The 141,245-nt window shown below is 50.7% G+C and overlaps 2 protein-coding genes across 6 annotated transcripts; both read left to right on the plus strand.

The window, feature by feature from the left end:
• Positions 1–15,996: 15,996 nt before the first annotated feature.
• Positions 15,997–93,456, plus strand: SPIN1 (spindlin 1). 5 transcript variants are annotated; one of them, XM_032308653.1, is made up of 7 exons: positions 15,997–16,192; positions 54,662–54,843; positions 55,310–55,519; positions 70,540–70,588; positions 81,479–81,732; positions 85,770–86,003; positions 89,984–93,456. In XM_032308653.1, the coding sequence occupies exons 3-7, from the start codon at positions 55,468–55,470 to the stop codon at positions 90,181–90,183; spliced, it is 789 nt and encodes a 262-aa protein (XP_032164544.1). In that variant the 5' UTR covers positions 15,997–16,192; positions 54,662–54,843; positions 55,310–55,467; the 3' UTR covers positions 90,184–93,456. The 5 variants fall into 5 exon arrangements, with proteins under 5 accessions (XP_032164544.1, XP_032164543.1, XP_032164547.1 ...); XM_032308652.1 differs by lacking the exon at positions 15,997–16,192 and adding an exon at positions 16,757–16,837; XM_032308656.1 differs by lacking the exon at positions 15,997–16,192 and adding an exon at positions 16,757–16,837 and having other exon boundaries at positions 81,479–81,614.
• Positions 93,457–116,788: 23,332 nt separating this feature from the next.
• Positions 116,789–126,099, plus strand: NXNL2 (nucleoredoxin like 2). Its single transcript, XM_032308544.1, has 2 exons — positions 116,789–118,538; positions 125,238–126,099. Exons 1-2 carry the CDS (start codon positions 117,769–117,771, stop codon positions 125,404–125,406), a joined length of 939 nt encoding a protein of 312 aa, XP_032164435.1. The 5' UTR covers positions 116,789–117,768; the 3' UTR covers positions 125,407–126,099.
• The last annotated feature ends 15,146 nt before the right edge of the window (positions 126,100–141,245 follow it).

Below are 141,245 nucleotides of genomic sequence, written 5' to 3' on the forward strand. Positions count from 1 at the left end.
TCATGCTTGGGTAAATGTGGTTTCCTACCTCTGAGGCTCATCATGTCTCTCAACTCGGGAGACATTCAGGTGCCCAAGGATACCGACTGTCAACGTTTCATGCGTGCAAGCCAGCTTTGTGCCTTTTTTTTTTTTTAAGCTTTTTATTTATTTATTTGACAGACAGTGATCACAGGTAGGCAGAGAGGCAGGCAGAGAGAGAGAGGGGGGGAAGCAGGCTCCTCGCTGAGCAGAAAGCCCGATGCAGGGCTCTATCCCAGGACCCTGGGATCATGACTTGAGCCGAAGGCAGAGGCTTAACCTACTGAGCCACCCAGGCACCCCACATAGCTGCATTTCGTTGTTTTTAGGCATTATTCACGTCTTTTTAAGCGCGATATCCTTGGCGCCTAACGGTGCCTACACAGTCAGTAGGGTAGCCGGGAAGTATCTGTTGACTGAACAAGGGCAGAGGGCAGTGAGGAAGTCTGATAGCAGTAAACTGCAGACTCTGGTATTTCTATTCCTTTGGCATAAAAGATTAGCAAAAAAAAAAAAAAAAGGCAGCCTCTTATCAGGATCTCCGTGCCCGGGGGTGACACTGTTTGCAGCTTCTTTAGGACCACGACCACCGCACGTAGGACATGAATGGATCAATGATTAAAATGGATCCACAGCGGCTTCCCCAACTTCATGCACTCACCTTGTTTTGATATTATGTTGAACTTACCGATAAGATGCTTGGAAAGATCTTATCTGCATAAAAAACGCGCCTGCCGCTGGGACGAGTTCTGGTGACTCTTCTACCCTACCTTATCTCTTTGTTTGCTTGACAACGGGGATGAGAAGCCAGATGATTTTCCATTCTTTTTTCTTCTTTTTCTTTTTTTTTTAAGTTTTATTTATTTGAGAGAGAGAGAGAGAGAACAAGGAGCGAAGCAGCAGTGGAGGGAAGGGAGAAGCGGGCTTCTGGTGGAGCAGAGAACCCAATGAGGCGCCTGATCCTGGGACCCTGAGATTGTGACCTGAGCTGAAGGCAGATGCTCCACCAACTGAACTACCCAGGCACCCCAGTTTTCAGTTTCTTACCACAAATGGGCTGCCCTCTCATTCAATTAAAATGCTATCTGAGTGACTAACACATTTTCTGCTCCCAAGTGGGAAGCCGGCTATGTGGTGGCCGTCGCTGTCCGCTGTGATGAAATGAAGACATGCCTGCAGCCCAGGGCGGGGCTCACTCTAGGATTCAACTGTGGAGGTCAAGAAGAACAAGGCTGTACCCACCTCGAGTCTAGCCCTGACAGAAGTACAGCCCTCCTGGCAAAGCAGAAGCTGGCGCCTGGCACCCCCTCTCCACCCGCCCCCTCCCCTCATTCCTCAGCCAGCCCTGGCTGCCCTAAAAGAAAAACAAATGGTTAACTTGCAGAGCTCACAGTCCGGCAAGACAGGAGTCGCCCTTGGTTTACAAATGTCCTAGTGATTTACAACAAAGAAGCTATCTTTTCAATCAGAGACAAATGACTCAGTTCCCTATGCCCTACTGTCGCCCACCCCACCATAAAACTGAAGGAGGCTGAGGCAGAAGGAAATGTAAATAAAGTTAAATTTCTTCTAAACCTAAATCTCACTAACAAGGACACTTGATAGGAGAACTGTGAAACTTTATCTCTAAACCTCCAAGAGAGTGTCAGCGATCATTCCCAAGCATATGACCCACTGATATACATCCAAAGGGTCTCACAAGAAGATTTTTATTATTGGTAAGGAATAACCTTTTCCCCAGACAACAGCTAGCCCCTCAAGGTCCTGGAGACCTTGCTTCCAAAATTCCTTAGAGACTTACATCCTCCATAACCCCCTTTGTCCTCAACCACTGCTGAGTTCACCCCTAATCTGCCTTTAAAAACTCTGACTGTAATCTGGCTCGGGGTCCAAGTCCCTACTCCGCTGCGTAGGTATACTTGGGCCCAAGCTTAAGCTTGTCAAATAAACCTCGCTGTGTGACTTGCATTATTGAGAGTGTTCTCTGTCTAATTGAGGGGTGGTCAACTCCGTACCCTAACAAAACAAGCTTTACTGGGGTGCCCGCCTGGCTCAGTCAGTGGAGCAGGTGACTCTTGATCTCAGGGTTGTGAGTTTGAGCCCCACACTGGGTACAGAGATGACTTAAAATTTAAAAAACCTTAAAAAAAAAGCAAGCTTTACTAGCAAGAATCATTTTACATGAAACCAAAATAAGACCAACAAAGAGCAGGAACTTTTGCCAAAGGGGATAAAATAATACGGGATCAACAATAATGAGAATTTTGCAGAGATTGTTCTAGACCAAAAGCAAGCTAAACAGCACAGCATTTGTTCAGGCCATGGACAGGGCTGTTATTTAACTCAAATCCCACTGGCTTTTATTTAAACTCTATGGATTTTATTGCTCTTAAGTTTGTTTCCTGGAGCAGCACACAGCTGGTGTATGAAGTACCAGGAGAGAGGTTTAAAGAAACAGATCACAGACAGCTCCAGGACTCTGTCTGCATAGACCTGACCAGGTTCTGCAAAGTGTGAGCACCTGCGGGGGTGAGGGCCAGAGAGAGATCGGCCGTGTGGCCCAATCTCCAGGGCTGACTCACTTTCCACCAGCTGGCCTGGAGAGACCCCCAGAAACCACATCTTGAGAAAGGTACTCAAAAGGGTTTTTTGTCTTGGTGGGAGTGAGTGGCTCCAGAGTAAACAAGTCTCAAAAGGGTTAAACCTTCCCCACCACCTTCAGGGTGTACCCCAGAAAAGGCTAAGAATATCCAAAGGGATTTAAAAAAAATCCTGCACCCAAGGACATATTTACCACAACTGTCGAGCAATAAAATATTACATGTGCAGAGAGGCCGGAAACTGTAACTCACAAATAGTAGGAAAGTCCATCCGTAGAGACGGGTGCAGAAGGACCCCAATGCTGGAACCAGGGAACGCAACGTTACAGCAGCCTTGACCACCACACTCCAGAGGTGCAGGAAGGCCCGCCAGAGATCTAGAAAAAGGGACCCAAACAGAAGGGCCTTCAAGAAATGAAAACACAACATCTAGCATGAAAACGGCACTGGATAGGATTCACGGCAATGTAGACGGCGCGGAGAATGTCGAGGTCAGAGCGAAACTGTCCAAACTGCGACCACAGCGCCGAGCTGCGGGTCACGAAAGCTGCCCAGTAATGTGGTGACGTGAGCCTGGCATGACAGGGCGGGGTGGGGGTACGGGGCGAATCCTATAAACCCAGAGCTCAAACAAGAACAAAAACCAAAACTCAACAACCCCCAGCAGAAGGAACACGGAGAAAATGACTCCACGCCGAACGGTAGTCACAGTGCTTCAAGCGGGGGGTGAGGGGACACTCCCAGCCTTGGGAAAGCACCGATGCATCGGAGGCAGGCAGGTCAACATGGTGGGGGGCCGGGGTAGGTGGGGAGGGGACCCTGGTCCTGGAGGGCCTGCCCGTTTTCCCCTGGGCCACCGAGGTGCATCTGAACCCCTGTGGCACCTTCTGGGCTCCCTGCACGTGCCTCTCTCCAGACTGGGAAGGTGCACTCGCGCGGAAGGTGGCAGGGAAGGGGGCGGGGGCGGGGGAGGCAAGACCTTCCCCTGCGCCAGGCTCCAGGCCCCGGTCTGTGAAACAGTCTGACGGCGGCTGGGACACAGAACAGAAGACATACTGATTTGTTAGATTTTAATATTGCGTGAACGGGTGTCGCGGGGCAAAAGTGAGTGTCCCAAAGGCAGTGGGATGCAAGAGCTTCTGTTCATCCTGATAGGGGCAGCGAGGGGGCTTCTTGGGGGAAGGAAGGATGACAGGACTCTCGGAAGAAAGGCTTAGAAACAAAACCAAACCACCACCGCCAGGACAGAGTCCCTAAACCGTGGCTTAACACCCGACCAGCTGCAGGTTCCAGCTCGCCTTGGAAACGCGGTCTTGACTAGCCAGGCAGGAACACTCTTCTGGGCAGCAGTGAGGAGACCCTCTCCCGGGGCACATGCCACCCCCGGCGGGGAAGGTGGGGGGTTCTGCCCTGTAAGACCCCTGCCCTTCCCCTGCCGGGAAGGTACCTCCTCCAAACAGCCCTTTCTCCCTTTTGCTAATAGCTCTGCCCCCTTCCAGCTATAGAAAGCTTGCATTCCCAGAGCTCCTGGGAGACCCCCACCGGCTGTGTGGGCTTCCTCCCCGGTCAGCCAGGAGCTGGAGAGAAAGCCAAGCAGATCTGCAAACTTACCAGGCTGCATTTTTGTTCTTCATAAACAGTTTGGGACAAAGTCTGGGTGTGGTTGATGGTGGCTTCTAGTCTCCTCTGCTCTGATAAGAGCAGGTCTTCCCCTGTGCACGGAGCCCTGGGGGCAGACTCCTGCTGAACTGCTCTGAGGCCTCATCACGATTCGTAGAGGCGACTTCAGAGAAAGCTTCTCCCTGCGTTTGCTCTTTTCAAGAGCCTTGACTCAAAACAATATACGAAAGAGGCATATTTCTGGGTGGCGTGTCCGGAACTCCTTCAAGAGACCGTAGAGGGGCGCCTGGGTGGCTCAGTGGTTTGGGCTGCTGCCTTCGGCTCGGGTCATGATCTCAGGGTCGAGGGATCGAGCCCCGCATCGGGCTCTCTGCTCCGCAGGGAGCCTGCTTCCCTCTCTCTCTCTCTCTCTCTCTCCCTGCCTCTCTGCCTACTTGTGATCTCTGTCTGTCAAATAAATAAATAAAATCTTTAAAATAAATAAATAAATAAATAAATAAATAAATAAATAAAATAAAACCTTGGGACGCCCGGGTGGCTCAGTGGCTTAAGCTGTTGCCTTGAGCTTGGGTCATGATCTCAGGGTCCTGGGATGGAGTCTAGCATCGGGCTCTCTGCTCAGCGGGGAGCCTGCTTCCCTCTATCTCTCTCTCTCTCTCTGCCTGCCTCTCCATCTACTTGTGATCTCTCTATGTCAAGTAAATAAATAAAATCTTTAAAATAAAAATAAAAATAAAAATAAATAAATAAAAGCTTAAAAAATAAAATTGACCGTAGAACTTGTGGGTGCAGAGTGAGGGCCTCGGGAAGTACAAAACCCAAGAAATGTCATTTAAATATCTTACAGGCACAAAAGGCAAAAATGCCAAATGCAGAAAAGTTCAGCCATTGTCTTTAGGGCAGGCCGGAGAGCAGTATGGATATCGCCTAACCTGACTCCTGCAAACGTGGGCTGGGTGGCCCTTTGGCCAGAAACGTTTCCCCCATTTTGAGGAGGGCACGACGGGATTCTGGAGCTGAGGATCAGCACCGCTCGGGAAGGGTGTTCTGGCCTCGCTCCGTGGTCTGCTGGGCAAGCGCGCTTTACTCCAGGGAGATTTCAACGTGGGTGCACGCCCGAGGGCCCAAAGTGAACCCAGTGTTAGTATTCTTGTGCATACCTGCTATTTTAAGTATTTTTAAAAAGCTTAAGGACTTGGGGCACAACAGTCTCATGATTCCAATTTAAAACATGTAAATAACTGAATGGACTTTTTTTTTTTTTTTAATTTTAAAAGGAAATCTTTCTCTTCATAGACATTATCAGTCCACTTGGAAGCGCCTGCAATGTATGAATCTGTGACAGTTGCTAACAATGTATGAATCTGTGACAGTTGCTAACAATGTATGAATCTGTGACAGTTGCTAACAATGTATGAATCTGTGACAGTTGCTAACGACTCGGGGACGTTTTTGTTTCATTACACAACGGAAGCTCTTACAGAGGAAATCTAGTATTTTGCAAAATGCTTGAGGGAACTTGTCTCAAAGTCCCTCCTTAAAACGGATGCAGATGTTTGTTAGACACAGGGAGTAGTAAGAATTATAAGTTTAAGTTGGAGAACTAGGTTTTGAATTTCTTTTTTTAAAGATTTTATTTATTTATTTGACAGAGATCACAAGTAGGCAGAGAGGCAGGCAGAGAGGGAGGGGGAAGCAGGCTCCATGCTGAGCAGAGAGTCCAATGCAGGGCTCCATCCCAGGACCCTGAGATCATGACCTGAGCCAAAGGCAGACGCTTAACCGACTGAGCCTGCCAGGCGCCCCGTCTTTCACGTACTGATGTGCAGCAGTGTGTACAGACACTCCCGTGAAGCACATTTGCACGTGGGGATGCGTGGGGCTTTTAGCGGCCCGATCACACGTTTGAAATTCACCTGTTCCGAGCATGCGAACACCCTCTGCCCCAATGGAGGAGTGTCAGAAGAGCTGAAGAGAACAAAATTCTTGCCTTTTGGTGGGCAAAGTAGGCTTCGGAGGTCTCAGGATAGAGGGTGTAGTTTGAGACAGAAACAGGAAGCCTAGGAGCCAGGTTTGAGGCTCAAACTCGAGTTCCTAAGGACACTCAGATTTACGAATGTTGGGGCAGAAAATGAGGCCAGCCCTGCCCTCCCCAGATCAAGAAGCTCTCCTCCTCCTAGGCCCAGAGTCTGCCGATGCAGGAAAGGGCCCAAGAGGACTTGGCACAGATCATGGCACAGGAGCCCTGTGGCCCCAGGCTGTCTAGGTCCGTCCTTGTTCTGGCCACGGGCTGCACGACTGGGGCGACCCTGGACCTGTGTCGTCCGCCGGAATGCAGGTCCTCACCTCCGCGTGTGCCAGACTTCGCTCAGCCTGAGTCACCCTCACAGCAGGAAGAGGCGTGGCAAGGACCAGGATCACCCTTGGTGGGCACTAACCTCACACACCCAAACCTAAGTCGGTAGCTGGGCTGGCAGGCCATTGTGAAAGTCACCTGTCACTCAGGGCCATTGTTTGCAAGCACTGGGGCTTCACATAGTTTCTCTCTCCCATTGTATGTTAATTATTCCCATTTTTCAAATCAAAGGAAGCTTTGGAGGAGAAGAGGGCCAGGGGAAGAGGGTGCTGGGCTCTGTTTCTAAACACTCAAACACACACACACAAGCTGGTGACCCTCAGGAAGGCGTGTTTTGGATTTCTAGGGTAGTCATCTCAGAATGACACAGACTAATATTTAAACACGATAGAAGATGAATGTAAATGGTTTTGGGTATTTGATGATGAAAGCCACATTGAAAACATGGGGAATGTTTATAGACAAAGTCAAAATTAATCTTTTCTAGTGCTTAAAGTTATATCGTATCATTCTAACATCCTAAAGAACCCAAAAAAGAACAGTTTCTGACTATGAGAGGAAAAAAAGCATCATTTCATTATAGGGAAGATCTTTCTAAACATGGTAAAAAATATGAAGAGGCAACGTAACAGCACCAAATCCGCTTGTATAAAGTTTTTAAACCTTTGCAGGAAAAACAAAAAACAAAAAACGATAAACAAAACCACCAGAAATGAAATAAGAAACCCAACGAAAAATCAGGTAAAACTTTTGCCAGCATGTGATTAAGGACTAATATTCTTCCCTGTGCAAAGAGTTCCTATAGACAAAGGAGAAAAACAAAACAAAAACCCAAGTAGAAGGGTAGACCGAGGCCACAGACAATTCACGAGACCACGGCCGTCAGTGACATTTTTCTGTCTTACTCCTTTATGTAGCAGCTTGTGTTGAGAGAGAATTCACATGGCAGGCAGCTCACCTATTTAAAGCTCGACGGCATTGGGTACGTTCACAAAGCTGTGTACCCGTCACCACAACCGTCCTGGAGCGCTTTCCCTGACCCCTGCCTCCAGTCCTGGGTAGCCGCTCACCCTCTGTCTCCATGGATTTGCCTATTCTGGGCATTTGTTTAAATAGAAATATACCCTCTGTGGCCCTTTGGACAGTTGATGACATTCCATGTCTTTTCCGGGGCTTATTGGCCACCTGCTTCTCATTTTGGGAGAACTAGCTATTCTGACCCATGGCCCCTTCTTAATTGTTTGTTGTTTTATTATCGTTCTTTTTTTTTTTTAAAGATTTTATTTATTTGTCAGAGAAAGAGAGGGAGAGAGAGCGAGCACAGGCAGACAGAATGGCAGGCAGAGGCAGAGGGAGAAGCTGGCTCTCTGCCGAGCAAGGAGCCCGATGTGGGACTCGATTCCAGGACCCTGGGATCGTGACCTGAGCCGAAGGCAGCCGCTTAACCAACTGAGCCACCCAGGCGCCCCTTATTATTGTTCTTTATGTTGTTCGGTACACAAGTCCTTTTTCAAAAGGTGATTTTCAGATATTTTCTCCCATTGTGTGGGTTTTCTTTCTTTTTTTTTTTAAGATTTTTATTTATTTGACAGACAGAGATCACAAATAGGCAGAAAGGCAGGCAGGGAGAGAGAGGGAAGCAGACTCCCTGCTTGAGCAGAGAGCCCGATGTGGGGCTCAATCCCAGGACCCTGAGATCATGACCTGAGCTGAAGGCAGAGGCTGAACCCACTGAGCCACCCAGGCGCCCAGCACTCTATAGTTCTTACATTTAGGTCTTTGACACGTTGAGTCAATAGTTAACACACCGCGTGCAGTTGGGGAGGTGGTTCCCTCCTCATTTTTTAGCATGTGAATATACACTCTCCCAGCACCATTTGCTGAGAAGACGGGCATCCCATCACACTGTCTTGGAAAATCAATTGATTTCCCCGTGGAAAATTGATTGATTGTAAATGTGAGTGTTTATTTCTGGGCTGTTTTCGTGCCTCCGCCTGTAGCTCTGATCCCACGGCGGTCCCACCTCTTTGTTACCTCGGGAGGTTCAGCAGTCGAGAAGTGGGATTCCTCATGCTCTACTCTTCTTTTTCAATATTGCTTTGGCTATCCTGGATCCCTTACATTTGTACACAAATTTGAGGATCAGCCTGTCAATTTTTGAAAAAAAAAAACATCAGCTGGGATTTCGAGAGGGATTGCCCTGAACCTGAAGAGCCATCTGGAAGGTACTGTCACCTGTAAGCACGAAGTGTTTTAATCTGTGACTCAGTTCTTTCTTTTCAACACTGTTTGGAGATTTTCAGGGTATGAACTTTGCACTTCTTTTATTAATTAATTTTGTTCCTGTTTTATTCTTTTGAAAACTTTTTTTTTTAAAGATTTATTTATTTATTTGACAGATCACAAGTGGGCAGAGAGGCAGGCAGAGAGAGAGAGAGGAGGAAGCAGGCTACCCGCTGAGCAGAGAGCCCGATGCGGGACTCGAACCCTGGACCCTGAGACCATGACCTGAAAAGGCAGAGGTCACCCACTGAGCCACCCAGGCGCCAGTTTTGTTTTTTAGATCCCACATATAAATGAAATCATACGGCATTTTTCTTTGACTTATTCTAATACCCTCTAGGGCCATCCATATTGTAGGAATGGTTTCCTCAATCTCACTTTTAGTTTGTTTATTGCTACTATACTTTAAAACTGTTGTACCCAAGTTTTTGCGTCCCTGAGACCACCAAGGAGCCAACACCGATGCAACCACACGAGGGTTTATTTAACAAGCTTAAGCTTGGGCCTAAGTATACCCGACACAGTGGAGCAGGGACTTGGACCCCGAGGTGACATGCTTAGGCTTGGGCCCAAGTACACCCAACTCAATGGAGTAGGGACTTGGACCCCGAGCTTAGTTAAGGCAGGGGTATTTATGAGTTCCTGTTATTAAAGCAGGGTGGGGCTTCCTGTTTACTAAAGCAGGGTGGAGGTCTCTGGGACTAAAGCAGGGTGGGGTTTCTTAGAACTAAAGTAAAGTAGGGGAAAGTTCTGTCCTTGGGCACAGGGTTCTGAGACGGCTGCCAGAGCAAAGATGGCTGTACTTATGCTAAGGCTAAACCTGAGACGGGATGGCCTTAGGTTTTCTTGGCCTCCACAAAAAACCACAATTGATTTTTGTATATTGATCTTATATTCTGCAACCTTGCTAGATTCGTTTATGACTTCTTTTTTTTTTTTTTTTAAAGATTTTATTTAATTATCAGAGAGACAGAGGGGGAGAGAGCGAGCACAGGCAGACAGAATGGCAGGCAGAGGCAGAGGGAGAAGCAGGCTCCCTGCTGAGCAAGGAGCCCGATGCAGGACTCGATCCCAGGACGCTGGGATCATGACCTGAGCTGAAGGCAGCTGCTTAACCAACTGAGCCACCCAGGCGTCCCTCGTTTATGACTTCTAATAGTTTATAGTGGATTCCCTAGGACCAAGTGACATTTAAACGTATGTAAAGAAACCAGTTTATCTTATGATGAGAGAAATGCAAGTGTAAACTATCATGGGTATGGTTTTGTCACCTAATAAATTGGCAGACATCTGAAATTCTATCACTGCATAGGTGTTTTATCTGGTAACACATATACTTCGTTCATAGATCCCACTTCTAGGGGTGTAACCTATAGTAGCTGTCTTCCGGTTTGTGCACAGGGTCCCTGGGAGTATTGAAGGAGTATGTGATAGGCAGGCGTGTCATTGTTTCATTTCATTTATGTAAAGGTCAAACACAGGAAAAACTAATCTGTTGAGAGAAATAAACATAATTTTATTATCCTCGTAACATTTAATCAAAATTCTTCAGGTTTTTTTTTTTGTTGTTGTTGTTTTTTATGATGAGAATTTCCTCCCTCTCAACCTGACCATTGTGCCATCCAACAAAGCAGTAAACCCCCTACCATCAAGGGTCCGGTGTGCTTGGTGTTTAGAAGTTATATCATCCTTTCCATGAGCATTCCACTCAGCCCAAAGCTGTCCCCCAACATCATTACCATAGACTTCTTCATAGTCTCCTGTAGTTTATGATTCTCGAAATTCTCCTCCAGATAGCACCAGATTGATTCAACAGCAGCCCCACAAACCCCACTGAACATCTTTAGCTGTGTCTTCCTGGATGGTGAAACTCCCTTCTGCGTGTACAGGGCTGTCCAGAATTTATTTTGATTCTTGATATAATCTTGTAAGAGTAGGTAATGAGAATTTAAATTGCCCAGTGTCCTGGCATCTGAATCCCCACAAGCAGCACGTCCTGATAAATCCACATGATCCAGTATTCCCAAAACAAGTCATATGTTCATCTATATCCAACATCTATATTCTTACTTTCCTTCAGGAGATATACTGGTAAGGACGGATCTTGTCTCTGCCATCTGGATTTTGTAACGGGGTGGCAGACGAGCAACACACACATAAACAAATCAATATTTTATGGGACTGCAAAGGAGAATCAGTGCTCTGAAGAGACACACAAGCACGTACGTTGCAGAGACCAGAGAACAATCGACACGTGCAGGTGGTCATGGCAGGCTTCTCGGGAGACATTTGAGCACGTTTATTTGCCCGCTGTGCAGAGAATGACCGGGAGGGGCCCAGGAGTGAACCAGGGGAGGAAGCTGCCTGTTGACCAGAGAGCTGAACTCTGCTCCTGCCATTTCTCTTGGAGTCATTCTTTCTGCAAACACTTCCTTCCCACCACGTGACATTCCCTTCATGAAGTCGAAACGTTCTTGTGGCCGTGGATGTAGGCTAATATGGTGCCTGGGCTGTTGGACATTTGTTAAGCCAGGGGGTAGAAAGGCTCTCCGGGCTCTCTTTTTTATTTGGCAGGGCGCTGACAGTTTCGATGGCCCAAGAGAAGCCTGGTAGGGGCAGGCGCTCAAATTTGTGATTTTGCTGAAGTTCCAGGAGCAAGTTTTTAAGCCAACAATGCCTGTGGAGAGACAGGATTCCTAAGGGGAATGGTCCTCTGGCCCTTCTTGTCCCACTGCGAGACTTCCAGGGTGAGGGGATTATGACAGGCTGGCTCCCTCCCCCTTTAGAAGAAGCTTCTGTGTGGGATCTCCCTGACGGTAGATGGTGGCCAGGCCCCTCCAATCAGAGTGGGAAGAGGGGATTTACACCCTCCCAGTTGAGGTGGACCCTGGAGGACCCTGGGTGTGGGGAAAGGGGTCAGCGGCCAGGGTCTAGGCCTGGGACTGTGTGGCCCTCCAGAGCCTGCATTAGCATCTCTGGAGAACCTGTTTTTTTTTTTTTTTTTTTTTCCCTGAAGGATTACTTCCCCTAGAAGAGTAGCATCTGGACTGAAATTGTGCAGCAAACCTGGGAAGCCATCTGTAGTCCACAAATGGTGTGCAGGATCCTCAGTGAACCCCTTGCTCACTCGGCTCTAGTCCAGGCAGTGGACATACGACAGAGAATGGACAGATCTCTTGCCAGAGATCAAGTAAGTGACAGGAGGGTGAGAAGAGGCTTGGAGAATCCAGCCTCCAGGGGCCCTGAGCAGGGTATATACCTGGAGAAGTTCCAGGCAGAGGAGACCCTGCCCCTTCCTGAGCTTTCCTTACCCCTCCCCTCAATTTCTGGCCCCACTGCCGACCATGCAAGCAAGCTCTGGACAACCTTGCACCAGATGACAGTGTTAGACCTCACGCATCCTTCTGCATAGTGTGTATCAAGAATGGCTTTCAGTGGGAGATCTAACCCCAGTGCCCAACAGGACCAGCACAGAATTGATGCCCCTGTCCTGGTAAGGCTGCCGTTCGATCAGGATTCATGTGCTGGGGATGCCTCATTAGCACAGCCAGAAATCTGGAGCCACAGGTGGGAGTGGATGGGCCAGCCTGAGCTCCAATCATAAGGATCAACGTATTAGACAGGAAAGAAGCCCAAGTGTTCTCAGTTCAACGGCTTTTGCTCCCACTGCCCGGGGGGTCCAGGGGTACTGGGCCAACGGGAGGATGATGCAACTAGCCAATAGGGAGAGAGCCTCCCTTTCTACAAAAAGATGGAAAGCTCATCAAACTCATCCACCTAGAGGCTAAACTAATACAAATTATCCTTGTGCACAGTGTATATGATGCATATTGAATACTTTTTGCTGTGTTGAACAACTGGATTATTTTATAATAAATGTAATTTGAGGGCCACCTTGGTGGCTCAGTGGGTTAACCCTCTACCTTCGGCTCAGGTCATGATCCCAGTCCTGGGATCAAGCCCCGCACTGGGCTCTCTGCTCAGGTGGAAGCTGGGAGCCTGCACCCCACTCTGCACCCCCCCACCGTGTGCCTCTCTGCCTACTTGTGATCTCTGCCAAAGAATAATAAAAAAAAAAATCTTAAAAAACAACCAAACTTGAAAAGGCTTCTTAAGTTTGGTTTTTAACTAACACAAGGTCAGTGGGTAAGTATACCAATACACCAAGGTTTGCTCTTGGTCTAAGCTCACCTCACTCCTGTATCACAGATTTATTAATCTGGGGCAGAAATTTGCTCTCCCCAAATAGGAGCCCAGGGACCCAACATTAAGAGACATAGCCTTAGAGGGACCTGGGTGGCTCAGTTGATCGAGCGTCTGAGTCTTGGTTTTGGCTCAGGTCATTATCTCAGTGTTGTGGGATGGTGCCCTGTGTTGGGCTCTGTTATGTGATGGGTGTGGACCCTGCTTAAAATTCTCTCATTCCCTCTCCCTTTGCCGACACCCGCCCCCCCATGCTCTCTAGATCTTTCTTTCCCAAGTACATAAATAAAATCTTAAAAAGTGAGAGAGAGAGAAAGAGAGAGACAGACAGACATAGGCCTAGCAGAGCCTGGACTATTAACAATTTATATTTACCAGCAACAAAGTTGCTGCAGGAGAAAAGATATATGTAGGGGCGCCTGTGGGTCAGTGGGTGAAAGCCTCTGCCTTCGGCTCAGGTCATGATCCCAGGGTTCTGGGATCAAGCCCCACATCTGGCTCTGCTTCATGGGGAGCCTGCCTCCTCCTCTCTATGCAACTCTCTGCCTACTACTTGTGATCTCTGTCAAATAAATAAATAAAATCTTAAAAAAAAAAAGAAAAAGAAAGGATACATGTAGGCTCATCTGACCTAATCTCCAGAAGTCAAGTGTGGTTGAGAAACTATAAAAAACAAAACAAACAAAACTGCAACCTTTAAATTTCTGGAAATGCTTGGTTAGCAAGTTGGCAGGTGGCAGGGACTGCTCCCTGAGCCTCCCATCCTAGAGATTCTTGACCTAACTGTGGCTCCACTTTTCCAACTCATTGCTTTGAAAAATTTCAGTTTTCCAGAGAAGTTGAACTGGACAGTGAACACACATACACCCATTATTTAAATGCACCAATTGTTAATGTTTTGTTACATTTGCTTTATCTCTAGATAAAATACATCTGTTTCCGAACCATTTGAAAGTAAGTTGTAGCCACCAGGAATCTCCACTTGAAATAATTCAGAACATATCTCCTAAGAACAGGGCAATGCGACAGACGTCATCACACTAAAACATTTAATAATTCAGCAGCAGTCTGAAAGACATTTCATACAAAAAAGTCCTCCAGCTGTCCCCCAAATCTCTTTACAGCTTCTTTCCTGCAAAGTGGTGTAGGATTGAGGGTCATGTGAAGGACTTGGTTGTGGTCTCTTACGTCTGGCCCCAATCCCCTAGCTTTTCTGATTTGGTTTGATACTGACTTTTTGAAAAGTCCAGTGGAGCTGTTTTGCACAATGTCTCCCAATAGATTTGTCTGATTTTTTCCCCTGTAAATAGATTCATTTAAAAAATCTACAGATTTACATGGCTGATGTACAAGCCTATTTTTGACCTTCAGCATGCTAAAGAGCAAGGCTTCTCTGGGGAGGGTGGGTCAGATACTTCTGGCTGAAGGACTTGGTGGTTGCCGGCTTGGGAGGGAGGCCTTTTCCGACATGGGGTTGGCTCACCTCCCTGCCCGTGCATTGTTGACAGCTCCCAGTGGTCATCAGCAGAGGCAAAATTTAAACCCGGGCCTCTCCAGGAGGGACGGGGATGGGAAAACGCAATTGGCTTTCTCTGGAGACCATTTTGACCGTCATAATGTCGGAGAAGGTGCGTGCTACCGGCATCAAGTGGGTAGAGGCCAAGGATGCTGCCAAACACCCCCCTCAACAAAGAATGACTCAGCCTCAAATATCCACAGTGGCAAGGTGTTGGCACGGAAGGGACAGCACTGACCCGCTGCCTCCCTGACACCAGCCTGCTCCCCCCGCTCCCGATCTGCTCCAGTACCGTCCACGCCAAACCGAAGCAACGACTTCGCAGCGCTCAGTGCTTCTTCACTGCTGACCACAGGGCCACACTCCTCTGCGTGTCTAAACGGGCTCTCCAGTTGGCCTGTTGGGTCCCCGCGCACGCCACGTGTGCCACCCGAGACGAGCTTCGACTGCCACAGCAGGCACGCACAGCCCTATCTGGGAGAAACGGAAAAGGTGCCAGGCAGATCCCGCGGAGCTTGCTAACCCCCGGCTGTGCGCCAGGCCAGCGCCCAGAGCGCTCTCCAAGCCCCGTCATCCGACCTGACAACGCCGGGTGAGGCGCCTTCCCACGACACGGCCGCGCGACTGCACTCGAGGAACCACAGCGGTCCCGCGCCCTGCGGGAGGACACCGGGCTGCTGGGGCCGGGAGGAAAGCTCCCGGCCCCGGGGTGCGGGCGGCGCGCGCCGCGCTCCCGGCTGGGGCGCGGGGCTTAGAGTCAACCTTACGGTCCTGCACTGAACTCAGCGGGAGTCCAGTGTCCTCGCTGCGTCCTCGCCCCTTCCTCCCGCGCACAACCCACGCGCACTCAAGGGGCATCTTGGGCGCAGCGAGTCCACGGGTTCACGAGTGGCCGTGGGAAGGCCTGGCTCCCCATCCCGAAGGAGAGCTGCTCCACCTTCCCCGCGGGCGGTGGGGGCCGCGCTCTCAAGGTCACACGTGGGTGGGCGAGGCCCGGGTCCGCGCGGACGGGGCGAGGGGCGGCGGCGGCGCAGGGCGGCGGCGGGAAGCGGGCCAGCGCGGGAGACCGGCGTGTGCGCTGCGGCAAGGCCCCCACGGCCGTCCCCGGCCTCCCCCGCCCCGGCGGCGCGCGCGGCAGGACGAGTCGCGGCGTCAGTGCCAGCAGGACGAGGGCCGCGCCGCCCGCGGAAGCCCTCCCGCCACGCGAAAACGAAACTTCCCAGGATGCGTGACTTCCGGCGCAGGCCGCGGCGCCCGACCCCGCGCCCCGAACATCGCCCCCTCCCGGAGCGCACCTGGGGCCCGGCCCCGCCCCGCCGCCGCCCCGGGCCCCGCCCCGCCCCGCGGCCCCCGGCGCCCGCAGGTGAGACGCGCGCCAGGCCTCGCCCCTCGGCCCCGCCCCGGCCGCCCACGCCGCCACCTGGCCAGAGCGGCGCCAGGTCGGCCCAGCTCGGTCCCGCTCGCCCAGGCGCCAGGTGAGCGGCGCCAGGCCCCAGCGCCCAGCGGGCCCAGCCCTGCTCCCTTCCTCCCCGCCGCCAGGTGAGAGCGGTACGAAGCCCGCCCTGCTCTGTTCACCGCCAGCCCCGCCGCCAGGTGAGCAGCGCCAAGCCCGGCCCCGCCGCCAGGCCCCGTCCCGCGCCGTCCCCTCCCATCCCCTCGGCCGCCAGGTGAGCGGCGCCACGGCCCGCTCTGCCGCCCACCGAGTCCCGCCCCGCCGCAGACCCCGGTCCGGCTCCATCTCGCCCCGCCCTCCCTGCCGCCAGGTGCGCGGCTCCAGGCCCCGCCCGCCGCCCTCCAGGCCCCACCCAGACGCCGGAGCCCGGCCGAGCCCCGCCCCGCCCCACCTGCCTCGTCGCCGGGTGAGTAGCGCCCAGCCCGGCTCCCGGGACTCCTCCCACTGCCACGCCAGGCCCCGCCCCGCTGCCAGGTGAGCGTCGCGGGATCCAGTCCGGGCTCCCGGCCGAGCCCCGCTGCCCCCCAGATCCCGCCCGGCCTCCAGGCCCCACCCGCTGCTATGGCGCCTGCGCAATGCTGCCCGTCAGGCCGGGGCCGGGCGGCGCGGCCGGCGCAGTCGGCAGGCGCAGTGCGCGTGCGCCGTGCGGCCGGGGGCGGGCGGCGGCGGCCGCGGAGCGGAGCGGGGGCGGGGCGGCGCCGTCTGGCTCGGTCGGGCCGGGGCGGGAGTGTGGCGCGGGACGGCGGGGCCCGCAGGCTGCGGACGGCGGCCTGGGCGGCCGGCAGGTAAGACCCGCGCGTCGCCGGGGAGCGGGCGCCGCTCGGGAGGGAGGGGGCGCGGGCGGGGCGCGCTGCGGGCGGCGGCGCCCGGGGAGTGGCGGTCGGGCCGCGGCGCATTGTCCGGGCGCGGGCGGCGCCTGCACAGCGCCCCCTGCCGGCCGGGCCGCGGGGCGGGGGGCCTCGGGCTCGGGCCGCGCGCCTTTGTTCGCCGCCCCCGCCAACATGGCGGCCGCCCGGCCCGCCCGGCCGCGGGCCCCGCGCGCTTTGTTCCGCAGGCCCGGGCGCCGGCGGGCGGGGGGCGGCGGGGGCGGGGCGCGGCAGCGTTGCATAACCCGCCGGGCGGGGCGGGCGACGGGACCCCCGGGCGGGGGCGGGGCGGGGCGGGGGGCGGGGCGGGGCCGCGGGGCCGTCCTCCCTCCTTCCCTGCGGGCTCGGCAGTCTCCGGCCCCGGCCGGGGTCTTCCCCTCGCGCCCCCTCAGCCCGGGTGACCTTGAGCGCGCTGCGCCCGGGGCGCGGGGATGAGCCGCGGGGCGCGGAAGCTTGCGCAGTGCCCGGGCTGGGCTGGCGCGCCTCCCCGGACCTGGTTTTGGGGGCGCGCGGTGGAAAGGGCCTGGAGGTGGGCGCCCCGCGCGTCTTGGTGCGGCGGCTGGTCCCGGTGCGTGTGCCGGCTGGCTCGTGTCTGGACGCGGAGTTTCCGCGCCCGTCGGGGCGGCACACGCGGGTGGCGGGGCTGTGTTGGCGAGTCCGTCAAGAGGCCGGCAGGACACCCTCAGCCGAGTGACGTGCGTGGAGCCGGGGACCACAGGCCTGCCCAGATGCCGGCACCTGTAACTTTGTTCTGTTGGAATTTTCTGGAAGGAGCTCTGCAGTCTGGAAGGGCGATGGAGAGGGCAGCCCCGGCCTTCTGCCCCGCTTTTGTTAGGAGAGCCTGCCCTTGGGTGTTCCCAGGGCGGGCCGAGTTCGTGAAGGCCCTTCGGAGGTGGTGGCATTTCAGACGGGGTCAGGGGAGGGGGCTTCCCTCAGCCTGGGTGGGTGGGCAGCACCCCCAAGTCACGGTCGCCGGGGTTTCGCAGAACATTCATTCTCAGCCTTGATGACAGCAAGTGAAGGTCGCACGGTTTGTGTCAGAATTCCAGATAGTGGGTATTAGCTTCAGCCGAGAAGTAAAAGAGGATTTTATTTTCATCTTGAGTAGCGAAGTGATGTTAAGATGCTGCGAAATGGGAAAGGCAAGAAAAGGCCTTTCTTCTCCTTATGCTTCATGTTTAGCATAGAAATTGTTTAAATAAAAAGACTTCGGCGGGTCCCAGAATTTTGCTAGCACTGCCCTGTCAGTACCTTCCGTTCCCAGTTCGGGGTACAGTAACGGTGTTGACTTAGTTGTAAGGCGGTGTGTTGTGTGTGTAGCATTGATGTGACGGGGAGGGGGAGAGAGCACGAGCCGGGGGAGCAGCAGGCAGGGGCAGAGGGAAACGGGTTCTCAGCTGAGCCAGGAGCCTGTGTTCGGGCTCCATGTCAGGACCCTGAGACCGGGACGTGAGCTGAGGGCAGACGCCTAGCCATCTGAGCCGCCCAGTGCCCTCTAAGGTAGTGTTTGTGATGCTCGTTCTGGGAGATGCTGCAGGAAGAACAAAGGGTTCCTTGGTCACCTCAGTTTGGGAAACCGTGCTGCTTTCTGTCCTCCCTTAGGGTCAAATACTGTAGTGCTGTTTCCATAGTTGGCTGCAGATCTCGTTTTGTTTTGTCTTCTTCAGCACCCGTGGAATCCAGGTCACAATGAAACATTGGTGGTTGCTCTCCTCAGAGTGCATCTTAGGTAGTTTACATACCTGTACCTTCACTGGGGACTGGCAGGTTGGTGTGGTTTGTGAGTGCGTGTGCATCTCATGGACATATCTCGGATCTGGCTCTTCGTCTTAAGATGGGAGAATCATTAATTTGACGTTGTAAGTGCGGAAATTTAATTACAGTGTTTTCATTTCCCGGTGACTTCACCTGATTGCGCACACACTCATAGCTTGACTTGCTGCACTTCTTAATGTTTAGCATTTTTTCCTGGTACATTAAAAATATGTGGCAAAGATACTATATCTGAAGGATTAATCATATGGGTTATTTATAGATTAAAAACAATGCTGTTGAGTATATCTTTTAGTTTAGTTAGCAGAGTCTTTATTGCTGAGAAAGAGCAGTCAATACATATCTACATAAATACTTATATTTACTGATGCCTTAATTAAATGCTTTCTTTGCTGTTCCTTGAATGAGAAGAACTTGGAGGAGGGAATCAATTATTTTGCCCAAGTACTTTGTTCGATTTGGCAGACATGGTGTTGTGAAAAGGCTGTAGACTCTGGAGTTGGCCTTGGAGATAGCATGGCCTTCAGCTCTGGAGAGTCTGGGTGGAAATCCAGCCCCACAGGTGACTGGTCTGAAGCCACACAGATGATCCCGCCTGCCTCGTGGACTTGCCGTTTCTCAGCTGTGAACTGGGAGGAGACGCGCCCCACAAGGCTGTTGCAAGAATTAAGTGGATTTGTAGGGTTCTCAGGGCAGTCCTGAAATGCAGCCACCACTGCCAGTCATTGTGGATTTCCTTCCCTTCCTGCTTTTGAACTTTGCTGTAGTTACTAGCATGGTGTCGTTAATGTTGAGGTGAACGGTTTACTTAGTTACGTGCCAGTATTCAGTGTCATTTCAGTTCTTTGTTGGGTGCTTATGGGCTTAAAATTGCCATAAGTTCTTACTAAAATGCATCATGTGTGGGCATAATACATAAAGATGTGCCCTTGTAGACCTGCCGTCTGGTAGAGAAGATCGGCATGTACACCATGAGGGAGTTTGATGCTGAGGGCGTCTGGAAGAGAAGGCAGTGCCCCAGCAGGGTCAGGAGTGTAGAGCAGGAGAGCAGAGAAGTCCAGGTGGAGGGCAGCAGCAGAGGCACCTGGAGGTATCTGAGACCGTCCTGGATTTGAATCCCAACCAAAGATTGACTTGTGTTAGCATTTACTTGTATGAGTGTGTTTGTCTGTTGAACAGGTCGAGAGTGTCAGCCTCTAGGGCTCTGTAGTGGGTGCACCTTGGGCACCGATGACGGTGATGGTGACGTTATCACTGCTGACATCACCTGTAGTTCACGTGGCCGGTGTTTGTGGCCTGAAGTCCGGAGCAGCTTTTACATAATTCTGCATGCCCCGTCAAGGCTGCTGGTGTGGGCAAAGCCTTTGGAAGGCATTACCAGCATGAAAGGTGGCCCTGGAGGAATGTACTGGCGCAGGATCTCTAGTCCAGCCTGTGGGAGGTGGTGGATGCAGTCATTTGGAATGAGGGAAATTGGTCTGGAGTCACTAGAATGTTACATGTGTCGAGTTTTGGGGGCAGAAGGGGCGGAGGGAGAAGGGTCTGTTCAGCGCGGATGATGTCGCAGCCGGTAGTGACGGTGAAGGGTCCGTTCAGCACGGATGATGTCGCAGCCGGTAGTGACGGTGTCATTGAAGAGACTAGTGAAGCATTTTTATACCATTGTAGATATTTTTAGACTGTAGTACCCTCTTTTTTTAAAAAAAAGGCAGGGACTCTGGCTGGCTCAGTTGGAAGAGCATGTGACTCTTTATTTATTTATTAATTTATTATTTTTAAACATTTAACTTCATTTAAATTTTGTGTGTCTGTGTGTGTGTGTTCCAAAATTCATTTATGCACCACAGCCAGTGCTGCATGCAATACGTGCCCTCCACAGTACCCACCACCGGCTCACCTAGCCCCCTACCCCCTCCCTTCCAAAACCCTCAGTTTGTTTCTCAGAGTCCACAGTGTCTCATGGTTCGTCTCCCCCTCTGATTTCCCCCATCTCCCTTCTCCTTTCCATCTCCCGATGTCCCCTGTGCTACTCCTTAGAACATGTGACTCTTGATCCTTAGGGTCATGAGTTCAAGCCCCATATTGGATTTAGAAATGACTTAAATAAAAATAAACAAGGTGGAACAACTTATTTTTTTTTAACTTAGATTATATTTGTTTATAATAAGTTCAGTTTGTTTATAGTTACATCCTTATAGTGTAGGTGTAATTTTTGGACCTGTTTGTGTTTAAATGAGCTCTGTAGTCCTAGATACATGAATCTATGTTTATAGATTTATATGTGAATGTATGTTTATATATTAGCTAGTTATATATCTTAATCTTAATTAGCTAGTTATATATCAATATTAATTAAAATATTAATTGCTTAATATAGTAATATTAATTAATCTTACTTAATATTAATAGGTCCTGACAAGTGATCAGAATGTCCTTTTTCTTGTGTACAGGGTTGGGTTGTTGTTAGTATCTTTTTGCTTTTTTCTCTTTAGAAACCACTGTGGACCCATGGATTTTTGTGTATTCAGTGTGTTTTAATCAAGTAGTCCTCATTTTCCTCACTTGGGCGTGGTGCAGTTCCTTTAAGCCGAATCTCTGTCCTTGGATGCTACCCCATTCATCTTTGAACCGTTTGTTGCTTTCTGATACTAGATGTCTAAGTCTTTGTGCTTTCCTGATCAGCTAGTTCTTTCTGCTCCTTCTATTGGGGTTGGAACTTAGATACCAAAATCTGGTGCAGTGGGTCTGTATTGCTACTGGGATGTCTCTACTCTCATTGGACAGGTTGGGAAATACATAAAATTTGATTTTATATTGATATTTTCCGTTTAAATGTAACATTTAACATTGCAGGGTTTTTACTTTATCATTTTTCCTGTAACGTCGAAAATTTGCATTCTTTGCAACTTTGCTTTCATTGTTCTGCTGCATATAAATGATGTTTGAAAACACCAATAACAAAGTGTTGTTTGTATTTCATTACAGTTCTTCTGTTCTTAAAAGTTCTTAAACTGCGTCCACGTATGGATGCACAGTTGATGTTCTGAATTATAAAATGACTTAAAAATACTTTTTTCTGATTATGTTACCAGTTTAATTGCTAGTTTGGCTTATTTGTATGAAATCTTTATTTATTTTAAAAAAGATTTTATTTGTTTATTTGGCAGACAGAGATCACAGATAGGCAGAGAGGCAGGCAGAGAGAGAGAGGAGGAGGCAGGCTCACTGCTGAGCAGAGAGCCCGATGCGGGGCTCAGTCCCAGGACCCTTGGATCATGACCTGAGCCAAAGGCAGACTCTTTAACCCACTGAGCCATCCAGGCGTCCCAAAATCTTTAGGTTTTAAGTGTTTCATTAATTTTTGTTTAATGTACTTTTAAAAATGTTAGTATGTACAATGTGTGTGTAGTTCAAAGGCAAAGCTGTGGTAGAAGGGTGTGCTCCTAGTTCTCCCACTGCTGTCCCTGCACCGTTCCCGTCGTGCCCCCTTTCTATTTCTGGTTTATTCGCCCAGTGTTTCATTTTTGCAAATAGAATCCCGGACTCCTACTTTTATTTCCTTTTCGTTTTTAAACAGACGGTAGAGCTCAACACTGTTCTTTATTTTTAATTAATATGTTATGGAGATTGCTTTGTATAAGCTCTTTTCCATTTTTTTGTGCTTGTAGTTTCCTGAATGATGAACGTGGATTGTTGATATTCTGTTGCTTTTATAAATGTTGCTGCAGGGAATAACCTTATGGATATGTTTTTGTATTTGTGCACATTTAGCTTTAAGATAGTGAGATTGTTGGATAGATGTGTTTGAAATTTGTTTAGTGTGAAGAAATTAGAGTTTAAAAAGTTGGATCTGATTATGTCACCCTTTTACTTAAAGCTCTCAATGGCTTTAAGTACTGAACTTGGTGCCGTGATCTCAGGGGTGCACCTGATGTTTATTCTTCGGCACCTCAGCCGTGTCTGACAGCACATCTCCCCTGGCTTTCCGTGCTCCAGCTGTGCGCGTCCGTCTTCTGTGCACGGCATCTTCTCCACAGAAGGCACTGGTTCTTTTTCCTTTGCCTGGAATTTTTTTTTTTTTTTTTTTTTTTTTTTTTGTCCTGTTGTAGTTCTTCCTTGTCGTTTTTTAGAGTTTGTATCAAGCACCACCTTTTTCATGAGATTCTTCTTGTGTGAGTTTGCAGATTTTCATGAGAAAGGCAAAAAAGTCTAAAGAACTCTGTGTGTCCATCACACGTTACAATGGCCATCAGTTTTCTGAAGTTCTGGAGTTGTGTTCTTGACTTTCCTGTAGTCAGGCTCGCTTGTTAGAGACCGTGCTGTCCTTATTGCTACTTACAAAATTACAGTGTAAATTAATGTAACTCAGTGAGTTTTTATTTTCTCTAGGAAGTTGAGCTTTATGAAAGCAGAGACTGTTCCTGGTTTTGCCTCTAATTACTTTTCTAGTTCTCAGCTCAGTGCCTTGGTTGTTGAGTGCTCAAACCTCCTGGGCAGTTGTCTAAGGAAAGATGTTGTGTAGTTATGTCTGGTCTGCTATATGAGACAAGATGGCAGTTTTGTCTGTTGTGATGCCTCTGACTTCGGTCTTGGAGCTGACTGCACACATGGCCCAGGAGGTGGGACTCTCAGGGAACCTGGGTAAAAGATGAGCCACCATAGCAGCCTTGCCAGGCCAGCCCTATCTGGTCTCAGTGAGGGGAACCAGCAGGTGGGTGGAAGAAGGCTCCAGACGTGCTGTGGTATGTGCTGCACCCTCCGCCCACTGTATCAGCAGCTCTCTTGGGGCCCAAACCAGAAACAGGAAAGGAAGTTCTGAGGAATGTGGTTCAGTCTAGCCAAGTTAAAACATAACAGAGCAAAATGATGATCTCAGGCTTTTAAATTCCATCTCGGGTTCCATGTAAGAGACCTTAAAGTTTCTGTGAAGGCCCTAAAAAATGCAAATTGAATTCCAAATTCCTAAACCAGAGCATTGATAAGAAGTGGAATCCTAAAAATTGGATCAAGAAATGTGGGGTCAGAGTCTGATTAAGCTGGAGACCTACTGAATTCTACTGTGCTACTTTTGGCAGTAGAAGCAGCTTTTCCAACCCTTGTGTGGGGAACTTAATCTCCCTTTGCCTGGCAAACCTGTAATTGCCTGCCCTCCCCCAAGGATCGACCCAGCAGGCCCCAAAGAGGGAGGTATAGAGTGTGACTCAGGAGGAGATCCAAAAGATTGTCTGGTTTGCCCTTATATAGGTAGGGCCTGGGGAGTATTTGTGGGAATGGATCTTAAGGGTGGAAGGGACAAGAAGGTGGGTTAGGCAGAATTTGTTGCTAAGGGCTTATCAGCAGGCATTCTGGGATCAGTTTTGTAGCTCGAGGGATTAGAGTGCTGGTTGATTGCCTGAAACAAATCAAAAGGCGGTCTGTCGGAGCCAAGCTGGAATGCCAAGCTGGAATGCCAGGACGGTGTTGGTATACCAGGAGGAAGAAGGCATCTAAAGGCTCAGGGAGATTGGCGTGTTGGAGCAGCCTTGTTGTGAAAGATCTACTGCACACCCACCCTGGGAGGATTTAGATGCCTTATACTGTGGTTTGCAAGGGGAGCCCCAGTACCCTACAGAGCTCCGGTCACTTTTCTCAGTGGGAACTGTAAGATTCATAAATGTGGTGGTGATAGTTGGATCCTGGAGTGGCATGTCTGTGGAATGGCCTTGTTTTATTGTATTTTATGTATTTTTATTTTACTTTATTTTATTTGAGAGAGAGTGTGAGTAGGGTGAGGGTCAGAGGGAGAAGCAGACTTCCCTGCTGAGCAGGATCATGACCTGAGCTAAAGGCAGATGTTTAACCACCCAGATGTCCCGTATTTATTATTTTTTTAAAGATCTGTTTATTTTTATAGACCAAGTGAGCAAGCTGGAGGAGAGGGAGAGAGAATTTCCAGCAGACACCCCCCCCCCCCCCCCCCGGTTATGGGGCTCCATCCTGTGACTCTGAGACCATGACCTGAGTTGAAATCAAGAGTTGGAAGCTCAATCGACTGAGCCACCCCTGTGCCCTGGAATGGTTTTGGTTTAATTTAGAATTAATGTTTGGGTTGCACCTACCACTAATTTCTTTGGCTTATTCTGGTATTTAATCTTAAGAAGTTTTCTTTAAATTGACTTAGTAAAAGACAGAAGTGATACTATGTGCTTCCACTTATAATTACTTTCATAATTTTTAAAAGATTTTTTGCTTATTTGTCACAGAGAGCACAAGCAGGGGGAGCAGCAGGCAGACCAGGCCGAGGGGGAAGCAGGCTCCCTGGTGAGCAAGGAGCCCCATGTGGGACTCGATGCCAGAACCCTGAGATCATGACCTGAGCTGAAGGCAGATGTTTAACCGACTGAGCCACCGTAGTGTCCCACTTTTCATAATTTCTAAGGTATTAGTCTAATACGATAGGATTAACCTAAGGCATACACAGTTTTTCAATAAATTATGTCATTGGTGGGACTGTAATTTGATAGAACCTTGTTGGAAAGTAGTTTCACTATATTTTGACACTTTTCAAAAAAAAAAGATTTTATTTTAGAGAGAGTGGGGGAGGGGCAGAGGGAGAAAATTTCAAGCAGACTCCCTGCTGAGCTTGATACAGGGGTTGATCCCCGGATCCTGAGATTATGATCTGAGCAGAAACCCAAGAGATCAATGCTTAATTGACTGAGCTACTCAAGCACCCCTATATTTAGATGTTTCTAAATGTCTATACTGTTGTGCTTTGCTGTTCCACTGATAGGAATTAGTTGTACAGGTGCATTTGCCATGAGGACGCAAATCTGTATGTGTAAGATATTTCATGATTGTAATTGTGATATGACTAATTTGAAACACCTGTCCAATGTTGGGGTTAGGGCAAAATAAGTGAATTTTATATCCATACACTAGACTGTCCTGTAACTATTACAAATAAGAGGAAAATTTTACTGTACTCTGTGGGAAACAAAATACCTAGTAAGAAGGAAGTTACAGAACTGTGTTTGCATTGCTTGTATATGTGTGTTTTAAGATGTGTGTATGTCTTTGTGTCTGTGCTTTTAAGTATTTGCATAATAGTATGTTTGATTCACAGCAATCTTATAATTGGTTAATTCTGGGGGTGGGCCGGTGGGGGAAGGCAAGAGGAGGGTTCTGGCTAACACAGTAACAATTTGGCTCTAAATGGCATACTCTGAGTTATAGTAGCAGATTTACCTTCCCTTTGAGAACTGTTGACTTCACAGTCTTGCTTTTTCTTTCCAGTGTGTGTGTGTGTGTGTGTGTGTGTGTGTGAGATGCATAGAAGTAGTGGTACATTCACCGCCTGTGACACGCTAACTGGGACTAGTCAAGAATTTCATGTATGTGGTCACTAGAGTTGCAGTTTCATGCATGTGTTGTACTATTCGTGGGACTTCATTCTCAATAAACACTGGAATGTTTCCAGCTTGAGATTGTTAGTTCAGGTTGTTTGTTTGCTTATTTATTTATTTGTTTATTTAAAAGATCTTATTTGAGGGAGGGAGAGCTAGAGCACAAGCAGAGGGGGAAGGGGCAGAGGGAGAGGGAGAAGCAGACTCCCCACTGAGCACCCTGGTCACGGCTTGACTCCAGAACCCAGGGATCGTGTCCTGAACTGATGGCAAATGCTGAACTGATTGAGCCACGCAGGTGTCCCAAGTTGGGATCAGATTTGGATGTAGCGGCGGGAATCCATGTGTGGGCGTCGCCGTCACCTTGGGGGTCGCTGCGTGTGGAGGAGGGATGAAGAGTATTCGGGAGGCGGTCTGAGGACCGCAGCGCAGGTCTAAGAAGGTTAAGCAAGGCCAGTGAGGGGTCTCCAGCCAGAGTTGGGAGTCATAAGGGTCCCTTGTCCTTCAAGAGTCAGCCCGCTTTAGTATTCTGCTTGTGGCTGGTCATTGGCTAGAAGCAGCCTGTGGGAAGTGGGGTGCTGGTGTGGAGCGTGTTGCTGGGTTCAGAGTGGAGCAGCTCCCCATGGTAGGAGATCAAGAGGCTCATTTTCATGGCTGTCACAGGGCTCACCGGAGTGGACTTGCTGTGAACTTTTGGGTATGCTTTTATTGCATACTTTTGTGTTCGGTACACTTAGGAGTAGAATTGCTGAGTCACGGAGTAGGTCTGTGTTCAGTATTAGTAGATACATCCACTTTCCCAAAGTGGATGTATCAGTTTCTTTTTCTTTTTTATTAAAAAAATTTTTTTTAATGATTTTATTTATTTATTTGAGAGAGAGAATGCGAGCAAGCATGAGAGGAGCGAGGTCAGCGGGGGAACAGACTTCCCGCGGAGCAGGGAGTCCGATGTGGGACTCGATCCCTGGACTCCAGGATCATGACCTGAGCCGAAGGCAGTCGCCCAACCAACTGAGCCACCCAGGCGCCCCAGATAGACCAGTTTCTATTCTTACACAGTGAATGAATGTATCCTGGTGGCTCTACATCCTCGCCAATATTTGGTATTGTTGGTCTTCGTAATTGTAGTCGTTAGTGGTTGTGTGGTTGTATCTGGTTCCTGCTTCCTCAGTTAGATGGGCCGTGTATTTATCTTGGTCCGTGAAATGTGAGCAGAAGAGACTCTTGGAATCAACTTGAAGAGCAGTGGTGAGACGTGCCACATCCCCTTCCTCCTGCCAGGGATGTTTCCACGTGCAGCTTCCTGCAGTGCTGGTCGTTGTGTGTCCACAGTGAGCAGAAACCAGAGGCCGGTACAGGAGGGGTGCGGCGGAGAGAAGAGGAGGGTGGGGGGTGGGGGGTCGGAATTCTTTTGGGTTAAGTTTTCTTAATTAAGATTTGTGGGGTTTGTAACCAAAGGACACTTAACGTAACCTGACAGATAAATCTTTTTTTTTTTAAGACTTTTTTTTTTTTTAAAGACTTTATTTATTTATTTGACAGACAGAGATCACAAATAGGCGGGGGTGGGGGTGGGGAGCAGGCTCCCCGCTGAGCAGAGAGCCCGATGCGGGGCTCCATCCCTGGACCCTGGGATCATGACCTGAGCCGAAGGCAGAGGCTTAACCCACTGAGCCAGCCACCCAGGCGCCCCAAAAAGACTATTTTTAAGAGCGCTTTTTTTTTTTTAAAGATTTTATTTATTTGTTTGACAGGGATCACAAGTGGGCAGAGAGGCAGGTGGGGGGTGGGGGAAGCAGGCCTCCTGCTGAGCAGAGAGCCCAATTCGGGGCTCAATCCCAGGACCCCAAGGATCATGACCTGAGCTGAAGGCAGAGGCTTTAACCCACTGAGCCACCCAGGTGCCCATTTTAAGAGCAGTTTTCACAGCAAAATTGAGCAGAAGATAGAGTTCGCCCGTATCTCCCTATTCCCTGACCACGTCAGCCTGCCCAGCTTCCCCCACTGTCAGCATCCTGCACCAGATTGTACGTGTGTTACAATCACCCAACCTTTGTTGACACATCATCACCATTCTAAGTCCGTAGTTTTATGTTAGTATTTACTGTTGATGGTGTATATTCTCTGAGTTTTGATAAATATGTGGTATGTACCACGGTTATAGTTGTCATACACAGTGGTCTCACTGTTCTTAGAATCCTCTCTGTTCTGCATATATATAAAGATTTAATTTATTTATGGAGGGTAGAGCATGTGAGCGTGGTGAAGGGGAGAGGGAGAAACAGATGCTGCTGAGCAGGGAGCCTGATGTGAGGCTCGATCCTGGGACTCTGGGATCCTGACATGAGCTGAAGGCAGACACTTAACCCACTGAGCCACGCAGGCGCTTCTCTTTGTATCTTAATTCTGTTGTGGTCAGAACACTATTTAAAAGCTTATGAAATTTTTGAAGCTTGCTTTATAGCCCAGCATGTGATCAATTTTTGTAAATACCCAGTGTGTGCTAGGAAAGAATGTGCTTCTCAGTTTGTTGGATGCAGTGCCTATATGTTAGTTCAGCTTGGTTAGTCATGTTGACTTTAACATCCTCACTAGCTTTTCCTTTTAGTCTACTGGTTGTATGGTTTAGCAACAGAAATGTATTAATATTGTGAGCTTGCATTTATCTGTTCCTCCTTAGTGTGGTAGTTTTTGCTTTATGTATTTTGAGGATATATTGTTAGGTGCATACATATTTAGAATTGTATGTCTTCCTCATCAGTTGAGGTTTTTTTTTTTTTTTAAAGATTTTATTTATTTATTTGAGAGACAGAGAGAGAGAGAGAGAGAGAGAGAGAATGAGAGAGGTCAGCGGGAGAAGCAGACTCCCTGCGGAGCAGGAAGCCTGATGAAGGACTCAATCCCAGGACTCCAGGTCATGACCCGAGCGGAAGGCAGTTGCTTAACCAACTGAGCCACCCAGGCACCCATCACTTGAGTTTTTAAAACACTATTAAGTGTCCCCCTTTAAAGCAAAAATATTGTTAGGATAGAGTTTATTTAGCTGAATATTAGTGTAGTTGCACTATCTTTTTTCGGGTTAATATGTGTAATGTATGCCTTATTTTGCCCTTTATTTTCATACTTTCTGTGTACTTGTATTTTGAATGAGTCTGTTGTCAATAATGTATAGTTGGAATTTAAACAATCTAGCCTGACAATATTTCTTACATTTGGAACCTTTGGTCTGTTGACACTTAACCAAATCAATGACATAGTTGGGTTTAAATTTTATCTTAAGTATTTTCTCTTTATTATACTTGCTTGATGTACTTTTTTCTCTCCTTTTTTGTTTTTCTTTGGGTCCTTTTTTTTTTTTTTTTTTTTTTTTTTTTTTTGGTTCACCTGGAAGTTTTTTATTTTTTTAAAAGATTTTATTTATTTATTTGACCGAGAGAGATCACAAGTAGGCAGAGAGGCAGCAGAGAGAGAGGAGGAAGCAGGCTCCCCGCTGAGCAGAGAGCCCGACGCGGGACTCGACCCCAGGACCCTGAGATCATGACCTGAGCCAAAGGCAGCGGCTTAACCCATTGAGCCACCCAGGCGCCCTAACCTGGAAGTTTTTTAAAACATCTGCTGTCTTTGATTTCTCAAAATGTAGTATTTTGTTATTTCCCTCTTTTCCTTAAACTCCATTTATCTCATTTTTACTTATATGCCACTGTTGGGTGCCTTTAATTCTGTATCTGTTTTATCTTAAGACATTATTAATTTGTATAATCCATAACCATTTAGATTTATCCTTTTCATTGTTTTTCATTCATTGCTATAATTCTAGTCCTCCATCTTTGAACATTGTCCTCCCTGGAGAACACTGTTTTATTTTTCTCACCCATTCTTTGATTATGTTAGCTAAAAATTTCACAAATTGATTTTTTTCCCAAGGCATAATTTTGATGTGTATTGAATTGTCTAACTTGTTGGTTTTCTTCTAAGGTGTGCAAAGAAGTTCCTGAATTACATGTTGGGTTTCTTTTCTCTTTATGAGAAGGAAGCTGTCACTCCTGTCTATTTTTTTTTTTTTTAAAAGATGTTATTTTTGTATTTGATGGAGAGCAAGAGCACATGCAGGGGAGCAGGCAGAGAGAGAGGGAGAGAAGCAGGCTCCCAGCTAAGCAAGGAGCCTGATGTGGGGCTCAAACTCCAGATCCTGGGATCATGACCTGAACTGAAGGCAGATATTTAACTGACTGAGCCACTCAGGCGCCTGGGTTTTCTTTTTTTTTAAATTTAATTTTTATTTTTTATTATTCAGTTAGCCACTTAGTATATGATTAGTTTTGATGTAGTGTTTAGTGACTTGTTAGTTGTGTATAACACCCAGTGCCCCTCACAACATGTGCCCTCCTTAACACCCATCACCCTGTTAGCCCATCCCCCACCCCGCCCCTCTGAAGTCTTCGGTTTGTTTCCCGGGGTCCGTAGTCTCTCATGGTTCATCTCCCCCTCTGATTTCTCCGCCTTTTATGGTCTTTCTTTTTTTGTGTGTGTGTGTCTTTGGTTTTCAGCAGTTTTACTATGATGTGTCTAGGTATATATTTTTATGTATATTTTGTTTTTGCAGGTGTAATAAAGTCTGTACTGAAGTTCTTTTCAGTCTTTTGAAAAGTTTGTAGGCACCATCTTTTGTAGTGTAGGCACTACAAAAAAAGTTTGTAGGCACTTGCCTAATACCTCCTTTTCAGAGTCCATTTAAAGCATATTAGACTTCCCAGTTTCTTACCCTCTTCATGCTTTGTTCTGAGTATTTTCTTCTAAATTTCTCTTTGTTCACTAATTTTTAACAAGGTTAGCCTACTGTTAATGTCATCCATTAAATTTATTGTGCCTTTTTTTTAACTTCTGGAAAACCGTGTTCTTTGATATTGTGAAAGATTCAAAATAGCCAGAGTAAAATCAATGAATAATGGAAGTAATAATTAGTATAAGTTTGTTGTGCACCCTCCAGACATGTGTTTGCAAACCAGGAGCACTGAAATCAGAACATGGAATGAGGGTTAAGGGTATATTCTTATAAAGAAGCTTATATTACGGGCATCTGGGTGGCTTAGTGGGTTAAGGCCTCTGCCTTTGGCTCAGGTCATGATCTCAGGGTCCTGGGATCGAGTCCTGCATCGGGCTCTCTGCTCAGCAGGGAGCCTGCTTCCCCCTCTCTGCCTGCCTCTCTGCCTACTTACTTGTGATCTTTCTCTTGCTCTGTCAAATAAATAAAATCTTAAAAAAAAAAAAAGTCTCTTTAGGCTAAAAAGCCTAGCCAAGGACTTGTCTAATTGTTTTCTGTTATAGGGAGATTTTATTTGAGAGAGAAGAGAGTGCATGAGCTGGGGGAAGAGGAGAGGGAGAAGCAGGCTCCCTGGTCCAGCATGGAGCCTGATACAGCACTGGATCCCAGGACCCTGAGATCCTGACCTGAGCTGAAGGCAGATGCTTAACTGACTGAGCCACCTGTGCAACCCGGAAGAACACATTCTTATTGAACTTATGCAAAAGTATACACATTGACAACTTTGTTATAAAAATGTTACTAAAATGCTGTTAGTCATAGATAGCTTAAAGGAGAGGAGAAAAAGGGGTCCTTTAAATCAGGAAAACAAAGCATTAAACAGCCAGCAATGTTTTAAATGAAGTCATAAAAATCATGATAATCTTTATCAGCTTATTCAGTCTTCTGTAATTAATTCTTTGTCTTTTGTTAGCAGTTTTATGAATTCACCAGTTTCTGCATCAGAGTTTTGGAAATTCTTACCCCAGTTCAGTTTTACAATTTTAAGAGTTTCAGAAATCTTTATTCTAGAGTACTTGTCTCAGGGACTTCTCCGGGAATCTCCTTGAAGATGAAGCATTTTTGCAGGCATAGTTTTGTAAAGGCATCAGAGTAAAACGATAATTGTGACAAAAGACTTAAAATTTGGTGATGTTTTTGGCGCCTGGGTGACTCAGTGGGATAAGCCACTGCCTTCGGCTCAGGTGGTGATCTCAGGGTCCTGGGATCAAGTCCTGCACTGGGCTCTCTGCTCAGCAGGGAGCCTGCTTGCCTCTCTCTCTCTGCCTGCCTCTTTGTCTACTTGTGATCTCTCTCTGTCAAATAAATAAATCTTTAAAAAAAATTTGGTGATGGTTAAAGGTCAGATGAGACATTAGTATAATGTATTTGGCAGGAGGGTTTGGTTATTTTTGTATTATGCAGTATTGTAAGACAGTAGCTGGAATTACGACTTAAAGCATATGCCAGAACATTTCAGATTCTTTTTTTTTTTTTTTTAAAGATTTTATTTATTTATTTGACAGAGAGAAATCACAAGTAGGCGGAGAGTCAGGCAGAGAGAGAGAGAGAAGCAGCCTCCCGCTGAGCAAAGAGCCCGATGTGGGGCTCGATCCCAGGACACTGAGATCATGACCTGAGCCGAAGGCAGCGGCTTAACCCACTGAGCCACCCAGGCGCCCCAACATTTCAGATTCTTAAGATTTTCATATAATTTCTGTCACACTTAACAGTATTTTATGGAAGTGCAGTGTAAAGAAGGGCTAGTATTACTTCTTATTTGGTAAGGCTTACCACATCTGTTTTATTGCATTTCACTTTATTGTACTTTATGGATTCGATATTGTTTTTGTTCTTTTTTTTTACAGATTGAAGGTTTGTGACAATCCTTTGTTGAGTCTGTTGGCGCCATTTTCTTTTTATTTGTTTAAAAGATTTTATTTTATTTATTTATTTATTTTTAGATTTTTATTTATTTATTTTACAGACAGAGATCATAAGTAGGCAGAGAGGCAGGCAGAGAGAGAGGAGGAAGCAGGCTCCCTGCTGAGCAGAGAGCCCGATGTGGGGCTCGATCCCAGAACCCTGGGATCATGACCTGAGCCGAAAGCAGAGGCTTTAACCCACTGAGCCACCCAGGCGCCCTAAAAGATTTTATTTTTAAAAATATTTTCTGGAGTCCCTGGGTGGTTCAGGGGGTTAAGCCTCTGCCTTTGGCTCAGGTCGTGATCTCAGGGTCCTGGGATCCAGCCTCACATCAGGCTCTCTGTTCAGCAGGGAGCCTACTTCCTCCTTTCTTTCTCTCTGCCTCTGTCTTTGCCTACTTGTGATCTCTGTCTGTCAAATAAATAAATAAAATCTTTAAAGGAAAAAAAAAAAAGGGGCGCCTGGGTGGCTCAGTTGGTTAAGCAGCTGCCTTCGGCTCAGGTCATGATCCCAGCGTCCTGGGATCGAGTCCCACATCGGGCTCCTTGCTCCGCAGGGAGCCTGCTTCTCCCTCTGACTCTGCCTTCCACTCTGTCTGCCTGTGCTCGCTCTCGCCCTCTTTCTGACAAGTAAATAAATAAAATCTTTAAAAAAAAAAAAAAAAGGAAAAAAAAAAAAGTATTTTCTGTACCCATTGTGAGGCCCGAGCCCACAACCCCAGGTCTGGCGTTCTTATTGAGACAGCTCGGTGCCCTGGTGCCATTTTTTAAGCAGTATTTCCTTACTTTGTGTCTCTGTGTCACATTTTGATAATCCTCACAATAGTTCATACGTCTTCACTAATGTGGTACTTGCTGTGGTGATCTTTGACCATTGATCTTTGATTTTGCTCTTGTAATTGTTTTGGGGCACTACAGACCATGACCAAATAAGGCAGTCAACTTCATCGATAAAATGTTTTGTATGTTCTGACTGTTCCACTGTCTGGCTATTCCCCCATCTCTTGCCATCCCCTGAGACACAACAATATTGAAAATAGGCTAACTAATCACCCTGTAATAATCTGCATGTTCAGCTGGAAGGAAGAGCCACATGGCTCTCAGCTTTCAATCTGAAGCTAGAAATGATTGAGCTTAGTGAGGAAGGCGTGTTGAAAGCCGAGATGGGCTGAGATTGAGGCCTCTTGCACCAGTTAACGAAGCTGTGATTGCAGAGAAAGTTTCTCAAGGAAATTCCGATGCTGCTCCAGGGAGCACACGGGCGATGGGGAAGTGAAGCAGCTTGACCGCTGATGTGGAGCAAGTTGGGTTTGGATAGATGGTCAGAGCCGCCGCAGCACTCCGTGCAGCCAGAGTTTCACTCAGAGACAGGCCCTGACTCTTCAGTTCTGAGAAGGCTGGACGGGGAAAGGAAGCTGCAGAAGAGAAGTTTGACGCTGGCAGAGGTGGGTTCATGCGGCTCAGGAAAGAAGCTGTTGCTCGGACATGGGAGGGCAAGACAAAGCAGGAGGAGGTAGCGACGTAGCTGCTGCAGCAGGTGACCCTGAAGGTCTGGCTGCGAGAACCAGTGCCAGCGCCTCCATTCAACAGCATTTTTAGTGTAACGAACCAGCCTGGAAGTAGGTGTTATCTAGGACTTCTCGCTCGCAGGAGAGAAGTCTGGTGCGTGGCTTCGAAGCTTCAGAGGACACTGACTGTCTTGCTAGGGGCTAGTGCGGCTGCTGAAGCCGGTGGTCATTCATTCTGAAGATCTTAGGGGTCTTACGTAGTATGCTAAATCTACTCTTTTTGTGCTCTAGAAATGGAACAACAAAGCTTGGAGATAGCACGTCTGTGTACAGCATGGTCTGGAGTATATTAAGTCTGCTGTTAAGACCTACTGTCAGGGGAAAAAGTCTCCTTTCAAAAAACAAATGACTGCTAGTTGACTGCGCACCAGGTCACCCACAAGTTCTGATGGAGATGTGCAGTGAGATCACTGTCTTCATGCTGGTAACACAGCATCCGTCCTGCAGCCCATGGATTAAGGAGTCATTTTGACTTTGAAGTATTACTGAAGAAATACCTTTTGTAAGGTTATAGCTGCCATAGGTAGTGATGCCCCTGATGGGTCTGGGCAAAGTCAGTTGAAAACTTCTGGAAAGGATTCATTCTTCTTGATGCCGTAAAGTACATTTGTGATTCATGGCCACAATGTCGGCGTCAACAGGAATTTGGAAGAAGTTGATTCCAACACTCATGGGTGGCTTTGAGGGGTTCAGGACTCCATGGAGGAAGTCACTGCAGATGTGGGGGAACAGCAGGAGAAGCGGGATCAGAAGTGCGGCCTGAAGACAGGACTGAACTGCTAGAATCCCGTGATCAACCGTGAACAGACGAGGACCTGCTTCTTACGGATGAGCAAAGAAAGTGGTTTCTTGAGACGGAATCTACACCCGGTGAAGCTGCCGTGAAGACTGTGGAAATGACAGCGGAGGATTTAGAATATCACACGCACGTAGCTGTAACGCAGCAGCAGGGTTGGAGAGGATGGACCCCAGTTTTGAAGTTCTGTGAGTAAAATGCTACTATACAGCATCACATGCTACAGAGAAATTTTTCCCGAAGGATGAATCAATCCATGTGACAAACTCGATGGTCATCTTATTTTCAGAAATGACCACAGTCACCCAGCCTTCAGCCACCAACACTCTGATGGATTAATGGCCATCAACACTGAGGCAAGACCCTCCACCAGCAAAAGATTACATTGTTAATGTCTTTTTTTTTTTTTTTTTTTAAAGAAAGGAAAAAAAAAACGTCTGGGTGGCTCAGTCGGGTAAGCATCTGTGTTTGGCTCAGTCATGGTCCCAGGGTTCTCCCTCTACCTCTGCCTGCCATTGCCCCCTTTAAAAAAAGAAGTCAAAAGCTTTAGAACATTTGATCAGATAGGACTGTAGTTTTTTTGTGAAGCGATACTTTGTTATCTGTTCAACCAAAGTGAAAAGATTTGTTGTAAGAACATGTGAAAAAAACCTGCACAAAATTTAGCTCTTTCAGTAGAGAAGACTGACTTTACTAAGAAGTCAAAAACCTGTTAAAGACAATGTGGGACACAGGAAATTATTCTTGTAAGTTACTATATTAAAGGTGTAGACAAATCTTTGTTTATAATTTCTTATTAAGAGCAGACAGGTAATTTGAAAAGAAGCTTGTCCATTTAACAGAAAGCCAAATTCTAATCTTGTACCAGGGTACTTTTGAAATTAAAATTATTTTTTTTTCTTTTAACTTAAATAAGTTCATCCTGATCTTAGCTTGACCACACACAAAACATCTTTTTTTTTTTTTTTTAAAGATTTTATTTATTTATTTGACAGAGAGAGATCACAAGTAGGCAGAGAGGCAGGCAGAGAGAGAGGAAGGGAAGCAGGCTCCCTGCTGAGCAGAGAGCCCGATGCGGGACTCGATCCCAGGACCCTGAGATCATGACCTGGCAGCGGCTTAACCCACTGAGCCATCCAGGCGCCCACAAAATATCTTTTTTAAGATTCCTTTTTCCAGGGGCGCCCGGGTGGCTCAGTGGGTTAAAGCCTCTGCCTTTGGCTCGGGTCATGATCCCAGAGTCCTGGAATCGGGCCCCGCATCGGGCTCTCTGCTCAACGGGAGCCTGCTTCCTCCTCTCTCTCTGCCTGCCTCTCTGCCTACTTGTGATCTTTGTCTGTCAAATAAATAAATAAAAGATTCCTTTTTCCACAAACCTTCTACAACTTTTTCTATACCTATTTAGTTCTTTTTTTCCTTATTTATTCTAGGATAATTATTTTACTTAAGGATGAAATTATTTCTTTCCTTCAACAGAAATGCATCTCCATTCCTCACATCTCTTTTTTAACAGAAACTGTACCTCCTGCTTCTTGTATATGTTTTCTTTCATCATTATTTCTAGTAGTACATATTTGTGTAAAACAAAATACTTTTTTGTTGGTTTGCTGGCAAGATGGCAGAGTTGGAGGGCCTTAAGCTCCCTTGTCCCATGGATACAACTAGATAACACTACAGCCTGAGTAACTGAGAAAATGGCCTGAAGACTGGCAGAACAAACTCCACAACTAAAGGTTGTGCAAATGCCCCCATCCGAGAGGCGGGAAGGGTGAAGATGTGGTCTGTGGCCGTTGGAGGTGGGGGGAGCGTGGTAGGAGAAGGCAGTAAACAGACTTTCATACCAAGGACACTAGAAATACAGGGAGGATGAATCCTTGTAATGTTTGCCTTTGAAAGCAGGAGGGCCTGAATTTGTGAGTTTTTGTAATCAGCAGGACTTAAGGCCTGGAATCTTAAAAATCCGCAGGCTTAGCTCAGAACCGGGGAAAGGACATGAGTAACTTGCACCCCCGCCCTTAAAGAGCTGGCATGACCAGCGGCAGCTGATTGGATGCAGCATAGAACCAGGAGTTTGAAGAACACTGGTGGCAGCTGGGAGAGTGAGTTGCTCATCTTGAAGTATGGCTCACTGGGACTGATCTTAGGGAGGGGAACCTACCCCCACCCCAGAACAAAGGAGCTGGCATCATTCCTCTGCTTCCGCCAGCATGAGAAAAAGGCAACCTTTGGGAACCAGTGTGGCGCTGACACTCCTAGCTAACTTGCTTACACCTGCACTCCATAGCCTCCTCTGGAACCTGCCCTCCCACCCCATTTTGGTGGATCTGCCCTTCCCAGTCGTGCTCTCTTCAGTCCCAGCGCTGTGGGCCTTTCACCCAGAAAACCAAGACAGACCCTGCCGACACCGTATCTCGTGACCCGCACATTGTGCAGGTTGTCGGTTTGGGTGCAGATGTCACCACCACACTCATTGTTAAAATGCACCCCACTCTGCTGGGGACCAAACACTGCAAAAAACAGGCAGAGAGTGCCACTGCAGACGACTGGACTGAGGGAATAAAGCTCCCGAGACTCAATAGCAGAGCACACACAACACACACATAGGAGACACTCCTTGAAGTTCCAGGACCTGAGGAATGGGACACTGGACTGCCGGCCTCTATGGACTTCTTCACGAGGCTTTTATCAAAAAGAGAAGTAAGTGACTTTCCTAAGACACAGAAATAGACATAGAAGATCAGGCAAAATGAGATGGAGAAACTCTGTCAGATGAAGGAACAGGATCCAACCACAGCAAGAGACCCAAGTGAAGTGGGTAGAAATAATACACTTGGTAGGGGGTTTGCAGGAATGACCATATAGTCGCCGGATTTGAGAAAAGAGTGGAGGACATCAGTGATACTTTTGACATGTAGAAAAAGAACTAGTCAGATCAAGAACCAAATAAATGAAATTAAAAGTACACTTGGTGGAATAAATAGGCTAGGTGAAGCGGAGGAAGAAATTAATGGCCTGGAAGACAGAGTAAAGGAAACTAGCCGAGCTGAGCAAAGGCAAGCAGAGGACGTTACGCAGATTGAGGATAGTCTTTGGCAACTTGTGACTGCGGCAGGGCAATGACATTTGCATTTTGGGGTCACAGAAGAAATAGGTAAGGGGGCAGAAAATATATCTGAAGAAATAATAGCCAATAACTTAGTGAATCTGGGGAAGGAGACCATCTAGATGCAGGAGGTACAGAGATCCCCTGGAGAACTGAGAGCGAGGAAGTGCACCCCAAGGCGCATAGTGGCAAAAAGTAGCAATGAAGAAAAACATTTAAAAGCGGTAGAAGGTGAATGCTATGTACAAGGAAACTGCATAAGGCATAAAGTAGATTTTTCAGCAGAAAATTTTTGCAAGTGGGACTCCCGGGTGGCTCAGTTGTTTAGCATCTGCCTTTGGCTCAGGTCATGATCCCGGGTTCCTGGGATCGAGTCCCGCATTGGGCTCTCTGCTTGGCAGGAAGCCTGCTTTTCCCTCTCCCATTCCCTCTGCTTGTGTTTTCTTTCGTGCTGTGTCTTTGTCAAATAAATAAATAAGATCTTAAAATAGTTTGCAAGCTAGAAGGGAACTGGCGTGTTATAGTCAAGTGCTGAAAGAGAAACATTTGCAGCCAAGATTGTTTTATCCAGCAAGACTGTCATCCAGAGTAGGAGAGGGAGTTTCTCAGACAAAAACTGAAGGAGTTCATGACCACTGAGCCAGCCCTGCAAGACATAACCAGAGGGGGGCGCCTGGGTGGCTCAGTGGGTTAAGCCGCTGCCTTCGGCTCAGGTCATGATCTCAGGGTCCTGGGATCGAGCCCCGCATCGGGCTCTCTGCTCAGCAGGGATCCTGCTTCCTCCTCTCTCTCTGCCTGCCTCTCTGTCTACTGTGATCTCTCTCTGTCAAATGAATAAATAAAATCTTAAAAAAAAAAAAAAAAGACATAACCAGAGGGAACTGAGTGGAAAGGAGAGATGAGGGAGACTATGAAAAGAAGAAAAAACCAAAAGCAGTAAAAATGAGTATTTTTATAAAAATAAAAAGATCTGTAAAATAAAAGGATGTAAAATATGACACTGTATATTTAAAATGGTGGGACAGGAGTCAAGAATGGTTTTAAACTTACGTGACCATCAAATTAATACAGACTGCTATATGTAGATGTGACTTAGAAATGTAGTGGTAACCACAGATCTAAAACCTATCTAAAACCTATCTAAAACATAGATAAGTGAAGATTAAAGAGATAAGAATCCAAGTGTATAACTAAAGAAAGCCAGCAGTCCATGAGAGCAAGAGAAGAAAAGATGAGAGAAAATCTACAGAAGGAACCACAAAGTAAGTTAAAGAAGTCGATAAATACATATCATTAGTGAATGTAAATGTAAGTGGACTAAATGTTTAATCAAAAGACACAGGGTGACAGAGTAGAATAAAAAAAGAATAAACCCATCTACGCATGCTGCCTACAAGAGACTTGTTTCAGACTGAAGGACACCTGCAGATTGAAAGTGAGAGGATGGAGGAACATTTCTCATGCAGGTAGATGTAAAAAAAAAAAAAAAAGCCAGGTAGCATTACTGGTATCTGACCAAATAAACTTTAAAATAAAGACTGTAATAAGAGATAAAGAGGGACCCTACACAGTAATAAAGAGACAACTCAGCAAGAGGCTATAACAACTGTAAATATTTATGCACCCAACATGAAAGCACCAAAATAAATAAAAGTTAATAACATGTAAAGTAACTAATTGATAGTAATACAATAATAGTAGGGGACTTTAGCACTCTGCTTACATTAATGGACAGATCATTCCAAATAAAACAGTAGCTTTGAATGACACACTGGACCAGATGAATTTTGTACACATATTTAGAACATTCCATCCAAAGAAAGCAGAATACACATTGTCTTCACGTGCAACATGGAATGTTCTTTAGAATAGATGGCACACTCTGCCACAAAACAAGTCTCAAATTCAAATTGAAGTCATACCATACATCTTTTCTGACCACAATGCTATGAAACTAGAACTAATTACCCACAAGAAAAAATATGGAAAGAACACAATTACATCGAGGTCAGACAACCTGCTACTAAACAATGGGTCAACCAAGAAATCAAAAAGAACAAATTACATGGAAAGAAATGAATGTGTAAAGACAGTGTTCCAAAATCTTTGGGATGTAGCAAAAGTGGTTCTAAGAGGGAAGTTCATGGCAGTACAGGCCTACCTCAAGAAGCAAGAAGAATCTCAAAACAATCTAACCTTATACATAAAGGGACTAGAAAAAGAACAAAACCCAAATCTAGCAAGTGGAAGGAAATAATGATTCGAGCAGAAATAAATGATAAATAGAAACTAAAAAAAACCAGTAGAACAGGTCTGTGAAACCAGCGGCTGGTTCTTTGGAATAGTCAGCAAAATTGATAAACCTAGCAAGGTTCATTAAAAAAAGAAGAGTCGGGTGCGTGGGTGGCTCAGTTGGTTGAGCGACTGCGTTCGTCTCAGGTCATGATCTTGGAGTCCCAGGATTGAGTCCCGAATCAGGCTCCCAGCTCCATGGGGAGTCATCTTCTCCCCTCTCATGCTCTCTCTCACTCTCTCTCTTTCTCAAATGAATAAAGAAAATCTTAAAAAAAAAAAAAAAAAAAGGCAGACCCAAGTAAAAATCACTAGTGGAGAGGAGATGTAGCAGTCAACACCACAAAAATACAAATAGTTGTAACAATATTATGAAAAATCAAATACCAACAAATTGGACAGCTTAGAAGAGATGAGTAGAAATTCCTAGAAACCTGTAACTTAAGAAATTTGAAATAGGAAGAAACTGAAAATTTGAACAGACTGATATCCAGCAAGGAGATTGAGTCGGTAATAAAAAATCTCCCAACAAACAAAAGTCTAGGACAAGAGAGTTTCACAGGTCAGTTCTACCAAACTTGTAAAGAAGAATTAATACCTATTCTCAAACTATTAAAAAAAAAAAAAGAAAACCTCCAAATTTTATGTAGCCACTATCACCCTGATAGTAGAACTGGTTAAAGACAAGGGGGGGGGGGGACCTACATGAATGTAGTCTCTCCTGAATAAAGATGCAGAAATTCTCAAATAAACAGTAGCAAACTGGGCGCCTGGATGGCTCAGTTGATTAAGTGTCTGCTCAGGTCATGAGGCTGGGATCCTGGGATTGAGTCCCACCTTGGGCTCCCTGGTCCGTGAAGAATCTGCTTCTCCCTCTGCCCTGCCCCCCCTGCTCATGCTCACCCTTTCTCTCCTCCCTCTCTGGCAAAAATAAATCTAAAAAAAAAAAAAAAAAAAAACCCACAAACCCGAAAAACAAACAACAAAACTTGTATCCCAGCAATATGTTAAAGAATTTTTCCCCATAATTAAGTGAGATTTATTCCTGGGTTGCAAGGGTGGTTCATTATGCACAAAGCAGTCATTGTGATATATCACATTGGTAAGAGAGAATAAAAATATTTTCAATAGATGCAGAAAAAGCATTTGACAAAGTACAACATCCATTCATGATAAAATCCCTCAACAAAGCAGAGCAGGGAACATACCTCAACAAAATAAAGGCCTGTATGAGAAAAGCCCTTATTGAACATCATACTTAATGGGGAAAACTGAGAGCCTTTCCCCTAAGGTCAGGAAAAAGACAAGGATGTCTCCTCTCAACACTGTATTCACCATAGTACTGGATGTACTGACCATAACAGTTTTATACAGAGAAAGGAAAGAAAAGGTTGGTGAGGAAGAAGTAAAACTCTCACTATTTGTAGGTGACTGTAAATATCTATCTATGTGATTGTCTATGTATGACACTATAAAGGAAACTGTGAGACTCCACTGAAAATACTGGAACTGATAAATGAGTTCAGTAAAGTCACAGGATATAAAATCAATGTACAGAAAGCTGTTGTATTTCTTTTTTTTTTTTTAAAGATTTTTTATTTATTTATTTGACAGAGAGAAATCACAAGTAGGCAGAGAGGCAGGCGGTGGGGGGAAGCAGGCTCCCTGCTGAGCAGAGACCCCCCCGATGCAGGGCTCGATTCCAGGACTCTGAGATATGACCTGAGCCGAAGGCAGCGGCTTAACCCACTGAGCCACCCAGGCGCCCAAAGCTGTTGTATTTCTGTACAACAATAGTGAAGCAGAGGAAAGTGAAATTAAGAAAACAATCCCATTCATATTTGCATCAAAACCAATAAAATGGGAATAGACTTGATCTAAGAAGTGAAAGATCTTTACTCAAAAAAGTATAAAACTTTGGTGAAAGAAATGAAAGTTGACACCAAAAAGAAACGGAAAGTGTTCATCCTTACTCATGAATTGGAAGAACAAGTATTTTGAAAATGTCTATAGTACCCAAAGGATTCTTTCAGTTCAATGTATTCTCTATCAAAATACCAACAACGTTTTTCACAGAACTAGAGCTTACAATCCTAAAATTTGTGTGGAACCACAGAAGACCTCAGATAGCCAAAGCAATCTTGAAAAAGAGAAATCTGGAACTCTATAATTCCAGATTTCAAGTTATGTGGACAAAGTGATAGTAATTAAAGTCGTAGGATACCGATAGAAAAGTAGATGCATAGATCAATGGAATAGAACAGAAAACCCAGAAATCTACGATTATATGGTCAAGTAATTTTTTTAAAAGATTTTATTTATTTGACAGAGGGAGAGATCACAAGTAGGCAGAGAGGCAGGGGGTGGGAGGGTGGGATGCAGGCTCCCTGCTGAGCAGAGAGCCTGATGTGGGGCTCCATCCCAGGACTCCAGGATCATGACCTGGGCTGAAGGCAGAGGCTTAACCCAGGTCAATTAAATTTTGACATAAGAGGAATGAATATACAGTGGGAAGAAGTCTTCTCAACAAATGATGTTTGGTCAAGTGGACAGCAACATAGAAAAGAATAAAACGAGATCACTTTCTTTCACCATATAGATAAAGTCAGAATGGATGAGAGACCCGAAGGTGAGATCTGAAACCACAAAAACCTTTGAAGAGAATGTAGGCAGTGATCTTTCTGACATCAGCCTTAGCCTTTTTCTGGATAAGTCTCTGGAGGCAATGGAAACAAAAGCAAAAGTAAACTCCATCAACATAAAAAGCTTCTGCACGGTAAAGGAGACCGTCAAGAAAGCCGCAGCCTATGGAGTGGGAGAAGATGTTTGCAAATGACACATCTAGTAAAGGGTTAGTATCCAAAATACGTAAAGAAGTGATAGAAAGTAACCAAAGTAACAAATAATCCAATTAAAAATTGGTCAGAAGACAAGAACCACATTTCCCCTAAGAAGACATCCGTGTGTTCTACAGACATGAAAAGATGCCCAGTATCACTCATCATCAAGGACATGCAGTCAGAACTACAATGAAGTATCTCCTCACACCAGTCAGAATGATTAAAGTAAGAAACACAGGCAACAGGAAGTGTTGGTGAGGATGTGAAGAAAGGGGCATCGTCTCTCACTGTTGGTGGGAGTGCAAGCTGGTTCAGCTACTCTAGAGAACAGCATGGAGGTTCCTCAGAAACAGAACTGTCTTACGATCCAGCAGTTGCACTATGGGGTATTTACCTGAAGAATACAGAAGTACTAATCCAAAGGGGGCCGTGCACCCCAGTGTTTACGGCAGCATTATCAGCGGTAGCCAGCTGATGGCAGCAGCCCAAGCGTTTATCAGTAGGTGCATGAAAAAGGAGGGGTGGTGTATACAGACTGTGGAACGTTAGTCATTCATAGAAGAATGAAATCTTCCCATTGCAGTGATGCGGATAGAGCTAGAGGGTATTATGCTAAGTGAAATAAGTTAGAGAAAGATAAACACCATACGAATTCACTAATATGTAGAAGTTAAACGAGCAAAGGGGAAAAAGACACGTAAACGCACACGCAAACCAAGAAACAGACTCTTAGCACAGAGAACACAGTGCTGGTCACCAGAGGGGCGGGGGGCAGGCAGATGGGGGGAGCAGGTAAAGAGGGTTAAGGAATGAAAATCACAAAGATAAGTAAACAGATAAATACTTTCTGCTGACAGTTGCACCCTTATCAGTTGAGATGCTCACAATTTATGAAACTTAAGACTCTACCTAGAAAATAAATCGGCACGGCAGTTGTTAGAGAGTAATCACGGGTTCCCTGTTACAGGATAGCAGTAGTGTTTGTGTATTACACGGAATGAGTGTACATTCCTGGTACATAGTTTACATGAGCCAAGTGCCTTTTGGCGAGGACAGTATGAGAAGGTCTGGAGGCTTCTCCTGACTTGGCTCTGCTGGAGTGGGCGTGATAGGACAGGTGGGAACAGGACAGGTGAGGACTGTCTCCCTCAGCAGAGGAAGAACCAAGATGAGGAAGGTGGGTCAGCAGCCTCTAAACTGACAGCCGAGCCGTGACTACCAGTGAGCTGCCCTGGCACTCGCAGCCGTGCAAAGTTCCGGGCCCCTAAACAAGGACTGTGGACTGCACGGGCCCCCTCATGGGCAGGCGTTTTTCAGTAAATAATACAGGACAATACTATAAAAATATATTTTCTTAAGGGCTTTTCCCCCTGGCCTACTTGATTGTGAGAGTATAGCATATGATACCTGTAACATACAGAATGTATTAACCAACTCTTTTCATGATAGCCTAGGCTTCCAGTCAACAGTAGCAATTACTGGTTAAGGTGTTGGGGAGTCACAAGTTCTGTGTGGATTTCTTGACAGTGCTGGCAGTCCCAGCCCCAGTGTTGTTCAAGACTGAATTGTAGTTACAAGAAATAGGAGTTCTTTTAAGTACAGATTGTTGCCTGCCTGCAAAACGGAAAACAACGCGAGAACCTGTGAGCCTGTTGGAGAGTGCGCACGGCGTGGCGTGGGGGCTGTCGCTGTGTGTGTGCAGGACGGACAGAGAGCTGGTTTTGTATTGGTCTTTCCAGCTGGCTCGTAGACCTTTTGTTGCTCAGTATACTCTGGTATCAAAGCAGTGGCTTTCAAACATGTGGGATCATTCCACAGCAAAAAATACAATGTATATTTTGGCCCAGCACATACTACAAATATTTATATAACCGTGTAAGTAACTAAAATAAAAGCCTAATCAACTGACATGTATTTCCTGTTTTCAGTGTATGCCATGCGCGCTCTCTTGGCATTTTTGAAATTATGCGCGCTCTCTTGGCATTTTTGAAATTCTTTTATTTCTCCATAGATAAATGTATAATAAATTCTTTGTAAGTTATGGACACATTGAATATAGGTATTATCCATTTACGTATATAGGTAGCTACAGGTAATGTGAGTATTTCCTATTAGAGCGTGTGTGAGTGTGGGGAGGGCAGAGGGAGGAGAGACGGAGGAGAGAGTCTCAGGCAGACTCGGCGGTGAGTGTGGAACCCGGCCCGGGGCTCGATCCCAGGACCTTGAGTTCATGACCTGAGCTGAAACCAAGAGTTGGGTGGTCAACTGACTGAGCCACCCAGGTGCACCTGTATTTCCTATTTAAATAAATGTTTATCACAACTCACTAAGGGTCTGTAAACACAGCTTGAGAAGAGTGAAGTAGTTTGCAGTGGTAGGGAGCTCTAGGGAGCTCTAGGGAGCCCGGCGGCCTCGGGCCTTGTCTGCGCACGGTTGTGTGGAGTTAATTTGTGCCGCTGCTCTAGTGTTCTCATGCTTTCTCTGGTGCACTTTTCACTCCCCTTTTCCAGCTTTTAACAGATCTTAACTTTGCTTTCCAGGGAAAACCAGGAGGCGGGCGTTGTGAGCACTCTGTCGTATGTTAGCATCCTCTAGTAGATTAGCAGACTGATACGTCTGTTCTAAAATTCCTAGTGTAGGGGCGCCTGGGTGGCTCAGTGGGTTAAAGCCTCTGCCTTCGGCTCAGGTCATGATCTCAGGGTCCTGGGTTCGAGCCCCGCATCAGGCCCTCTGCTCAGCAGGGAGCCTGCTTCCTCCTCTCTCTCTGCCTGCCTCTCTGTCTACTTGTGATCTCTGTCTGTCCAATAAATAAATAAAATCTTTAAAAAAATAAAATAAAATTCCTAGTGTATTCTGCTTCATATAAAATTTTTTTCGGGGTGTTTGGATGGCACAGTTGGTTAAACATCTCCCTTCAGCTCAGGTCGTGATCTCAGGGTCTTGGGATCAAGCCCCACATGAGGCTCCCTGCTTAGCAAGGAACCTGCTTCTCCCTCTGCTCCTCCCCGTTTGTGCTTTCTCTCTCTCTTTCAATATCAAACAAATAAATTAAAAAAATTTCAGTCTGACATAAAGCACATTTATTAACAGTCAAATATTTTTTCCCTGTAAAAATTAAAAAGTCAGGAATTAGATAAGCAGGCTTAGCCTTTAATGTTTATCTAATGTGGAAATGATTTAAATACTCAGTGAACATCGGTTAGTTTAACAGTAGAAACTTTGTTCTTATTTATATTTATTTAAATGGCCTATTTCTAACAAGGAGGCTTGGATTAGACATTAAATAATTAACCATCATCTTAACTGTTTTCTTGTTGATACATTCTGTAACCTAGAGACACTATGAGCTTACTCGATCTGTAAACCTGGGTAGGAGAGTTTCCTGTTTACATCATGTTCATTATTGGGAACTCTGAAGACATGCCTGTTTTTGTTAAACCAAGAAACTTAAACTAGCTTTTATTAGAGATTTTCCCAGATTAAATGAACTTGAAGAATGTTTGGATTAGTACAGTGTTTCAGAGAGTGTACTTAATTTATATAAATGTCTGATTTTCTTTAAGCCAGTTGAATAGAGCCTTTAAAATTAATTCTGGCAATAGCGGTCAGAGGAGGTAATCACATCTGCAGCACGGACGTAGGCATCACAGACCTGAAGATAGACATGGAGATCTTACAGCTTCTGTTTCAAAAAATTTTAGTCATGTCTCAGATACAAAACTCAAGAGTAGTTGGCTCCTAATAGGGTTCTTGGCACATGGAGTACGTTAAGGTTTCTTTCTCAGGTGGCCAAAGATTTTACTGAAAATTTTTTAATTTGCATTCTGTAAGGATCCTTTTAGAGCTGTTTTTGAAGTCATTTTTGTGTTTTGGAAGCTTCTGCACTCCATTGTGGTCTCTGAGAGGTTGGGGATCCTCTTCTCCAGGTGCCCCTTATCGTGGGCTGAGCTAAAGAAAGCTCCCCCCACAATGGCCATTACAGTTTCTGGTTGTCCAGAAGTTGACCTCTTCTTGGAGAAAGGCACAAGAGCCCGGTTCCAGGACCTCTTCGCCTTTGGATTCCCTGAAACACCTTAACTCTGAGGGCCTTAGTTTCTTTTTTTTTTTTTTTTTAAAGATTTTATTTATTTATTTGACAGAGAGAAATCACAAGTAGATGGAGAGGCAGGCAGAGAGAGAGAGAGGGAAGCAGGCTCCCTGCTGAGCAAAGAGCCCGATGCGGGACTCGATCCCAGGACCCTGAGATCATGACCTGAGCCGAAGGCAGCGGCTTAACCCACTGAGCCACCCAGGCGCCCAGGGCCTTAGTTTCTAACAGCTGTTCCAAATCACTGGGAACCCTGTGTCTCCCCCTTTGAACAGGATGGGTGACCAGAAGTTTCAACAAAGGGAAACCAGAGAGCAAAGCAGGGACAGAAAGCCAGTGTGCACAAGAAGGTTGGAGGGCTCAGAACCCAGAGAGACTTACCTTAAAATTGCAGGTTTGGGGAGAAAGCGGAGAGCTCAGTGGGCTCTGAGGGCACCAGCACCTGTTTTCTCTGGCCCCAGAGTCACTGGGAGTCTTGTTTGCATTCCACTGTTGCTTGACACTGTGAACTGTCAAAGGCTCAAAATAGCCAAAGTAAGACCAGTGGGTCAGTGAAGTAACAGTCTGCAAAAGTTTATCGCGCGCACACTCGGAAACCAGTTTGCAAACTGGGAGCCCTCGACTCAGCATGGAGAGAGGCTCAGCGGTGCGGGGTCATAAAGCAGCTCCTCTGGGAGACGTCGGTGACTGTGTCATCTTCCCAGGTTTGGTCATGGTGCTAGTGTTCTTACGTGGGATAGGGAGCTGGTCAGTGGTTGCCTCACACCAGCCTTGGGAAGCAGCCCAGCTTTTGCTTGCATTTCCAGAGGCACAAGGGAGGGACGACCCAGGTTAAGGCGGTCTCAGACAATGAGCTGAATGAGTTTTGCCTGCATGACTGAACTGGTTCTGTCTGCTCAGGGAAGCATCAAGGCTTTTTGTCGACCTTGATTTTAACGAAAGTTTCTACCAGTTTCTCCATTAGGTCTTATCCTTTGGAGTATGACGCTGACAGCGGTTTTATTTTTCGTTTACTAATTTATATTTCTATTTATTTCTCCCCCAGCATACATTAGAGTATGGTTTTGCAGCTGCAAATACCTAGCAACTCTGGCCTGCTTCTTCCATTCTTATTTGTTGTTTCTGTGAATTTTTGTCTCTGTAGGCCAGTTTGTGTGTGTGCACGTGTGTGCTTATGCAGTAGATTACGTTTTTAAAATTGTTTGAAATAATGCAGAGTCTGGGATGGTATTCCTGGGGAGCATTTATGCTTGCTTGTGCCAGGCGTCTGAGGGAGTGGGCAGCTCCGAGTTAGGGATAGAGCAGCCTGGGTTCACAGCCCTCTCCTTGCTCTGATGCTCCCCGAGAGCCCTGGGGCTCTGGTCCTCAGCTCCTAGCAGAGCCGTCAGCCTTTCAGCCACCCCTTGCTCTCCGTGACGTGGGGTTTACCTCCCTGAATCCTGCCCCTGTGAGTGCTCCCATTACGTCCTTCGACGCCTTCTAAGTGTGCGTGTTCAAGATCTTGTCATGGAAGTTTTCAGTCATGTACGGAACTTAAGAAAATGGTTAAGAGAACCCCCTATCTTTCTGACATCCTTCTGGGGATGTCTTCCTGGCTCCTCCTGTGTGTGCTGTACCTGACCTGGAGGTAGCCATTTCTGTAAGAAATCTTTTTTTTTTTTTCTTAAATTTTATTTTATTTTTAAAGATTTTATTTATTTGTTAGAGAGAGAGAGTGCACAAGCAGGCAGAGGAAGAAGCAGGCCCCCCGCCAAGCAAGGAGCCTGATGTGGGACTCGATCCCAGGATCCTGGGGTTGTGACCTGAGCCAAAGGCAGGCATTTAACAGACTGAGCCACCCAGGCGTCCCATTTCTGTAAGAAATCTTGGTTTCTGATAGTTCTTGTTGGTTTTTTTTTTTTTTAAAGATTTTATTTATTTATTTGACAGAGATCACAAGTAGGCAGAGAGAGAGGGATGCAGGCTCCCCGCTGAGCAGAGAGCCCGATGTGCGGCTCAGTTCCAGGACCCTGGGATCATGACCTGAGCCAAAGGCAGAGGCTTTAACCCACTGAGCCACCCAGGCGTCCCTGGGGTATTCTTTTAGATTTCATTTTGATTTTCTGGCTTTCAGGAGGCTGTTCTCAGTGATGAGTCCCTCCCTCCCAGGAGGTGTGTGTTCTTTACATGGTGACTGCAGGTGGCCTGGAAACGTTTCAGAGTTGCTTGTGGCCAGTGGTTATGGTCCTCTCGGCAGTCTGCTGAACCCTGTGGACGCACGCCTTCTTGTAGTGTTTCTGAATACAGTACATAAAGTAGAAGGGATCAGGGTAGAAATCAGTTATATTTAATGGTTGTAAAACAAACTAAATTTAATGGTACATTGGCTTCTTTATTAGTATGTTAAATGCAACTTGATATTAATATAAGCATCATTTAAATTTTATATTTTAAGATACTTAAATGATGGCTTTTTAAATTTTTAAAGATTTTATTTATTTATTTGACAGAGATCACAAGTAGGCAGAGAGGCAGGCAGAGAGAGAGGGAGAAGCAGGCTCCCCGCTGAGCAGAGAGCCCGATTTGGGGCTCGATCCCAGGACCCTGAGATCATGACCTGAGCTGAAGGCAGAGGCTTTAGCCCTCTGAGCCACCCAGGCGCCCCTTGCTTTTTAATTTAAAAATTTTTTTTATTTTTTAATTTTTAAAAATATTAAATTTTTAAATTTTTTTATTTGACAGAGCACAAGCAGGGGGAGAGGCAGAGGGAGAAGCAGGCTCCCCACTGAGCAGGGAGCCTGATGCGGGGCTTGATCCCAGGACTCTGGCATCATGACTTGAGCCAAAGGCAGACGTTTAACCGACTGAACCACCCAGGTGCCCCATTTACTGTTTTTTTTTTTTTTAATCCATTTAAAAAAGTCACATCTTAGAAAATAAGTCACAGACCTTTGAGCACCTACAGTAAACCTGTGTTGTCAACCGGTCCAGTCCTGCCTTTTCTCCTCCCTCTGCTCTTTTTTACCCCAGACTTTTTTTTAAAATGAGATTTTATTTATTTATTTTAGAGAGAGTGTGTGTGTGCACACGCACAGGTGAGTGGGGGCATTGGGTGGGGGAATATAAGAGAATCCCAGGCAGGCTCCAAACCCAGCTCAGAGCCAGACACGACCCAGAGATGGTGACCTAAGCTGAACCCGAGTCAGACAGCTCAACCCACTGAACTGCCCAGGCGCCCCTTCCTGAGACATTTTACTTTTTGTTTTTTGTTTCGTTTCATTTAATTTCATATTATTATTATTATTTTTAAGATTTTATTTGTTTATTTAACAGACAGAGATCACAAGTAGGCAGAGAGGCAGACAGAGAGAAGAGGGAAGCAGGTTTCCTGCAGAGCAGGGAGCCCGATGCGGGACTCGATCCCAGGACCCCGAGACCATGACCCGAGCCAAAGGTAGAGGCTTAACCCACTGAGCCACCCAGGCGCCCCTCCCCCTGAGACTTTATTCATTATCTATTTATTTATTTATTTTCCCCCTGAGACTTTTTTTTTAAAGTTTTTTTTTTTTTTTTTTTTAATTTATTTGACAGACAGATCACAGGTGGGCAGAGAGGCAGGCAGAGAGAAGGAGGAAGCAGGCTCCCCGCTGAGCAGAGAGCCCGATGCGGGACTCGATCCCAGGACCCTGAGATCATGACCTGAGCCGAAGGCAGAGGCTTAACCCACTGAGCCACCCAGGCGCCCCCCCGAGACTTTTTAAATGAAATTTTCTATGCACAGAAAATGTGGAGCTAGCTTTCTATCGTCTGCCCTCCCCTGAGAGCCATTCACTAATACTTCGCGGCACTGACAGTTTTTTGTTGAGCCATTTGAAAGCTTGCCGTAAAATGCAGGGAGTATGACGCTTTTTACGGTAGGGATATTTTTCCTTATAACTATAATATTTCCTTATATAATATAATATTTCCTTAAAACTCTACTATCTAGTATTTAGGTCCTGTTCAGAGTTTCGCTGGGTAGTGGTTTCCTGTGTTCGTGGCCATACGCGTTCCTCCCACCCGTGCCGGGTCCTCTGTGACAACAGCCTTTAGACAGCTCGGGGCAGCCCGGGCTTCAGCTCATGCTGCATGTGTTTCGGCCGTTAGTGCTCTCTGCTTTCTGGTGATCGTCCGGAGGCCCAGACCTCTTGGGACGTGCCATCTTTGCTTGAACAGTTTTGGAGCTTTATTTCCTTTTTATAAATAGCACTGTTTGATGATAACAGCTGGCTGCAGATACTTTGATATGTAGTTCTACTTTGTGTTTTTTACTTCTTCTATATTTGAAATGGGGAAGCACTCATTTTTTATGCTTTCTTGACATAGGATAGAGCGGCATTGAGTTCTGTGGCGCGCTCTTCCTTTACGGACACAATCTCCGAGTTTGCGGTTAGTGAGGACATTGTCTCGGCAGTGCTCCTTGCCGTCTGCCTGTGCTGTGCGGGCTGCTGTAGCTTTCGTGCTGCGGTGTGGTCCCTGTATGTGCCTCCTGGTGGCCGTGAGGCCTGGAGCAGCCCCATGGGGTGCAGCGTGTGACGCACAGTGTGTGCTTTTGGACAGTGCTTTTCTGTGACACTGTTTGTGAGAATCTTGTCCCCTTTAAGATTACTATGGAGGAGAATATCAAGTTGGAATACTAAATTAATGACATATTTTAAAGATCGTTTAGCGGAATTGCAAGCCTGGATAGTTGGCGGTGTTCAGTGAAGATGGATTTAGCAAAGGAGAATCCAGGATCTTTTCTTCCCCAACTTTTTATTGTGAAAAACTTCAAATTGAAACAAGAGTTCCAAGGGTAACATGAGCACGCCCTCACTTAGATTTAAGAAGTAGTAGTTCGCAGTTTTCGTGTGTGTATTTCATTTTCTTTCCTGAACCATTTGAAATTTACTTGCAGGCCTTCTGGCAGTCTGCCTCTAGAAGTGTCCGTGTTTCCTGAGAAGGACCATATTTGGGTGTACCACCCCAGCTTCACAAGTGTGTGTGAGGGGCCAGTGGTAAGGCCACAGTGTTTGAGTTTCTCCACTCGTCTTGAGTGTCGGGTAGCTTCCCCCCAGGACAGCGCACCCGGGGCTCCTGTAGTCTCCGGCCAGAGCTGTACATGGATGTCCGCAGAGTGGGGCCTGTTAGCCTTGTGGACACTTTCATGTGGCTCCCCTGTCACCTGTGCTCACTGTAAACTGGGGATGAGGTCCAGAGGCCTGATGGCAGCGTTTCTGGCAATGCTGTGTGAGCGATGGCGCCCCGGGGGGCTGGCACGTGTGGCCCTTTTCACCTTGTGGCCACATCCGTTGGCCTCTCCAAACCTAGGACTGCCTTTTTATGGTCCATGACAGCATTTTCCATACTACTTGAAAAAAGCTTTTGTAATTCCCTATTCTCCTAGGAATAAGATTTTACAATTTCAGCGTTTAAAATTAAAAAAAAAAAATTATCTTTGCTTTGTCTTGTTGACAGAAAGCCACTTAATAGAGTAACTTAAAGGTATGTTTAAAAAGGTTTTTTTTTTTTTTTTTTTTTCCTTTTTCGGAACAAATTAAGTTTTCCTCTTTCCTGTGGAAAGAGTGAGATTTGTTCTGGGAAGTTTCCAGAGCATTCCATGGCAGCTGCGGGAAGAGCACCGCCAGGCGCCCGTCAGCACCGAGGCGTCCCCTCTCTGGACTCTCAGGGTCAGGGTGCGATTAGGCAGTTGGAGTATCAGCTGCATCTGGAACAGCGAGTTTCTGGATTATTCCGAAGATGGGGCCGCCTTCCCGCACCGCAGCTCTTCCTTCTGCGCGGGCCTGGCGCTGGGTCCAAGTAGAGCAGGTGTGACCCGTTCGTCCGAGCAACCCGCCCTGTGCAGCGGGAAGCAGCGCCTGGAGGCCGCGTTCTTGGTGTTTAGTTCGGGAGGCCGAGGACGTTGGTTCTCGTGCAGAGTAACCTGTCCGTCAGTCTGCAGGGTCGCTCTGTGCAGAGCAGCAGGATCGCGGGGTGTTCTCCCGTCGAGCGCTGCTGGGGACGCTCGGGCCGGGGCGCGCGGGGAGCGTGGAGGGCGCTGTCCGCCCGGCGACCGAGGGTGGGCCGGCCTCTCGTGTGCGGGGCTGTCCCCTGTGCCTGCCCGAGGGGGGACCGCTGGGCGTGCTCGCGCGAGGCGGGCTCTGAACAGCTTGACCCTGCCTCATGGCGAAAGCTGTGCGCCGAGGCAGGGAGCTGGGTCAGGGTTTTGCCATGAAGGTGACAGGACAGGAAGGGTAAGAAAATGGAGAACACCAAGGGAGTAGCTGTTGTGGTTGATGTCCGAGGAGTCGGAGCAGTTAGGAGGGCAGTTAGTCCTCGAGGGAGGCCACGGGCCGTGGCACAGTGGTGCGGCCACAGAGGGAGGTAGCGGTCGCAGCAGGAAAGTGTGGGTGGGAGTGGCCGCGTGAGGGACGCGGGGCTTGGAACGAGGAGTCCGGGGGTGCTAGTCCGCGCCGCTGAGATGGTGCCGACTGTGACCCTGGAGTCCGTGGTGGGGTGGGGAGCACGTGGCTGGAAAGGAGGGTGCTGGAGACCTGAGGGCAACTTGCAGAGGCTCGTAGCCAAGAACGGGGAGAATGGTGGTGCCGAGGAGGAGCGCGGCCACGGGGTCCTCAGGCGGCTGGAGGCCCGATGTCAGGCCGTGCTGTGGCTGCGTGGCTGTGTGGGCGGCAGGGTGTGGAGCTGTATGTGCGTGGGGGGCCCTGTGGCGTTCTGCGTTCTGGAAGGCAGGACCCTGCAAGGAAGGGAGTCCCATGGGTGGGTTGCGGGGGGTGCTGGCTCTGAGCAGGAGCGAGGAGCGCCGCTCACGTGGCTGTCGTGGACGTGGGAGGTGGGTGGCAGCCACATGTCAGCCTTGTCGTGGGCTCCTCAGGCCTCGGGCGGTAAGGCCGCAGAGCGCTGGGACCTCGCGGGGGAAGAGCTGTGTCCAGAAGACGCGCTGCTCCTGGCTGAGGTGTGTACTGCCCCCTCCTTTCTGAGCCTCAGATGGGGGATATACTCACTGAACACATGAATTCTAAGATTTGGTCATTTTTAAGTCTATCTTCCTTGAATAATAAAAAGTTTTGTATACTTAAGAATTTTTATTGGTTAAATGGATTCTTCTCTCCCCAACAGCTTTTTAATCATTCTGTTTTGTTACATTTTTGTCTCAAGAAAATTAATTCAGCACTGCCTTCACTTCTTAACACCTGTGGTTGCATGAAACCCGAGTATACCCAGCCCAGAGCAGTCCTCGGCTTCAGTGAGATTTGCAGCATTTTCATGTTTTGTGAGACCCTGTCTCCACCTGTGTATTACTGCATGGGCTGAAACTGGAGTCCAGTTTGGCTGAAAGGGTAAACGGCTTCGCTGATCTTTTGCTCAGTTTCTGGAAGCTTGGGAGTGCACAGGGCCCCTCACTCTTACCTGGCGCTGTTCCTTTCTCTTGCTCTGGCTGCTGGCTGCTGACCGATGCCCAGCCGAGGTTCTGACCTGAACTTGGTTCCCATGCTGGTACCCCTCCTCCCCTGTGGGCTGGGCCCCCGTGTCCTGTCCAGGAGATGGGCCATGGCAGGGACCGTCCTCACAGACACCCCGTTGTCCGCCCTTGACTGCTGGTGGCAGCCCCCCCGGGTTGGGTGAAGGAGGCGGATGCAGCGTGGTGTTCTGCGCGGCCTCTGGGAGGCGCTGCTGCCCTCGGCGCCCAGGTCTGAGAAACTAAGGCTAATGGCTTCTGGGCAAAGCACTGTTTAAAATCCTACGTGACGGTACTTTTGGTCTTGCGATGTTTTAGTAACAAACTGTTACTTCCCTGTCTTACAGAGTCCTTATGAGTCCACATGTTTCTGCTGAACTTGTAAAAGAGGCACTTGGATGATGGATTAATAGGAACATTGAGATTCTGTGAAAAGTTTGAAATCGGAGAGTATTCAATTTTCACCCTAGTCCAGCAGCTGTGCTGCTCACTTAAATACAGATGAATGAAGACCCCATTCGGGAAGACCCCTGGCCAGCGGTCCAGAGCGGATGCAGGTAGGCCGTGCGGTCCTGGCGCTCTGTAGTGAGTGTGAAACGTTGCCGAAAGCCAGGAGTACCTTCGTGTAGGTTTGCTGTTCTTAAAGCCCTGTGCATTCCCCTACTCCGGACACATACATGGGGAGAACAGCTTCCTTCTTTGAAAGGCAGAGACCATGTTCGTATTTTTTCTGGGGCCTTTCACCTTCTAACAGGTTGCAGCTGTCCCCTAAATTAGCAAGTGAATTGTAGACACCTGTCTGATGGGATGATAAGAAAGGAAAGATGGGCCGTTTCTTTTTGACAGAAGTGAAAGTGATTGGACTAGAGCTTGTGAGATTTGGGGTATTTATAGTGATTTTTAAGGAGAAAAGCTTTTCGTATGTGTATTTGAGGGAACCTTATTGGAATGAAATGGATAGAAATGAAACATATTTAAGAGAAATTAATTCTTTCTTTTGTGGGATGCGGGCAGTGCAGCTAGAAGAGGTTAGTCTTACAGGCGACACTGTGAAATAAGTTAGTGGTATTTACTTTAGGACTTCAGTTCCTCTCCATTCAGGAATACATTTAAATGTTGAAAAAGTCTGTCGTAACATTTTAAGATTCTTCGATAGATGAACCTGAGAGTTATGCTGGTAAAACTAGGAATTCTACAGAAATGGTTGCTGTTTGATTTAGAACTATTTCTTATATTGGTTAAGGTAGTGTTTGGAATTGTAGAAGAGCCACAGGGATTAAGATGTTTAAGTACCTCTTATCTCTTTTTTATTTTAGCTCCTCTTTTGTAAAGAAAATACTGATTTCACTGTTCAGCATTTGTCCTTAAGATTACTTTGGGCCAGAGAGGACACTGATGCGTAATCCGTCTGCGAGTGTTCTGTCAGGTCCTGGCTGTCTCAGCCACGTAGACCACATAGATACGAGCACACCACACATCTTCTCGAGCCTTGGTTTTTATCACCTAAACGGGTGTGCTGAGACTATTAGGAATAAATGAGCTTGCAGGTTGGGGTTCAGCTAGGTGCCTGGCACATTATACCTGTTCTACACAAAAGCATTGTTATCATTGATTATACTATTTACAGTAAAAAATTTAATTTTTAAATTTTTATTTATTTATAAAAGATTTTATTTATTTATTTGACAGACAGAGATCACAAGTAGGCAGAGAGGCAGGCAGAGAGAGAGGGGGAAGCAAGCTCTTGCTGAGCAGAGAGCCCAATATGGAGTCGGATCCCAGGACCCTGGGATCATGACCAGAGCCGAAGGCAGAGACTTTAGCCCACTGAGCCACCCAGGCGCCCCTACAGTAAAATATTTGAAATTTTACTTTGTTAATTGCAAAAATTGCTGTTTTCTTTCTTTTCTTTTCTTTTTTTTTTTTTTTTAAGAACTTACTGAGAGAGGGAATGAGCGGTGGGGAGGGGCAGAGGAAGAGAGAGAGAAGCAGACTCTCCGCTGAGTGCAGGGCAGGGAGCCTGACATGGGGTTGGAGCCCAGGATCCTGGGATCCAAGGCAGATGCTTCACTGACTGAGCTACCCAGGCACCCCTGCTGTCAGAATTTTTGGTGATCAGTGAAACCTCCCACGTTTGTCATTTGAAATAGTAATTCATTTTCCAGAGTTCTTTCTGTGCACACCATTCCAAATTCAGCATTTTTTTTTTTTAAAGATTTTATTTATTTATTTGACAGACAGAGATCACAAGTAGGCAGAGGCAGGCAGAGAGAGAGGAGGAAGCAGGCTCTGCTGAGCAGAGAGCCCGACGTGGGGCTCGATCCCAGGACCCTGGGACTATGACCCGAGCTGAAGGCAGCGGCTTAACCTACTGAGCCAGCCAGGCACCCCAGTACTCCTGTTTTCTTCATTGGTCTTGAGTCCTTGTCACCAGGAAGAATGAGCAGATTACACTGATGCGTCCCGAGGTGTGAGTGCCTGAAGGATCTAAACCAAGAGATGCTGTTGCTCTTAAGGCAGAGACTGTTAATCCCAGCCAGTCCTCTGATCTTCCATTTTCTTCTCCTTGACATTTCTTTTTTTTTTCTCCCTAAGGTTTTATTTATTTATTTCACACACACACACACACACACACACACACACACACAGATCACAAGCAGGCAGAGAGGCAGGCGGGGAGGCGGGGAGGCAGGCGGAGGGGGAGGGGAAGCAGGTCCCCTGCCAAGCAGAGAGCTTGATATAGGGCTCGATCCCAGGACCCCGGGATCATGACCTGAGCCGAAGGCAAGAGGCTAAACCCTCTAAGCCACCCAGGCGCCCCTTCCTTGACATTTTGTAGAGCTAAAGACAGAGTGGGTGCTGTGCAAGTTCTCCTCGGCCCTTGTTTGATGCTTGAACATGAGACTGTGGCGTGGCTTGCTTCCCTCTGTTGTGTGATAATAGATCCTGTTTTGGAAGGGTTGCTGATCCCCAGATCAGTACTGTTTATAAAATTGTCTTAAGTCATTCTTCCTGTTAACATAGATAAAGGCTCTGTTGCTTTTAAACTCCTCTGCATGTGCCCACTTAACAAATAAAGAAAATTCACCCGAAAGGGTTTCTTTTTCTCCTGCAGTGCGAAGCCTGGGTGGGTTGGTGCAGCAGGGCTCAGCTGTGCTCGGAGAGAAAGCCCAGGGACTTTTCTCCTCCTCTCTGGGCCTCTGGGGAGCTGGGCTGACCTGACAGCATCCCCGGAGCAGGTGGCCCAGAGCAACAGGCACAACTGTGAGGCTCCCATGGCAGAGCTCCAAGCCTTGGGAGTCACACGGGCCCGGCTCTTGCTGTGTTGCCAGCCCAGGTTCGAGGGAGGGAGCGTGTACTGTGCTCATTGCGAGGAGGGTGAGGAAGTGGAGCCCTGCCTTAAAAGTGCCGCGGTGGTAAACAGATCACTGGGTACTCCCTTGTCCTGGGCTCTGTGTTCGACATAGAGCATGGGTCATCAGTGAGGACTCGGAGATTGAGTGCTTGCATGCTCTTTATATATGGTCCCACATGTTAGGAATTTCTATTTTAAAATAACTTAAGTTTTTCATCTAATTATGTTGGAATTAAATTGGTCACTAAAATAGTAATTTATATACACCTAATGACGGGTGGCAAGTCCTGTTTTGTGGCACAGCATTTTTCTTGTGTTTTTCCTTAGAGTTAGCCTCCGTTTTTACTGGTCTATTCAAGATGGCAGTTTTTCCCCTTTTATGACATACTTGAATGGTACAGATAGGTACAGGGAATAGTAATGATACACACCCATGTGCCTAACACTCAAATTTAGCAACTATTTTTGCTGTGTTTAATTCAGATATTTTTAAAACCTTGATTTTATTTTTATCAAATTAATAAAAAAAATTGTTGTTGAAAATGTCAAGTAGTACCAAAGACTTAGAACAGAAAGCAGGTACCCTGTCCCTTCACCATCATAAATAATATGAGTAGGCGCATTGCTCCTGGATCTGAGCGTGCTGAACCAGGGAAGGCGGCGTGATAACTTTCTTCTTCTTCTTCTTCTTCTTTTTTTTTTTTTTTTTGGCATATTTGTTTTTCCTGGAGTTTAGTGATCTCTTAATTTTTTTTTTTAAAGATTTTATTTATTTATTTGACAGAGATCACAGGTAGGCAGAGAGGCAGGCGGAGAGAGAGGAGGAAGCAGGCTCCCCGCCGAGCAGAGAGCCCGATGTGGGACTCGATCCCAGGACCCTGAGATCATGACCTGAGCCAAAGGCAGAGGCTTTAACCCACCCAGGCACCCCTCTTAATTTTTTTTTTCTGTTTGCTTAAATTTCTTTGCAGCTTGAAGTCTCTTCAACAATCCCCACAGCGTTACAGAACTGTCATTGTAATATACCACATAGCCAACGCCACAGAGCCCATCTGTCCATGGTTCCTTTGGACACTCGTAGTGCTTTCAGCCCTGTTCTCTGAGCTGCAGCCTATAGCCCCACGGCCGTGCTGTCCTTCTTGGAACTCCTGCTTCCTCTCTAGCTGGATTCTTCTTGTTTCTGGTCACCATGCCCTCCCTGTTTTCCATGTGTACTCTCACCTTGGAAAAACCTGTACAGCATCAGGAAGCTTCCAGAGCAGTGAGTGAGTTCATGGTTAAAGTGAAAAGTGGAGGGGTGCTTGGGTGGCTCAGTCACTTAAGCGTCTGCCTTCAGCTCAGGTCATGATCCCGGGGTCCTGGAATTGAGTTTTGCATCAGGTTCCTTGCTTAGTGGGGAGTCTGCTTCTCCCTCTGCCGCTGACCCTCTCCCCCCCGAGCCTCCGTCCCTGCCACTCATGCTTTCTCTAAAGTAAATAAATACAAATCTTTAAAGTGACAAGTGGAATGTATAGTCAGTCATATTCTCTACTTCTCTGCCCGTTTGAAATTGAGGTCTCTAATACAGTTTTCCTAAAGTGCACCTAAGTGCACCAGTGGTGCCTGGTGGACCAGTATTGGGGCCTCCAAGTGTCTGGGTTAATGGGTATTTTCTCTAGAGATGGGTTTTCAGATTTTCTGAAAATCTGAAGGAGGAGAGTATTAACTCACAAAATTCCTGTTTTCTCCCTTAAAGTTATAGTCCTGTACCTTTATGTCTGTTGAAGCCTCACCACCAGAGGCCGCTTCTGATCACTGGGAAGTGGGCTTAGCAGATTTGCTCAGCCGTAGGGACAGGGAGCTCCTGAAGAGGCAGAGCTGTTCACAGTGGGAGTTGGTAGGGGTGGGGGCACCGAGTGTGGTGTGGATGACATTGATGAGGATTCCAGGCCTGAGTGAGCCGCTGGAACAGACAGGGTCTTTATCTTTGGAAAATCTGAGCCCACCCAAAATTAACAGCTGGTAGAAGGCATGTCTGGGAGCTGTTGCGGGTTGGGTTCTAGACCACCACGATAACGTGAATATTGCAGTGAAATGAGTCAGGTGAATGTCTTGGTTTCCCAGTGTGTGTGAAGAGTTATGTTTACACTCTGCTGCGGTCTGCCTACTGTGTGCAGTAGATGAAGTCTGCTTGAATCCATTTTAGAGAGAGAGTGTGCATGAGTGGGAGGAGGGGCAGGGAGGGAGGGAGAAGCTCAGGCCGGCTCCCCACGGAGCGTGGAGCCCAGCGCCGATCCCGCCACCGTGAGGGCGTGACCTGTGCCGAAACCAACCACCATCCAGATGCTCCCCTCTTTTTAAAGTAAGCTCCATGCCCAGTGTGGGGCTTGAACTCCCAGCCCTGAGACTGAACTACATGATCCACCCACTGGTCCTGTAGCATTGCGTCTAGTGTACACACCTTAATTAAAAAAAGTTTATTCTAAAAAAAATGCTCACCATCTTCTGAGCTTTCAGTGAGTTGCAAGCACTGATCACAGAACACTGTGATAAATATTGTAATAATGAGAAGTTTGCAATATTGCGAGAATTACCAAAATGTGGCACAGAGACACGAAGTGAGCAAACGCTGTGGGAAAAATGACACTGATAGACTCTCTTCATGCCGGGTTGTCAGAGACCTTCAGTTTGTCAAAAGCATGGTATTTGCAAAACTGGGCAAAACGAGGCTCAGTAAAAGGAGGCAGGAGTGTTTTGGAACAGCCGTCTCTGAGTGAGCCGCTGTTCACACAGCTTGAGGGAAGGTAGTTTTTCTTAGCCACCTTGGTTTAGTACAGTTTACATAACTTTTGTGAGTCATAGAACAGTTTATTTTATAAGTTACGGCTCTATTTTTTTTTTCACATTTCAATCGACAAATAGATGTAGTACCTAGTAAAGGATCTTGCTCTGTTTGCTGTGGAAAGTCTGTGATCCTCAGATGAGTGATGCCACCCATTTTCAGTGACAAACTGACGTCAGGGTGCAGTCCACGGGACGGGGTGCATTGGTGACCTCTCCTTGGCAGGCTGTAGGGGCCTCCGTCCCCGTCTTTGCGGCTGAATGCTACTCACACGTGTGCGGAGGTCAGTTACTCGAACATTAAGGTTGTGTCTGTTCTTCTGTATTAGACATGATGGCTGCAGTGAATCCACTTGTCTGTTTGTCCTGCCCGTGTATTGTCATTCGGATGGATTTCTAGGCGACCTGAATCAGATCTTAAATGCGTATGTAATTTTGGGAGGTATTCATGGGCTTTGTACTGTTTTAGCCTCTTACCAGCAGGCGGTCTGTGCGTGTGTCTCTCTCCCCTGGTCTTGCCGCTGTAGTATATCATCAGATGGGCCAGAAAGGAGTTTCAGTGTAGTTCCATGTGTGAGGTAGTGTCACATCCTGTAAGGCCTCTTTGGCCTTCCTTTTTCTGTTCTTTACTCTCCTGATTTTCTTCTACCTTTAGAAGCTCTGTTAAAGTCAGAGTTACTTTGTCTGTGGTAGGAGTTATTTTTTAAACTTGCCGCTGTGTAGTGCCAGCTTCGGGGAGAGGACTTTCTTTAAGTCCCTGGCCTCTTGTTTGCATCCACGTGGATCTCCGCTCCTGTTGCAGAAGTCATGCTGGACTTCTGTGGTGCCAGCTTATGTCTGTGGCTTCTTGGATCCTGTGTGTTAATGAATCTTTTCCTCACTTGTTTTCTGAAGAATATTCTCCAGTAGCTTCCAGATATTTGTGGGAGATGGAATTTTTGAGCCCATATGTGAATGTAAATGTCTGTATCCTCCGTTGGTAATTTAGCTGGGTATGGAAGTCTGTGTTGAAAGTCCTTTTACCTCCACTTTGCTAGTATTGCTTTCTGGTTGTGTAGCTCAGTGTTGGTGAAAGAATAGGTCTAATACGACTTAAAAAAAAGGACTTCATTTTTCTTAAAGATTTAAAAAAAATTTTATTTGAGACAGAGAGCATGCACAAGTAGAGGGAGAGGCAGATTAAGAAGGAGAAGCAGACTCCCCGCTGAGTCGGGAACCCCATGTGTAGCTCAGTGCCAGGACCGTGAGATCATGACCTGAGCCAAAGGCAGATGCTTAACCATCTGAGCCACCCAGGCGCCCCAGGACTTTATTTTCTTAAAGCTGTTTTAAGTTCACAGCAAAATTGAGCAGCATGTGTGGTTCTCATGTACTCCTGGTGCCCTTCCCGCAGCTTTCCACGTAAGTAGTAGCCCCACCAGAGAGTACATTTGTTATAATAGATGCATCTGCATTGGACACGTCCCACAGTCCATTGTTTATCTTAAGATTCACTCCTGGTATTGTACATTCTCGGGGTTTGACAAACGTATAATCACTCAAATCTACCATTTTGGTATCAGTCAGAGTACTTTTACTTCCTGAAAGGCCACTGTTCTTCAGCTCTTCATTCCTCTCTTCCCCCAGCCCCTGGTAGCCACTGACCTTTTACTGGACTCGTTGTTATGCCTTTCTTGGAATGGCAGAGAGTGGAATTTTATGTAGCCTTCTCAGATTGGCTTCCTCACTTGGCAGTATGCACTTGAGTTCTTCTGCGCTGTTCCATGACTTGATAGCTTGCTTCTTTCCAGTACTGAGTTATACTCAGTTTGTGGATATACCATTGTTATTTCCAGTCACCCACTAAAGGGTGTCTTGGTTGCTTCCAGGTTTAGGGAATTATAGATAAAGCTGCTATACACATCCACGGGCAGGTTTTTCTGCAGACTGGTTCCAGCTTCTTTGGGTAAATACCAAAGACTGTAATTGCTAGATCATATGGTAAGAGTATGGTTTGTAAGGAACCACCAGACTGTCTTCTAACACAGCTGCACCAGTGCTCATTCCCTCCAGCCATGAAAGAGAGTTCCTGTTGCTATATATCCTCTGCTGTGTTTGGTGTTGCCAGTGTTCTCGATTTTGGCTATTCTCTTAGATGTGGAGTGGTATCTCCTTGTTTTTAGTTTGCATTTTCCTGATGACATTATGTATGTAGAGCATCTTTTCTTACATGTTTTTTGCCATTTTGTGTTAAGCTCTTTGGCCCATGTTGAATCAGGTGGTTTTCTGGTTGAATTTTAAGAGTTCTTTTTATGTTTTGGATTAACAGTCCTTCATCAGGTATGTTTTCCAGGTATTTTCTTCTTCTGGTTGTCTTCCCTTTTTAAAAAAATTTATTTTAGAATTAAAAACCCCTATGACTAGGGCTGACTTTCAGTAGATAACAGTAAGGGAGCTGCTCTGCTACGTATGAAACCCTGACCTAGAAGCAGGTTTTCTGTGAATGGTCTAGCACCAGGTTCCCCACTAATGTGTGTTGCATGACTGGCGAGGGAATGGCTCCTTTCCAGCCGCGCCTGTTTCCCTGGGGACGACAGGCCCTCTGCACAGGATCCTGGTCCCTAAATGCAGTGGGCTGCTGGTGGGACAGTGGGGTCTGGCTATCTGAGGCCAGCCAAGGCTCCTCAGTGCTTCCCTGTTGTTCCGATGGGCAGGATTCTGACTTAGAAGCGTTCAGCCATAATCCCACAGATGGTAGTTTTACTCCATTGGCTCCTCAGCCAAGCACATACAGCCAGATTCTCATTTTCTTGATAGTGTCTTTCACAGAGCTGGAGTTTTTAAATTTAATGAAATCCAGCTTATCAGTTCATTTCTTTCATAGATTGTGCCATTGTATTATCTTAAAAAGTCATCAACATAACCAGGGTCATTTGTTTTTTTCCCTATGTTAACTTCTCTATAGAGAAGTTTTATAGTTTTGCACTCTGCATTTAGGTCTATGATCCATCCAGTTAATTTTTGTGAAGGATGTAAGGTCTCTGTCTATATTTATTTTTTTGCAGGGGAATGCATAGTCATTCCAGCATTATTTATCAAAAAGACTTTATCTTTTCTCCCAATTTATTGCCTTTGCTCCTTTGTCAAAGATCAGTTGACCATGTGTGGGTCTTTTCTGGGGTTCTCCATTTGATCTGCTTGTCCATTCTTTAGCCAGTACCATGCTGTCTTGATTAGTGTAGTTTCATCGTATGTCTTAAAGTCCGATAGTGTCAGTTATCCAACTTCGTTCTCTTCCTTCAATATTGCGTTGACTTTGGTGGATCTTTGGCTTCTCCCTATAAACTTTAGAACTGGTTTGTTGATACCCACAAAATAATTCACTAGGATTTGGATTGGGATTGCATTGAATCTGTAGATCCAGTTGGGAAGAACTGACCCCCCCCTTCTTTTTTCTTTTTAAGATTTTTATGTATTTATTTGAGAAAGAATGAGTGAGGGTGAAAGAGAGAGAATGACGGAGGAGGGGCAGAGGCAGAGGGAGAGGGAGAAGCAGGCTGTGGGCTGAGCAGGGAGCCCCATGTGGGGTTTGATCCCGGGGCTCTGAGATCATGACCTGAGCTGACGGCAGATGCTTAACTGACTAAGCCACTCAGCAACATCTGGGAAGAATTGACATCTTGACAATACTGAGTCTGTCTGTGAATGTGGAATATCTCTCCATTTAGGTAGTTGTTCTTTGATTTCTTCCATCAGTTTTCCTCATACCTGTCGTATATATGGGGTCTGTAGTGATGTCTCCTCTTTGATTTCTCCGGTTACTGATTTGTGTCTTTTTTCTTGTTAGTTATCCTTGTTAGAGATTTATCAATTTTGATTTTTTCAAAGAATGAGGTTTTGATTTCATTGATTTTTGTCTATTTTCTTTTTAAAATATTACTGATTTCTGTTAGAATTTTTAATAACATCTTTTTTTTTTTTTTTTTCTTAAAGATCTTATTTGTTTATTTGATGGAGAGAGCTCAAGCAGGGAGAGCAGCAGGCAAAGGGAGAGGGAGTGAGAGAAGCAAATTTCCTGCTGAGCAGGGAGCCCAATGTGTGGCTCAGTCCCAGGACCCTGAGTTCATAACCTGAGCCAGAGGCAGACACTTCACTGACTGAGCCCCAGGCGCCCTAATCCTTATAACATCTTTTGCTTACTTTGCATTTAATATGGTTTCCTCTTTTAATTTCCTAAGATAGAAGCTTAGATTTTTTATTTTAGATCTTTCCTCTTTTCCAATGCATGCATTCAGTGGTATAAATTTCTTTCTACGTGTTGCTTTCCCTGCATCCCACAAATTTTGTAGATTGTATTTCCATTTTTATTTACTTCAAAACATTTTTTAATTTGTCTTGCAATTTCTTCTTTGAACTATGTATTTAGAAGTGTGTTGTTTAATCGCTGAGTATTTGGGGATTTTCCAGCTTTTTTTCTGTTACTGATGTTAGTTTGATTTTATTGTGGTTTGAGAGCTGTTGCAGAATTTCTGTTCTTTTAAATGTATTAAGGTGTATTTTATGGTCTAGAATGTTGTTGGATAAAGTGGTCTGTTGATGTCAGTTACATCCATTTGATTAGTGGTGGTTTTGGGTTTGACTGTGTCTTTACTGATTTTCTGCCTGCTGGGTGTGTCCATTTCTGATAGAGGGTTATTGAAGTATCCAACTGTGATAATGGATTTATCAGTTTTTCTTGGTAGTTCTAACAGTTTTGCCTTCCTTAGTTTGATGTTTTGTTGTGAGACACACATGTTAAGGATTGTTATGGCTAAAGATTTATCTTTATCATAATATATATATTTTTTCCCTGGTGACTTCCCTGCTCTGGAATCTCTCTGAAATTAGTATAGGTACTCTCATTTCTTTAGATCCGTGTTAGCATGGTGTATCTTTTTCCTTCTGTCTACTTTTAATCTAAATAGATCTTTACGGTGGATTTCTTTAGGACAATATGGTCTTGTTTTTTGTGCCACTGTGACACTGTGATGTTTTAATTGGTGTATTTAGACCGTTGATATTAAGGTGATGATTGGATTAATACCGGCTGTATTTATTACTGTTCTCTATTCATTGCCATTGGTCTTTTGCTGTTTTAAGAGACTGCCCTAGAGTTGGCAGGATATACATTCATAACTAATCCAGTTCACTTATAAGTAAGCTATAATCATCTGATATGTTGTTGCTAGTATTCTGAACAAATGTTACCAGTTCTGTTAAGAATAATAAAAATAGAAGTTTTTGTTTTATCTTCACTGATTCCATCTCTAATGATCTTTCTGTAGATTTGAGTTTCTCAGCTGTATTATTCTTTTCTCTGAAGCATTTCTTTTCCCATTTCTTACAGTGCAGGTCTCCTGGCAGCAAATTCTCTTACCTTTTGCTTTTTTGAGCAAGTCTTCTCCTTCACTCTTGAAGGGTAACAATATAAAATTCTAGGTTTTTAATTTTTTCCCCAACACTTTATCTCCGTCTTCTCTCTGCATGCTTGATTTCTGAGGAGACGTTGGGTATAATTCCTGCCCTGTTCCTTTGTACGTAAGGTGTTTTTCCTCTGGCTCTTGTCAGGAGTTTTTCTTTGTCCTTATATGTGGTTTTGGGGGTATTTATCCTGCTTGGCATTCTCTGAACTTCCGGATCTCTGGTTTAGTGTTTGACCTTAATTTGGGGAAATCATTAGTCATTATTGCTTCTGATACTTCTCTGTTCCTTTGTCTCCTCCTTCCTGGCATTCCCAGTGCACATGTTACGTCTTTGTAGTTGTCCCATGGTCCTTGGATATTTTGATTTGTTTTTTCCTGTTTTTGTCTTTTTTCTCTTTGCTTTCCAGGTTTGGAGGTTTCTGTTGGCATGTCCTGAAGCTCGGCAAGTCTTCTCAGCGGCCTCTGGTGACTGCTGCATTCGCGTCGGCCGGTTTCCTCCTGTCTCTCTGATCTTGCCCGTGCTTTCTTCCTTTTCCCGGCCTTTTGTGGTTTTTAATCAAGCACTTGCCATGATTCTGCTTTCTCCGGCAGGAGTCCCCCAGACACATTCTTCAGTTCCGTTACGGTGTTTGAGCTCTGCCATGTCTTGTAATTTTTCTCTCTGTTTACATTACTCATCTTTTCTCACATGTTGAACACTTTTTTTTTTGGGTAGAGCCCCTAGCTCCTTACTGACCGTTACTCGGAACTCTCCGTCTCATGGTCCCACCATCCCTGTCTTAACCGGAGTCTGGGCCGGGTGCTCGCTGTCTCTTCACACCACGTTGTTTGCTTTCCAGCGTGCGGTGCCGTGTGGCTGCGACGCGGGCCGTGTCGGGGCACCTGGAGCGTGGGCTCTCGCGTGTCTCTGCCGCGGGCCACCTCCTCCCGCAGGGCGACCGGACGGCGGCTGTGCTTCGGATTCCCCTTCCCTCAGGCCCGAGGTGGAGCTCTTGAGGGCAGGCCTTGCTGCGAACTGAGCGCTTCGCTGGATTTCCAAACGGGGACTTACCCCCTCCCCCTGCTGGAGGCAGGAGGGGGTTTTTCTCTCTGCCCGGAGAGCCCGGCAGCGCTCCTGGACGTGAGACGTGCCAGCGCGTTGATGCCCGGCGCCCCCTCGGCACGATTGGTGGCCAGAGGCTTCGTCCCAGCCTTCTCCACCGCGAGGCCCCGGCCGCTGGGCAGTTGCTGCTCGGCCTTTCCTGCTGAGCTGGCATGGTCTGCGCCCGCGGGTGGCCCCAGGCTCGGGGCAGCGGTTTGCTGCGACTTGGCGCCTCTGACCAGCCGAAGGAGACTGGTTGACTCTTTGCCAGGAAAGCTTCTGTTTGTTGGGGTACAGCACAGAAATAGCTCGTTCTCCCCTTCGTGGCGTCAGTTTTCAGGAGCTCTTTGCCTTCCGTCTTGGTAGCCTCTTGTTCCCGTGGTGACCGTGATTCCCTCAGCTTCCATGAGGACACGCGCGCTTTCCCTTCATCCGTGTGGCTCGGGGATCATTTCATAAACTGCTGCTTGTCTGACAGCACGCCTGCCGTGGAGGCGTTTCCTGAGTGATGACTAGCAGATGGTTTCTGCCAGGGTCCCCTCCAGCGGGGGACGAGGGCTCCATGAGGACGCATGGGGACTTGCGGGCCGGGGCCGCCCAGATGCTGAGTCCGCTGTCCTGGCCCGGCGTCCTGGCGTGGGAGGGGAGCGCGCGCCGACGTCTGGGGCAGGCCCGGCTGCGCTGAGCGGGTCCTTCCTGTCCTTGTGCGCGGCTCTCCTCCTCTCCTGCCCCAAGCCTCGCCGTGTTCCACAGCGCTCCGGGGGACTCTGCGCTCTTTCCAGGCTGTGTCCTCCTGTCACCCCTGAGCTGGCTGCGTGTGGAAGGAGGGCGGCCCTGCGCCATCACCTGGGAACACTGACAGATCGTCCCGCAGAGACCAGTCGGCCATCTCTACCCCTGTTGACTTAACTTGACAGTTGTGATTGGGATACTGGGAAGGAAATGTGTGTTTAAATCACACACTTCCATGTAAGGCCAAGGAGAGAGAACTTTGTGGATAACCTGCCGGCCTCCAGCCTGGGGAACCACCATGCTGAGCCTGTGGTCAGAGAGTCTTTGTTTTCTGTTTATTTTTGTTGCTCAGCGCGAATTTTGATCACTGTAGTAAGTACCGTGTTTGCTGCATTCCACGGATTGTGTTTCCATTTGTTTTTCAAGATCAAGTTTCATGGTGGTTTTGTCTTTGAACTGTGGACTTCTGGAAGATTGTTACTTAATTTTCAAAAACACAGGCATTTCCAGATACTATTTATTTCTCGTTTAATTCTCATGTGGCCAAAGCACAAACTTCTTATGATTCCATGTTGTTTTAAGTGCATGGAGGGTTTGTGTTACAAGGAGCAGATGGTGTGTGGGTGAACGTCTCATGTGAACTTGGGAAAAAGTGCGTGTTGGCGGTCTGTGGAGTTCGGGTCTTCCGTGTCTCCGCCGGTTTTCTGCCCATGCTTTACGTCCGTTACGGACGGAGGAGCTCAGATGGGGGCATGTGATTGTGGGTGATTCCGTCCTGCCGGTCCGTCCGGTTTTGCTTGTGTCCTTCACTGTTCTGGGACAAGGTCCACACACACGTTCGGGCTGGGGTGGAATGTAGGGGCTTTTTGGTTCTTTGGCTCTTACCATCTTGAATGTCGTCTTGATCCTCAGTGACTTTGTCTCGAAGTTAACTCGGGTGGTGGTAGCCGCGGAGCCGTCCTCTCCGTCTCGCCTCTCAGTTGGTGCGTGTGGCGTCTGTGCTCGCCGTGCTTCTCCGTTCCGTTGGCCTGGGGGCTGCCGGGGCTGCACGTGTGCCGCGTCCACAGGTTCACCTCACTGTCTTCTGCCTGGCTCTGCTGTTCTGACCATGAATCTGGAGTCAGTATTGCCTTTATTTCTCTACGTTTAATGTGTGTTGCATTGTCAGGAGCTTTTAAAAGTCTTTTATTATTGGTTGCTGGTTTTCAGAGACGGGATGAGGACGTGCTCTGGCCTGGTTGTCTTTGGCGTTGGTGAGCTCACTGGCCGTGAGGTTGCGTACTTAGCACATCTCGAGGGCCCACTGCTGTTGCTTCTTCCAGAGTAGTTTCTTCTTTCCCGTGCCGCCCTCTCGGTCGTAGGTGCAGTTTACTGGGCACCCGGCCACCGAGGCGGTTCCTGGCCCTGCTCTTCCTCATCGTCGTGGAACTGGTCTGTGGGATCTGGTCCGTGGCTCACCATATTTGCTGATCTTCATTTCAGACCCTGTGTTTTCCACTACTTTCATTCCAGTCCTTTTGTCATTTTTAAGGTTGTGTGTGTGTTCCTTTAAATACATGAGCGTATTGATTACAGCACTTTCAATATCTTTGTTGTTACTTTCGTTGTCTGGTGATAACCCACGGGGCTGTGGGGTCCGGTCTGCCGCGCCGCGGTGGGGATGAGCTGTGGTGCGTCGTGACTCGGTCGCAGCCCTCTGAGTTTGTTCCTGTCCACAGATGCCCGGATGGGCTGTGGCAGCTTTGATTCCTGGGGCTCCTTCAGCCTTCCTGCTGAGGAGCCATCTCTGTGGTTTTTACCACATGGGTCCAAAGAGGTGGCTCAGTGGACTTTGAACACCGTTCAGACGCCGTCCTACCCCCAGATACGTCATACTTTATGGCTAAGATCATCCCTTCTTTGGTTTTGGGTGGTTTTGTAAGGGTGACCTGGGGAGATGAGCTGTTGTCCCTGTCATTTTATCTCCCCAGAACTCCTTTTATCTCCTTTTTAAGAATTAGATAAACAGACGGCATTCTGTATGTTGGCTTGTTTATGGTTTATTTTCATTTCATGCTTTATGCAGTGGTTTTTCAGAAGTTAATTTTTTCCGAGTTCTGAAGTATTTTCTGTCCAGCTTTTATTGACTTATATTCACTTCTCTTTTAGGCCATGCTGGTGTGTCCGCAAGTATGATGAAGAAAAGGACGTCCCACAAGTAAGCACCCCTGAAACTTGCTTTTAGATAGCAGGTTGTCACTGTGGGTCATGTAGGGTCTGAGAAGCAGCGTGATGCCCTCCCCTGGGTTGAGAAGGTCTTGCCTCACTGCATATTTCCTCCCTTGTCCTTGGCCTGGCCTACGGCTGCCTAGGCCTGTCCATCTACCTCTTAAAGCCTCTGGGTCATGATTTCCCCTCCAGCTCCGAGGGGCTGGACTGACAGCAGGAGGTGTCCACTGACGGTGGCAGGTGCGCGGTGAGCCCTCCTGTTCCTCTCCTTGGAAGGGCTGTGCGCCCTTGGCATGCAAGTTCTTTCCTCAGTCTCTGATCTGCTGGACAAGGAGCTCCTTGTGGACAGAGGCCTTTGCTCATGCTTGAGGGTCTGGCTAGCATGTTGAGGGGTGCACTCGCTTACCGCTTTATAACATTTTCAAATAAATGAAAAGCTTGTAATTTAGGGAACACATTCGCATGTTGAAAGAGAATTAAAAAGCCATGTATTTTAAGTGACCAGTATGTTATAAATCCTAAATTCTTTAGGTACCAGAGTAAAGAGGCCACTTTTTCTCCCTTAAATCTTTGTGTATGACACAGTTACATTTAAAAAGAAAATTGGGATACTATCTTAAATGACAATATGGTGCTTATACTGAGTTACATTTAACAGATTTCACAAGTACCCGCCAGGTTCTGGTTGCTGCTGTCACACCACGGACATTGCTCTAACGAACCAGTTCTAATTGTTTTTTGAGTCTTAGTTGTAGACCGTTGACTCTGGAAGAGACCCTTTGGCCCCAGCTAGCACATCCTGAGCCTCTCTTTATAGCCTTTCTTTCCACATTATTCACACTGAGAGGCTCGTGAGCACGCGGCCACCACCCTGTGGGGCTGAAGAGCACGAGGCGCCTGTTCCTAATGGTCGGTGGTCGGTGCACACGTGCCTCCTGTTTCAGAGCACATATGGACGTGTAAATATCTGTCACATGTGGTTCAAGAAATGACCTGGAATAGAAAGGTGTGACGTTGAGGTGAATGTATGTGTCCCTGAGGTTTGAGAAAGCATGTTCCAGATTCCGTGAATTTGCCCCTTACCTTCATGTTTCTGCCACATCCAGGGATGTGGGATTCATGTTCCGGTCTCCCCTCGTTACCCTACCATAGCATTCCCGTGAGTGGTAAACCAGTGCCGTGGTCTGAGCGAAAGGTAACCAGACAGATACAAGCCTTAACTAGTAGGTAATGCTAGAAATGTAACTGCAGTGGGAGAGAGGCAAGGGACATGTTAACTTTGCAAGACTGGAGCAGTTCATGCAAAATAAATTTTGCCAATCACTTAAAAATAAATGGCTTTAAGAATGTAATGTACATTCAGTTTTAGCCATTTTACACATTGCTGGGTAGGACTAGAAGGTTTAGTTAGGATTTTGGGCCTTGTTGGGTTTGTGCAAGGATTTCACAAGCCTCACCTGAAGCACGGTGGTCATCCGTTAACTCCTGCTTCCGAGGTGCTGGTTGTTTCTCCCCCCAGAGCACAAGGAATAAACACCTGCTTTTAAACTGGGCTGTTGGTATGCGTACCAGCGGAAGGCGTCTGACCCCTGTGCGCTCCTGTGTGCACAGCTTGGCCTGGTGCTCGTTCCATTGAGAGAGCAGAGGGCCGCGCCCCAGGTACTCTGCAGCCAGCGGGAGCCGGAAGGAAAGGGAAGGCTGCTCCCGTCGGCCCGAGTCGTCGCACCTCTGCACACATCTGAAGGCGCTCGGACGCAAACACCGAGGACGCGCAGGTCTGCACAAGGCACTACGAATGGCCGTTGCTTGCCGCCTCTGGCGGGGCCTCTGCCCGGGAGCTGGCGCGGAGCAGGAAGCTGGTGGCTCAGCTGGGCGCCTCGGCACGTTCCTCCCATCTGCCTGGCCCCGTGCTTACCCGGCCTAAGAACACTGACGTGGACCAGGACGGGCCCTCTCCACAAGTGCCATGTTTATGGAAAGCACATGGAGAAGGCTTGGAGCCGTGCCTTCCTCCACTGGGGCCTCCGGCAAGCGAGGCAGGCATGCAGGACTGACCCATGCCTCAGTCCAGGGGGGCTGAACAGGAACCCCACGTGTGGACGCCTCTGCCTGCTGGAGGGAGTCCCAGGGACACTCAGGAAACACGTGCCGGCGGGGACTCGGGTCTACTGTGTTGGAGCACCGTGGCACCCAGAAATTGTGTATCGGTGGCTTGTTTCTGCTTCCAGTAAACGGAAAAAGCTTCCGTGCCTCCTGGCGGCTGGGCCCCTCATTGCATTTTGGGAACAAGTTGGTGACAGGCGTCTCCTGGTTTCGTAGGAGGTGATTTGGGAAATGCGTCGCAGCGAACAGCCTGGGCCGGAACTGCACGGGTCCACACACACCTGCATTTATTTCTGTAAACACGGGACCATGCCGTGTGTATGTTGTCTTCCTTAGGACTGTGTTCGTAACACTGTTCTCCAGGCTGCTGGATGGTAAAAACTCTGTGTGGAATAGAGGCTAGCTGACTGTTCTGGGTATCAGTAAGGCTTCCAGCCAAGCTGTTAAATTTGAGGGAGTCAGAAGTTACACCCAGATTTTCGCCCAGACTACGTGGGGTTCAGTGCTCCAGTCCTGCTTTGTTCAAGGGTCAGTGGTGGAATTTGAAGGGAAGGTACGGTTGGGCGGCCTCTGAGGTCAGTCCACCTGTCGTAGTTCTGTTTCCAGTTTCCAGGTGGGAATCTGCTGCTTTCCTCCCCTAGTTGGCATCGTGGAATGTATTTCTGCTTCCGGATTTTGGTGTATTGCCCCTGACACGCATTTAGAGAATGGGCCGGGGCTTTCATGCACCGAGTAGAGAGATTTCTGGAGAGCACTTTTCTCCTTAAGACGTTAGTCACTGACAGTGACGAGGGTGGAGAGAAACCCCCTCCACCTCATCCTCAAGTCCCTGGGTGGCAGCCCTGTCGAGGAACCCCGAGTCCTTTAACGCACAGAGGCCTCACGGCGCCCACGCCGTGCCTGCGCAGGGAGCGTGTTCGCGGCCCGTCTGCAGAGTGGTGGTGTCCGTGGGGAGCATGCGGCCTGGTTGAGCATGGAGCCTGGTGCTGCCTGACTTCAGCCCATCAAAACCGAGACGACGTCTTCCTCAGCTTGTGAGGAGCTGCTCTCCACACCAGGGAAGCGGGCAGCGTTTGCAAGGCCCTCGGCTCTGGGAGGCTTCTGTGGACAGCTGTTGGCATGTAGAAGGAGTAGCCCGAGAACCCAGTGCGATTTGGGTGGAAGGCAGATGCTCGTGCTGTTTCTCTCTCCTGTTGAGCCGGCAGTGGCGGTTCTGCTGGAGAATTTGTGTTAAGCAGCACATCCCAGAAAAGCAGCTTTTTCTTCTCCTTGCTGGTGGGCATCTTGTGAAAAGACAGTCACTTTGGTTTAATCAGTATTTTATGCTGAAATGTGCTGGAACACAGAGTAAGGGAACTGCCTTTCTAGGACGGTACTAAATCGAGTACGGGAAGAGGGGCAGGAGTTGATGATACAACAACGTACGTGGCGTGAGACAGGCACTTGCTGGTTCACTGCAGACTTGTGGTGGTTGGAATTTGAGCAAGTGTGGCCTCTTTAACTGCTGGCTACCAAAGTAAGATCTTCCAGTCCTGGGGGGCAGTTAGGGGGTGGGTCTCGGGCACTTAGGGAGTCTGGTTAAATGGTGGACGATCTTCCAACACAGAATTTCCTTTGTGGATGGCAGAGCGAATAGTGTGGTCGGGTCAGAACTTACTCGAAGCGTTGAAAGTGTTGAGCAAGGTACAGAAATGCCCCCTGCATTTGCAGTTTACCTTGTTGGGAATGTGGACGCGTAGACATGAGTGTTGGTTCTGAATTGTGCTCTCCAGCTGTGGTGCCTGGGGTAGAGAGCCCGGGAGCCTGTTAGGTTAGAAGGTTTGGGATTGTGGACTCGGGTCTCTGGGGCCAGCGTGGGCTTCCGCACATGCTCTGGGTTGCCGTCCGCCTGCCTGCGGCTCCTCTCAGGCTCATCGGGGAGCTGCGCGGGTCCTTCGGCAGCAGTGAGAGTGGTTGCTGAGGGGCCCGCCCCCACCCACTGTCCCTGCAGACTGATAGGGGCTCCCAGTGGCCCCGGAAGCCAGTCCTTTCAGAGGTGGCTTCTGGAGAGAAGGAGCGAGCAGTGTGATCCTAGGGGTTCACCTCGCTTCTGTACTTTACCTGTGAATCATTTGGGTGGGGACTCGGGGCACCCTTGTCCTTCACTTGGCGGCAGTTCCAACCACCTCCCCAGAGCGAAGTGTCTGGGCGTCTGTCGGCAGCCACCCTGTGTGTCGGCCTGGCAAGTGGTTACGAGAACATACAGGAAATTGAGAGCGGTTAAAAACATGGGCGTCCGGGGAGGACCTGAGTCAGCATCACCGCATTCAGGGAGCCCTCATTTTAAAATTAGAGAAGCTGTTTCCATTGTGTGTGGCATCTGTGTGCTGTTCTTTGAACCACCCACAGATGACCCAAGGGCGTGTCTGCTGCCGCCTTCCCCGGGAACCGGACACATTGCTCTTCATTTGCTTTCATATGTACTGTTTTGGCATGTGAAAATCAGCTTTAGTTTTTATTATGGTTTCTGTCGATTTTTATCTAAAGTAGCAATTAGCAATTAAAATTAAAACAATTTTTTTTTAAGAATTTATTTATTTGACAGAGCGTAAGGAGAGCGGCAGCAGAGGGGGAGGGAGAAGCGAGCTCCCCACCAAGCAGGGAGCCTGGTACGGGCTCCATCCCAGGACTCGGGGATGGCGACCGCTTAACCGACTGAGCCACCCAGTCACCCTGCAATTAAAATAAAATCTAAGAACTTGTTTAGGATATAATTTTTAGCCTTTCTGGTTATGAGCAATTTAAAATGTCCACAAAAATAGAGTAACAGTAAGTCCTGAGCCCTGTCAGCCAGCTTCAGTGACCATCAGCGTTTTGCCTGATGATAGACTCTGAGATGATACCCGAGCGGACCACTCGTTACCCAGGGGAGTTCCCAGCCTCGACGCCCAGTCGATGCTGGGTGGAAGAACTTAAATCAGCTTACAAACAACATATATTTGTGCACGCTTACTATGAAATAATACGTGATATTTCAACACGTGTAAGGACATTTTAGAGCACTCTTCTGTAAGCCTTGGCTGCAAGAGCCTCGGGCAGAGTCCTGTCCTCATAGTTGGGGAGCTTGAGTTCCACTTGAAACACAAGTGTGTCACTTGAAGTGCTTGTGTTTGCCTTTAGTGCTGACGTGGGGAAAATGATCTCTGTCACCTCTGTCTCTTCGGCCCGGCTGCTAATGAGTCGTCATCTTCCTTTAGCGCCAGGGACATGATGCTCCACAAGTAGCATTACCCCTGACTAAAGTGCAGGCACAGGAAGTGAAGTTCGGAAGTGGTAACCCGGAGATGTGTAAATCTGTTTTTGTGTCCAGCTTCTTGCAGAAGGAAGATACTCATTGCGTTAACTTAAAAATTGTGCTTCACATGCTCGTAAAATGAACTGCTTTTAAGTCATCGTAGGAAAATTTGAAAGCACAGGTTAACCCAGAGGAAGACAACCTTAGTATTTCTAGTGCCGCTCAAGGACTACTCACAGCTGCTGGTACTGTACCAAATGTTTGAGAAGCCCTTTTTCTCCCTGTCTGGGGGTATTTATATGTGCACAAGTTTTTCATGTCCTATTTTGTACATTTCTCCTGGATCGAATAGCTGTGTGGTACGAGCGTCTGCATCCGGGGGGCGGGGGGTGTGCAGTGATACGTGCTTTATCTCCCGTCACAGACACGGCTCAGAGCGCGGCGGCTGGGCCTCTGCACCACTTCAGATAAATTCCCAGCCCTGGAATCACTGGGACGGGGGATTGCCGAGTTTTGCGTAAGGAGGGCTGTATCCCTACCAGAAGCAGAGAGAGGATTGTACGTCACCATAATTTGCATTAAAATAACTTCCCAAAATTGGCAGTTTTTGTTGTTATTGGTTCATCCTACCTCATCCTATTGGCAGGCCAGAACTTTAGAAATTCCTGGGAGACCTAAAGCATGTTGGAACAGATTTATGTAAAAATTCAGCCGAGCTGAGGAACTCGGCCACTTCGAGGAGAAAAGGAAGCTGTGTGAACAGTGACTGCCTGGGTGGGCTCTGGAATCTGCGCCGGTCGGACACCACCAGGGCTGGCTGCAGCCGAAGAGGAGAGACCGCTTGCCTGGACGCTTGCCTGTCCTGGCTGCCCTCCTGAGGTCTTCGCTCACTTACCTCCTGGCCTCCCCGCAGCCCCTGCCCGATGCCCGGGCTCGCCTGGGCCTGAGGAGGTGCTCCCAGCCACTGACGCCGTGACCCCGGCTTGCATGGAGCACGGGAGCCCCGGGAACCAGCAGGCACCTGAGGAGCGCTGACGGTAGGAGAGAGCGTCGCACAGCATGGGAGAGCTAAGCGGGGGGCCGCACGGCACCCCCAGCACGGACCAGGCCGACCCGCAGAGCCCATAGAGGAATCCGGCAAGGACATGAACGTTACCCCTGATGTTGAAAGACTTGGTAATTGAAGAGACACTGTTCAAGAGAAGATCAAGCCATTAGTATCTAGAAATTAAAGATGCTCTGTAAGATATTCAGTAGATAGGCTGACATTCAAGCCCGTCTATTTTACCTGCTTTTACCTGATTCAGGAACACTTGGTCTGAGGCTTTCTGGAAGGTGAGCAGCACCGGGGAAGGTGGATTGTGGAGGACGGAGCCGGAGACCCGGTGCCTCTGCTGCAGGAGGGAGGGAGCATCCGCAGGAGATACAGAGACAGTTCTGCGCGGCCCTCTCCGGACTGACCACGTGCTAGTTGAGGGGTGATGGAAAACACGAGTCCCAAGTTCTGATGACATTTCTGATTGCAGGAGCAAAGGAAATTCTAAAAGCAACTCAGAAAAACCAGTCAGAATGCAGAAGGATCTGTTGGCATCTGTTTTCTGTAATTTGGGAGATGGGAGACAGTGACACAGGCTCTGAGGGGAGAGAACAGTCTTGAACCTGATGCGCGGACTGAGGCGGTTTGGGGACGTGGGCCCCAGGACTGCGTGTGGAGGTGAACAGCAGTGTGTCCGTGACTCTGAACCCCATTGGAGGCATCCGAGTCCTCGCCGGGTGTGTTCGGAAAGAGAAAACATCCAGAGATGGGAATGTTACAAGAACTAGCAAAAATCCTTCTTTTCTTGTTTGTTTCTAAATAAGGTAATGTTTTTGCAAAGTTACTCAGATAAGAATGAAAACAAAATTTGGAACAGCAGCCCACATTTGAGCAGTGTCAGGTGGGGTCATTATGTGCCAGGGTGTTTTTGTTTTTGTTTTAGAAATTTTCCTTCTTTTACTACGAATTTTTTGTTTGTTTTTGGTCCTGTTAGAGCTAGGAGAGGGAAAATTGAGGTTTTGATTAATTGTAGATTTTAGTAGAAGAACGTTAGCTATAAATGCAGCAGCTTACAGGTTAGAGGTAGGTTTGTAAGACCAGAGCTAAGCCAGGCGTGGGGCACAAAAGCCTCTGTCCTCCCAGCCGCACAGACCAAGAGAGACACGGGGTGGGTGGGCGGAGACATACGTCGCACAGACGCACAGAAGGAGATGCTGGACCTGCCCTGGTGTCCCGCGGATGGCAGCAGGACGTGCTACTTCCGGTTTCCTTAATGAAGGTAGAGGGAAGGACTGCTGTGTTCTAGGGTAAAGGATGCGTGAGCCACTTTGGAGAGTGCTACTGGCACTTCTGAGTCACCTGCTGCTGGACACAGCCATGACGAGGGCCTCCTGTGCAGAAACATGGCCATGCATGGTGCCATGCTCCCTCTTCCAGAACAGCCACGGGCCACAGCACAGCGCTGCTCATGCGTGTACAAGGGACGCATAGCTGAGCTGGAACACTGCTGCTCTGCGTCCCCAGCTGCCCCTTTGTGCCCTTAAACTGGCCAAGTTAGGGTGGTTTTGTTGAGAATCACAGTAATAGAAGATGTCCTGCTTCGGAATCTTGGATAGAAGCTTTTCTGGCTATGGTCTTACTCTCCAAGGAGACAGAACCAGTGGTTATTATGCGTGTGAGTGGGTGTGTAGGTGTGCATGCACACGTGTGGACGGAGATTGGAGCCCAGGGAAAAGGGAAGATTGCACTTTCATATAAGAGCACTTTTTTAAGTCCTTCAATTGATTGGATGAGGCCCACCCATGTGTGGGGCCATCTGCTGGTTCCCGCGTCTTGTAGAAGAGTGCCCTCACAGAGGACTCTTGGGGCCATGATTGGCCACATACCTGAGTACTGTGGCCTGGCCATGGTGACAGCCACGGTGACACTGTGCACCTGCAGCGTCAGTCCGTCATTTTGGTAGTGACGGTGGAGTGTTTGTGTGAGCCACTGGAATGCTGCACAGGACTGCATTCCTTCCTTGCTGGGGTTTGGGAGCCCGCCTCTGCCCTCTGTGCAGAGAGCCTGACCCCGTCCACACTGTGCAGCACTCGAACTTCTGCCTCAATGTCCCAAGAAGTAGGAGAAGGATCGATGGAGGAGAAACCCTGTGCTGGCAGCATTCCAGCCGTTTCCCCACACTGCGCACTCCCAGGTTCGCGGTCATCGGGGCTGAGCGGTGCTCGTAGCTGCAGGGCACAGACTCAGTGGTGCGTGGTCCTGGCCTTTCCCTCTACACCGAGCTGCACGCTGCAGTGTCTGGGGAGGGCCTGGGGCTCCTTGCCCTGAGCAGCTCTGGGTCTGGGCCTCACTCTCCTCCCCCACCGAATAAGGGGCCGCCGGTCTCAGATGCGCTCTGTCCCGCTCTGCCGTGCCTGTGTCTTCTCCCCGCAGGGTAGCTCTGACGCTCGCCCCTGCAGACCACAGCTGCATGCCCCTCTTCCCTTTTCCTCACATTTGTGTGCAGTTGGAGGTGCTCCCAGCCTGCAGTCGGCCTCTGCAGAAACTCCCGTGACTTCTCAGGAGGCCCCGACCAGGACATTTCTTCCTGGGCCTCGGACGGCAGCGGAGAACCCTCGGCTCACATTTCCCTGCTGAGAACCTGAACCCCACTGCACTCTGTTGTCTGGTGGCCCCAGCGTCACCGTCATGTTCCGTTTTGCTTACATGAGATGTGTCCTTCGCTTGGATGCCCATGAGATCCTCCGTTTCTGAAGTTCGTTTGTTTCACTGGAATGTTAGTGTCTGTGGTTGAAGGTCCACTTTCCCAAGGTGGCCTGTGCACATGTCTGTCTTCTGTTTCGGGGCATTTTTCTTCAGTTGTGTCGGTGTCCTCCTGTATTACAGAAGCCGGAATTCACGTCTGTCCCTGTCTCTTCGTGACTGTTTGGCCCTGCTGTCCCCTTGTCCTCTGTCCCAGGCGTGCCCTCTGGTGTCTGGTAGCTGGGCTCCTCCGGTTGACTTCTCATTTCTGGGCTCTTCCGTCTCTCCTTCCTTGTCCTGGCCTCTGTTGTGTGCCTGATAGTGGGCGTGTTGTCTTCGGGCGTGCTTCCCTTTCAGTCCCGTTGTGAGGCACCTGTTTGTGAGGAGGCCTGGGCCTCTCCCAGCGGCGAGACCTGTGTGTGTGAGGCCTCGGGGGCGTGTCCCCATCGTCCCTTCCGAGGCCCAGCTCCTTTGTCTCCTGCAGCGCCCTGCCCCTGGAAAGGATCGTGTGCCCTGTCTTGCTGGGAGGCAGGTTTGCTGGGTGCCTCTGAGTCTTGGCGAGGGCGTGGGGAAGGCAGACCCACGATTTCGGCTGTCCTCACAGCACTGCACGAAACCTTGGGACCCTTCTCCAGCCTGACGTGGCACAATGTCCTCCTGGGCCATGCCCCCTTCTTGTTGAGGTGAAGGTCTGCAGCCACCTATTTGGCCTCGTTGGGCAGCCGTGGTTTGGTGGAGCCTCTGTCTCACAGAACCAGTGGGTTTACCAGATCGACTACTTGAAATACATCCCTCTGTATACATCATAGCCTACAATAAATTGTTTTTTGTCTCAGAGTTTGTGTGTACTCCAGTCGCTCATCACTTGCGCTCGCGGTGAGGCAGCCGAGAGCTTTCTGCCGCCGGAAGCTCTCCTGGCAGCACGGGCGGGGCCTGGCCCTCAGCTCGTATTCACGCCAGCCCAGGCCTTATGTGCGGACTCCCGGGGGGACCAGGATTCCTTCCTTGATCACGAGACTCACGTGTACTGCTTGTAAATAAACATCGGGTGTAGCTTTTTCAGTTGTTAAATGATCTGGGAAGAACGTGGTTTGGTGTTGCTGCAATAATTTTTACATTATGTTAAGTATTTGTCACAAATGCAAGTGTGTAAGATTCTGTTTTCTAGAGAGTACTGACGGTACGACATGGGGGTGCCAGCGGCCTGGACTCCGGCCGGGGGTGGGAGCTCCGTGTCTAGTGGCTTCTCACTCCCTGATTAAGGTGGTGGGGGCTCGTGGTGTGGGATGCGGAGTGGGTGAGATTGAACGGTTTGCCCATTTCCGTTAGACGAGCAACGGGCTCACGCGCATGTGTGGTACTTCCCGTGCGCAGCCCTTCTCTTTCTCTGGTAACTGGGATCACTGTGAGCTCCCCCATTAGAGGGAACGGGAATGCTGAGAACGCAGTGCTCGTGCTCAGTATGAGGGCCAAGCTTGCCTAAGGCAGCAGTGCTCTTCGGCCCGGCACAGTGGGTGTAGGGGGAGGCCTGTGGCCAGCACTCCGTGGGCACACACGGTGACCCCGAGGGCCCAGCTGGAGGCACTTGGACCGGGAGAGTGGCACCCCTAGCTAGTGCGGGCCTGGGAGGACCCGTAGGAGAGCATGCTGGTTAGCGGTAGCGTTGGATCGAGGGGTGGGTGCTTCTGAGACGATCCCTTACGTGTATATATGTGTGAATGCAGAAAACATCGGAGCAGTGTGGGGCCGAGCAAACCTGTTTCCCAGCCCCGGCGGAACATCGTGGGCTGCAGGATTCAGCACGGCTGGAAGGAGGGAAGCGGCCCTGTCACCCAGTGGAAGGGAACCGTGCTGGACCAGGTGCCTGTAAACCCTTCTTTGTATCTTATAAAATACGATGGATTTGACTGTGTTTATGGACTAGAACTTAATAAAGATGAAAGAGTTTCTGCGCTCGAAGTCCTCCCTGATAGAGTTGGTAAGTTCTCTTTACTATTTGTGCGTTGTATGCTTTAAAAATGATTATCGAAATGGATGCTTTTTGATGATTCTTTTGCATTATTGGTGTTTTTATTCTTACTGGAGTGCACGCACTCCCGATACACACTTCAGTCTCAAACCACAGTTTGAGAGACTGTGAAGGACATAACAATGTATGGAGTTGTTGCTGAAGAAACTGACAGTCTGATGATTTCTAACATGGTTATTTCCCACATTTTGCTCACTGTTCACGTGGACTCTGATGGGTAAGAATATTCTCTTATTAGCTCAAATGTGCTGTGTACTTACTCCGATTGTAGTAGCTTATGCCTTTATTGTAGAATCCTTATGTGAAGTGATCTCAGCACGTGTACAACTACGTAAGTGATACTGTACTTTCAGCCCGAATTCAGGCCGCCAGAACCCGTGGGCTTGCTCACACAGTCTTTAGAGTTGTTTGCACAGTGACGGGGAAGTGAGCACACCCTATCTTTTTTTAAGTGTTATACAGCGTGCTTCCCTTTCATAACCTAGTTCCTTAAAGGCACAAGTTGTCAATTAATAACAGTAATGACTGATTTTACCTTTAAGAATAAAGTAAAATGTTACTGTTGTGGTCAGTAGGACGCAGCACCTTCTCAGTGTGTTCACTCGGAGATGTTTGCAGACGGCCGTGTTCCTCGTGCGTGAGCGCGGGTTTATGCTCTGGGGATGGGCTTTAGAGGCCTCCGGGTTCACAGACGCAGTCCTGGCAGAAGTGGACTTGGCGGGTGGAAGCGTGGGGTCGGACAGTCGGTGCCCTTTGTTTCTGCTGCTGTGCTCTTGGGACCGGGTGCCTCCCCCCACGCTGATGCTCGGCCAGAGCAGCAGGTCCTTTGTGGGGGTTCCCTGTGGGTAGCGGGGCTGTGTCCGTCCTCGTCCTGTTTAAGTGCAGGTGTTCTCTCGGAAAGCTTGCTTTCCCTCTGTTTTACCCATTTATGAAAGGTAGCTAGCTCATCGGGCAGCGAGCCGTCTCTGCCAGCTGTCACGGCATGCCTGTCCTTTGGGCCACTGCACCCCTCTCTTCCTCCCGAGACACAGCCTCGGTTTCTTCTTGGTCTTGACGTTTGCCCGTTTCCAGCGTGAGAAACTCACGTGGAGGCGTCTGAGCCTGAAGGTCTTAAAAAATGTCTAAACGCTCATCTCCATTGTTCGTAGGAAGTAATTGTCGTGTGTTCTTCTGACCCAGAGGTTGGGTCCGCATCTCCCCTGGGGCGAGACTGTCTGCTCCCGTGAGATTTACTGCATTTTGCTGCGTGGCCTGTGCCCATTCTCCTGAGTTCTTCTGCCATCGTAGGGCAGGAAAAGACCTTTTATTTTGGTTTGACCAAAATACCCTGAAATCTGTCAGTATCTCTGCTGATGGGCTTCAGAGTTGTCCAGTGTTTTTCTAGAAGTTCCCAGCAGGAGGCGGGTTGCTTTTGTAAACAGCAGAGCATTTTAAAAAGGAAATCCAAGGGCCCCGCTGCAGACCAGCAGTGTGTCGCACCCGGACTTCACGTCATAGCTAATTGTGGTGCTCCCTGCGACCCCGCAGTCTGGGAGTCGCGTGGCCTTCACCCCGTCCCGCGCAGGAAGGCAGCGGCGCGTCACTCGGCACACACGGTGTCTTCTCTGTGGGATCGCGTGTCGGTAAAGGATACCCTCGAAGACTGCCCGACTGTTTATTTTGGTGGAAAGAAAAATGGGACCTGAAATGTCCTGCCTTGACGGTTCCGCAGTGTCGGTGATTCCGCTGCCGCTGTTGCAGAGCGCGCCTCCACATCGCTGCGTCTTGTCAGGCTGCAGCTCTGTCCCCGGGAGCGGCAGCTCCCCGGCCCCCACCCCGCCACGTCCGCCCTCCGCCCCGCCACGTCGGCCCCCTTCAGACCCCGTCAGCAGGACTGAGACTGTTTGTCTTTCTGTGGTCGGCCGCTTCCTCAGCATGGCGTGCTGGGGGCTCGCCCCGTCTAGCCGGTGGCCGCGTCTCCTTCCCTTCGAGGCCGCGCGACACTGCGCTGCACGTGTGCGCCCCTTCCAGGCCCCCTGCACCGCGGTTTCTGCCGCCTGGGCCGCTGGCCCGCTGCGGCGTCAGGTTCCTCTCCTGCCGCTGCTGTCCTTTCCCCGGAGGCTTGTCCCGGCCGTGGCATTCCGGGTTTGACTGAGGAGACGGAGGAGACGGCGCTCTGTTCTCCACGCGTTGGCGGCGTTGGGTTTCCAGCCGCGGGCTCGGGCTCGGGCTCGGGCTCGTCTGCCGTCGCGCCGGCCCGCGTCCCTCGCTCTGGCTTTGGGTTTGCGTCCCCGACTTTGAGCGCTGCCGGCGTCTGCCGTCTGTGCAGAAGTGCCCGCGTGGGCCTCGCCCGGCTCGGAGCCGGGCTACGCCGTTGGCTTCGCTGCGGAGTTGCCCGCGTTCTCTGCGCGCGTGGGAGAGCCTGAGGGGACGTGCCCGGGGGACGGGTCCGCGGGGACGGGTCGCAGGGTCCGTGCTGCGCGTCAGCGTCCGAGCTGCTGCTTGTGTGTCCCGTAGCATCACACGGGAGCGTCTCTTTTTCCTGAAAACACTGACCAGGAGACGCGCCTTGGCAGCAGCAGGGGCTTGTAGGCTGGATCTTGGGCGTCTGCCAGGAGCGCGGGACAGGTCGGCGCGGACGCAGGCGGGTAACCGGGTGTCTCCCGGGAAGCCGCATAGCCCCACCGCCCCCGTGCTGCGTGTTTGCGAGGAAGGGTCTTTCTTCGTGAGAGATCCGGTGTGTAGCGCTGTCGTTTGTGACCTCTAACACGGCAGTCTCGTAGTTGTTCGCGGGAAGGGCGCTTTCCGATCCTCAGGAATGTGTCCGCATCGTGGACGGGAGTCCAGAGATGGGCAAGCTTGAGAACTTCGAAACCAGTAGGCTTTACTCCAGTGTGCGGGGGGTTTATGTAGTCTAGAATGGTTGCGTGTGGAAGCAGAGCCACCGGATGTGTTTCGATGTCTTTCTGATCAAATTGGGTAACGGTATCTTGAGAAAGAAATGATAATGTGTATGCCTTTGAATATTATTTTAACAGAGATAGACGCACTTGTGAATGAGTAAAACAGAAGTGCTGATTGTTTTTAAAGACAGTTGTCTAAAACGTGAGGACCAGAGAAACCTTAAAATCGTTAGGATTCTCCGTAATTTCCCGGTGTTGCTAGAGGAAGGTGGTGAGTTTCCGCCTGCCTCCTAAAGCCCGCAGAGCTGGGCTGAGGGTTAGTCTGTAGGCAGGTGTGGACGCCCTGGGATCTCAGGGTCGGGAGACAGACGGGAAGGGTCCTCCTTCCGTCGCGGTGTCAGCACGTGGTGGCGGATGTCACTGGGGGACGCAGTGGGAGGAGGCGACAGTGGCTCATGGTCCCGCAGACGGGGGAGCCTGGTGGGGAGAAGGGAGAGGCCCGTGGGGGCAGGGACAGGCAAGGAGGGGAGGCCGGCAGGCCCAGGGAAGCAGTTGGTTCTTCACAGGACGCAGCGGAAGCGCTGGGCATTTCGTGCCGGGGCTCCGGCTGCGTGACCACCACTGTCGAAAACACAGTGGATGTGAGGCTGACCTCTCGGGCCTGGCACGAGTGCATTTCTTAGTTTTCATCCCTGGCCCGTGATGACGTAGGTGTCCATAGAGGGAAGGTGAGTGAGGCTGCGCGGGGACGCCCCTGTTCGGCGTTTCTGCCCTCAGGCTGTCCTTCCCGCAACACAGAAAGTGACTGTTAGTACCGGAGAGCATGCTGTGCCTCCAGCAAACCGGGGAATTTCCAATTTAGACACAGTACCACGGGCAGGAGTTGAGCAAAGCGCACAGAAGAATGGCAGGTTCTCATGGGATCCTGTAGTCTGGGGCCCGCAGGGCTTGGCATCGTGTGGCCCCTGAGGCCTGCTGGTGGCCCTGGGGCCGCTGGTGTGGCACGTGGTCAGTCCTTCAAGCCTCCCCCTTGCGTGAGCTCAGCCTTCGAGGTGTGTGTCTCTTAAAACCCCGTGCGAACCGTTGTTTGCTTCTCGTCCCCAGCGACCTCCCGGATCAGCGATGCGCACCTGGCCGACACGATGATCGGCAAGGCGGTGGAGCACATGTTTGAGACGGAGGACGGCTCCAAGGACGAGTGGAGGGGGATGGTCCTGGCACGCGCCCCCATCATGAACACGTGGTTCTACATCACCTACGAGAAGGACCCCGTCTTGTACATGTACCAGCTTTTAGACGACTATAAAGAAGGCGACCTTCGCATTATGCCTGATTCTAGTAAGTGCGTTGACAGCCTTTGTTCTGTTAATTCCAGAGGAACTTGAAGGTTAGAACGAGATGTTTGATGAGCCGTTTTGTAGTTGTATCTTGTTTATTTGGATTACTGTGGTTGTGTGATCATTCTTTTCACCATGCACCAAGCATGCGTTGTGAAACTTCGCACCATTCGCCAAGGGTACGTGTTTTCCGTGCAGTTGCACTGTTTCAGGCTGCGGATTTGCACGTGGACGAGAACGGTGGCCCCGTGTATGTGGTGTTCTTACTCAGCTCAGGGTTTTCAAGGCTCGTTGTGTTGTGACGAGTGTCCGTGCCTCATCTCTTTACACGCCACATACAGCGGTCCTGCGCGCGCGCGTGTCATCTGTCGCGGGGGGGGGGGTGGCGTGTCCGCCTCTTGCCGACGGTGAAGGATGCTGCGGCCAGCCCTTGGGTTGCGGGTGTCTGAGCACCTTGGTGCATACCGAGGAGTGGGATTGATGGGTCTGTGGTCACCGTTGAATCACCTGGGCGCCCGTTGCACCCTTCTCCGTGCATGTCAGCTGCGTGTGAGGGTTCTGACGCACACACAGCCTGTTAACTGATGTTTTCACTGTGTCCTTGTGGTTGCGACATGCTGCCTTGTCATGGTCTTGGTTTACATTTCCCTGAGCACTCAAGAGGTCAGGCATCCTTTTGTGTGTGATTGGCCATTTCTGTGTCTTTTTTTTTTTTTTAGATTTTATTTATCTATTTGAGAGGGAGAGAGAGAACACAGAGGGAGAAGCAGGCTCCCCACTGAGCAGGGAGCCTGACGTGGGGCTCAACCCCAGGACCCTGAGATCACGATCCGAGCCAAAGGCAGATGCTTCACCGACGGAGCCACCCAGACACTGTCCCCGTTTTTTGGTGTCTTTTTCGGAGAGAAGTCTGTTGGTGTCGTCGGCCCGTTTCCCAGTTGGGCCCCTGTTCTGTTGCGGCGTCAGAGTCTGGATCTTGATGGGGGTCTCTGGACCCATGTAGGATTTGCAGACACTTTGTTTTATTCTGTGGGTTTCTGTTCGCTTTCTTGGTGCTTGTTGAAGCACAGAAGTTTTTAATTGTGATGAAGTCCAGTGTTTTCTTTCGGAGCTCATGCTTCTGGTAAATCATGACGATTTACCCTTTTGGTTTCTTTGGCAAGTTCTACAGGTCTTGCTCTTACATTAGATCCTTCAATACATGTTGAGTTCATTTTTATGATGTGGTGGAAGGGCGCCCCTTCGTTCTTGCGCATGTTGCCTGAGCACCATGTTGTGGAAAGACTGTCTTTCCCTGCTGGCTGGTTTCGGTGCCAGCGGTGAAAGGGAGCTGGCTGCAGATGGACGGCTGTGCTCCTGTCTGCTGGGGCACGTGCCATTCTCAGTCACGTGGCTCTCAAGTAAGTTTTGACATTGAGAGGTGCCGAGTCCTACTTTTTCTCTCTCAGAATTGTTTTGACTCTTCTGGGTCCCTGACAGTGTCCTGAGTTTTGGAATCCGTTTGTCAGTTTCTTCAAGGAAGTCAGCCGGGATTCTGATGGAGATTGTCTTGAATCTCTGATCGCCTTGACGCTGTGAAGCCTTCTGACCCAGGAGCCCGGGATAGTTTCCCATTTATTGAGAACTAAAGATCTCCATCAGTAGTCTCTTGTAGTTTGCAGAGTATTAGTTTTACACTTTGTTAAGTTTATTCCTAAATACTTTGCTCTTTTTTTTTTTTTAGATTTTATTTATTGATTTGTCAGATCGAGAGAGAGAGGGAGAGCGTGCACAAGCAGGCAGAGCTGCAGGCAGAGGCAGAGAGAGAAGCAGGCTGAACAAGGATCCCAGGACCCTGGGATCATGACCTGAGCTGAAGGCAGTGGCTTAACCGACCGAGCCACCCACACATCCCTACTTTGCTCTTTTTGATGTGGTTGTGAGTGGAATTATTTTCCTAGTTTCATTTTTGGGTAAACCTGTTCTTTTTTAAACTACTCCATAGCTTTCCTCCAGCACAGGGTTCCCTGGGCCTGTACAGGTTCTTCTGTCGACAGGTCCGTGAACCTGCCTTCAAGGTGCTCTTCAGCCCTGACTCTCCGCCGCCTTTGTCTTTGGCTCTGTATACTTTCACTCTCAATCTGTACAGGGATGTACTTATGGGCAGGAATTTAATTATCAGGAGTGTTGTTTGTATGAAGTTGATCTTTAGCTTTTTTTTTTTTTTTTTTTTTTTTAAGATTTTACTTATTTGACAGTCAGAGATCACAAGTAGGCAGAGAGGCAGGCAGAGAGAGAGAGGAGGAAGCAGGCTCCCCACTGAGCAGAGAGCCCGATGCGGGGCTCGATCCCAGGACCCTGGGACCATGACCTGAGCTGAAGACAGAGGCTTAACCCACTGAGCCACCCAGGTGCCCCTGATTTTTAACTTTTTTGTAGAGAAAGATCCACAGTAAGAACTGTTGCTTTGCTGCGTGAAAGCGTAGGGGCATTTGGGCCATCTGGGCTGTCCGCAGAGTCTCCCAGTGCCCCCTTGGCCCCTTTTAGCCCCTCCTTAGCCCCTGCTCGGTCCCCGCTTGGCCCCCCTTGGCCTCCCATTACCCCTTCCTCAGCCGCTCAGCCTCCTCCCCCGCTCGCCAGCTGGTTTTGCGAGTGTGAAAGTGCAGCTGCCACCAGTGATGTCCTGGAGCCGGGCGCTTGCAGCGGCCTTCGTGTGAGGCTCTGGCATCTTGGCTCAGTCGCCGGAGAGGCCCGGCTGTTGTGGCTTTGGAATGCTCTGTAAGCGTGCAGCACCGCGAGGGCGTGGGGGGCTGGCGCCGCTGCTGAGGAAAGAGCAGTTTTGAAGAGAGGAGTGCAGCTTTGGGTTCGGCGTCGCTTTCCTGCTCAGAGGAGCTGATGACCGCTGGACGCGGGCTTGTGGCTGGCATCGTGCGTGATGTCAGCCAGCGGGCAGACTAGCCTGGTAGGGCTGTGTCTGCAGTTGAAGGACAGACGTGCTCGGGACTGCAGCCGGCTGTGTGTGAGGCTGGGGTGGGGGCGATGTGCCAGCAGCGAGAGCACAGGCAGCCTGGGGTAAGCGCGGGGTGCAGCACCCCCCGAGGGCATCTGGAAGCCCTCTCTTGCTCCTTGCAAAATGGCTCGCCCCACGCAGGACCTGCAGGGGTTTCTGGAGAGAGGGTGGTAGCCTCCCGGCTCCATCCCCTGCCCTTTGGGTCTTTGCTGCTAGAGGTTTGCTCTGGTTTCTGTGCTCTGAGAATACCACATAGCCCTGCTGGCTCAGGGCAGGATTCCCAGCACACGGGCTTTGCTGCGGACCAGTGCTGTCCTGGAGGTCCCGTCCTGATTAGTCTGGGCAGGGGTTCGCTCAGCACCTATCTCCAGAGCCCGGGAAATCTTACCCGAGAGCTCGGGTAGGAAAACCAGCAATGAGATGCCGCGAACGTGGGGAGGAAGAAGCTTTGAGGAGTTCCAGTTCATTTCAGCAGCAGAGTGTTGACGAGAATGGCATACGCTCCGTGTCCTAGGAGGTATTGTCTGTCTTGAAGGCCTGTTTCAGGGTCACTGTGGCTTTTGAGAAGTTCTGTGCATCCAGGCTTTTCTCCGGCCTTTCCTTGCCTCACCCCTCAGCCAGTCTCAGCTGTAATTACATATAAGCCACAGGGATTTCTGGTTATTTTTTTCAAAATTCTTGACACGTCTACATCCTGGGGGGTGGGGAACAGCACACTGTTTCTGTACATAAAGTTTCATCGGCACACTTTGCGCTTCTGTGCCCCTCGCGGCTACTCTCACAGGACCAACAGGGCCGAGCAGTTGGTGGGTGCAGAGACCTGTGTCCTCAAGCCTCTGGCCCTTGAAGAAGAAGTGGGCCGACTCTTGCTCTAGATAATTAGGATGAATCCGGATGTTACGTTTTTAAACACTGTTACTGAAATAGATACGTGAGTTGGTACTTACGTAAAAATTGACTTTGAATTCTTTCTTCCGCCCTCTTCCACGCAGACGATTCTCCTCCAGCAGAAAGGGAGCCGGGAGAAGTTGTGGACAGCCTGGTGGGCAAACAGGTGGAGTATGCCAAAGAGGACGGCTCCAAGAGGACTGGCATGGTCATTCATCAGGTGGAGGCCAAACCGTCGGTCTATTTCATCAAGTTCGATGACGATTTCCATATTTACGTCTACGATTTGGTGAAAACATCCTAGATGTCATCATGGACTTGGCCAAATTTGTGGAACTATTAAATGTATAATTTGTAGACATAAAGACTTGATTGCTTTCCAGTTTAATGAAAGCTTAAATGTCCCTGCGAACCCACAATCTCTGCCAGCAGAACCAGTTTGTTCTGAATAGTACAGATTGATGTGAACACAGAGCATTTTGTGTAAGAACTCCTTCCTCTTACGAGAAGTCTGTGTGTCTGGAGGGGAGTTACAGGCAAGTTTGGTGGAGTTAAGATAGCACCGCGGTCGTGTAAACTGGACTGGACCGCCCCAGCCCCCCAGCACTGTACTTCTTCCCACCTGCTGCCACGCTGCAAGCATGGTCTGGCGCTGTCGGTACTGCCTTCTTCGTCGAGACGTGTATGGACCTCTCTCTCCCTGTCCGCATCCGTGTGTGTCCATACGCGCCACACACACACACACACACAGACACCCACCCACACGCTTCCTTGGCAGTCCTTTCCTTGTGGATTGGGGCGGGGGTTCAGTAATATTCTCCAGTTTAACAGGAGTGCTTGTCCTCAGTCAGTCTGATTTCGTATATTACTGCTGTTTACTTAAAAGTAAATGTGGGCACAGGAGACACAGAGATGTTCAGCGTGTTTTGGAAGTCAGAAGTTCAGACACCTTTTCAGTCTGGAGGCTTTAAACCATCAGTCCGAATAGGAATCATTTGTGAACAGTTGCTGGACCCACATTAGAATTTAACAAAACAGAAAGCTGGGTAAAAAGCTGCCTTTAATTTCTAAGCTTTGTAAAATTTTGTTTACATTTTTTATCATAAATACTTTTTTTGTTTTAAAGCAAAGCCCAGGTACTTGGTCCACACGGTGTGATGCCGGGGTGCCTTGTACGGCACAACCTGGTCTGTTAGTCTGTACGATCAGCAGTCTGGATTCTAGTACGTGATTTGAGAAGCAACAGCGCGCCAGTGGTTTGTGTGCATGTGGTAAGTTCCTGGCGGAACCTAGTGCTTTGATCCGAGACATACAAGTTGGAGAGTGGTGTTGTGGCCTTCTGACAAGTTCTCTGGGACACTTTTATTTTTATTACTGTTCTTACTGATACGTGGTTGTGGTCAGAAGGCTTCCCCCAGCTTTTCCCCACAGAGAGTATGTAGACATGTCACGGCCTGGGTCCCCGACACTTTCTGTGGTGCTGAGTGCGCTTGGCTCCCGGTGTTCTGCTGACGGGGACTCTCCTGTCATCGTGCTAGCCTGTGGGTGTGACTGTGGCCCTCAGCCTCACAGCCCTTTCGTGGCTTGTTCCTGCAAGGTGGTTTTGACCGAAGTAGAATCACAGAAGTGGTTGGGTGGCAGCGACATCGTCATCATCTGTCACGTTGTTTCAGATGAGCCCTGCCAGTTTGAAAGCCAGGAGAGAGGCCGCACGGAATGCAGTATCTTGTGGAGGTTAAAGAGCTTACCTGAGGGTCAGGCAGAAGGCTGAATGCACGTGTTGCCAGCCGACTACCAGCAGTCCGTGCGGCCTCTGTCACGGCTGTTCTCAGTACTGGAGGTTCTGTTGTTGGTGGCCTTACTGTGCGCGGTCCGCGTGGTGCCTGCTTTGCCTTTGGAAGGCTGTGCGTTGGCATGCTGTTGGACAGTGACCCCCGCGCTCTAGAATGCAGTGCCTCCCCTCGGGCCGCGGAGGGGAGCTTGTCTGCCTCTGCGCCTCTCCCCGCGGTGCCTGCCTGGTCTCACACTTCTCTGGCTTCAGCAGGGGTCGTGCTGCACGACTGTCCGTCACCTCTTTCCCAGTGGCTCTGGTCAGGAGTCCCTGCATGCCGGTCTCCAGGCTGAGTCTGCTCCCCGAGCACAGGTAGACACGTGTGCCCCGAGAGTAGGACGTCTGGTGTGTGCACTGTACGAACATGGTACAGTGACTTTGGACTGAAAACCAGTGTTCTTTGGAGTATCCTGAGGGCTGGGTCAGTGGCAACCTTCCCAGCGTCACTTGACGACTTACATCATGGTTTTCCTGCGAGTACCTTTAGCACCTTCGATACTACATGGTCTGCCACTCTCCCGATGAACGTGACACATGATGATCACCATTATTTTCATCATTTCCATTTGCTGCCTTTAGGACGGAAGGAAGGGGAAGGGGTTTTTTGTTGTTTTCCTGCCCCCCCCCCAACAATTCTCTTTTCTTTTGGTGGCTTAACCCACACTTGCGCGGTGACTGATTCCACTCCCTCGCCCGGTACTTCAGGCTTCGTTCTAGGCTCACGTTTCAGATCTGCATGCATTGCTTGCCTTTTCCTGGTATCAGAATGTTGGTTCCTTGTTGTAGGAGCCCGACATGAGTTTCCAAAATTATCATGGGACTTGTGACTGCACAAGCCCTGAACCTGTATAAAATGTCCCGGCCTTCCTCACTGACCTGCTATCGTGTTCCCGTGTCGTGTGCGTGTGACGTCCGGCTGCCACGTGAAGCTTCCGAGGAGAACCTTAAACGCAGACCATCCTTTTTTGCATGCTCTATTCTAAGTAGAATGTTCAATGTAACTAACTGAACTTGCATGTGGAAGATATTTAGGTTTTTTGTTTTCTATCTTTGTTTTGATTTTGTTTTCTGTTTCCTGTATATTTGCTTCCTGTGCCGTTGTAGTGGTCGTAGGATGAGAATGCACTGGCGAGCCAGCGCCAGCAGAAGGGGATTTCCCAGCTCTGTCTGTCGTGCAGCATTTGAAGGGACTGTGCATTCTCGAAGCGCCCAGTCACCTCTCAGCCAGAGTTCATTCCTATTCTTGTTTTACGTGCCAAACCCCGCAGTGCATTGGGCTCGAATCTCTGAACCCTGTGGACCCATTAGAAGACTGTTCGGATTGTCACAAATTGTAGTGCCTGAAAACATGCGCAAGCGGATTGTCTTAAAAAAAGAAAAAAAGAAAAAAGAAAGTTCTCCAAAGACAAAACAGGAACAATTATTATAACAAAATAATTATGGTTGAAATGTCTGTGGTTCCTTGGAAATGCTGCGCTTTTTGTATTTCCACCATTAGTGCGGTGTGAGCGGGTGTGCGTAGTTCCGAGGTCTTCGTGCTCGCACCTGACAGTTAGGTGAATGACCTCATCTTTCAGGCTTGAATTCATTTTTAATTTTATTTTATACGATGTGTAGACAGTTCCCTGTTCTCTGCATTTAGAAGTATAAACAATATAAATCTGTTAATTCTGTAAGTAATTTTTATAATTATGATGTAACTCTATCCTATCCTTAAAACATTTAAAATAAACCCTTTATGTGCAATTTCTGACTGTAAATTTTGTGCTCATGAGCAAAATGTGATGTGTTAAACCTGCTTCTGGAAACATTTTTAAAGTTTGACTTGAACATTTTAAGTGACCTTTACTCTCTCTACCGCATGTGAACCATCCGATGTGAGCGGCAGTGGAAGGAGCCCCCGCGTCTCGCGTGTGGTGACACTCGGCTGTCCGAGGGGAGAGGGGCGGTGAGCAGGAGTCAGAATTCTCAAGTTTGTGGATTCCTTATAAGGAGAGAATTTATCATAAAATTTTAAACTTGATTATTTTAAATAGAATTAAATAATGTGTATTTTTTATTTTCATATCTACCTTTGCTTTACATACTGTCTAACGCTCTGTACTTGAGTACCGTCAGCGAGCGTGTGGGGGGAGATCTCCATCGCCGGGTGGTGGGGCGAGGAAGGTCACGCCGTTGACAGGTGCGTGTCCTGTGCTGTGTCTTCGTGGGTGATTTTTTATTTTAACAAGTCAGGTAAAAAGTAGATTCAGGATGTGCCTTTAATTAGATTTGGTTTTTGGTGTTTCCCTGTTGGTCTGGGGCTGTAGAGCCCATGGTCAAGGCTGGGGCTGTGTGGAGACGCAGGCAGGCGTGGGACAGGGACGCCCGGTCTCGTGCCCTCCCGACAACGCACCAGCCCTTGTGCCTCCACCGGTGCAGCTCTTGAAGCGTGTTCCCTGGAACCGACAGCAGGTCTCGTGGGAGGATTGGCGGTCACTGGCCACTGTCTGTAGGCGCGTGACTGGGTCTGTTGGGAGCGGTCCCTGCTTGGAGAATGGTGAGTGGGCCTGCCTGTTTGATCATCGCTGGCATGGCCACAGCGCTGGTGGTGCGTCAAGGGTGGCAGGTGTTGCGCAGCCGTTGGCTGTCGTCACGTGGACCCCTGGTCGCGGGAGGCGCAGCTTTCATCCGTGGCGCCCCTGAGGGAGGTGTGGGGGCGTGTGGGGTCCAGGACGACAGCGGCCTTGGTGCGGTCTGGAGAGCCCACAGCCCAGTGTAACCTTCCATCGCAAGTCGCTGGCAAAATGTGTGTTGTCTTAGCTTCCAGTTACACGGAGGAAACGGGCATTTCCGCCCCCGGGACTGGGGGAACTGTAAACCCTCCTTACGCCCCCAGTACACGGTCTCCCTCCTGATGTCTAGCAGCTGGTTCGTCCTCTGCCCTGTGGCTATAAGCACTTGGGCCGCCGAGCCCCAGAGAACTAGGGGAGTTTTTGCGTTTTTCTGCGGGCGTTCTCAGTTTCTGTCTGTGCCACAAAGTCCTTCAGCTCCGTGAGCCTGTGGCGGACGACTTTAGGGTTATTGTGTGCACATTGCTCTGCCTAAAAATGACCCTGCATTCTTCCTGCATAGTTCGTTCTTGAGGATGCTGGGCCGGGGGGCATGTTGACCGCAGCCAGCCCAGGCGACGGCGACACTGACATGCGGGCCCTGGCTGGCCTTTCATTTCGGCGCTGGCTGTTGGTGTTGGGTGAGTGGGCTACCGTCTGCTCTGTGGGCGCGTCCCTGCACGTCAAACCGCCACGCTCCGGGCTTGGGTGTTCAGGGAACTACCCAGGACCTTTCCTAGGATTGCGTGCGTGTAACTTCGAGACTCTGACTCGGTGCCGCAGCAGATGCCGCCTGAGCAGGACCGACAGACTGTGGTGCTGACCTAGAGCTGGCGACTTCAGATTGAAATTCCGGAGTCTGTGTGGACTTCGGGGTCAGTCGGCCAAAGTAGCGTTAGAGCTTTACCTTGACTTTGTCCCTCCGTCTGTGTAAGTGAGTGGCAGCTGCTGCCCAGGCGCCATGTGCGTGCCACAGGCGGCCGGTGTCCTCTCCAGGGAGTTGAGGGGGGCTTTGATCCCGGAAGTGGGTCTCTCCTGGGGGCCGCATGGGTGTGCGGGCGTGCGTGTGGCAGGCAGTGGGGACCTTATTAGCAGAATGTTGCTTGGGCTAAGGTCGGCTGTGCTCAGCCCTTGGTTGTGTCCTCTCCAGAACGGCCCTGCGGGGAAGCAGTCGGGCGCTGAGAACTGCGTCTGAGGGGACAGAGCCCACAGTCTGCATCATCCTGCGGCCGGAGGAGAGGGTCACGTCCTCACTCGGGGGCCCGGCCCCTGTTACCCGAGGTCCGTCTGCTGGACTCTCTTATGTTCACAAAACGGATGTGTCCTCACCAGCCCTCTTTCTGTGTTACTTCGTAATTGCGGTTTTCACCAAGGGTCGTTTTCTGACTGATGAGGCCTGTGGGAAGCCACCGAGGGCGTGTTTGTGCAAGCAGCTCTGCATGCCACACGTGTGAGGTTGCGTCGCAGCAGCAGCGAACACAGGACGGGATGGGGCTGTTCACGCAGCAGCTGCTCTCCCGGTGCTGGAGGCCGGAGGGCGGTGTGCAGACAGGGCAGGGCCGGCGTCCCCCGAGGCCTCTCCCTGCTGTCTAGACGGCTGTGCTCCTCGTGTCCTCACGCAGTCGTCCCGCTGCGCGCAGTTGTGTCCTGATCTCTGCCTCTAAGGACGCAGCTGCACTGGGTCAGGTTCCTCCTGTACGATTTCATTTAACCTTAGTAACCTCCTCAGAGGCCCTTTCTCTGAATGCAGTCCCATTCTGAGGTCCTGGGGGCATAATCTGGGGGACACATGCAGCCCACAGAGAAGTTAGGTGGGCTTGCTTACTGTTAACACTGGCAAAGAAATCCTACTGGCCGGGCGTTATTTTTGACGGACTATTTTTAAGGTGGTGACAAAGGTGCTGTTCTGGTATGAAAGGGGCGGGTAAAGTTTCATGCACTGGAAAGTGTGAAGTGGCGGAATTCTAGGTGCGGCTGCCGCTTCCCCCGGCGCTCGCGGACAGATCAGCTTGACCCTGCTCTCGCTGTGCACCGGGAGAGCCCTGCCCGGCTCCCTGCGGTCCCGCCTGTGTGCAGCATGGTGCAGACCTAAGCCTGGCGCAGAGGCCACACGGCACGATGCGCAGGGCCTGCCTGACAGGGTTGTGTGGTCCTGTGGGTCCCGCTCCCCGTGCTTGACTTCAGCTCCCGTGTCCTGCATCCTGGGACATCGGCAGGAAGGTTCTCGTGGGTCCTTCTCCTGAACACTAGGGTCCACGTACATCGTTGCCATAAAGATTGTGGAGGTGTTGGCGAGCTGTTGCTCAGTCTGTTTGATCCTGACTGAGGAGAGTGTGAACCCAGCCTTCGTGCATAAAGGTGCACACACGAGTCTTTCGTGTGTTTTCACATTGTCACAGGGCCCGGAATGCCATGTTCTTCTCACTGCTTTCATGAGACGCGGTGCTGGAGGCCTCCGCATCCGCTGGTGGCCTGATCAGTTGTTAGTTAAAAAGCAGGTCTTAGGTCAGAACCTGCGGCTGCCACACGCGGAGGTGTTCTTCAGAGCGCGTACGCTTCTAGTCTGTTTGGTAACTGTGGGTGTACGCGAACACTTTCCCAAGCTCCCTGGCACCTGGAACAAAACCGGGGATTTTTGTCCTTGAAGTTCTCCATCCTTCAGTCGTGAGCTTTTCAGTGGTGCCGTGCAAGATGCAGATAACACATGCGTGCGATGCGGCCCCTCCTCAGAGCACTGACCTCCGAGAGGCAGGTCACCCAGGAAACCCTCCTCAGCTTCGTGGTCACCGGTTGGTGTGGTTACACAGTGGCTCTGATCTGGGGACTGCAGGAGCTGTGCTGTGTGGCAGGTAGATTCCGGGGGAGCAGGGTTGCCAGACCCAAGAAAACCAGCGTGGCAGGCTTTGGTGTCCGGTCGCCATTTTCTGGAAACGTCTCTGTGTCTGTGCTTGCAGGATTTGCTTTAAACTCTCTAAACTTATAAATTTGTTTTTCTAGAATAACATGTTTCCCGTTTCTTTAAAGCACTTAGGAGAGATAAGTGGCGTTTACGACAGTGGCGTGGTAAGTGGCCATCCGTGGTGTGTATACAGCCGTCATGCTGTTGGTGCCCACCTTTCAGCAGGTGGCCTCACACCAGTTAGCCTGGGCGCTGGCCGGTGAGCACTGCCGCATAGACATTTTACTTCTCTGTGAAACCAGAGAGCCGTGTGCGACGCGGTAGAGCGCAGATTGCGGCCTGTCCTCCGTCGGCGCCGCTCCCAGTTGTCCAGCCGCCACCGAGCGCCAGGGCCGTGGAGTCCACGGGGCCGCCGGGCAGAGCATGTGCTCCCTGGCGGCTTCGGCATGGATCTTGGAGAGCGCTGTCACCTCGTTTCCCGGGAGCAGCAGAAAGGCCCGAAACCCTTGTCCTAGTTAATGTAAGTGTTCTGGAATTGTGTGTCTCGTGTTTTCACGTTCTAGTTGCCACGCAGGCCGTGGGGTGAAGGGCTGGACGTGGCTTCGCCCATCCTGGCAGCAGCTCCTGAATTTCCCTCCGTATGGTTACCTCTGCTTCCTTTGGAAAAAAGACCAGCCTTCCCTTTCTCATGGGGATATTGTTCAGTTTGGTGGATTTCAAAAAGTTTAAATGAAAGAAACTTAAAATAGGACTTTAGAAAGCCAAGGCACTTGCGCTTCAATGTTTTCCTTCTACTGTGGAAAGACTGCTGGGTTTTACAAAATTGTTCACATGCTGATCCATCACTGAACTGAAGGTAAATTGGAAATTCTCCAGAATTGATTTGAGAGGCTGTTATAATCAGCTGCTTTAGTTTGAGACCAGTTGTTAATTTTTCTAAGAAAATGAAGTTCCTTTTATAACTAAACACCTGAAAACCCCTTTATACTTGGTGAAACCTGTAATGTCTGTATAGTGAAATTATGCCTTTAGTTAGGGATCCTTTTTAAGGATCACAGTAACATAATTTTGTGCTTGATTTATTTGTTCTTTATGGTTTTGCAAGATTGTAAGAGTCTTGCCTCATGGATGTTTTCAGATGGTTACGACCTAGGTCACTGGGAAGTATTGTCCAGAGCATACTTCCGAAACCGTTCTGGGTTTGAGTGACCAGAGAAGAAAATCCTCCCACAGGGACACACATGGAAGTGCTTTGCTGGAAGAAGGACCATCGTTCACGCAGTGCCTGTGGACCTCGGAAGGACTGCTCAGAGCAGGTGTGTTGGGGGTCCCCGGGGAGCCGATCTTCTGTGCTCCCTGCTCCGGTCGGCTGCCCGCCAGCCTTGAGTGTGTGTGCATTCCTGCAAAGCAGAGTGTTCAGCCAAGAGTCTGGAAGTGCCTGTCCTCCGGCGAGCCTTTCCATGACGTGACTGGTATCCCAGGCCACCTGAAGGTTGGTGCTGTCTCCTGGCACCGCCTCCTTGAAGTCCGTGCTGTGGCCTGGTGGCCAGTGTGAGTGTAGTTCCTGGTGACGGTGGCTGTGTGGTCAGCAGGGGGCACAGAGACAAGAAGCCGGACATTCATCTGCCCCGGCCGCAGCCGTCTGGCTTCCCCTCAGGCCCCTTGGCGGAGGGAGACGCTGACCGAACTGGTTCCTGTGCCCAGACAGGTCGTGTAGATGTTCTCTCCACGCTGGCCCTGCTGTGGGCAGTTGGGGCCTGTGAGGAAAGGGCGTCACAGACGTACCAAACCCCAGCCCCAGGTGGCCCTGCTGGACTGCCCCCCTCGGGCTGTGGCCATCCGGGCCTGTGGCTGCTGCACACTGGTGTGTGCAGGTGGGGCTCGCCGTGGTACCTGGGAGCAAGTCCACCGTGTGACGTGGAGCTTCTTTCTGAGTGGTGCCTGGGGAGCCACTGCGGGTCTCCCTGCCTGACCAGAGCTTGCAGAGCGCGTGGCCGGTGGGCCCCGGGCTTCATGTTGGAGCCGGTGCCTGAGCCGTGCCACGTGTGGCGGCAGCGTGCCCACGGATGGGACTGTTGCCTTTCACAGGTGGGCCTCAGTCTTCATACCTTCGTCATCTTCCTGCTGTCACCACTTAATGTACTTTTTACAAAGGCTGCTGACAGTGGTCATCACCAGACCTTCTGGAAAACTCAGTTGCTACCTCTGTCTCTAAAACGTGGCTTTTGCGTGCTTTTCCTTTGGTGTCCAACATGACTCTGTGGCACACGGGTCCGAGAGCCGAGAGAGGAATTCACTGCACACAGGTGCTGCTCATCATCCCAAGCGGACGTCTTTGGGACTGGCGGTAAGAACGAGATGCCAGTGCACCCTGGACTGGTGTTCCCGAGTGCACTGTGAGGGAGCCTCAGGATGTGGCGAGGTCTCTGCGAGGTGTAGTGGAAATGCAGAGTCCTGGGCTTCCCTGAGTCTGGGACTCAGGAAACTGCAGTCTAAGAAAACTCCCCAAACCAGAGTAACGTGATGGGCACTCATGTCGGAGACTTGCCGTCTTGGGGCTCAGGGCTCCGGAGAAGTCATGGGTGTTCCTCTTTGTTAGTATTTGCAGAGCTCGACACTGGGATGATGAGAAAATGTTTCGAATGACCGTGTTCTGACTGTTTTAACCCTCCCCGTTATGTTTTGCATCAGTTCAAGAACCTTACTTTTAAAGGATGTTGGAACTCCTGAAATGGTTAAAGCTGTGTTTGGAGTTCTGTGAATGCTTTCTGTGGTTGCTCAGATTATCGGCATGTTGGCATTCCTGTGTTGCGCCATCTGCGAGTCAGGCTGTGGGCTGTCCCCATGACTTCAGCCAGGTGGCCGTGGTCTGCTGCTGGCCTTCATGAATGCCTTCTGGGTGGAGATGGGCCCTCCAGCATCGGCATCCTAACAATGTTGGTGGCTCCATCCAAAATGAAATGCACCTCCCTTCAGATAGCTCTGCTGTCTTCCAGGAAGGATGCCTGCTAGGTTTTAGAGCAACACACGAAAACCTGCAGGGCTGGGCAGTACTTGGTACCAGAATCGTGTATAGCTGCAGGATGCTCTTGCATCCTCGTGTTAACTTTGGAAAATGGGTTGATGTTGTTTCATAACTTTGGATGATCATGTATTATGTATTACAAGAAACCACTGCTTTATTATAGGAATAGAATAATAGTATTTATCAAGTATTTATCATCGTTGTCGTGTATTCTTAGAGATGCACTGAGTAATCACCTCAGCTGTGTGTTCCACAGAACTCATGTCTTTCCTTCAGAGGCTGGAACTCGGTTCACAGACTGTCTCAGTTGTGACGTCGGTGTGTGTGCGCAATGGCTCAGTACCAAGCGCATCCCTACTGACTCTCCATACTGCACATCAGTCGCATTCCGGGATCGTGTGCAGAGAAAGTGATTGTAACGTGCTTAATGTTAGTTCTCTGCACACACAGTACAGAACTTGAATTAGTTAACTGATAATCTCGGTCTTATATTGAATTCCCTGATACCTTTCTGGAAGGGAGTTTGACTTTAGCAAGACCTGTAATAAGTGGTCATTAAAGAGATGTTTGTAAACTGAATATGACTTCCTAGTAAGCGTTAATCACAACACAGCACAGCAGAATTTATGAGGAGCAGGTGACCATGCTCACAGGGAAACTTACAGCTGTAAATATGGAAAAGATTTCAAATCCATTGTCTTAGATTCTACTTTAAAAACACTGGAGAAAGACGAGCAAAATAAATCCAAAGCAAACAGAAGGAAAGAATAAAGATTAGTATGGAGATCATTGAAATAGGAAGCAAAGACAATGGAGAGAAATCAGTGAAACCAGTAAGTAGCTGGTTCTTTGAAAGGATGCACAAGTTTGGTGCACTTTTAGCTCCAAGGACAAAAAGAGATGCAAATTGCCATTGTCAGGAGTGGAGAGGGGACGTTACCACCGACCTTACAGAAGTCGTTAGGGTTGTAAGGAAATTGGTGCACAGCTTCATGCCAGCACACTGGGCCGCTCAAGGGAGGTGGGAAGATCTTAGGCACAAACAGCTGAGACAGTCAAGAAGGGGGAAATTTCAGTTGGCTTAAAACAAGTAACGAAACTGAAACAAAATAAAGCCAAGGGCCAGATAGCTTTGCTGGTGAATGCCCCCAAACGTTTGCAGAAGAAATCATGCCTGTGTTTCGCAGCCTCAGAAAAGAGAAGAGGGGGACTGCCTGCCAGCTGTGGGCTCGCAGCCAGACAGAAACGTCACGAGATGCTGTGGACCAGTATCCTTCCCGAGTTCTGAGTAGAGATACAGAATCTTCAACAATCCGTGACCCAGGCACTCCTCCACCATTCTGCGGTTTCTATCCCTGATAAGGTAGCATCACAATACAGCAAGTTAGATGAATTTTCTGGTTTCCCAGTACATACAGAAGTTCTGCCTACACCGTATCGTTGTCTCTTAAGTGTGCAATAGCGATGTGTCTAAAAATACATGTATGTACCTTAATTTAAAAATACAGCTAACAAATGCCAAACATTACCTGAGTTTTAAGGGGGTCCTAATTAACTGATCTCAGATCACCGTAAAAAATAAAATGATAATGAAGAAATTTGAAATACTGCAAGATAATGATAATGAAGAAATTTGAAATACTGCAAGAATCACCAGAACGTGATGCCTAGATACGAAGTGAGCAAATGTTGTCGGAGATGCTGATAGACTTGACCAGTGTGGGGTTGCAGAAACCTTTGATTTAAGAGAAAAACCGCTTAATTGTGAGGTGCTGTATAATGATGTGTGTCTGTCTAGGAAGGTTTCAGGCGCACAGCCACGTGAGACTTAGTGTCAGAAAAGCAGTGTACATACGCCATCCTGTTACTAGGTGGAAGGTACAAGGCACAGGTCCGTTCAAAGGTAGAAAACAAGTCACTGGTCAAAATGTGGTACCTCGTTCCAATAAAGTCTCTAGAAACACGGTATAGGAAGACAGTTTCTCAATATGATGCAGGGCCTCTGTAAGAACCCCCCAGCGGGGACGCCTGGCTGACTCCGTGGGGAGAGCAGGTGACTCTTGATCTCAGGGTTGTAAGCTGGAGTCCCACATTGGGTGTATCGATTACTTAAAAATAAAATCTTTTTTTTTTTTTTTTTTTTTTTTTAAGAAATCTACAGCTGACGTTGTATTCCACAGTGGAAGAGTGACCATGTTCTTGTAGGATCAGGAATGTCAAGGGTATCCACTCTCTTCCCTTCTACTCCACATTGTACTAACGCAGTCAAATGAGAAAAAAGTATGCATCCAGACAGGAGAGGAAGAAATAAACCCGTCTTTATTTGCAGATGACACGATTCTGTTAAAAATGTCAAGGGATACACACACAAAACTTGAGAACTAACGAATTTGTTAGTTGGCTCCATAGGTCCATATACAGAAGTCAACCCCTTCTCTGCAGACAACACGGTAGTGATCTATCTGAAGTGAAATTAATTCCATCCATAACAGCATCGGGAAGCTCAAACTGCTTGGGAACAAACTGAACAGAAGTGAGGCTGGGCACTGAACACCGCAGCCGTGGCAAATTGCATGTTCATGGGTTGGAGGAGTCCTCCGTCCTGTGGCAGTCTCTCCTAGAATCCTGCCTGTTTCGTGGCAGAAATTAGCAGGCTGCTCCTAAAATTTTTACAGACATAGGAAAGGACTCCAAATATAATGATAATAAAAAAAATCTGTGTGTGTGTGTGTGTGTATAAATAAAATGGCCAAAAGAATGTTGAAAAATCAAAATTGTTAAGTTCTGCATCCTCATTTCAGAGCTTACTATAAATTTGCAGTAAGATCGTACCAAGATAGTGTGATGCTGGTATCAGGATCCGTCCCAGACACAGTGGAGAATCCTGAAATCGCCTGTACACACGGTCCGTTGGTTTTTCTCTAAGGCACAAGGGCAGCTCACTGGGGAAAAGGTGGTCCTTTCTGCACATGAGGCTGGAAGAATTTGATGTCGACACGTAAAAGTGTGAATTTAGAGCCTTTACTATATACAAATACTAACTCAGAATGGAGCGTGGATAAACCTGAAGGTAAGAGCCAACACTGTAACATTACGAAGAAATCCCAGGTGAGAATCTTCATGGCTCTGGGGTAGCAGTCTCCTGTGGGGGCTCTGAAACCCGGTGTGTAAAAGTTAGGGCTGACTCAGTAGGACTCCTTCAGAGTTCTGATGTGTGCGTCATAAGCATCTGCCGAGAAAGCGAGGGAAACCACAGATGGGGCCACGTTTGCAGGGCACGTTGATTAAGGATTGGTGTCTGGAATCTAGAAGGAACGCCAGAAAGAGGACAAACCAAGTAGAAAAGGAAGGAGCTGAGTGGACACTCTGAGAAGATCTGCGGGAGACTGTGAATGCAGGAAGGCTGTTCAGCGGAAAGGCAGGTGAACGCAGAGCTGCCACTTCTCTCTAGTGTCACTGCCGTCCCACATGTGACAGGCAGTGACAGAGGCTGGTGAAGACAGGGAGGACGTGTCGCGGTTGCCTGAGAAGTTAATGCAGACTTGGCATCTGATTTTGGGTTCTGGAGGATACTTGTGAGAACTGGAAGCCCTCGTCTGCAGGAACTTGGGAGCCAGTCGGAGTCTTGTCTGTGAGAGCCCCGGTGGGAAGTGTGCCTGGGTGGACAGCGTGGCCTGTGCCGGAGGGACTGCAGGACACAGCGTGGGGGGAGCAGATGGAGCTAGCACGGTGTGTGATTCCTTTTATAGGTGCCTCATCCTGAGGAGGGTGAAGGACACGGAGAGTGGACTTGGGCTGTGGGGCTGAGGAAGGCAGGCTGCCTGCCCGTGGGCCCGGGAGGTGTCTGCGGTTGCATTGTAGTGTTGGTGGACGGTGGATAAATCTGCGAGTGGACGTTCACCGGAAGGAGGCTGTTCTGGGTGCGCGTCAGCTCTGCCTGCGTGAAGCTGTTGTAAGACGGCCGCCTGAGACCCGAAGTCTGAGCCAAGTCAAGGCTGCCTGGGCGTCTGTGTGTGTGACACTGATGCAGCTCGTTCCTGGGGGAGTTGGGCCGGGTCCGGGGCGTGCTGACGCTGAGTGGCCGGCGTCTGTGCCCAGGATGAAGGCTGGGCAACCGTGTCCGGCCTAAAATCACGAGAAAGTAAGGTTTTTCCGTTTCAGGATGATGAGTGTGGGAACTGGGGAGTGGGCGAGGGGGTCCTTACGAGTGGATTCTCCTGCTGAAGGCTGGGGAGGCAGGGAAGGGGAAGGATGTCCCCGTCGCTGGGGGGCCGGGGTCCTTGGGGGAGACCCCTCTGGTGGCCGTGGCAGGTGCACCTGCCCGTGCTGAGCCCGACGCGTCTGCCTGGGGCCCTTGCGGCCGTTTGCAGCACAGTTTGCAGCGGGGGCCCGGGGGGGCTCGCTGTGGAAGAGGCGGTGGGCGGGCAGGAAGGCAGACCCAGAAGCGGGTCTCGCAGCGCCGAGAACGAGGAAACCAACACCGAAGCCGGCGAGTAGCCCTTGGCTCTGCGGGTTTGTCTTGTTTTGTCCCTTCACTCCCCGGAGCTTGGGACCTGAGGTCGCGCTCAGCGGAGTGCAGCGGGTCGCCAGGTGGGGCCCCGAACTCGGACCTGTGCGGTGGCGCCGCGCTCTCTCCTGTGCTGCGCGATCGGGCCTCAGGCCGCCGCACCGGCGACCGGCTCGCGGCCCGGCACGGTCCCCGTGTGCGGAGCGGAGGGCGCGGCCGAGGAGCGAGGGCAGGGCGCGGCCCGGGCGCGGGGCTCCGCAGTGGGAGTCGGTGGCGGAGGTGCGACGTCCTGCGGGGAGCGGAGCCGCCGGCGATCTCCGGCCGACTCGGGAGGGGCTGCGTGACCGGCGTGACCGGCGAGGGCGGTGCGGGGGACGCCCCGGAGCCTCCTGCGAGCCCCGCCGACCCTCGTCAGGACCGCGCCGAGCGCCCCCCGCGGCGGAGCCGGGACACGCGCCCTGGAGGCTGGGCCGGGTTCGCGCGCGTTCATGGTTCCGCGGGCTTCTGGCGAGTTCTGGCGGGTTGTGCGGGGCTGTGCGCGGCTGTGCGCGGCTGTGCGGGGCCGTGCGCGGCTGTGCGCGGCTGTGCGGGGCTGTGCGGGGCTGTGCGCGGCTGTGCGCGGCTGTGCGGGCGCGCCGTGAGGAGAAGCAGCCGCGGCGGCGGAGCGGAGGCGCGGGCGGTGTCGGCGGGAGCCCCGCAGAGCGGCTGCGCCCGGCCCGGCCGCCCCGGACCCCTCGGACACCGGCCGCGCGGGCTGCTCCGAAGAACCGCGGCGACGGCGAGTCCGCGGGCGCCGCGTGGTCAGAGCGGTGTGCGCGCGTGGGGCCGGGCGCGTGGGGCCGGGCGCGGGGAAGCGGCCGCGGGGAAGCGCAGGGCCCGGCGTGGCATTTCCGCCAGGCGCGCCCACGTCTCCCGGCCGAGGCGTCCTCCGAGGTCCCGACGGTGTCGCCCGAGAGCCGGGGCCGAGCGTGCGCCGCGGGCCTGGGGGGTGCGGTGGCCGCCCGGGCGGAACCTCGGAGGATTAGTGACCTTGGAGAAGAGGCCGCGGGGATCCGCGTCGCGCCTCCCTCCCCGCGGGGACACAGAACGCGGCCGTCGGGGCGTGGGGACAGGGGCCTGGACCCGGGACTGGCGGCCCGCGTGCCTTCCCGGAGAGACGCTGCGGCCCGCAGTGGCCGCCTGTCGGGTCGCCGTTGGCGTCACTCGCGGGTGACCCCGGGGGCCGGCTGAGCGTCCGGCGGGTCAGGCTCCCGTGGGGGATGCCGGGCCGAGCGCTGCTCGGAACCCTCCGATGAGGGGACGTGCCGGGCAGAAGCTGCACTGCCGTGGCCTGTGGCCCGTGGCCGCCTCCGTGGCCGGGGCAGAGGAGGCGCTGGCCGTCGCCTGGCGTGGGTGGTCGCCGGTGTCCTCGCTGCTCCGGGCCGAGCTTTCCGCCAGCAGCGCAGGGTGAGGAGGTGATGGAAAGCTGGCACCGGCATGGGAATGTCTAGAGCGCCAGCTGTAACAGCTCTGCCCGCATGTGGGGCCCCGGGACCCCCAGAGAGAACAGCCTCACCCCCAAACTTTCCAAGACTGGCTCTGCCCTGGAGAAGTGTTGGCACGAGCTAGAAAGGGGAGGATGTGGAGCCGGGACTGGAACGTCATGGTCCTGCTGGTTGCTAATGTTCCCAAGAGGACGGAAGGAACCAGGGGCTGCTCTGAGCAGTTTGTAGAAAAGTGTGTTTAGGTGATTAGCAGAGTGAGATGCTCTGAAGCCATGGGCAGCTCTGCGCTGAGGAACTGGGACTCTGGAGGCAGACGACACAGTCCCTGTGATAAAATCTCCGACAGACGTGCTGAGAGCAATCGGAAGTCCCAAGAGAGACACCATGAGACCCAAGAGCGGGACGCAGGTGTGAGCAGCCACCCCAGGTGCCCAGGGGGAGAGCCAGAGCGAGAAGACAGGTACATGTCCAGGGATGGTTCCGGAAGGTGGGCGCACAGAGCGTGGGTGGGGTGGTCCTCTCGGGATCCGTGGCTGAGAATTCTGTAGGGCTGGTGAGGGGTGGAGCCTTAGATCCATGAGCATAGTCAGACCCAGACCCCATAAACAGATCGATCAACCAGCGTCCTAATGCAGCTGGGTGAAGACCGAAAGAGCGAGGAAAAGCTGACTGTTCGCCTGCCCAGATTATTCCAGAAGGAGGGAGAAGAGAGGACGTTTACAGAAGAGCAGAAGGAAGAGGACTTCCTGTCACACAGAGGCCCTGTTGAAACCACTGGCTGACAGCTGAGCAGAGCTCATCAGTGAGTGGCAAGCAGAATGGGGCGCAAGGAAGACGGCGGAAATGAGTCTCGATTTGCGGTGATCATGATGCATGCATGTGGTTAACCTCGTCCTTCAGAAGTGGGACGTTCTAAGGCTCGAGCCAGAAGTCCAGGTTCCTTCTTGTTTGCAGCACAAACACTCAAAACACCATCACAAAAAAGGTTAAAAGCAAAGGAATTTAAAATAACAGGATAAAAGAGACCAAAGCGCTCTGGAAATGGACAGTGTAGCTGTGGAAGCATCAGACAGACCGCATTCCTTAAGTCAAAAAGCATCAGTAGGAATAAAAGTCATGCCTTCGTGACTTGGTGACCAAAGAAGAACAGTATAGGGAATGTCTAATGATGTCACCATGCAGAGACAGCACACACCCTCAAAACACGTAGGAGAAGGGGCACAGGATCTCTTGGAGGCTGACAAATAACAGAAAAATGAGTCATGCTTCGCTGAGAAACGGGGTGCTGTGTCGGACAGGAGTCATAGGGCAGAGAAAATCTGAATAATACGATTTGTGAGCTTAGACCCCTGCACCAGGAGAGTTAGCTGGTGTGTCCTTGTCTGTCGAGCACGCACAGTGCTGTTACAAACACCAGCCAGGTGTCAGGCATGGAAACAAGCCCTGGGAAGGCCTTTGGGTCACAGCACACAGACCCCAGCCCCGACCAGAGTGAGACAGAATTAGTAATCAGTGACAGAAGCCTGACACAGCATAAGAAAATCATCATCCTAATAGCAAACATGCAAAAGAAGAATCCATAATAAAAATTACAACGTGTTTTGACTTCAACAAAAAGTGCCTGTCAAAATTGATGGGATGGCCTTAAACCGATCGATTTCAGTGGACATTCATGTAGCCTTAAATCCACCTGTGAAAGAGTAACGATTGAAAACTGATCAATATTCAAGCCAAGAAAATAAACCCAAAGGAAGCAGCTAGAGGAATGTGGGCAGACAGTGAGGAGCAGGTGGAGGAGGGATCGTGGCCAACATGAGGACAGAGAGAGAGCAGGGCTCATGGAAGAGAAGCCGCAGACAGTCTTTAACTTAAAAGTCCCAATTATAGACGAAGTTGATGTTTTTAAAGTTTACAAGATAATATTATGAACAAAAAATTGCTTCTGATGAGGGCTTCTGACGACATGGACGGTTTCCTAGAAAACTAACCTAAACTCACTGAATAAAATCTGAATAAACCTCTAACCACTGAATAAGTATCGCAGGGCCAACGATCTGTGTGCAGAAGGAAGTCACGGTGCGGCTGTTGGACGAGGATGACATGCCCTTTGCGGAGTGGATCCTGCGTAGCTCCTACCACCGTCTCTGAGGACGAGGAGCAGGAGGGGCCCTGTGTCTGTCCCGCAAGTGCAACACAGGATCCCAGGCATCTCTGCTCACGGAGTGGATGGCTGCCGCCTGATGATTGAAGGAAGGCTTAAGGGAGCCAAAGAAATGAGTAAAAAGCACTATAAGGTTTTCATTTGAGTTGGGTGGAAACATCTTCTAAGAAGTAAATGATCTGTAAAGGTCTTATTTCTTGAACGCACAGTTTTGATCCACAGCTGGGAGGGTCCTAAAGACAGAAGAACCTCAAGGGGATTCTAAACTGTATTCAGGTGGGGACTGACTTCTTGTAGCACTATGATTGTTACTTTGAAGCTATTTATAGTGGAGAGTTTATCAGTCGTTTCAAGTCATATGGAATAAAGCGTAATCAGGCAGAAGGAGACAGAAATAGGTAAAAAGTTAGAAATGGTGGTGTGGACTCTGTTTTTCTCTTTTCACACCACACGTATTTCCCAGCTCTGTCCATGCCAGTGTGAGTTGCTCTCCACCAGCGTGGTCCGTAAACATCCCTCAAGCAGGAGCCAGGCTCTTTGGAAAAATGCCTGGTTCTATATCTCAGGCAAGAAACAGACGGGAGAGGCTACTTGTGCCCAAAAACAAAGGCTACAGGGGCACTTTGAAAGGACACGGGAGTGAACTTGAATAGGGTCCCACTGGCGGAAGATGTGGCAATTTGAGCACCAGAGAGATGACTGCAGTAGGCTGGAGCACATCAGATTTGTAAAAATCCCCCAGTTCATTATACAACTTGATGAAATTGACCTGTTTTCTTCCCCGGTTGCCAGGCGTCAACTCATGGTAAAAACCGGTGAGGAGAGAGGTGTTCATCCAGACATTTCTGCTTGGGGTACATCTCAAAATCCACTGTAGAGAAAGGGAGTTTTTTTTGGTTTTTTGTTTATTTTTTTCTTCAAAGATTTTATTTGTTTATTTGACAGGCAGAGATCACAAGTAGGCAGAGAGGCAGGCAGAGAGAGAGAGGGAAGCAGGCTCCCCTCTGAGCAGAGAGCCCGATGCGGGACTCGATCCCAGGACCCTGAGATCATGACCTGAGCCGAAGGCAGTGGCTTAACCCACTGAGCCACCCAGGCGCCCCTTGTTTTGGTTTTTTAAAGAACAGAAAAATCTGGTTTGTGAACCCAGATCGGGGGTAGAATTAGGAAACGGCCATTTACAATACAACGAAGTTGCGGATGGAGAGCAGAGTCATCAGTGTGCGCGAAGACCGCCTAGGGAAGGTCTGGTGGGGAGCTGTGCGCGGGGACGGGGGCGTCCACACCTGGACCACCAGTCGTCCATCGGTATCTGCTGAACTGAGGCAGGAAACCCCATGGCATCAGTTGGACAGTAGTCTCACCAGAAAACATGACCATCTGCCTCAAAGCAACATTTTCTAGGAAACCAGGGACAGAAAACTAAAACTCCCCACAAGAAAGCATCTGACATGGCTTCAGTAGTTAGACAGCATGGACGACAGCGGCGGGGAGGGCGGGTGGCGCTTTTATAGATTGGGACAGAGTTCAGGGGCTGACTGTCCGTATTTAAGGGCAACTCTTCTGTGGGTCCTGACCTGAGCAGACGGAGTATAAGAAGAGGACGTTTGGGAAATGTGAATGTGGCTTGTCATTTGATGCTATCAAAGACCGAGTATTTACTGGGTGTGAGAGTGGCGTGGCTGTGTGTGTTGAGAGACACACACTGAGGTGTCCCCGCCTGGTTGGACGGGGCTCCTGTTCTTGGAGGAGGAGAGGCAGATGCAGAGCGTTCACAGGGCAGACAAGTATAAGCCCCTTGTTTGGGTCCATGAGGGGAGAACCGTGGGTTTGACGTCAGGGACAGGAAAGGCACCACAGAACCTTCACGAACCTCTCGTTTCTGGTGATACGAGGTCCGGTCCAGGGGTGCCCCGTTCTGTTCTAATCGTGGCATCTGGGGAGTGTGTCTGCAAAATCAGCAGGACGGGGCTAGTGACCCCAGAATGAGCCCCCAGCAGGGCCTTCCCCCTTCCAGGAAAGTCTTCAGTCCTGTCGGAAATAAAGTGGGCTGGGCTGTTGGGTGCCTGTGGCTGGGACGGCCCTTCTCCCAGGACCCCTCACCTGCCAGAGGGCCAGCTTTCTCAGAACCCAAATCAGGGTTCGGGAGCATGTCTGCTGCTTGGTCACTTGTATTGGTGCCACAGCCCCATTTCACAATGCAGTGGCAGCACAAGGACAGTGATTCCTGTGTCTTCACACTTTTTATCCCGATAGGGAAGCCGATCTCCCCGTGCAGATGCGGCTGCAGATGGCGTGTCTTAGAGCAGAGGCTTCGTGTGCATGCATGTGTGTGTGAGTGTGTGTGGTGAGCTTATGTGGGGGCTGGTCTGGAAAGAGACGCGAGAGACCCAGCGGGAGGAGGAAGGTCCTGCCTGCTTTCTGGTGGGAATCCGGGGTTTTCCCATGGCCGGCATTCCTTTGTGTTGTGGATCCTCTCTGGGCTGCTCAGCAGGGTGGCCTCTCCAGCCACCCCAGAGCCCCTGCTGACTGTGGTTAGACGCAGCTTCCAAATGAGCAAGCCTGTGACCTGCTCAGCTGGGAGGCTGCAGCCCCAGCCCCCGGCGGTGACCGGCGGTGCCCCAGGCATGATAGGGACACTGCCTCTAGTGGGCACTTGTAGCAGCTGCTGGCTCATCGTGACAAACTGAAGGTGGCTGCGCTCGGTTTGTCTCTGGAGAGGAAAAAGGTGCACAGTTTTCCACAGGTGTAGTTGGGGGTCAAGGAATATCCAAGTGGATCTCTGCATCAAGAGGCTTGGACGGAGACCGTGGGGCATCTCCCAACGTCCAGTATGGACATAGCAGGCGGGAGCCCCGGGTAGGGACTTGGGTCTGGCCTGGAGACAACCTGTAGGTGGCCTTTCACCTGGCTGGCCGCTCTGCTAGGGTAGGACCTTTCTGCGCAAGCTGCCAGCGTCTGTAGTTGTGAGGCCGCCTGCCCTGCACGGGCCTGGGCCTTCCTTGTTCCCAGCAGACCCCGAAGGGCCATGTGCTGGCATGTGACTCCCGAAATCATGGCTGTTCCAGCGGTAACTGCCTTCCTGTCTTGTGTGGCCACTGGGGAGAGGGACGAGGGCGCTGGACGGGTTAGGAGGAGCGCCTCACCTCTGCGGGCAGCCCTGAGCCGCAGCTGGTCAGGGCCTGAGGCCGGAGGCCCCTGCAGACCCCGGAGCTGCTTGGTGACCTGGGTGGGGCTGCTGGGGTGTTGGTGTTAAGAGAGCTCGTTGAGCTGCATATTGTTTCTTTGTGGTTTTCAGAATCTCTTACTTTGCGGTAAAAGCTTAAACCCCAGGTAAGCTACAGAAATAAGCAGGAATGGCATTTGCACGGGCACGTCAGCGCCACAGCTCCTGGGTCACGAGATACTTCGGATCAAGATGTTCCATGAAACACACTGGCCTTTGTCTTTGACCTTGTTCATGAAGACTCGGGAACATTTTTCTTAATGGCGGGTGCCCTCTGGCCTCCCAGTGTCATTGTTCTGTGCTGGGGGCTCTCTGAGAAGATGAACAGGCCCAGCAACTTCATGGTTTTTCTCATTAGCCAGATGCTGTCCCATGAGGCCTCCAAGTTGGTCTGCGTGCGTGTGGGACTGCGATCAGTATGGCGCCCGTGAGCTCTCGCTGATGGAATCCCAGTTCCCACCACCTCGTCAGGTGTCTTGCCGTCGGGGGCTGGTCTCCCCGTCAGCTCAGCGGGTCCCGTTCTGGAAGCTGCTGGAGTACTGTTCTCTGTGCAGCCCTGGGCCCGCCTGCCTCTGCTCACCTGTCACCCCACCTCCTGTCCTGTCCTGGAAGGACTCACAGCGACAACAACAACCAGAGACGTTAAAAAAGCACAAAGGAGGTGTGGGGTCTATCCCTCTAGGTCAGGAGGGCCTGATGTCAGGCATCAGAAACACATGGCTGATGTCCCCTTCCCCCGCTAAATGTCTGTTAAGGACTAGGTTCTACACCCTCATCTGGAGTGAGGCTTCCTGTGATTTCCTGACACGGTTCCCAGGTGGCCTCTGCGGGCTGTGCAGCGTTTCATTGGGAAACGGGGGTGGGAGTGCTGCGTGTCCGTGGACCACCCCTGTCCTGTGCCACACGGAGAAGCAGCTTGCCGGTGCCCTGTTAGGTTTTTCTGAAGAACAGTGAGCAAGACTGCCAACTCCTACACTGTTGTCATGAACATTAAGTAAAACAGGCTTTTTCACAGGGAACGCATGTAGGCAAAGAATATGGATGGTGGCCTCAGTGGATGGTTTAGTGCCACTGGCTTGATTCAGGTTGTCCCAGCTTTATTCCATTGCTTACTGTGCCCCATCAGAGTGAATGTCCACACACATTCCATCTTAGTGGTCTCAAGAAAATAGTTTAGACCTGCAGGCCATCTGAAAGGATCTTGGGTCTCCTAGTATCCTGCAGAACATACTCTGAACACTGCTAAATTCAGGTTTATTTTTCTTGTAAGCTATCTGTAAGCCTTCTGGTTATGGTAATGCTGGTTTGGGCTCAGTGGCTCATAATGTCAGAGGATGAGGCAGGTGTCTCTGAAATTCTCTTGGCCTATTCCTCACAGCCTCAAGGTGGCTGCAGCAGCTCCATGCATCATGTCCTCACTTAGCATTCAGAGTCAGGGAGAGAGGTAGCATCAGGCAGCGGTTCTCATTCCCTTCAGGTCAGGGAAAGGAATACCATTCCAGGAGAGCCTTCCATCTCCCGGGGCAGGCGCTGGGGAGGAACTGTTTGGATTGTCCCAACACCTGGAGGGTGGCAGGCAGGGAGGATGGGGTCATCAACAGGAAGCCTCAGTACCTCACCAAGTCCAGTATTCTCAGACTTCACAGTCTCTTGTTTTAATAAAATCAAAGCCCACGTCTCCGGTTTCCTAGCTGCTTTTTTCAGAGAGGCGCTATGTACACTACTTTGTTTCTTCAGCATCTCGTGAGTCTTTATCTGCAGGTAAAGCACTTAGCACGGTACCTGGCACATAGCCCTGAATAAACCAGCTGCCCAGCCCTCCGAGAGCTGGTACAGCCCGCCTGCTCTGGTCCTCTCTATCCGCCCTCCTGCACGCGGCCACTGCAGCTGGTGGACATGCTTGCTCTTCCTCTCTCCGCCCCACTCGAGCCAACCAGCCGCCAACCAACCACCCACCACGTGGGGCCTGGCCTGCCTTCCTATGAAGTCTCCCTCCAGTCCTGCTGTTCTAGCAACTGTCCTTCAACACTTCTATTTTGCGGTGAATTGTGTCCCTCCAACAAAGATATGTTGGCATCCTGACCCCCTGAACCTGAGAATTATTTGGAAATAGCGTTGTTGCCGAGTTCGGAGCAAGGCCGTTTCCTGAGTGTGGACTCCCGCAATCTGGGGGACCCCACCTTGAGCTTGGGCCTCAGTGCTCTGCAGTCACCATTTTGAGGTTCTTCATAATTTTATCTTTGAACCTGTCTTGGGTACGTGAAGTCTGACAGGCCCTTTGGCTCATGCATGGTCCCACCTCCCACTGCCTGCTGCCTCCTGGGGATGGGTTCCAGAATGCTCCATCCTCTTGGTGTCCGTAGTGTCCGGCTCCACCTGGCCTGTCCCCACCACCTGGGTGTTTGGTGCAGAGGGTCACCTTGGAATGTGTGAGACTGGCAGTGTCTCAGGGTGGACGCAGTGGGGGGAACAGCTGGCAGGACAGGAACCCAGCGGTGGTGGGGCTGCTCATTGGCCAACTTATAGGGCAGGACCCCCTGGCCAGAGTCAAGGTCGATGTTCACCCTGTGCCCAGCACAACGGGACATTCAGCAGCTAATGAGATGCCATGACAGGCCAAGGCAAGAGAGCCATGGAAAAAGGGAAGAAGCTTGCGTACTCTAGCACCTTCTCTAGCCCCAAGTTTTCATTTTGTGCAGCCCACAAGCTGCTGTGGCTGGCCCTGCTTGGGAGCCACGGAGAGCCACGGAGAGATGCCCCAAATGTGGAACTGATGCAGCCTGAGGCCATTTCTGGTGGCTTAGAATGGGACAAGCAACCTCAGGAAGACACAGGTCGGGGAGGTGGTCATGCTCCCGGGGGGAGGGTGGTCTAGCCGCCAGACCTCACACCTTGCATGCAGGGTCAGTCAGGCTGCTCCTGCAGAGATGGGGGACAGGTGTGTGAACCTGGATTCCACAGCCCTTGGCATGGGCACCCCCAGCCTGGCGCACCCCCAGCTCACCAGGCATGTTTCTGAGGACAGTTTGGCGGGATGCGGGATATGGGGGCGGGGGGCGGGCAGGAGAAGAAGTGAGACTATACCACGGGTAGCTTGGAGCTTTGGTCTCACATGAAGTTCCTTTCAGTCCTGGCGAACAAGCTGTCTGTCCTTGTTGACCCACCGCCTCCACCGCCAGGACCATCACCCTGTCCTGGGCTTTCCTGTTGGCTGGGACGCCCACAGGGCTGCTCTTTGCCTACACATCTTATTTCTCCTTGTTCCGAGGGCCCTGGAGCCTGGGATCTCTCACACACGGGACCCTTAAACATTTAGGCTAAGGGATGTGTCATGCTGTGCCTTCCCCCAAAGCACTGTGTGTGGGCTGAGCCTTGTCCCCAAATCCACATGCCGAAGCCCTTATGCCTGGTGGGGCTGTCTCTGGAAATAGGGTTTCTAGGAGGTAATTTTGCGTGAACAAGGTCCCGAGCTGGTAGGATGTAGCTTTATTAGAAGAGGAGGAGGGTTCTCTCTGCCATGTGGTGACACACCAAGAAGGTGGCAGCCCAGAAGCCAGGAGGGGGCTCCCCAGAACTTCACTCTCAGACTTGCAGCCTTTAGGGCTATGAGATATAAGTTCTGCTGTCCCTGTCTGTGTAGCTTTGTTCTGGCAGCCGGAGGGGACTGCACACACTGCCGCCTTCTCTCTGTGCTTCAGACCATTGGCGAGGGCAACACAGGTGCTTCTAGAATCATCTGAAGCATCCCTGGGAAGCCGTTGGTGGGGCCAGGGAGCACTTCCTCAGTCCGAAGCCACCGTTTTGACCAAGTCTAAACATGAAGGTGTCCATGGGAAGCCAGGCCCTGGGGGGTGACTTGCCTGTGGCCCCAGTGGGTCACCGAGAAAGCCAGACTTCTCTTCCTCACTTGGGCATCATCTCCCTGCAAGGGGCCAATCACCATTTTGAAAGTGAGTCACGAAGACCTCATGATATCATTCCCTAGGCACAAATATTTAAATATGGGAAGATAAATAACTCCAGTGTGACTATTGAAAGCCGGGAAATTCAGGGTGTAATATTGCACACCAGGATGTCTAATTTGTTTGCTATGCTGACCAGAGCAGAAAAAGTTTCCTTGAGAATATTTGTGCATTCATAAGCAGTGGTAGAAATACACGAGTCATCATGTGTGCATTTTGTAATGAAAAGAAAAAGTCCGTTTCATGTCAAATGGGCTGGGCTCCTGTTTTCTTCGTGTGTTCCTCTGCGGTGTAGCATCCAAAGGCACGGTGGAGAAGAGGTGCTCTGGCTGGGCTTCCCACATATGCTCGCTCAGAAAGAGGAAGTGAGACTATACCATGGGTAGCGTGGACACATGTCTGTGGTGCAGAGTAGCCTCATTCAGAAGTGTGGGGAGCTTGCATGCTGACCACAGAAGGGCAGAGCCGTGGTCATTCTGGAGTGTCTCCCCAGGGAAGCTTCGATGACACATGTGCCAGCCAGCCAGTGTCAGTTGGCAGTGCCCTGGCTGTGAGCCAACCAAGGTGTTTGGAAAGCAGAGCTGGATACTGGTTAAAGGCTCTGGGCAGATTTTATTTCGTACTGCTGTGGTGGGGAAGGAGCTGAGCTCAACTCTGAACACAGGCAGACTTGGGGTTTACCACCAAGGGAGAGGGTGGGGTGAGGTCCGTGGATGGAAAGCCACTAAGAGGAGACCCCAAGGGCAGGGGATTGTTGGTGAAGGTAAGCCAGGTTGATCAGTTCAAGGATGCAGGACTGGCTTAACAGGCAGGGGACAGGGAGGGTCGGGGGAACCACCAGGCAAGAGGAGGACTCAGGAGAGTCTGATCATCAGACAGGAGGACATGCAGAAGAGACTGCTTCAGTCTGGGTGAGGACTGGGTGATAGGGCGGAATAGAGGTCACAGACTGTTCAGAGTGGTAGCAGAGTGCAGGGAGAGGGTGCTGGCGGGTGGGGTGGAGCGAGCCAAGAAGGCCCTCATGCTGCTGTTCACAAGCATCAGGAGTGGGAGCACTGTCCAACTTGGCCGTGGTTATCTAGGGCATAAAGCTGATTAGCAGATGCCCGGAAGGAAGTCCAGTATGAACTGACCTGAAGCGTCCCAGCTAGGATTAGGGGTGCCTAATCCTGGTTCTGGGACTCCATGTGTGGCTGTTCCTGAGTGACTGGGTTCCAGCAGCGGTGGGGGGGGGGGGGCTGTGCCTCCTCCTGCTGCTCATGGCCCTGTAGCCCCCTCCCACCTTAAGGAGTGGCCAGTGGGATGGGGTCCTAGGCCAATGACACAGGCTCACGTGGCAGGAAGGGCCCTTGAAGACTGGTGGAGCCCTGGACTGGTGTCCTTTGCTGGCCACAGGACTTCTTGAAGGCAGGTCCTCTCCACACATACACACACATAGAGCAGCCACAGGAGGGTCCCCGGGGTAGAAGGGGTGTTCCCCCAGATCGCCCCTCCCTGGAAGAATGCCCAGGCTTCACCACGGTCTCAGGAAGGCTCCCACAGCAGGATGCAGTATTTATACAAATACCTGGAAATTTCCCCCATGGGAAGGTGTCACTAAAAGAAATGTTCTTTATTTTCACCGTTGAAATAAAAGGAAAAAAGCCCAAACAGGTCAAAATAGTCTCGATGACATTTAGAATTTAGGGGCATTCCATTCTGCCTGAGTTTTGACAAAAGTCAGACCTCCACGTGCAAGGGCCCCCTCAGCCATTTTTCTCCGGGTGGCCTAGAAGTTACCCAGGCGGGCTGCTTGGAGGGGCATGGGTCCGACAGAACCTCATCCGGCTGGGATCCCGCCCTTATGTACATGTTTGATGTTCTGTGCATGGTGAAGTTTTTGCATTGATTTTGAAGTTTTTAAAGTACTGCCCTAGAATGTGACTTATCTTGGTCACTGAGTTTTTTGGCACTAAACCCCTTAAATCTGCGGCCTGCCAGAATGTCTTCACCTCCGCTTCACCTTCCGCTTCCCTGCCCTTGCCCAGGCAGGAGCTGAAATTGCTTTGCTCCTGCCTGGGTCCCCAGGGCCTCCAGCGTGCCTGGCACATTAATACTGTCGCTTCTTGAGTCAACGGGATGCTTGGGGCAGGAGCATGGAGTGCGGGGTGCGCAAGGAGTGGGGATCGGGGCGCAGAAGCGACAGTGGGGGAGGGGAGCAGAGATGGAGGGCTGGGGCGGTTCGGGGAGGGGGCGACTGCGAAGCCGCGTGGAGGCACTGGGTGAGGAGGGACTGGGCGGAGGGCAGGCCGGGATCCCGGGAGGCTGTGGAGGGCGGGGGCGCGGGGCGGGCCAGGCGGCTCGGCCTCCTGGAGGCCGGAGCTGCTGCAGACCCCGGGCTTCTGGGTTGCGGGTGTCTGTGAGTGTCCCTCCTTCCCCCAGTGCACACGCCCCTGCCCCAGCGAGAGGCGGAGGCCGAGGCCGGCTGGAAGAGCAGGTGGAGCCCAGGTCCCCGCGCGGCACTGCTGCCCCGCCCCCCACGGGGATCTTCCGGCCGCAGGTGTCCGCCCCCGCAGGGGTCTGTCCCGCGCAGGTGTCCCTCCTGTGCAAGCGTCCGTCCGGGGCAGGGGGCCGCCCCACGTGGCAGTTTGTGCGCGCGCTCCCCGCAGGTGCCCCTCACCCCAACTCGGCCATGGTGGACGTCCTGGGCGGCCGGCGCCTGCTGACCCGCGACGGCGCGTGGGTGGAGGCCGAGGCCGCGCTGCAGAACAAGGTGGTGGCTCTGTACTTCGCCGCGGGCCGGTGCGCGTCCAGCCGCGACTTCGCGCCGCTGCTCCGCCGCTTCTACGCCAAGCTGGTGGCGGAGGCGCGGCCCCCCGCGCCCTTGGAGGTGGTGTTCGTGTCCGCGGACCGCAGCGAGCAGGAGATGCTGGACTTCATGCGCGAGCAGCACGGCGCCTGGCTGGCGCTGCCCTTCTACGACCCCCTCCGGCAGTGAGTGGGTCCGGGCTGGGTAGTCCCCGGAGCCCCTCCCCTACCGCGTGCAGGCCTCTCCCCCGTCCCGTCCCTAGTGCTCGCCACTCCAGCCACCCAGCGGCTCCAGAGGGGCTGCCACCTCTCCCGGGGCTTGGGGAACCTTGCCTTGTTCCCCTTGCTCGGCCGGGCCGCTGAGGCTGCTGCAGGGGTGGAGGGGCTCGGGACTTGGGGAGGAGTGTGGAAGCAGGAGAGGGAGCCTCAGGAGGCTTAGGTCAGAACTGGGGACACTGTGGGTGCTGCCAGGGTCATCGGCCCTCGGGGGTGGGGGGGGGCAGCAGGGTCACCAAGGCTGGAGGAACGCCTTCCCTGCCGGCCTGGGTGCCGTTTGACTGTGATTTCCAAACTGTAGGAAGAACCAAGCCTGGAGTCCAGCAGAGTTAATGACAGAGGCCAAGAAAGTTCACCACGGAGAGGAGGGCAACAGTGGGGGGTGAGGAGGGGGGGCCTGCAGTGAGGAGGGGGGATGCGTTGGGGAGGACAGAGGAGGTAGGAGACAGATCAGAGGAAGGGGAGGTGGGAGGGAGGAGGTGCGGGGAGGAGGGAGGAAGGGGGTGGGGTGAGGAGGCAGAGGCCGGAGGGAGCCCGGTGCGCCCGCAGCAGGCCTGGCAGAGTGCAGGGAGCAGGACACCGATTGTCCCTTGAGGTCTGTGCTGTGGCAACAGCCCCCAGACTGGCGTGTACACAGCTGCTCGCAGCTGTGTTACCCCAGCATCCCTGTAACAGATGTGGACTGAGTTTCTGGGTGTGTTTCCCAGGGTCACGCTTCTCTTCTCGGGGGGTGTTAGTCAGTGTGGTGTAACCCCCCCCCTTGACACACGGGGTGGGTGATCGTGAGGAGGTGAGTCTCAAGACTTCCAGGTGGACGCCTCGTTCCGGGAAGGTCGATGGTTAGGGTACGTGACGGGGAAAGTAAGCCCGAGTGGGGATGTAGCGAGGATGGGTCTCAGGGAGTTACCTGGCAAAAGATGTGTTACCGGGTCTTTTCTAGTGGTAGCTGTGAAATGGCTCTGATCTGCTTAGCACTCCAGTCACTTGCAGCTTTTGAGTGAACACACTCAGTTTGGAAGGTGACAGTGTGACCGTGTGGGTCGTCGGGTAGAGCTGGGGGTCTGGGCAGAGCCCGCTTTGGGGTTTCTCGAGTGGTGATGGAGGCAAGGCGTTCACTGCCCAGGGTCACGGTGTTCCTGTGTCTCATTGGTGAGTTTGGAGCTGTGGTGGTGGTTGTGTGCCCCGTTTCACAGATGCGCTGCCAAGGCACCGAGGGGGCCTGTGCTCCTCGCTCTGGAACCTGACTTTATGCCCTGGTGCTTCCTTTCCTCTTCCTCTCCCCTCCAAGGGGTTCCAGGGGACCACGAGCCTCAGCCCCTCTGCTCAGCCTCGCCTGGGGAGGGCTTGGCCGGGTTCCTCCTGGTTCTCCTGGGATGTGGTCACAGCCCCTGAGGTCCGCTGCCTGCAGCCGAGCAGTTCGGGGCAGGTGGCCAGCCTGGTCCCCGGAAGAAGCCAGCCTCAGTTTTCCTTCTGTGAAGTGAGCTCCTTGTCCTTCCACTTCCCAGATGGGACCTCATTAGCGCTCCTTGCAGTTTCTGTGGTGGGAAGTGGGCGATTCCATGGGACTCTTTGGAGCTGCGCCCCGAGGTCTGCTCATTCCAGCCTGAATACACAGAATCAGATCATAGGCAACATGGAAATAGCTCGCACAGGGACGCCTGCAGGCAGCCTTTGGGGAAGTTTCTGGAGGTGTGTGGAACAAGGCACACTGTGTGGTGCCTGGGGAGGTGGCGCCAGGAAAGGAGTCACCTGGGCCCCACTCGGTTGGTCATGGTCGGGGACCCTGGGCCGTCTTCCCTCATGGCCACCCACTGCGACTGCTGACCTGTTGAGTCCAGGATTAAGAGGAGAACTCAGCAGAGAGCCCCCACGGGGGTTCCCTGGGCATGGCCAGTGGCCCCGATGGCTGCTGGGCGACCACAGCCCTCCCGCCTGGGCACATACTTGCTAACTGGCGTCCCCGCAGCTGGTGCCTCTGAGCAGCCTCGAGTGTAGGGGTGACAGCATGTCCCGTCTTCCCGCTCTTTGTTACCAGCCAAGGGCCTGAGCCTCCAGTTCCGAGTCCGCCGGCAGGAACTCCTGTCTTCCACTGTCACGCGCAAAATCCACTGCATGGCCATTTTCATGCAAGTTACGATCGCTCTGGTACTTCAGCAGGCCCCTAGTCCGCTCTGGCTTCGACTGCCCCCACCATGGGCCCGGCGGATGGATGCCTCAGCGTCCAGGCTGACAGGTCTGCGTTGGACGGAGAGACAGTTGGCTGTGGCTTCATTTCTTGGGTAGAGAATGGCCCCATTAGAGCTGTCCCTTTGGTGGGGTCCAGTGGATGCCGCTGCTAAGCTTCTCGACAAGCCCTGTGTTCCAGCTCCCCGGCCCCCTGAGTCAGTCCGTCCCTGTCAGGTGCCGATTCTGCGGAGTCTGGTTTTCTCCTCCTTGGTACTTCCCTCACTTAGGCCCTGGACCACTGGCATATTCTCACTCATTCCCTCTGCCTCAGTGTCCACGTCTGATGAACTCTTGCTCTGGAACCTGCCTCCTCTTGTCAAAGGCAGTCTGGTCCCACCGGGGCTACCCTGGCTCTCTGGGGCTCAGTCCATGTTTAGTCTGCCCCACACTCACTCCTCTTGCCCCCTTTGCACCTGTGTTCCCGCCAGACTGGATGGCTGGTGTTCCAGAATACCCCATACCTTTCCCACCTCCAGAGCTTGTCCAGGTGCTGAAGCCCCCCTTCCCCGCTGGCAGCCTCTCCACATACCCTGGGGACGCTGCCCCCTGTGCGGAGTGCCTCTGAAGTCTCTAAGCTTGGGGAAGACCCTGTTCTTGGCTTGCTGCCTGTGGGCTGTGTTTCAGTGGGCGCCTGGAGCAACTGGAGAGATTTGCTGGCCCACAGTCTGCGGGGGTGGGGGGGGAGGCAGGATGGGAAGAGGCTGGAACTGGGGTTGCTATGGCAACCCGGAAGGGGTCTTGCCAGGGAGGAGGAGGCGCTGTGTTTGGGGAAGGGAGGGATCCGGGACTGCAACAGCGCCCGGTGCCCAGGGCTGGGGGGAGCTCGGATGCCCCCAGACAGTCCAGTGCTCCGAGTTCTCACACCGGCAACGTGCGCGGCTACAGGGCTCTCCTTTCCAAGGCACAGCCTGTTCGCTGGGGACACAGTGGAGATGCTTACGAGCCTCTCCAGGTGGCTCCAAGGTTACAGTTGTCCCCAGGTGGAGGCTGCCAGGGCGGGGATTTGAGGGCCCAGAAGGCTGACTCTGAAGATACTCTGGAGCAAATGTCTGTTCCAGACTCCACCTCACTCCCCTGAGCCTGGCTTGCTTTGTGCCCCCACTAGTGGTGTCAGAGCTGGTTTTATGTTGCCAGGGATGAGAACACAGCAACAGCTCAGATCTTAAACAGCGAAGGTTGTTGATCAGCTTAACTTCAACACCCCGTAGCCAGGAGCCAGTGTCAAAGGGGTAGGGAGGCCGGTGAGGGCCGTTTCTTTGCGTTTCTGCCGTGTGTGCTGTGTGCTCAGGCTGCCCCCTGTGGCCACCCTCCTCGAGGGATCAGAAGAGCTGCCGCGTCTCTGGCCGCACACCCTCACACCTTCTCTTCCCTGGCACACACGAAAGTGCTCTGCGGAGGCTCATGGCTTCTAAGTCTGCTGGGTACCTATCCTGGGCCTGGTTAGCCGAGCCATTGGACAGTAGCCTAGCTGGAACTGGCGGGGGCTCCCCATTAATAACAGCTAGTGTTTTTTGAGCATTTATGTGCCGATCCCTTAGTGGTGCTGTACGTCTATTTATCATCTCACCCTCCCGATAACCCAGGCAGAAGGGTTCCGTTTTTCCCATGGTGTAGGTGAGGACTCTGGGGTGCAGGGAGGCCGGCTAGCTGGCCCCTGTGCCTCAGCTAGTTCATGCCAGAAAGTGCAGGGCTGCAGAGGGCGGGCAGCAAGCCCCAGGCTCTACCATCCAGACTGTCAAGGGCACGTTCTCAGCTTCCCTCCTTGGGCCGCCTGGATGGTGGGGGCAGGGTGGGGTAGGGGATGCAGGAGACTGGCAGGCCTGAACCCCCTGCGGGATCGTGGGCTCCACCCCCACCAGCAGGGGCAGGAGACTCTCCCTGCTGAGGTAGCTGCTGCTGGTCGGGTGACCCCATGCCCAGAGCCCCACTCTTGCCGACCAGCTCGTCCACGGTGGGGTCTGGATCAGGAGCAGCCGCCACACGGGGAACGTGGCCGGCTTGTGGGTGCAGGGTCAGGAGTGTGTGTGGGCTCCGCCAGGAGAGGCCCTCACCACCCTCTAGGGCGCCCCAGGGACCCCTAGCCTTGGGGGTAAGCCCCATCGGGACCATAGTGAGACGGTGGGCACGCTCCCCACAACAGAGGCCCAGACAGAACCTATCAGCCCTGGCTGTGGGACGGAGCCTCTCATGGGCCACTGCTATTTGCTGCAGCCATTACACCAAGGGCTACCGGGAGGTTCCTCTTTTCTTCATGTTTGTTTTATGCTTTGGGGGAAAGCTAATTTGTTAGGCATTTCAAATTTCTGGGGTTGTACAGGATTCTGAAAACACTGGGGGGGACGTCTCCCCCCCTTACCTGGGTGACACCATGCACTACCCCCCACCGCCCGCCCCAAGTTGCCCGAACTGCAGGCTGGTGAGCAAGGCCCGGGCTTGTCCCCCGGTTGCTGCCTCTCCACATCTGTGTCTTGCGTTTGTTAGGCCTGGTGTCTGTGTCAGTAATGACCACATGTGTGTGGTAGCTGACTTGTTTCTCTCAGACATTTGTGACTCCTCATGCGAGTAACTAGGGGACACGGTGCAAACTGGCTTCTAGAAGCTGCTGGAGGGGTAGCCAGCCCAGTGTGGGGTTTTGGGGAACCTGCAGTCTGGGCAGCGGTGGGGTGTTGCAGGAGTGAGCGCACCCACCCGCGGGCCTCCACGAGCAGGTGGAGTCCACTGCGGGCCAGGACTGGCCACCGCCAGACTCCCAATGCTCCCGTGTCTTCCTTTCTCCCTCAGGCGGTCCTGGCAGAGCCCTGCTCCGCACGTCTTCCCTGGAGCCAGGTCCGGTTTGTCTGTCTGTGACGTGTGTTTGGCGTGCCTTTCCCAGCGTCTGCCGTGGCGGCACTGGGCGCGCGTCTTGGATCAAACACATGGCTCGTCTACACAGAGACTTGTTCAGAAAAAGTATTTAAGACCACAGCCTTCTGTGTCTAATGGTGTCTGCAGCTGGGGGTCCAGAGGCTATTCTGCATTGTTCTCTTCTACTGGGGTTGTAGTCTGAGCTGCTGTTTTATGGGTAGCATACCGTTATTTAGTTTTTAAACTCATTCTAAAAATTGTTTCGTTTGGTTTCCAATTTCCAATTAGCACAGTTTCTGTGTGCTATTGATTATTTGAAACATTTATTTTTTAAAGATTTTTTAATACATTTGAGAGAGGATGAGCATCAGCAGGGGGAGGAGCAGAGGGAGAAGCAGACCCCCCGCTGAGCAGGGAGCCTGATGAGGGACTTGATCCCAGGACCCTGAGATCATGACCTGAGTCGAAGGCAGATGCTCAGCCAGAGCCACCCAGGTGTCCCTGCTTGTTTGAAATGTGTTAAGATCCCTTTGTGGCTGAGAGCATGCTGGTTTTGTCACTGTCTCGTGGATGTTTGAAAATGAGGCCATCTCTGTTGGGTGGAGATGGATACATTTTTTCCTGCCTGATTTAGGCTTGTGTTTGTTTGATCTGGGAGCCGGAAGGCAGCAGGAGGACCAGGCAGCAGGAGGACCGTGGTGGAGGGATCATGGGCAGGTGTGGCGCGGAGGCTCTCACGTGAATCTTTCCGTTCCGTGAAGACCATAGTCCCGAGGGGACGATCAGGGAGATCACTTACTGTTCGTGGGAGCCCTGAGCCTTGGGAAGTGGGGAGTGATTTCCCTCAGCCGCCCTGTCTTGAGGATAGCGATCCCGGGGAAGGTTATGGGGAAGAATCAAGAAGGAGGACGCTCCTTCCCATAAAGGAACACAATCTGTACAAAGGTCTTACAGGGCTGCATCTGACAGGAAACAGAGCCAAGAAATGTGTCATAGCGTTAATCAGCCTGTCCTCGAGTTTGCTGGGCAGAAAGCCTCACACGGCTTTGCATTGGTCTGGAACTCGCGGAGTGTTCACTTGGACTGCTGTGTGTCCCCGATATTTTTCCGCTTCTTGAATGTAGGAGGGGTATAAATTGACGGGAGGTGTCTGTGGTTTTAGAATTGCACTGTCCAGTATGGTTGACACCCGCCACATGCGGCTGCTGAGATTTAAATTAGCCGAGATGAAAAAATCATTTTCTCAGGCCTGCAGGACCGTTCAGCCGCTCCGAGGTCCCACACAGCTGTGGGTTGAGCAGCTCCGGTGTGGCGTCCCCTCCTCCCTTCCGACGCTCCTCTAGCATGGCCCTGGCTTAGGACCGGCCGGCAGCAGGGAGAGCAGGTGCAGAGGGCACCGGCGAGGGCGCGCCGGCCGGCCGGGGCAGAGGCTTAGCAGCGTCCGCAGCCCTCGGGGAGGCCCTGGTCCCCTCACACGTGCCCGTGGGGACCTGAGCGGCCCCTGCTGACCCCGCCCTCCCCACCCTCTTCTTCCCGCAGTGAGCTGAGGACCAGGTACCACATCTCAGTCACCCCCAGGCTGGTGGTTGTGAAACCGAGCGGGGAGGTCATCACCGACAAAGGGCGGAAGCAGGTCCGAGAACAGGGGCTGGCCTGCTTCCAGAACTGGGTAGCAGCCGCCAACATCTTTCAGAATTTCTCCGGATGACATGGGGGTCTCCAGGCCTGGGCAGGTGTGCAAGCACGGGAGAAGGGGAGCTGGCTGGCTTCCAGTCTCTGCCTACCATGGAGGAACTCATGTCAGAGCAGGGGTGCGAACACCGCCCAGAAAGAGTGCCCTCTGGCAGCCCGTGAGGAGTTCCTGTGATTATTAGCATAGCTTTCTCAGCGGGTGCTGGAGCTTGAACTGGCTCATGTGGAGCTCCTGGAAACATGTATTTATACAGGCTCTTCAGGTGAGATGATACATTTATTGATACATTGTACATTTATTGATACATCGTCTGGAGCTCTGTTTATGTTGGTGACTTGCTCTCACTCCTCCGTTTATTGCGGAGGTTTGCAGAAGCCACATGCTTTAATAAAGAAACTTATTGCCACTGGAGCCCTGATCTTCTTCCTTGCGGCAAACCAAGTACGCTTGCAAGGAGGGAGGAGTGCTGTGGGAAACCGTTCTCAAACGCTTGGTTCTGTGTTTCCAAGTCCCTGAGCTTTTCCAGGCTGTGTCTGCATCTTCAAGATCCGATGTGCGTCTCTGAGGGGCTGCTGGTGGATCCGGGAAGCAGAGGCCCACGCGCTATCTTTGCAAAGAAGAGGAGGAGGTGGTCTGTCTGGGGTTCCTCGCCAGCTCCTGCCTCCCCTTGTGCTCATGCAGCTGGGATCCAGAAATACCGGGTCCTCCCTGGCCGGGACCCTCGGCTGAGGGTTTGCGGCGTGGCTCTCTCAGAGGGCACCACACAGACACACCACGTACTAAACACACACCACAGGACACACACACACACACTGCACAGACACACATGCTACAAACAACACATGCACACAGCACACACCCCAAGTGTGTTCTCTGAGTCGCTTTTCACCTCTCTCCTCTGTAGGCTTCTGCTCTGGGTTCGTGGATACACAGAAAGCGTGTGGTGTGTCTGTCTGTCAGGACAGTTGTTTTTTTTTTTTTTAAGATTTTATTTATTTGAGAGAGAGAGAGAGACAGAGGGACAGGGAGCATGAATGGGGGAGGGGTGGTGGGAGAGGGAGAAGCAGACTCCCTGGTGGGCAAGGAGCCCAGTGGGGGACAGAATCCCAGGACCTGAGATCATGACCTGAGCTGAAGGCAGATGCTGAACCCACTGAGCCACCCAGGCATCCCAGGACAGTAGCAGGAGTTTAATGTCTTTTTTCCGTGTAGTTTCTATTAATCTGAGTTCTTTCCCTCCTTGTTTATTGAGGAGGACTCCAGGGTACCCTGGCGGGTTTGGGGGATTAAGTAGAAGCCCATCATTGGTGTTCAAAGATCGAAGGGACCCCATGGGGTTGGTGAGACCACAGTGGGATTGGGCTCTGAACTCCCCTCTAGAGTGGTCTTGCTGGTTCATTTTGAAGGTGACCCCTCCTGCGCTGGCCACGTCTGTCAGGAAGCCCCCTCCCTTGGCCCACCGTGGGCAGAGGCCTGGCCGCGGCTCCTCTGGTCGCCCTGGGTACAGCTGTCCGATTCACCGGGGCTCCCATGCTCCGGTCCCATCTTTGGCATGAGAGGCCTCATAGCCACCTCTGGATGCAGTGTGGAGGGGGTCCCTGGGGCGGGTCTGATGACTCTGACTATGTCCGTGGTCCTTGGTGCCGGCCCAGCTCGCACGGCTGTGGTCCTTGGGGTCGGCACCACCTGCTCCCACTAGGCCTCCCGGCACATCCTACTGTTGTTCGCTCTTGTGTTTTCCCAAATTTAAAACCCCTGTTCTGATTTCACTCTGTGAGGCTGTGCCGTTGCAGGTGTTCCAATGGCGGGTTTGCTTGAGCGGCGAGAAGTTCATTTTCAGTGTGCTTACCACAGGGAAGGTTCCTTTTTAAAATTTTTATTTAATTTAGTGAACCGGCCAAGTGCTGCGTGAGCCTCCTTTGCTGTCTTGAGTGGCATCTCCCATCTTCCCACGGCCCCCAGCTGTGTCCCCATGTTTCCTGTGACCTCTGCGTTTGCCTGACGTGGTTGTGGAGGAGGACTGCGGCTCAGGACTGTCTCTGCACGCCGAGGGTGTGGCGGCAAGTCACCCTGGATGAATCTGGATGTGGGTTAGAATCCTGGACCACATCTCTCTGCCCCACAGGGAGGCTCCCTGCAGCCATGGGCTCAGTCCTGCCATCGGAGAACAGCAGGGGTAGATAGTAGGATTTCCACTGGCTACCCGCCTCCTGAGCCTCCACCTGCTTCTCCCCAAATACAGCTCCAGAATCACTCCGTCTCTTGCCCTCCTCTCTCAGTTCCTCACATACAGTGTGTTTAGTGTCTGGGTTCAGTCTGCTAGGCTCCCTGGTCCTCCTGATGCTGCAGCCCGGACATGGGGCCTGGCTTTCCTGGAAGAGTCACCCTAACCCACTGACTGAAAGAAAGCCCCAGCGGGACAGGACCAGGGGATGGGGTGGACTTGTCCATGGAGCAGGTTCTTAGGGAAAGAAGTTTCGTGAGACTTCTGGACGACAGGGGCCAGGAAGAACATTTTTCCCAGCCATGGCAAAGCTCTCTGCTGCTGCTGGGTTTTGTAAGACTCTCTGCGGGGTCCCTCTCTCCTCCCCGCCTCCCAGCTTTAGAAGGAAAAGTACCCGCAGGTGTGGGGGTCTCCCCTTCCGGTGGGCATGGGGGCGCCTCAGGGCTTCTGCTGTGGAGGTCTCGGCCGGAGGGCCTGCTGCCTCAGGCTTCTGGGGGCTGCTCTAACAGCGTAGTTGGTTAAATGCACACACGAACACAAACGGCCTGTGCAGTCGGAGCACATCCCGAAGTGCGGAATCGATGGATTGGAGAGGTTCTTTCCTGTATCCCTGCCCACCGTCCACCTGGGACAGGTGCCTTCCCCGTGGCCATGAGCCTTCCACACTCAGGTGCTCTCTGCACACTCTGCCTCTGGTTGCCTGCCTGCCTCCCCTGGGGCTTTAAAGGCCCAGAGGGTCAGTGCAGGACCCCGACGGTTGGAAGGAACAGGCCATGGGGAAGAGGGACTGCTCTGGGGCTGTGTGAGGAAAGCTCTCCGAGTCTGGATGATAAATAGAACGTGTATGACTTGGGTTTACATAAGAAGTGGTTTTTCTGTGATAGGACTAGTGGACAGGTGACTACCAGAGCAGTTGACCCAGACACACAGGGACTCCTGCCCATGTTGTCCATGGAGCGCCCATGGGGACGGGAAGGGTCAGCAGGGACCCACAGAAGCGCCAGCAGGCTGAGCAGGGCCCCCGGGCTCCCAGGCTGCCAGCCGACACCCACCCCTTGGTCAGGGCACCCACGTGGGCAGGCCTGTTCCACAGAGCACGTTCTGAGCGCTGAGAACATACAACACGCACAGGCTGAGGGCTTCCTGTTTGGGGCGGCCTGGGTTCGAACTGGCCCCCTGCCTGTCACTTGGATGGCCACCACGGTCCCTGTCTGCACTCCTGGTGTCCACTCCCCACCCTCCAGAATGTGCAGTCCACACAGCAAGGAGGTCTGTCCTTCACGTGGAAATCTGGTCGTGTTATGTCCCTACTTCCCAGTGCCTCAGACTGCGGCCAGGTCTTCCTGGGATCGCCCTCCCATTTATCTGGGTCCGCTCGCTCCTCCCAGACAAACCCCTTGTCCTTCCTCCCCGTGGATGTCCCGGCCACCTTCTCACCATGCTCACGCTGCCTGTGTGGCTCCTCAGAGGCTCCTTCCCTGACCCTCCTATGCAGATGGCACCCTGCTCCTTCGTGCGTCACTGGCATGGACAGCCTTCTCTGGGTTTCCGTCTGTCTCTCTAGCTGTCTGTCAGTCATTCATCATATCTATCATCTATCACATTGTTCTAGTGTGTTTGTGTCATATCCGTCATCCGTCCATCCATCCATCCACCCATCCATCCATCTGTCCATCCACCTATCCGTCCATCATGTCTATCTACATCTTTCTCCCTGACCAGCAGGTAACTACTTTGAGAGCAGAAACTGCATCCATATCTGGTTCATAGAACCAGTCTGTACTCGATGCCGCATGACTACTTGTTGACTGAATTCCAAGATTCTATTCATTTATGTATTCATTTATTTGAGAGAGAGAGTGCGTGAGTATGAGCCGGGGAAGGAAAAGGAAAGGATCTCCAGCCGACTCGTCACTGAGCGCAGAGCCGACCTGGCGCTCAATCCCATGACCCTGAGCCAAAATCAAGACCTGGGCCAAAACCAAGAGTCAGACACTCAACCAATGGAGCCCCCCAGGCGCCCCTGACTTACTGGATTCTAACGTCTACTGAGCACGACTGTGGGTGGCCCCGTAGAGTACTGTGTCTGGCCGCAGATCAGTGGGCTCAGTGCTGATCTTGAACTGTTGCTGTGTTGAGCGCCTGTGTCCAGGTGACTCCTAGCATTTCTGTTGGGACACAAGGAATTTGTGCATGAATTGGTAAAGAGTGAAGGAGAGATAGGTCTCTCCCTTTCTGAGGTGCGTGTGGGGAATAAACCTTTCTCTGCTCAGGCGTCTCTAGTCTAGGGGACAGCACAGTGGAGCCCTCCTGAGGCCAAGTGCACCTGCTGCTTCCCTGGGCAGCAGCCCACGTGAGTCTGGCAGGGTGCCCATGCTCCCTCTGAGCTCAGGGCAGCCTTGCCTCCTGACCCCGAGCGCTGAGTCTGCCTACAGGCTCCCTGTCTGAGTCCAGCCCTGCCTTAGGGATAGCCACTTACTGTGTGGCCACAGGTGGCCCCTGTCACGCCAGGCTAGGCCCCCCAGCCAGGGGAACCTAGGAAATGTCAGGAAGGTGCCAGGGTGCACGGAAATACGCATCCAGCCCATTGTGCCGCAGCTCCTGCCCGGAGGAGCTGAGTGTTTGGCAATGTTTCATTGTAACGAATTTATATCCCATCAAGTGGCCACCTGTGGCTCACGGCCGCACCTGGGACTGCGTCAGTGATGGCACAGTCAGCTGCCCAGACTCCGTTTCCTGGCTGGCCCGAGTGGACAGCTGGTGCCGTGGCGCTGGCTCTGAGCGCTACTGTGGCTGGTCTGAGGACCCGGACAGCCTTCCGGCCCTGTTCTCTCGGTCTTCCTGGCCTCACACGGCAAGCACACTCTCGTTTGGCACGTTGGTAGCTAATCTTCCCTGGCTTTGTCTTAGTTTTCAGAATTCTCTTGGGTATTCTCTAGTATGTAGTTTTTCCACAACAAGCTAGACATTGAGACCCAGTTTGGAGGAGAAGCTGCTGAGATCCGTGGCTTCTCGGTCTCTCCCCCGGCTGCCCTGCGAGCTTGTTCCTCTTCCCGTGTGTTTGGTGCTATTGCCCTTGTAAGGAGCATGCGTTCCTTGCTTTTTCTCCCTGTATCTGGTTCCTGTTTATAGAAAAGAGGCCCCTTTAGCACGTGGACCAGTCCTCAGCCAGTGTGTGAGCGCTCAGTGCACACAGGGGCACCTGCTTCCAGCAACGGCCCCATTGCCTCCTTTGTTTGGATTTGCTTCTCTTGCGCTCATCTCTCTCCTTAAATGGACTTGTAGCCACAGTGGGGACGTGGTGACAATGTGTCTGGTTCTTCAGCGTCCTGTTTGATATGTTTTTTGGTTTAAGGTATCCTTTTTTATCATAAGAAGAAAATATCCACTTATGGTAAGTGTTTTTAAAATTCAATCAGGAATGAATATTGAATTTTTTTATTAAAAGATTTTATTTTTTCATTTGACAGACAGAGACCACAAGCAGGCAGAGAGGCAGGCAGAGAGAGAGGAGGAAGCAGGCTCCCCACTGAGCAGAGAGCCCGATGCGGGGCTCGATCCCAGGACCCTGAGATCATGATCCAAGCTGAAGGCAGCGGCTTAACCCACTGAGCCACCCAGGCGCCCCCTGAATTTTTTTTTTTTTTTAAGTAGGCTCCACGCCCAGCAGAGAGCCCATTACAGGGCTTGAACTCAGGACTGTGAGATCGAGACCTGAACTGAGATCAAGTCAGACACCTAACTTACTGAGCCACCCAGGCACCCCTGTGGAACTTTTTTTTTTTTATGCCATTTTAGCTTCTCTGCAGACGATGATGTGGTTTTTCTTCTTGGACTTATTCACCCTGTGAATTTGGTGACTAGATGTACGCTTTGAAATATCCTTGCCTTCCTAAGGGGTGGATCCTACTTGGCCGTTTCTTATTCTTATTTTAATGAGATTTAGAATTAAGTTTGTTAATGTTTTTGGAGGCTGTTTGCAGAGATATTCGTCTGTAACTCTGCTCATTTGGTGCTGTTTTCTCAGCACTATCTGCTTCTGTAGACTTGGGTGCCCACCCAGGTCACTGTCCACTCGCTCACCTGGTGTATGCTGGGTGCTCTTACATAGGGTGGGACTCTGGGCTTTGCTTGTGCTTCTCAAGATGTGTTTTTCTTTTGGCAAATAGGGAATATGGAGCCATGCCCCCAGGCTTCAGTCTTTTGTTTATAAATAAACTCCCGTGTGCGTCTTCACCTGTAAATGTGTAGAAATGCCATGCACTCACCTGTAAGCTAGCTACTACACCTTTCTCGTCGGCCATTGGGAGAGCAGACAGATTACACACACACAAACGTCTAAGACCAGCATCCAGCACACTGTAAACTGTAAGTGCTCTTGTTACAATTAATACTCTTGCTCATTTGCTAACCACCCAGAATGCCAGCTTTAGCTGGCAGAGCCCAGTTGCAGCTTAATGGCCCCAGATGGTTGGAGCTTGAACTGCTGGTGTGTGGAGGGGCCCCTGTGTGTGGGCAGGAGCACCAGGGCCTGCAGGTAGGCCAGCCTTACACACTGATGAAGTAGCTGGCAGGCTCGGCACCTGCCTTCTCTCGGTTGGTTGAAGCCCTGTTTCTATGTGTGAAAGCTGTGCGTTTTCTGGGAGTAGATATCACGTCTGACTGGAGACCACGTCCCCTGCTGCTGGTGAGGGCCCACAGTGAGGAAGGCAGGCAGCCGAATGGGGATGAGCATTCGGACAAATCGATGTGTCTGCATAGACTTTTCCCTGGGTGTGGGTAGGGGTGTCATGAGACAGGAGACTGGTAAACCCGTCCTGCTGACAGTATGAACTGGGCATTTGGACGGGAACCATTAAGGCTGCCCGAGCCCTCACGGGTTGTTAATTCCAAATGGTATGGGTTAGACACTGGAGCGCTGGTGTGGACGAATCCTCTGTGTGGTGCATAGCCTAATGTGGGGTGTAGACGAGCCTCATGATGGAAGCCTGTGAGTACCAGCCACTGGTTTCTACTGGGACTCTGGACTGGAGAGTTTTCATCCAAGGGGCACTGACTGGCTTGCCGTCAGACTGTGATTGGAAATGCCATCACGACTGAAGGACATACAATAATGTTGAGTCTGAAATACCCACAATATCTGGGGTAAAGTCTGAGCCACGCTCCCATGGAGAGGTCAGTGCCGGTGAGACTTGGAAGTGTTGTGTCTATAGACAGGTGATTGTGTTTGGTTGTACAGCCACTTGTTTGTAGACAGCCACTTGTACATACACACTGAGGAGGACTGGAAATGTATGTCCACGGAAATACACATGCACAAATGCCTGTTGTGGCACTGTTCATAAATATTCATGACTCGTAAATAAATATTCATAAGTGTTTGAAGATGGGAAACATGCCAAAGGCTATCAACTGACAAACACATGCAAGAAACGTGGTCCATTAAAACTGTGCTGTCACCCACAGCAGAGGGATGGACGCACGGGCGCACACCATAATGTGGATCCGTGGAAAGACCCTTGTATTGACCCACGTTGAGATGGGTCAGTAGCTTGTCTGTAAGGCTGTCATTGTCCCTATCCTCTGTGTAATGAGGTATGAACCAACACTCACCTCCGAACTTGCTACTTGGGACATCTGACTCCGGTCTCCCTGGCCTGCCACAGCCTCCTCCTCATCCTTATGAAGAAGCTTCCGTCCTCGGGCCCTGCCGGCTGGGAGGGGACACGTGCGGCTGAAGAGCAGGAAGTAAAAGGGGCCGATGCAGGACTGGGTTTGCCGTCAGTACCCAGTTAACAAGCTCCAGAATGGGGGGGGCTCAGGCAATCAACGCAAATAGAACCACTCTTTTCTGGTCCTCAGAGTGAATGCAGATGATTTTTTCTTTTTTAAGATTTTTATTTATTTATTTGAGAGAGCACAAACCAGAGGGGCAGAGGAAGAGGGCGAGAGAGACTCAAGTCGAGTCTGCACTGAGGGGAGAGGCCGACGTGGGGCTTGATCTTATGACCCAGGGATCATGACCTGAGCAGACACCAAGAGTCAGATGCCCAACCGACTGAGCCACCTGGTGCCCTGAGTGCAGGGATTTAAGGGAAGTGACCGCTTGTTTGTGGAGGTGTTGTTTGCAGATCTGCAGAAACATATTTCAAGTGAACTTCCTTGAGCACAGCACCTGGTGACTTAGAAGCTTTTCTCCATGGTTGGGAGGTGGCTGCCACCAGGGAACGTTGGCCCGCGGGGAGCAGCGGTGTTTGGCGAGTGTCCTTATGGGAGGCCCTGGCTTCTTCTCCTGTTACCCCCTCCTCCGCAGGGCCCCTTGTGCGTGCTCACTCACTGGTTTTCCGACCCTCACCTGGGCTCTTGAAGGATATTTGAGTTGAAGCTGGTTTTGCGCCTTTTTACCCCGGCCACATCTTTGTAAACAGAAGCAAAATTTTGTGTGGGGAAGGAGAGGCTGTTCTTATGTGGGATCTGCACAGGTAGTGTTTGCTGCAAAGTTCAGAGGAGTAAAACACCACCTTGTTTTCTTCAACTTACAAGTCCAAGAACTGGTTGGGCCAACATGGTGGCCTCTGCTGGGCTGTCCCACTGTGCCATGGCCGGTGGGCAGAGGGCAGCTGGGCATATGGCTCTTGTCCCGCAGCAGGCACACCTGGCCTCGTTCTCGTGGGGACTTGGGGATTCCAGGCAGGTGCAGCTCCGTTCAGGTCTCTGTTCAAGTCACATTCGATGTTTTCCCACCTGCAGCTCTGCCCAAAGTTCTGGGGGGGAAGAAGCCACCTGGGGGTGTGAGCACGAGGAGGCACTGTTTGCCAGCTGTCTGCCCAGGGTGAGAGACAAAAGCCACCGCTGATGTGGCTTTAAGCACCATATTTTAAATAAAATAATGAGAAAGCCAGTCCTCTTCATTTTATCACGTCTGTGTTGCACAGCTCTGTCCTTTCTCAGATACGTCCACATCAGAAATATGTCCCAGCGTGCCAACAAAGGTCCCATTGACAAGCTAGTTCCGGAAGCTTTTCTGAGCCAGACGTTCCACTTACAGTTTAGATGAAGCTGAGATTCTGTCACTGTTTTGGAAAACGGTCAGTTCTGTGCAATTATCCTATCACGGGGATTTTCTCCCCTGAGAAGCCGTGTTAACATTCTCTTGAACCCCAGCAGATCTTTCCGGTCACAGACAGTTTTCTGTAGTAAACGTGTTTATTCTCACTGCTGGGAGTTCATTTCTCGGGCTCCTGAAGCACAAGTCCCCCAGGTATGTCCTGCTCGCGTGCACGAGCGCAGAGTCCTCCCCACCACGTGTCTGGGAACTGCGGGAGAAGACATTTCCCAGCACCAGCCAGGAAAGTAAAAACAGTGCCGCACCTGACAGGGCTCCTCTGTGGGTCCGGGTGGGCCCGCCCTGCCCCTCCCTACAGGGTTTAGTCCAGCCTCCCACTCTGTCTTCCCAACCCCACCCCTGCAATCCCCACAGATACACGTTGGCTTGGTCATTACTGGAAATATTTATTTATTAAAATGAATAAATATTAATGTAAAACATGCTCATCGTCAGAAGCGCTAAACACAACTGAAAGTCTCACAGTGACAATAATGGAAATGAATTCTAATTTTGGACAAAAAACCCCCATGCTCTGGTGCCTGGAACATGAGCCACCTTCAGAAATGCACTTCACAAATGGGATTTAAAACTGCCCCCAGGCAGGGAACAGCCCCTTTGGTTGCTAACAGAAACTGCAAGTTTATTTTCTCCCAAGACACTATTTCTGGTGTCTTTTGCTCATCCCAGGTAGATGAGGGTGGCCAGCCCTGGTTCAGTCCGGGGTGTGGGTCGGGGTCCAGGGCTCCACGTCCCCACGTGTGTGTGTGTGTGTGTGTGTGTGTGTGTGCTCACGCGTGTGTATGTTGGGGGGAGGGGGCTCTGTCCCCAGATCTCCCGTGAGGGTGGGCGTTCTGGTCCCCCTGTCCTGGGTTGTGCATCTCTGGTCCCCGCCAGCAGGGGGGGCAGGTGCTCCAAGAAAGTTGGTGCATGTGTCCCCATGGGCTCCGGGAAGGCCTGCCACACTTAACACGATGCTGTATGTCAGTTCTGTCTCAATAGAATCGGAAAGAAAGGAAAGCTGTGCTCTGCTGATGGGCGTTACTGAGGTGATTCACACAACGCTACTGCTATCCCAACTAACCCACCAGCCAACCACCCTGCATTCTGACCCCGACGGTCTGCCAGGCACTTGCTAAGCATCTGTAAGTAGTAACGGGGTGGCAGTGTCCTCCAAGTGTGGGGAACTGAATGCACGGATGGGGACGTCATGGTTCCCGTGAGGGCCGTGTCCCACAGCCCAACATGGAGCCTGGGGCAGCCCTTGCCCCGGCCCCAGCTTCTCCGAAGGGACCACACTGTTTCTACCACGTCAGTGTCTGCTCCTGGGAGCTCGGGCTCCTCATGGCTCACTGTCCCCTCCAGCTGCTGTGATCCCTGCTATTTCATTAAGAAAATGTTCAGACATATAGAGACACTGGGGTGCCTGGGTGGTTCAGTCATTTGAGTGTCTGACTCTTGGTTTGGGCTCAGGTGATTTCAGGGTTATGAAATGGAGCTCCGCGTCCGGCTCTGCACTCAGCAGGGAGTCTGCTTCTCCCTCTCCCTCTGTTCCTCCTCTCACTCATACTCTCAAATAAATAAATAAATAAATAAAATCTTAAAAATCCCCAAACCATACAGATATGTTAAGAGTGGACACCCAGACGCCTACCCCTGGATTCTAGGAAAATGTCCAATTGTTGTGTGTGTATTGGGGGGGTAGTTTGCCATCCATCTTTGTCTTGATCTATTTCACTTGGTTATTAACTAAACTTCATACTTTTCTGGGTTCTTAAATTTCCATTGTAGTAAAATACCCATAGCATAAACTTACCGTGTTAACCACTTCTGAGCATACACCTCAGTGGTGTGGAGTACCTTCACTTTTTGGTGACATCATCGCCACCATCCGTGCCCAGAACTTTCCCTCCTCCCTCCCCCGCGGTATTATGCCTGTGGAACAACGGCCAGATCCTCCCCCCCTACAGGCCACCATTCTGCCTACCTTCTCTATGACTCTGACAGTTCCCAGTGCCTTGTCTGGGTGGAAAAATGCAGGATTTCTCCCCCTATGACTGGCGTCTTCCTATTAGCACCACGCCGGGCATCCACATTGTGGTGCGTGTCTGAACATCCTTCCTTTCTGAGACTGGATAATTTTCTCTGGCGTAGGTGTACCTCGTTTCATCTTTTGATGCACAGAGCTCAGAGCGGTGAGGACCCAGCCCCTTCCTTACGGCCCATGTTTGGTTCTCCATTATGGCTGCAATGGGAACCTATACGATGACCGACTGTGATGTGTTGAAATTAACCCCAGAAAGGACCCAAAGGGGCCTTCTTAGTTTGTTGCTGATGGGGCCAAGTTGTGACCTTTACATTAAAAAAAAAATAGGAACCTGGTGAAGATCCCATAGGTTGGGGACATCTAGTGGCAACGCTGCAAATATGGTGGCTGGGCAGCAGAGTTCCGTCTCTGACCTCACCGGGGTTCACACGCCCCTGTCTACATCCCCCCAGTGTCTAACCCCGTGAGAACTGCCATCCAGATGCGAGGTCCTGCAGAAACGGAGTGTGTTGGTCACATGCATGTGGCCATGGTCTGCTTTGTCGCTCTATTATTGGTAACCTTCTGAATGGCCCCCGAAGTCCTCCTGCCTTGTGCTTCTGATCTCAACTAGAGCATACAAGTGAGCAAGGGAGGCCTGTGTTTGTCCAGTCCATGGGGTCCTCCTGGAATCGGGAGATGACACCTTGCCACACCCCCCTTTGCAGAAATTGGTGGACATGGTGCCCAGGACATCATACCAAGGAAGCGGTTGGATTTGGACCCATCCGTCCATTCAGCTGGGCTGTGGGGCAGGTGCTGCTGGACCTCACGTCCTACTCTGGGGTCACCCTAGGGAAATGGGCCTCAGGCTGTGGACTTAGACACCCCATTGCTGAGTACTGTGTGTACCAGGTGTGTGTCTGTACAGCGTCCCCCAGGGATATCGCTGTGCTGCTCTTGGGGTCCCAGGGGAAACCAGGAGGGAAGCCGGGGTTAGAGATGGACTCCCGGGTCTCCTCTGTGTGGATGCTGCAGCCTCCTTGGGCCACCCTGCATCCTGTGGGGCTCCCTCAAGTCATAGGGTTTCTCTGGTGACTGTTAGGAATGAGCTAGACAGTCAAGGGGTCAGGGCTGGGGTCCCCAGCGAGGAAACACAGAGCCAGGACAGCAAAGAGCAAACAGCACTGCCATCCTGTTCTGAAGCTAGACAGGACCGCACTGACTTTCTGCTTTGCGGCCTTTGCAGAAATGACTTCTGCCGAACATCCTAAAATAAGACAATAGGTCACAGTAGCATTTGTCAGTATCATGGGCAAGAGGCAGTTAAGATCTGAGCCCCCAGATGTCAGCAAAAGAAAAAGACCATCAGCTCGTGGACAGGAACCTAACAGGTAGATAGATACATGATGAAATCCTTGACTGGCACAACTTAGCATACCCTGATGGGTAAGTTCCTCAAAGGAGCTACTAAAAACCCCTACACTTAGCAATTCTGTGGGCAATGCACTGGGGCCCGCCTCCCTCGCCTGGCTGCCCGGTCAGCCTTGCGCTCCTGCCCACCACACTCCGTCTGGTCCACCGCTTCCTTCTTGGCAGCAGCGGGACTAAGAACCACGGGTGATTTTAACTCGGGCCACACTGTGTTTTCTACAATGGCCGTTGCCATTGCCTCTTTCTCTAATTCCTATGAAACTAGAAGGCCCTTCAGCCACCGGCAGGAGGAGTGGGCACCACCCTTGGCACTGTGCAGTCACAGTTGGCAAGGGGCCGTATGGAAGACGGAGGGGTGTCACTGTTGGGGTGTCTGCATGCCGATGAGTCTTCTGGAAGGACTGTCTTGAGTACGCCATGGGGCCGGGTGTGCTGGCCAGCAGCCCCGCGGCAGGGGTGCTAGGAAAAGCAGCCGTCCCCCCAAGCATGGGATCATGTCCTGTGGCGGGTCTCGGGGTCATGGCAAGGCTGGCACGGGTGGGAGCGCCAGGATGGTGCGTGTTCTACAGACTGGCTTACGCTACGCGTTCTGAATCTGGGCCGAGTCTGAGCTGTAGCAGCAAGGCGGGCTTGGCTGGTGGCTGCCAGGGGCTGAACCATGATGCCTGTGAGGCTGTGGGCACACGTGTGGCTCCGGGGAGGGCTGTGTGGGGCCTGGTCATGTGGTCAGGCAGAGCAGGGAGTGCAGGGCCAGGGAACAAACAGCAAGTACAGGGCATGTTTGTGTGGTGCTGAGGAGCCCCGGGAGCCTGGGACCCTCGTACTCAGCTCATTCAGTGGCTGATGCAACACAGCACGGGGGCTTTGGGGGATTCACAGGTGGACACCTGGGCCCCGGGTCCACTCTGAGCACCGGCGTGTAGAGGACAGTGCCCCACGTAACTTGGCACCTGGGGGGTTCTTCCCTGGGCCATGTGACTCCCCAGCATGGGGGACACACAGGGAGACTCAGCTCTGAAAGGTGCTCTGGGGCCAGAAGGAGATAGTCATGATGAAAATGACCACTGAGCATCTTGGCTGAGCCGGTGGCCTGGCACAGGGGCTGATGTCCCCCCAGAGAGGGTCATGCTGGTCTGTCTGGGCTCCGCAGGGGCGGGGGGCATCTACCCCCCTTCCTAGGGAGACACCCACACCCTCTGCCTCTGTCGTCCTAACAGTCACTGACCAAGAGCCCAAGGCAACCGGGTTGGTGACACCTTCTGTTCTAGAGAGTCTGGATTTCTCAGGCTCGGGGCTGGACGGACGTGCGGTGGGGATGTAGAGACGCGTTGCACCTACCTCTCCTCACGTCTCGTTCAGCGATGGGACTGGCTGGGGAAGAACACACACACAGAAATGCAGAAGGTACAGAATGAACCCCCCATTGACAAGCGAGGCCCTCAAGTCAGGGGCCTCCCCGCCCAAGGGAAAGGGGCTCTTCCAGCCTGGCTCGGGTGCACTGAGCTCAGGGAATAGAATGCTCGGAGCCTCGTGTGCTTTGCTGTCTTGTGGTTGGAGCCAGAGCGGACGTGTAGGATTTCATAATGGCGGGGGCTTATTTTGTAAGTGGGAAAACCGCACACACGTACTGTTTTCTTGGACAATTCTGAAAATACTTAGAAGTCCCTCTACCAGCAGGGGGCCCCAAACTCCAGGCTAGGAAGTCCCTAGGATGAGCCGAGGGCAGGAAAGCAGAATGCAGGAAGGAAACCACCGCCTCGGTCTCCTGTAGCCGACATCTGGCTTCTCCTAGGTTTCCTCCGATGTTTGTGCTCCCGAGGCCGTCCCCAAAGACGCTCCTCACGGGCTGTTTCCAAGAGCTGCGGATGTCCCCTTGGAGCATGGTTTGCGGTGGGTACTCAGACTGTTCCCACCCGCTTCCACCTGCTTGCATTTATGGACGCTGCGGTGACATCTCTGCGCACGTGGTTCTGTCTCTTTCTCACTTGATTTCCCTTGTGTATGTTCCCAGAAGTGTAATTATGAGGTCAGGGGATTTGGGGAATTTTTTGTGGTTTCGGCACACAATGTTAAGTTCTGATTTTCAGACACCTGTTCCATCTGCAGTTCCGGCAGCTGTGAAGGGAGGGGCGGGCCTTGTATCCCATCCTCGCCACGGCAGGGAGCCGGCACCTGCTCTATTCGCAGAGTGTGCCTCTCCGATCACCGATGACCCGCTTGCATGTCAAATGTCTTCACGGGTCTGCCCCTTGTCCATGTTTGGTTTATGTTACTTTTCCAGTTTTATTGGGGCGTCATGGACACACAGCACCGGGTAAGTTGAAGGCAGACAGGAGGGCGACAGCTTGTGAGACTGTCAGCACCCGGCATCTCACACAGCTACGGACATGTGTCTGTCCTTGCTATGAGAACTTTGAGAATCTTAGCAAATGTTTATTTTAGAGTGAGAGAGAGAGGGTAAGCACATGGGGATAGGGAGGAGCAGAGGGGGCGAGAGAATTCTCAAGCAGACTCCCCACTGAGCACAGAGCCCAGTGTGGGACTTGATCTCATGAGCCAAGAACATGCACTGAGAGGAAATTGAGAGTCAGATGCTTAACCTGAGCCACCCAGGTACCCCAGCAAGTGCACCCCATAAATATTCTTTACTGGGCCCACAATTACTGCCCTTTGGCACCTATGAAAATAGCCCAATGTCTCTCAATTCATGATGAGAGCTGTGTGGAAGACCCTGGACAACACTTTGTGCATGAAGTACCTGCAGACTATTGACTCAGACTCTCTCAGGCACCTGCCCCCAGGTGCTGTTCTTGAACACTCCTTTTACATGGAAGTCTGTGACCCACTGAGTTAATTTTTGCATATGGTGTGGGGTATGGATGAAAGTGGATATCTTCTACTTATGGGTATTTAAATATTTCAGCACTGTTTGTTGAAAAAGACTGTCCTTTCTCCACTGAATTGCCTTCGTGTCTTTGTAAAGAATCAGTTGCCCATATTCATGTGGGTGTGTTCTTGGTTCTTCAGTGTGTTCACTGACCTGTTTTTCTAACTTGACATTAATT

Source organism: Mustela erminea, chromosome 12, assembly GCF_009829155.1.
Source record: "Mustela erminea isolate mMusErm1 chromosome 12, mMusErm1.Pri, whole genome shotgun sequence".
Taxonomy (NCBI): domain Eukaryota; kingdom Metazoa; phylum Chordata; class Mammalia; order Carnivora; family Mustelidae; genus Mustela; species Mustela erminea.

Excerpts from the sequence above, each read along its gene's own strand:
- SPIN1 (XM_032308653.1), top strand. The coding sequence starts at position 55,468 with ATGAAGACCCCATTCGGGAAGACCCCTGGCCAGCGGTCCAGAGCGGAT. Across the intron at positions 55,520-70,539 it reads GCGGTCCAGAGCGGATGCAG|GCCATGCTGGTGTGTCCGCA; the intron begins GTAGGCCGTGCG and ends CTTCTCTTTTAG. Across the intron at positions 70,589-81,478 it reads AAGAAAAGGACGTCCCACAA|AAAACATCGGAGCAGTGTGG; the intron begins GTAAGCACCCCT and ends GTGTGAATGCAG.
- NXNL2 (XM_032308544.1), top strand. The coding sequence starts at position 117,769 with ATGGAGGGCTGGGGCGGTTCGGGGAGGGGGCGACTGCGAAGCCGCGTG. Across the intron at positions 118,539-125,237 it reads TTCTACGACCCCCTCCGGCA|TGAGCTGAGGACCAGGTACC; the intron begins GTGAGTGGGTCC and ends TTCTTCCCGCAG.